Source organism: Diadema antillarum, unplaced genomic scaffold (genome assembly GCF_040938485.1).
Source record: "Diadema antillarum isolate AM-2024a unplaced genomic scaffold, OU_Dant_1.0 seq00000460_RagTag, whole genome shotgun sequence".
Classification (NCBI taxonomy): domain Eukaryota; kingdom Metazoa; phylum Echinodermata; class Echinoidea; order Diadematoida; family Diadematidae; genus Diadema; species Diadema antillarum.
In genome coordinates this window covers 794,009-917,500 of record NW_027271431.1, presented here as the reverse complement: position 1 = coordinate 917,500, position 123,492 = coordinate 794,009, and the positions used below count along the sequence as shown (strand labels likewise).

The window sequence follows — 123,492 nt, the reverse complement described above, 5'->3', positions numbered from 1 at the left end:
TAAAGTTCTATGTTTTTCCACTCAGTAGTATTTCGTTCTCAAAAAGGACCTCAATTCGTACCTTAATGATGTGTCAACACTCACACGAGATAGACAAAAAGCACCATTTGCTTCCCTTAATCCGCCGTCATTAAAAGCAATTATCGCCAAGTTATTAGTCGCTTGTCTTCCTATGCTTCTGACAAATCACACAAAAACATCGATTCGGCGCACATAAAAGAAGACGAAGTAGAAATTGCGAGACGTTATTTTACTTTTCAAGGTTCAATCTCTCTCTCTCTCTCTCTACCAGTAATGTCTCCCCCCCCCCCTCTCTCTCTCTCTCTCTCACGGTCGTTCGACGGTAAAAGGGTCTATCTTGAGAAATGTTACTTCGGAGAAAAACGGGTTTAAAATTGGTGTATTTTTCATATTTCATTTTTTATATTTTTATAACACATAACACTCACAAGCCATTCTCTTTACAAATACAAGAGGCAGACATACAATACACCAAACTTTAAACACCGTTTTTCTCCGAAGTAACATTTCTCAAGATAGACCCTTTTACCGTGAAACGGCCGCTCTCTCCTTCTTAGGGTGCGTTCATAAGATTTTGCGGGCCTAGAATCACTGTTTTGAAACACTGTTTTGAAACACTGTTTCAAATCACACTTTCGTCAGGAGAGCGTTTATAAGATTTTTTCTCCGAGCGTGTGTGCTTGGGGCTCTCGCTCAGACTGTGCCATTGCGCAACTCACTCTGCGCAGTTTTTCCTCGACAAGAGGGTCAAACAGGGTGCGCGCAAGGCATTGTGACGTCACATAAACAGTGTTTGCGATCGCGGTTGCGTTTATAAGATTTTTGAAACACTGATTCTACAGAAACAACAAAAAAAAAGACATCACAAAAATCGTGATTTGGTGGATATTTCACCAACAAGAATGCTCTTCGCTTACAAAGTCATTACAGTATTACATTATTGCAACACAGGTCCTGGCACCGGTCTACCAATCTTTCGTCTGATTCTAGTTCCCATGTTACTCTAACATGGCGTATAGAATCGTACATGAAATTACGATTATATCATAAGGTTTCGAGCCTGACACAAACAACAACGATTTTCAATTTCATCTCTACATATTTCACAATGACGCTGAATGCCGCGAACATCCATCTCATGTCATGTGCCCGTCAATCTTCCAGCAGTTTCCATGACAACCAATCCACAGAGTCTGTACGTGCACAATACAAGAGGAACTGTGACGATTCCGCTCATGTAGCATGTAGCCACTTTACACTTTTTAATATTCCGTATACTCTTTGAAAATGAGGGGAAATATTATAAAGGACAACCAGAGCACATGACTTGCTCCTTCTTCTCTACCGCCATTTAGAGGTTCTATTTCACAACGGATATTTTCAGCATTCACTACACTGTAAAAACATCGGTGTTAGATTTAACACCATGGGTGTTAAATCTAACACCGATCAAACTTCAATAGAGGACCACACCACAGGTGTAGAAAATGCACTGTGATGGTGTTGAAAAGTGTTTCACCTGACACTTCGTGGTGTTAATTTGACACTGTACCTGGAGTTATTTTGACACTGTACTGGTGCTAATTCAAAAATGACACCACATGGTGTTGATTTGATATTTGTTGGTGTTAATATCAATGGTTTAACACCCGTCAAGCTTCAATAAGAGACCACACCAGCTGGTGTTACTGTGGTGTAAATTTATTTTCACATTTTTTCAAAAATCTAGTATTTTAATGTAAAATTCTTGATCGTCTTGTTTAGATTAAAAATCAACAAGAAGTGCAGTTACTAAGAAACTCTTCAAAAACAGTTTTATATTTGGAAATGACACCCGGAGGTGTTAATTTAACACCATAAATGAGCACCGAAAATTTAACACCAGCTCGGTGTTCAATATTTAACACGGGACTTTTTGCAGTGTATTTCATTCACTATGAAGTGTTGTGGATTATATACGGTTGAATTTACTACCTGCATGACCTTTCAAACTGAAATTCAAATTGTATTTCTGGAAAGTGTTATTTTGTTATTTTAAACGAATGCAAGAAGCATCTATTCAAAATACCGTTTAGTTTCTTGTGCTTGGCACAATAACTTAATACGCCAGTGAGGGTACTATACTTGGTCCCATAATGAAATATGACATTCAGGGTAATTTTAGGGTGAGTGACGTCCATGGTGACGCCATTAAGGAAATGTTTTAAAGATGTGATACCATTTGGGGGTGCAAATTTAATGTACCGCGTGACGAGCCATTTCTACGAAATGGCGCCATATAACGCGGTACGACGGGGTACCGCGTGCATCATGTGAAGACTTGAATGGTGCATGAAGTTATCAAAATGAAGGGAGAGGCCGCAGCTGATTACAGCAGGCTGCTCAGCTTGGTCTACACAGTACGGAAACAACGATATAATCAAGATTAGGTACACACTCGATAACGTTTTCAGTGTCTGTTTATTATACGTGTTGTGTAATCCAGCAGGAATCTTCTGAACCAAACAATGCATTACTAGTAATTACTGAAAAGAAAATACGTGCATGAATTCATATAATTGTACTTCCTTCCAGAGGAAGAAATAAAAATCAGCCATCACAAAGTAAAAGCAATGAGTTAATCTTGTTTCACAGGTGAAGACACACATGGAGCAACCCGATGATCTTAAAAGAAAAAAAAAATGATACAGTAACAACAGCAAAGCCAAAGCGGAAACATAATATCTTTCTATTCTACTTCTTTTCTCAACAAGAAAAGTGACTGCAATGACGTAGTGTATCCATTATGAAAAATGATTGGATCGGTTTGTACAATGTAATATATCATATATCATACACAGAAATGTTGCAACTGTGCAGAATACAAATCAATACAAATCAATACAAATCTCCCACAAACACTTCTTTTTTTTCTATTGGGAGAAGTGTAGGACACTCAACAATCTCAAGGAACTGTACAAAACATGAAAACGTATAAGGACAGTTGCCGCAGACAAGTTTCAAAGATTACGTAAGAAAGAAGGCAGAATGAACGGACCACCTCTCCAACAGTGTAGTGATAACATGTCATCGTATCTTGGCACACACATTATTTCGGATATTACAAACTCACTCGTGCTTTACTCAGTTGATGCGTGTCTCAGAAAAATCATCAAGAGTATTCATCTCGTCGATCAAACGCGTCAAAACAAACCTTGCTTGTACAGAAAGGTTAAAATTGGAGTACAGACCACAGTCATGAGGTAAGTGGATGGTAGGGGAGAAGGGTGCATGTGGGTTTTTGGTTATATATTGTCAGTTGTTTGGGTTTTTATGAAAAGAAACAATGCGATATTGGTTTTGGGTATCGTAGACGAACTGAGGGAATTATCAAACAGAGACAGAAAACGTCAAAACTATAGTTTAATACAATACGGCATCGTATTCTCTGACACTTCTCGAAAGAGATAAATGGAATCCTAATCAAGATATCATATCACGTTACCAATGACCAAACATGAAACTGGATACCGTTAAAGCATGAAAAAGAAACATGTTATACAACAGAACGGTTACACCCTCCCTGGATGAACAAAGTGCCATGAACTCCTTAGATTACTTATAGTAGGCTAATCACTATCAATATGCGTTACAGGGTGAACAACGAATGTTTCAGCGATAGTACGGTCTGCGCATGCGCAGGAAACCTGAATATAATTATTTGGAGTTTTCGGTATAAAGAAAGTGCGTATGCGTAACTTGGTGCCAACTGATCTACTGGATTCTTACACAAAGATTTTTAAAAAATTAGGCTGGCAGATGAGAGATCCCCGCGGCAACGATAGATATCACGTGAGCAAAAAAAAAAAAAAAATAAAATAAAATGAATACAAACGAATAAGACTGGCTAGCCGGGGAGAGAACATATTGGCAAAATAATCATGATAATGTAAGTAAAACTGCGGAGTATCTCTATCTTTTATTTGTAAGGATTTGGTCTTCTCATTCTGATTTTCGCTCACATTCCCGACATTCCCGACGAAAAACTTGAATGTGAAAAAAAATAAAAAATCTAGCCTGAAAAAGATTTTTCGTCTGACTGGCGTAGGGTAGTGTAATATTAGGGAGCTTTAGATTTTAGACGCACGGACGTTCAAAGGGAAAAAAAAAAACATGGTCTGAGTGTGCGCAGTAGCGCACGTCAAGCCACTGCGCACGCTCAGAACATGTTTTTTTTTTTCCCTCTGAACGTCCGCGCGTCTAAAATCTAAACCTCCCTATTTAATTGAGTAGACATGACGTACAGTAACGTGAGGTTGCATAGACTCGTGCATAAACTGCGTACTTTTCGTCATGTGCTCTGCGCCAAAAGTACGTCGCAAAAATGGCAATTCTTTTTCGCGTACTCGCGTACCATTTTGCGTCACTTGGCATATTGTTACGCAGGCTGGCATAGGCACGGCGTAGAGTTACGTAATCTCGGAGAAGTCGGTAAGCAACATTAGGCAACTCTACACAAGCTCGGTGACAGAGCACCGGATGCAGAAAATACGCAGTTCATAGGTAGGTCTCCTGCGGGCAAGTGTACGCAACACTACTCTACTGTACGCCGAGTTTTCACACCGGACCAGCGTAGAGTTGCGTACCTACTACGCCGAAATTGGCTGCTTACTCATGAAAGTCATTTTGACTGCAAAATGACCGCAAAAATGAGAAAAAGAAGTGTTCGGGTAAATCCCCGGATCGAGCCTCACAGTTCGTCGGACTGGCGCAGAGTAGCGAACCGTAACGTAGACATTGTCGTATAGTAGCGCAGTGTTGCGTACTATTGCGAAGGCGCAGCGTACAGCAGCGTAGCGTTGTGTAGACTTGCGTATATACTGCTTATATTTGCGCCCTATGCTCTACACCAAAACTACGCAAAAAGACTAAACACGTTTATTTCTTCTTCTTCTTCTTCTTCTTCTTTTTTTTTTTTTGGGGGGGGGGGGGGGCGTGTCCCGCGCCCCCCTCTGCGTTGCCTGGCATATTGTTATGTAAGCTGGCGTAGTATAGCGTAAGCTCGGCGTAGTCGGTACGCAACACTACGCAACTCTACGCAAGACCCGTGTGAAAGCTCCTGTACCAGCTTTAACTGCGCGTTTCCCTATACTTAATGCGATCGCTTGTTTCCTTCGGTTACTCACACTGCAGGTGCAGTGTTAATTATCAAATAACTGTACTTCCAATTACTTCTTATCCATACGAAGGTCACATTTTGACGTGACTTTTCTCTCTTTGTTATCAACTAAAACCAAGAGTAGGCAGGGTGGGAGAGAGGAATAACACTTAATAAGCCAATCATACAAAGACATCAGTAGGAAAGCAACACTAAGAAGTTAGATAGGACAGAACTATAGAGGACTGTCTGAATATGGACAATTGACTGAATATAGATAATTGACTGAAAATGAGACATTCATGGAACGGCATATAACAGTGACACATTCATATTTCTGAATCATGTATTATTTCGAAGCCCTTTCCTCTTTTGTTTGCAGGATATATATATATATAGATATCCACTTTGGACCTTTGTAAAAGACTCAATGTTAGATAAGGTTGTTGCCCATTAATCAAATCAGAATGTTTACATACCTCTTCATTGGACGCCAGGTAAAATTCATTGCTTTAATAAACGAAAGTACTTATTATTATGGTGACACCATCCGTTTAAATTCTTCCTCGTATTTGTCATTAAGCATTTGCAACCGTTTCGTTACTTTCGATAAACTGCTTTTATAAAGGGAATGTTTCCTAAAAATTATTTGGTGATTCAGAAAATGACTGAAAGAAGAATGCAGTACACGTTTGGGAAAAGTAAGACAAACCATTCGAGATTATGATTATTGTAAGTTTATCTTGATAGAAATATAACCTCATCTTGATAAAAATATGATAACGGGAACAATATTCATAAACCTCTGAATTTCTCTCATATTTTCTTGTATAATTTTACTTTATGACGTCATGAATCGTTACTGATTCCCCATCTTAAGAGTGCATGTAGTACATTACTAATGCAACGAGGAGGGAAAAAAGGACATCTCATATCACTTTCATCTCAAACTTTTACTGTGTGTTTCACTTATCGTTCTGCACTTGCCAAATCAACACATCTGTTTGAGGGAAACAACCCTCTAAGAAAAACAATTCTCTCGCAAAGGCTATCTGTATATGGCAAGCCAACGCACCCATAAAGGTGATAAACTGGGTTTATTGCCCGAAAAACTTAATTCATCGCCGAAAAGTTTTCAGCGATAAACTATTCAAGTTTATGTAGTGAAAAACTAAGTTTATCACGACAAATTTAGTTTTTCCCTAGATTAACGTAATTTTCGCTCGATAAAAAGAGTTCTTCTAGAAAAACCTTTTCCGGCAATAAACTAAGTTTTGTTTTATGGGACACTTGGCTTGCCATATACGTATTTTAACGTTATAAGACATGAAATTTTGTTTTGTGTTAAAAATAAGCCAGAAAGTTGTTAGATGCGACTTTCGCACACAGTGGTGCGTAGCTGATCTTGAGTTGTGCTACCTAAAAACTTCATGGTACACGACTGCGCTGTGATATGTCTCTTCTTCCTCTTTTGCAAAAACGTCTGGTGAAATGCATACCGGTACCGCTGACTCATTATCGTATATATGATGGGATTGATGGCGCAGTTTATGTAGGCAAGTGCTCGTGCGGCGTAAACCAGACTGGTGAATACGTCCGTATCGATGAAGTTGTCTTCAGTGACGTTAAGCAATGACAGGATCTCGAAAGGAGCCAGGCAAGAGAAGAACGCGATTCCATTGATGACAAGCATGCGCGCGATCTGATCGCGCATGCGTGCGTCCGTCTCAGTTGTCCCGCCGGAATGACTTTTCAGGCGGTTCAGAGAGTCGTTCAATCCACCGACAATCTTTATATACATTGCAGAGTTTAGTACCATGGCTATGAAGAAAGGAATCGTCTGCATGCCGTTGGCGTACATCCTAATCCAGGGGTGTACAGCGGTGCAGATACCCCATGAGTCTGGCAAGTGCACCTTAAACCTTCCATTTGGCCAACGCAAACATATCTTTAAGAATACACTAGTTGAAGGGATCTGAGTTAAGGCTAGGCAGAGAGAAAGGATCCATGAAACCGAGACAAGAACATACGTCTTTTTCTTATTGAAAATGTATCGATTCTGTGGCGTGCATACGGCGCAATATCTTTCAATCGACACCAAGCTCACAAAGAACAATGCCGCGTAGTAAGAAGTATCGCTCACAAGGTAGATCCATACGCAGCCGCCGTTTTTGATCGGGGTATCGTCACCGTGTATGGGCGATTGTGAGTATCGATAAAGTTTCTCTACAGTTCCTGTCGTCAGAAATAATATATCTGCCAAGGCCAGGTTGATTAGATAGCAATTCGTAGAAGTGTGCATTCTCGGAACACGAGAGACAACGAAGATGAAGGCCAAGTTATCGACAACACCGATAGATATAATAAATGGGAGAAATCCGAGGGTGTAAATGACCTCCCCGGTGCTATATTTGTATCCTTCCGCGTCCTGCTCAGTTGTCACATTCTCGGTGAAGCTACACGCTGAAATATTGGTCTCCATTATCGAACGGAAGGGCGTTACACGTCGTCCTGTTGAAAATATAAAGTACAGCTTGTGAGTGATTTGGGATAGCTAAAGTATCATCACTTTGACAGAACCATGCTACTCTCAAACAGAAATGTAAAATATGCTCTCGTAAACTAAGTTTACAGATTGCACCTTTTGAGACCCTGGACTGTTAAAGGCAAGAGGGTGCTCGTGCATTTTCACGCCGGGCGTTCTTAATGAGAAAATCGTTCGTGCTGCCAAAAGCATGCAGCGTGCGAGACCATCTTCCGTGATGCGGTTTGTCAAGCTAAGTGCCAAGATGGATCATGCGTTCCGAAAAAGGATGGAGAGAGAGTGAAAAGTGAGTGATGCGACAGTTGTACCTGCGATACTCGAAATGAAGAGGGTATTGGATTACAGGCCAGGATTTGGGGTTACCTGAGTTTAGTGCTTTATAGTTAGCCACCTCGCGAGGATCTCAAATCTCATTCACTTTTCGTTTCGCCAGTAGTAGACGCGACAAGCTCCACGGAGTCTCGTTTTTTTCTAGCAAACCAAGGCGCAGGATGTCATGAACTAATAGAGAGAGAGAAAAACAAACAAAACAACAGATGAAACTATTATTCATGATTGAACACCGCCAATAAGGCAATGTTACTTACAGAATGATATAGGAACCAATCTAATTATTCTTACTGGTTGTGACCCCATTTTACCTTGCTCATTGTTGCATGAGAGCCCTGGCAACACGTAGACCTGTAACACTGTAGCCATCACAAATGAAAGAAGCAAGCAAACATACACAAGCTAATAAAATATGAAATATTTTCAAAAGCTTGCAACAATTATGGCTTAGTAGAGAAGTAACCCCGAGGTAAAAGCTGGAAGGAAAACAACAACAACAACAACAACCAAACAACCCGTCATCAAAGACTTTGAAAAAGGTTGGAAGAAATTTAGAAGGAATTATTTCGTATCTTGATCGTTTAGAAGCACGAGGATCTTATGCTACAGGTTCATTAGTGTACAGAAGTATAGGAAATGTTTGAAAACGAAAATATAAAGAATAGTCAGGGATATTATAATACACCAACAACTACACGATGCTCAAACTCTGTACAATTAAAGAGCGCAGAAGCATGCAGTACAATTTACCTAAAAAAGGCAGCTTCTTTCAGTACGACATTACATCCGTATGCATTAGATATTCCTCGTGGTAAATCCTTCCTTGATGAAGATAGAATGCGAATTTTGACCTGGTCCATTTAATTGATCCTGTCTACGACAAAAGAAAGCGGGGAACTGTTCAAACAGAGAAAACATTGGTTAGAGAAGAAAAACCCCAGCTTGTCTTTGATACAGTCTTTTTTTTTTCTTAAATCAAAGCATTCCTCAAACAAGCACGACTTTCGTCTTTCATCACGATCAATGCAATTATCGAACACAATGACGATGGTTTGTCGAATGCAAATGCCCTTGCTCCGTGATTGTTTGTATTCGGCCGTTGTACAATCTCCTCCAGATATCTGCTGTTACGCAAACTCATCTTTTCCTTTCCAGTTGATGTACGACGAGCTTCCCGTTACTATCCTTTCCACGTGTTTACAGCCACGATATTGGGAATTAACAAAGCACACACGCAAACTAACAAACACAAGTTCCACAAAACGATAAAAGAGCGCGAAAATTTGATTTTCAGTTGCTTTTAAAACATTGATCTATTTCCAATACATGCGACAGGATGGCGTGGTCCAATACCGACAGGTGGCTTCCCAGAATGTCGCTAAACACACGTAGCTTGAATCCTTTAGTAACAACACTCATCCATCCATGTTGTATAAGTTCAGATTGAAACGCATCGACAACAGTCCACCGAGCACGCCCGCTGAGTAAATGTTAGCAGCCACTCCAATCAGTTCGCAATCTACAATCCACTGAACGTTACTCCGCAGAACCAAGCGGACAATCATTCGGTCAAACTGGCAATTTCTTGAATTAAACCAGCACAAAGAGAGAGTCGGAGCGATGCGTGCAGTCAGTCTAAATTTCCCGTCGTCTAAACATTGAAATAAGGGAACACTCGATCATGAAGGAAACATTGCTCATTCTGTCGAACACTGGGATCAATCAATTACATTCCTCGGCGCGCATGTACATACGAATTAAAAAAACAACAACTTCATCATTTTGAGTACACTATGCACGTGAAAGAACACACACACACACACAAAAACTCCTGTCGTATCATTCACCTGATGAGATCAATGCCTCAGAAGATCAATATCCCGTCAGCGTTCACGACTTCAACTGCACCCGAGACCAGGGCCTAAATTCAAACAACCCTAGCTAGATCCATGATTTATGTTGGTAGTAATGCCTGTCATGAAGTAGCAGTTCAAAAGAAAATATCCGGACGGCGCCCTGGGTTAGATTCCGACGCCTCTCCAACGAGTCTCCTGAGGAAGAAAACTCATCGTCTCTTATCGCCAATCACGGTAAATAATCGTTCGACGTCTGAATCTGTTCCTTTCGGTAACCAGCAGGGTGTCGCATCGGAAGCTATCTCACGTAGATAGCAATGGTGTCGAAATTGCTCCCTTCTCTGCGATCACGGGTCATTTTCAAAACAGGCCAGACAAATTGAATTTTTATGACGTGAGGTTGCAAAATAAAAATGCGATAGCAGCTAGCGATTATGCTGCTATGAGAAACACAATGATAACACAACAGTAGCCGGTCTACGCCTGCAAACAGCAATCAATATCAAAGAGGTAGGCCCACGTCTCTGACATCGATTAAGATTTCTCAGTCATTAGTGTATTATCCGATTATTCCATGCTGCTACCCCTTTTAAGTCTCTTTCATCCAATCTTTCAGTTTCAACAGCTATCAGAGAGGGTGGTGTCCATGGCATAGTAAATGGAGATGGCAGCTTGGATGATGATTACGGCATAACAAGTCCATTTACGCAGATAGGTGCACATCCATAATCACACCTATACATAAAATACTTTGCCTCAGTGTCAATTTTATTGTCTACCCCTGCGGTTGTCACAGCTATGAAGAGTCATCTTAAGCCGGATTCCAAATATTCATGAAATCGTGTGTGTGCGCAGTTACCTGCTGGACGTCAATTACCGATCGAGTCAGTCGTGAAATGTTCAGGTAAGTGATGTATTTGCTTAGTTCCGCTTACATACAAACTCGACACACTAACATTAATCTGCGACGGTGAATATTAGAATATGTCCATAAAACGTATCTACCCAGGTTGCTACGCTGTGCTTTATTGGAAGACAGATATTGTTTGTCGATGCAAGACGTGCTTGTATTCGCCAAACAGAAGAAGTATGAAAACACCTGCCCTCGAGCACTTCTGGTAATTCAGCTCTCCCTCGGCTCCTAATGTCACTCGAACAATCCTAACAAATCACAACGGAGACAAAAAATGCTATATGGCCTAGGGGAGGTCTCCTGGCCGTAGACGGATAATAAGCTTGCCGTTTTATCATCCTTGTATCCTCAATGAGAAGTGAAAGGAAAATGCTTCAGAAATCGCTCACGTCTAATTGGCGCGGGCCACTACCGAGGATGCTCCACTAATTGTCGACGAAACCTCCTCTCAGCACGGAGTGACTTCTCACGTACTGCATGCATCAGCGTTTGGCAGGAAGCTGAAGAGAGTATTGGAGGAGGAGGAGGGATGTAGTCACAACTCTGCGCTATTCAAGCAACCTCCCCCGCCGCCTGTCTACTCAATGAGTGTGTGCATGTCCAGGCCTCCGTGGGCCGTGTGATTCTTTTAAAGGCTCAATGAGTTCCTGTCAGTCCCTGACTCTACACGTCCTCGTCAAAATCTTGACAATCATTCGACGCTACAAGAAAAGAACAACAAACAATGTCACCTCACCTTCCGCCCCTCGTTTTGTTATTCTCTTTTCGTAACTGTCTATATCTACACAATCATATGCCTATCTTTTAATCCCTCTTCCTTTCTCGTTCCTCTCCCCTTCTCTCTCTCTCTCTCTCTCTCTTCTCTCTATGTGTCTGTGTCTTTCTCACACGGTAATTTCTTCTGCACTGTGTCTCTCGGTCGTCTGCGCTCCTTGCATATTTCTTTGACACCTGCCCTGGAAGTGAGCATGCGCACAGAGGTTTCATTTTCTCATCACTTTCCCCGTCACTGACTTCCACGACCTACTAATCAGTCAGCGGCAGAACATCCCCAGAGCAGACGGATTGATAAACGAGTTTGTCTTTTATAAACAATCCCTGTACATAATCAGCTCTCGTTTCTGGTGTGGGGACAATTACTTACACCTCTCTCACGTACTCCTCTTTCCACTCCCCCCCCCCCTCCTTTCCCAATCTTTTTTACTCCTAAAAAGCACATTGGGATTGTTTCGCCTATGTATATTAGACTCCAAAACCATCAGAGTCAAACCTTATCGTGTGATGCGATATGCACCCAATTAGCATGATGACAAAACAAGCGACCTCGGTATCAAAAAAAGAAAGAAAGAAGAAGTCATTTTTGCCGATAACAATGAGCTGTGAACTTCCTCAGTCGCTGAATAAGCTGTATATCTAGCCAATGTTACCATGGCGATTATTTTCATAGGTTCTCATCCACACCTCTCGAACAATCACGCAAACTAAATCTCCTCCTATTTTCCTTCCAACGGCTGCTTGACGGCGAATTACGTGAAATTCAGAGTTTTAAAAGTGAATATGTAAGGCAAACGCTCTATCGTGATTACTGTGCATTTCTACTACATGTATGCATGCACATGACTTGCATGAGTGCACACAATTTTCTATCATTTCCAAATCGGTAATGATACAGAATGCTAAATGAGTGCACATATAAAAAAGAATATCCACACACATCAACGCATTTATTTCTCTTGACCACTTACACTATTATGACTGAAACATTCTTTCTAAGTAAAAAATTGAAATTGACCATCCCTAACTCATCCTTGCGCAAGTAAGGACTCGGGACGAAATGGATGAGCAGGAGTTCAATGATTAGGCTACCCCATAAAAAGTAATAATTATCGTAGCAGCAAAGCTATCACTTTATTACGTAATGACTGCTCTTATGTAAGTAATGTCGGCTATCACATGTTTCAACATTATTCCGAAAACAAAACAAGAGAAGCCCCAAAAGACCGCTTTTGTAGTCTCAAGAACAGAAACATTGAAGAAAAATCTCCTTTTTTCATCGTGCGGAGTGGCGCCTCTCCGAAGACGTTTTAGGCATCTGCCATCAATTTGCGACAGTATTTTTAGATTGAGCCCGATTCAGCTGAGGTGGTATCCTGTTTCGCTTTACACATGCACACACGATTTGAATATTGCTTCCACACTACCTCTAGAAGACGACCGTCGATGTCGGGAAACACCTGGTCTTACAGGCGTACGTTTGCATTTACCGGTTTGCACATTGACTGAAAAGAATACTATTAAAGACCTGCACATTCTGTGATGACGCAGAACTCTTTTAGTGCGCTGGAATGATTCCGTCCAATTCAGTGCATCCCAACCTTCATGTTGATGTGCCATATCCTGTCACGGCACATTTTGGTAACTGCACATTTTGGTAAAAGAAATTTGTTACCAAAATGTGCCGATAGTGCACCTATACCTGACGGGATCAACTGTTACCAAAATGTGCAGTTAAAAGTGGATTTGCCTGCACATTTTGGACAATCAGCACATTTTGGTATCTGAACTAAAAAACCATGGATGGGCTTGAGAGTTATTATACAGTCAAGGAGTTAAGGTGATATGGTCCTGCAGTAAAGACAGGCAAGACACTTTTTTAGCTCACCCGAGCCGAAGGCTCGAATGAGCCATTGCGATCACTTTTCGTCAGCCGTCCGTCGTCCGTCGTCAGTTGACCGTCGTGCGTCGTGCGTCGTGCATAAACTGTTTACATTGTCATCTTCTCTTTCAGAACCGGTGGGCAGATTTCAACCAAACTTGGTGGGAATCATCCTTAGGGGGTAAGGACCCAAAGTTGTTCATGTGGAGTATGTGCCGGGGGGGGGGGGGGCGCCCAGGGGGAGGGCCCCCAAGTGAAAAGGAGTTAACTTTAAAAATCTTCTTCTCCAAACCCAAAAGCAGTACAGTCTAGTATGTAGATACCTTTATGTATGAAGAATGTAGTTTATTTATGGCAAGACCCAAGATGGCCCCCTTGGGCCCTAGAGGGGGTGTAAGTTTGAGGGGTAGGGGAAAGTGGGGAAAACACATTTTCGTCTTCTTCAGAACCAGTGGGCGAATTTCAATCAAACTTGGTGGGGATCATCCTTAAGGGGTTGGGTCCTAAGGTCGTTCATGTTGGGCATGTGGCCCCCATGGGGAGCCCCCCCCCCCCCCCCCCCCGGCCCCCCGAGGGGAAATAGGTAGAGATTTGTGCTCCAGACCAAAAAACATTACACTCAAGATATGTTGTACGTGGATATCTTTATAGCTGAAGAATATAATTTGTTAATGAGAATACCTATAGGGTATCCCCCTTGGAGACGGGGGGGGGGGGGGCAAGGGGGATAACACATTTCATCTTCTTCAGAACCAGATTTCAGACAATCAAACTTGGTGAGGATCATTCTTAGGGGGTAGGGTCCCAAAGTTGTAAGTAAGTGCGGGTCAAGTGCCCCCTCCCCCTCCCCCTGGGGGGGGGGGGGGCAAGGGAAAAGGCATATTTTATACATTTTAAGATACCTTTCTAGATGAGGAATGTAAACTGTTCATGGCAATATTTAGGATGGCCCCCTTGGGTCCCTAGAGGGGTAAAAGTTTGGAGGGGAACAAACAAGGGGGGGGGGAGTGTAGAGAATCACATTTCTATCTTCTTCTTCTTCTTCTCTTTGCATAAATTTGCATAATTAATGAATTTCAGAATTCTGTGTTGAACTCTGGTTGTCCCAACCAAGCCCTATCAGATAAAACAAGCAAAATCAAAACCCACTGCTAAATGTAGGAGAAGTATTAACATTTTCGTTAATTTCAGTTCTGGGGAAAATGGCATGAATTTGCATAAGTAATGAATTTCAGAATTCTGTGTTGAAGTTTCAGAGCCTATCTCCATAAGTCAGGGCAATCAGAAGCAAAATCAGCCCAGAAAAATGGCAGAGAGGAAGCAAATCTTATCATTTCGAGCACACATATACATACACATACACACACACACACACACACACACACACACACACACACACACACACACACGCACACACACAAACACGCCGTTTCATAGTCCCCTTAGGCTACAGAACTCATTCGGTGGGGCCAAAAACCACCTGCACTTACTGTTTGTTTTTGTTATGATTTTGGAGGAGAAGAAAGTTACCAAAATGTGCCGTCAATGTCCTGCACATTTTGGTAAATTTACCAAAATGTGCAGGTACCAAAATGTGCCGTAACATGCTACGGCACATTTTGGCAACTGCACATTTTGGTAATTTACCAAAATGTGCCGTAACATATCACTCGCTATAGAATGTATAATGTCAAATGTATGTAAACATTTTGGGATGGAAAAAGAGGAGGATGATAATAAAAGTCAATGCAATAAGATTGTGTGGTACTTGTTGATATATTTCCGTTGTGTAGAACGGTCTGGGTGCACTATGAATAATAGAGTGAACCTCCTGATGTATGATTATTATTTTTTTCTTTTTCTTTAATCTCAGAAGAGAATGACTTTAATGTACGTGTTTGTCATCTCGATATAGTATTATATACAATCAACTCACATCACCGCAAGCTGGTAAGGTACAAGGTATAAGGCATGAAGGCATTATGTCAGATCCAAGTCGTTTTGGCTGTCAAGAGGCGGAATGTGTTTTTGAAGTATTTACAAGAAAATTTTTATTAGTAGCGTTACAAAGCAAAATGTTAATTAAAAAACGATTAAATAAACACTGATATTTTAAAGTTGTCCTCGTTATTTATGTATCTAAATACAAAATCTTCGAGTACGAGTTCGAGTACGATACCGAAAAATTCTACAATAACGGGCACGGTCAATCTACGTACTGTAGTTGCAACACATAGTACACACGAGCGCACGCACACTAACAACACACCAATACATGCATATATATATACACACACACACACAAGAAGTCACTTCCACAAACTTTCATAAAAGTGATGAAGCGTGAAATACTTACATTGGAAAGTTTCAGCAACCAGAATGCACAATGTGGCAATGATACAAACACTCAGATTTAATAAATTCTAAGTGGAAAATTTGCAGTCAGCATGCATCTTTCTTTTCATTTTCTAACAGCATGTAGATTAGCACGCGCCACCATTATACATATATTCCATTAAGGTGTCTGTATGCCTCTGGTATAGCTCTTTCACGCCGCCGAACGAATGGCAAAACTTGATTAATGACAGTGTTTCTCCATTGGGACTAATCGCTCAAGACAGCGGCAATGACTGGAAATATGTATCACGACTATGATTTCAACGACTGTTCTAATTCTTGCAGTGCTTCCAACGGATAACCAAGAGATAATGTGTACCATCGTGAAGTAGCTAAAACCGAAATAAAAAGGATTGAATATATACTAAAATTAGATATTTCTTTTTCTTCAAATTTTTCAAGTGAGTCAGAATAGGATGCTGGTTCGAGGATGGGATGGGGTAGCTCGCTTCAAGCTAAAGAATCTCGTTAACATTTTTAACCTGCTTATTCTAGAGGGGACGCAAAGTGGGAGCGATGCAACAGGAAGAGATTTTATTAAGCATTCCTAGAGTTGCGATTTTCACATTATCTAACTACGGCAAACCTTATTCTCCTTTAGTTTTCGAGGCGCTAATGTTCTCTTTTTTCCCCAAGCACGCACTTGTGGATGAAATGGAAATGATGCACTTAACGGAAGACCAGTTTTGGTGCTGCATCTATATTATCCGTCACAGCTACCCTCTGGAGGAAAGGAAATTTGAATAAATGGAAAGGTATGCTACACGAAATGCATACTTCGAGGAGAAGTTGATGTCCAAATCGCCATTGAAAGGGCAAAAGGTTACAACTCTTATCAGATTGCTTGCAGCATATTCCAAAGAGAAGAAATGAAAAGCGATGAAATCATACAGCCCATCCGCAGCACAAGGGAGAACGTCAACGTCACGACTTGCGGCCTATAACGGTCTCAACTGATCCCAATAATCCTGGCACCGGGTGGGACTATCTGCTCGGATGATGTTGTGCTGATGAAAAACTTCTACCGAAGAAAAGATGACATCGTTCTCCGGGCAGCATTTTAGCAACGTCTTAGTCATCATACATACAAACGCACATACATCTACATTTACACACATACATGTACACCGACAAACATTATACATAATACATAATATCTTTACACACATACATGCATATACAGTTAACAACAAAATTATTCATACCCCTGAGAAATTACAAGTGAAGGAAGGAGTGATGGTGATTGGGTGTTAAAATCTTTACTCTATAAATTTGTCCTCTATAAATTGACATCAATTCCAGTTTCACCTCATTTGCATAACAATAGAAATGTTGAGATATAACACCCTATCACCAGCACTCAATCCTTTACTTGTAAGAAATCTGCTCAAAACCAAAAATTTCCCTGGGGTATGAATAATTTTGTTGTTAACTATGTATATGTATATATATATATATATATATATATATATATATATGTATATACATATATATATATATATATATATATATATATGTATATATATATATATATATATATATATATATATATATATATACATACATACACAAAAGCATAGAAAGACACACTTACATATTACACACAGGGCGAAAAAAAGGGTTCACTCATATTTCTGAACAAACTATTGTCCACAATATATCCTTGTGCTTTGAAACAATTTCAAATGGTCTAATTTGGTAACCATTGCCATTTTAACATGTGTTTAAGCACTGTTCACCAAAAAGGCCGTACTCAGAAAATATAAGATTGACATGTTCTGATAAACTGAGCAAACACGTCCATGGATTCTCGCGCAGTGTAAGGCCATTTATGTGAAATTGGTTGATCTGTCTCAACCACTGTCTCGCAAGAATTTCATCTGCCAATAAAGTCTGCTGTCCTCGGCGAGGCGATGCCACTTCCTGTCTATACAATGACAAGTGACGAAGACACTGTTTGATTGCATGCATCACGCGTCATTTCATCCAATCAACGAGAGGTCATATAATACTCGTTGTCCACTGGTTTCTATCCTGAACAGCACTAGGTTACAGCTGGAAAAAAGAAAACACACCCCCAAAACAAGAAACGAAATGCCTTTGGATCAGAAACTGTGTACTTTTAGACGACGAGTTTTGTAATAACGTTGACCGGAATGATCACTAGATCCGTCCTGTTGAACGTGAAACCCTTCTCTTTATTCAACTGTCTTAGAAGTGTCATGACAGTCGGACACAAAATAAGAAAAACTGTGAAATTTTAAGCTTCACGTATTCGTGAAACAAAGTCACCATATCAATAGCAATAACAATGCGAAGTTGAAAAGCCGAAAATGATATCACCTGTATTTTTTGTATCGCTTTGTTCACTAAAGAAAAACAAAATATGGAGATGACTTTGCTCGATGATAATCAAGCCTTTACCTCACCCCTTTAAAGTTCATCAATGCTAATTAAGTCAATGTTTAAGTCAGTTTATGTACAGCTGAAGATCGACTGAGGCATCTTGTTCATGATATAATGACCCCATATAATCGGATGCGAGGTGGTCTCAACCAATGTCATTACTTTGGGGTTGTTGTCCTTGTTGTTTTCTCAAACATGGAACATTAACCTTGATGGAAAGAACACAAATCTTTCACCGTGTGAAACACATTGTGAACAAAATGTGAAATCTCTTTACAGTGTTAAATTCGAGCGTTTTAACGTGTGTATCGTTTGAAACGTGAAACAAAACATTCGTGCACACTCTGTGAAAAACCACACCATAGTGTGAAATCATCTTCACACTCAAATTCAAGCGTCTTCACATAGGCGACTATGTCATGGGCACACTGTGTTCTTTTCAGTAGGGAAATGCCACAAAATTCTTAGTTATGTCAAATCCTGATAAAAGCTCGCCGTTCTGTTTCTTGAATATCAAAATATCGGCCCATAGCCATTCCTTGCAGTCACCCTAAATATCGAGTCGTTCGCTTTACAACCAAAACTGCAATAGAATAATAAATCCGCTCAGGTTGATTCGGCAATAGACCTTAAAATGTACACTGAAAATGTCAACTTTGCTGACTTAGGTTTTGGGATGATTTTGTTCTGAAAGAGTTACCGACTTTCAATTCAATCCAATTCAATTCAATGGTTTATTTTTTTTCAATCAAAGAAAAAAAAATAGGGACAAGTTGTCTATATGACTTTCGTTCATAAGGACAGTTCATCGAACACAATTATAAAGTGCATGCACGAATGACGTTATAAAAAAAAGAAACAGTGCACACGTCGTCATGATAAAAAAGAGTAATCATCCATCTTTCCATCTTGATTCAAAGAACTTTTTAAGTACTTATTATTTTTAGAAACAGAGAACTAAATATTAGAAGTACTTCTAAAAGATTTTATCGACCCATCTATTTTCGATCTCAATTTGCTTTCTCCCTTGTTCAATCATTTCATTTCATTTATTTTCACTTAATAAAACATGCAACCCTAACCCTAACCATAGCCCTTACCCTAACCCTAACCCTAACCCTAAACCCTAACCCTGACCCTGACCCTAGCCCTAACCCTAACCCTAACCCTGACCCTAACCCTAACCCTAACCCTAACCCTAACCCTAATTCGTGGTTCTGATATATAAAAAGTGTACATAGAAATACCATAGAAACCTTTAAAAGCCCACATAGTCAGTCAGATATCAATACAAATACGCTGGTGTGACCTAATGTTCTTTTTCCACACACAATAAATAAGACATGGATATTAGCCTTAACTTTTAATCCCTTTTCTGAAAACTAGCATTCCTAGACATTTGATTTTCCGTCATTTATCTGGGTAAGTTAGAAACATCAAATTCGATGAATTATTTTTTTCACGACAATAATATTCTTCTAAAACTGAAAATGTCTTCTTTCATTAACTAACTCTGAGTACAAAATGAAAATCAGCCACAGAGAGTGTTTATTATTTTGTATTGCAAGATCGCATAATTGCGGAGAAGTGAAGTCAAAACAGGTTTTTCTGCGTATCGAGTCGCCGAAAAGCGGACAGGCGTCAGTCTTGTCAAAATTGTTAAATTTATCAACCTACTTATTCCGACATAATGGTAAGTTCCCCATTTATAGATAGAGGGAACCTTTTTCATGAACAAATTATTACCTTCTTTCTTTTGGCCCTGCAGCTGACGAGTTACTATAAATGGGTTCTGTCCAAGAAACAAAAATTAAATGAAGTGGAATCGCATCAACAACAAAAATCCACTCCAAACGTTGAAAGCGTGACGTTATCACGATTTTGAAAAATGAGTTATATAGGAGAATTACGGAGGAGCTGAGACGGAGCCGCGATGAAAGACGAGCTTTAAGGTGTTTTGTATGAGGATTATTAATGATAAGAAATAAACACGCATAATCATCGTAAAACTCTGATATGAAGGAAACTGTTGATAGTAACACACCTGATCCATTCTAGAGTCCGTCGAGTATACGACCGTATAACCTAATTGTTGCTGAATATATACTGTACGTAAGTAGGTTGCATCAGCTGCCGTAATCATTTCATTAGAATAATGTGATGCTGTTCGTCGAAAACGCAACCATTGCGATTTGATGGTCTAATTACACTCATCAATTCAAAATTTGCTTCGAAATAATATCTTTGTTCTTGTTGAATATTAACAACTTTGAATCTAACTTTCTATCTTGTTTTAGTTAAAGACTTACATTCAATTAAAAAAAAAAGATTAAATTCAGCAGAGAAACAGGACATTTCCATGTTTTGCGAATCTTACAACCAGTCATAATAATTTATCAATAAAGAGCCATTGATGGAAAGTTTACTCAGCAACGGAAATAAATAACAATGGGATACATTTTGTTATTCCGAATGTAAGTTAATCTGAAGGTTCTTAATCCGAAATGAACCTTTGTAAAATAAGTTTTTATTCCGAAGGTTCGTCAATCGAAGACAAAAATAGGGCTATTTCAAATGTTCGTTATTATAGCATACACGTACCTGTTTTTTATTTTTCCTTTTTCGGATTAACAAACCTTTTGCATATTCTAAAGGAACATCATCTAAATAATGAATGACCAAGTGGCTCAAATGAAACATATATAATATAGATAAATGAATAAATACATTAATTTCCTGTCCGTGTTGTTGAATTTGTGCATATTTCTTATTAATTGTAATCATAAAGGATTCATAGATACACGTGTACCATAATCTAAACAAATGTAACATCAAACTACAGAAATGCATTTTCTTGAATTCAATGGGTAAAATTTGTTTAGACCCATGCTTTACTCAACAGGGCGGCAATTGGGTGAGTCAAAAGTTCTAACCAAGTCTGTAAGTTAAAGTTAACTACAATGTATATAATGGGAAGAGTGCAGTCAAAGCGCTTATTTATGACATAACTGACTATGACTATTCCATTTATGAACCATTTCTATATGCTGTACATGTGTATAATGTATGCATGTATTATGCATGCATTTTGTGAATAAAACAAATCAAATCAAAAAGAATGAAATAGACAAAACGATGGAAACTATACAAGATGATTAGAGGTAGAGCAAGACAGTTTTTTTTTATTTATATCACAAGTTCTTTTTTTTCCCCACAACTTTCAAATGTTTTCAAATGCAATAAATTTATTCAGAAACAGAAACAAAACAAAACAATGTAAAAAAAGATATCGTGGTTATCTATTGAAATACATTAAACAATCAAGCAATATAGTTATTATCAAAAACAGCTCAAATGAAAAAGTGGGCGCCATTTGAAATCGCACTTAATAACAACTCATTTATACCGGTAGAAAAGTACCTCAGAACAGACACTCCCATGAAGCTCGTCCGTATCAGGGCAATTACCCCCGGCTAATTTCTGGTTAGTGGTAAGGTTAGAGTAAAGATTACGGTTAGGGTTCGGAGTTTGAGTTAGGGTTAGGATTATGTTAAGGATTAGGATTGGGATAACGGCCAGGGGAAGGATCGGGTAAGGGTTAGGGTTAGGGTTTTTAGGGTTAGGGGTTAGGGTTAGGGTTAGGGTAATTGTCCGGGGGGGGGGGGGGGGATTGCCCGAGACCCGAAGCAGTCTCTAAACACATCGCATCATAAGGTAATAAGTAAAGAAATCTGGCTGAGGACAGTTATGTCCGGTGCAGTAACGTTTGTGATGCAGCAGCGTTATTTCTCACCGAAGGGAAGAGTCTATACGGCAGTCTATACACGTGCGTGTGTACGGTGATTGATTGAGGTGCGAACTCGTTTCGTTCCGATTTAATAACAGTGTGGATATTAAGAGAGGAAATAAATCAAGTGGTGATTTCGTTATAAAGACATTGAAAGAAGAGAGGAAAAAAGACGATTTAAGAATGACTGAAGGTAAGAAAAATCATGAGAAGAGGGGAATGAGATGGTACATAGCGGGAAGGTAAAGATGACGATGATAGTGAAGGACACAAAGAAGAAGAAGAAGGAGATGATGGAGGAGGAGAAGGAAGAGAGGAGGGAAGATGAAGGGACCGAGATGAAGAAGAAGAAAAGAAGAAAAAGGGGAAAAGCGGAGCGATCAAGGGAATGGATGCGAAAAGAAAGAGTAGGAAGAGGAAGGAGGGCATACAATGCAATGAAGGTTAGTCTGCTTGATAATGTTGCGCACGCGTGAGCGGTGTGCCATTTTTTTTTGTGTTTGTGGATCTGTGTATGGGTAAATATAGGTTTTCCCGTTTATTTTCAAATTTTTTCGTTCAATTTGATAGATCAAATTCAGTTCAATTTCGTCCCGAGAAATCTGGAATATGTCATCAGTACTAGTTTCGAATTTGTCTTTTGTCGATCATTTTCGAGCAAAGTTTATTCAATTTAGTCATTTGTCACACATTCTCGTCATTTACATTTCAAATTCGTCCGTCATACTCGGTGCACACATAACAGCAAAGGCAATTTCGTCTTTTAGCGATTATTTCCGTTAAACTTTCCTTCAAATTCATCTCAAATATTTTCTGTTGTGATTTTTTCCCCGTTATTTCCTTTTTTCCGGCAACCGTTCACTTTTTCCACATTTAGGAGTAACATACACACACGTGTACCCCATCCCCATACAAAAAAAAGACACACAGTATACACACACACATACACATACACACACACACCTTAATCGGAGTACACACGGAGTTGTGTACTGTCACACAGTGATCCACGATTTCCAGGCACATATACATGATTAAAGACAGTTTCACATCATGTTAAGCCCGTTTTAAATATAAAAACAACCAAACATTATATTTTTCCCTTTTAACGTTGTGTGTGTGTGTGTGTGTGTGTGTGTGTGTGTGTGTGTGTGTGGGTGGGTGTGTGTTTGTGTGCGACTGTGTGTGCGTGTGTTTGTGTTTTTCTTGGGGGGTGGGGTACACGTGTGTGTATTAGCATAACTATGGCAGATGACTAAATCGTTACGATCTCTTGGAAAAAAAAACCTGACGGAATAAATAATGGCGAATTATTGAATTGTAAGCGGGAGATAGTTGAATACTTTCATGGTCCATGCATGTATAACGTGACATTACTCGCTGTGTCCTCATTCACGCTTATGACTTCCTATAAACGACAATTTATTCATTCACGTTTCTTTCCTCGGAGCTCTCTCTCTCTCTCTCTCTCTCTCTCTCTCTCTCTCTCTTTTCCTGCGTAGTTTTACGTCATCCTGGCCCAGGCAACACCCCCCCCCCCCCCCCCCCGCCTCCATCCCTAACTTGAGAAAGTACACGATGGTCTTCCGGCAAAAAGAAAAAAAAAGGTCGTTTCTCCACGAAAAAAAAAGATCTTGATTCTAGGTATTCCATCAAACATTCCCCGTTTCAAGGGTGCTTTAAATCAAGATCAAGCGCATCGCATTAACCTCCGCATCAATTCCCTGTAGGAGGATTTACAGTCTTTCAAAACTCGCTCCGGGGGAAAACAAAGAAAAAAGAAATGTTCGGAAGGTTTACGCAAGATTCATGCCACCCCCCCCCCCCCCTCGCCATCTCCTTCCGTAATTTCCCGGAGAGGGTTTCCTCCAACGATCATTCTCCCTGCCACATTACCCTCCTTTTCACTTCCTCGTATCATTATTCTCTCCCAGTGTATACTACTTCTCTCTCCGACGACAATCTTCGCTGTGTATCTCATGCATTCAGCTTTCACGCAGTTTCACAGCTGTAGGCTCTACATTTTACTTCATTTATTTATTTATTCATTTATTTATCTGTACATTTATTTATTTATTATTCATTTATTTATTTACTTATTATTTATCTTTTTACTTATTTGTTTATATATCTATGTATACATTTATTTATTTATTTATTTATTTATTTATTTATTTATTCATTCATTTATTCATTTATTCATTTATCTATTCATCTATCTATCTATCTATTTTGAGGGAGGAGAAGGGGGTAGACCTAATACTTTCTGGCTGTTTCTGCAGGTAAATTAAACGGTGCGTGAGTGCGTGGAACTACATGCATAGATGCCCACCTGTGGGTGAACACATATTATTTCGGTCTATTCATTTTATACATTTCAGGCCCATGATAAACAATTATACATGACATATGACATTCATGTATACACAATATGATTACAGTAAATATTATTGCAGTATTCATACAGGCCCTACCTAGATTTGTGATCGGTCAAATTGGTACATTTACCACGTGGCACTCATTGATTTCATAACTCACGGTCATGAACTATATAATTATTATGTACTTTTTCATTCTCGCATCGGAATCGCGTGTTTAACAACTAGTGCATAATCATGAATCATTGCCATACTTTCATCATTGCTGTATAACAAAAATAGCACATGCGCTTTTATGCACTATTCTAGCCAATATGTTATACAACTGCATACAATAACAATGATTAAAAGCCCTCGACCTACTTAAACTGCATTTGAACCGCTTATGAATTTATCATGCATAATAATACTGTAATCCATGTACAGTGCATTCAAGATTATGTGCCACAAATACATATACTTACACGTGCATTCTTTGCATGACATGACAGAATATGATTATTATAGCTGCTTGAAGTTTGCGAGTAGAAAGATAAAAGACTCACAGAGTTTTGCGTATTCAAAATTGTTTGTGGTTCGTTATCAAGTTAGTGGTATTCATGGTCACAATTCTGCTTCTACTTTTTGTCTTCTTTTTTTTTTTTGCATCGCTTGTTTGCTTGACAGTGAAGGCAGTGAACTGGTTGTTCAAATTAAATAAAGCAGCTAGACATCAAACTTCGTATTGCTATAGGCCTAATAATACTCCCGTCATCTAGGCTATGCCCAATTTATAAATGCATATACTATGCATGCGTGTGTGATGTGTGCGTGTCAATGTACTTAGATATTCTCCCTCTTATATACGATATAATTATAGATGTATATTGTACATTATAAATGCATGAAGTCCTATCATGTAATTGAACTTAAATCCATGATTACCTCTAGAGCCTCTATGAATACCAGTGTCTGATTTCCCCCATCATGTATCTCTAGTCACACACTACCTCTCTCTTTGCAAATAAACACTCAAATCTGTCCCAGTTCAAATCCACAGCACGACAATTTTCTCTTTAATATCCTTATGCAAGTGTAATTGCTTCTCCCATTTTAAAACCTGGTTTATCATCTCATCCATGTTAATAAGGGCACGTTCTCCAGTCACACTTTTGCTCATGAATGCAAGGTAATGTGCGGTAGGCTGTCTTTGCCTCTGATAGGGAATATTAATGCAGCATAATCTGGCTTTGTGTGAAATTCAAAGGAGTTACCGGTATACACTGTATACATGTACTACACGTGTATGTGTTACAGAAAAAAAAAATCCCACTATGAAACCTCAATACAATCATGTGGCTCGAAAACTATACATCAGATAACACTGTCATTTATATGGGTAATGGCTGAATAGTGTACAGTTTAGTTGGAGGTGATTTGAATATGAGAGGTTGAATCTGTCTCGTTAAATCCATTATTAATTCTAAGTTAAGTTCCAGATTTGGTCAAATTTGAACCCCCTGTACAAAATTGAACTTTACACAGGAACCAATGATGTGTGTGTGAGTGTGTGCTTACAATGACTCTTAACAATAGACATGAATACCACGAATACCATCTTTTCAGAGCTCTGCTGACTACTGGACTCTTGCTCCAAGGCACATGAATGTTTTCTTAATTCATGATGGATTGTCCTGGGCACTGCTAGTCTGAATTCATGGTAAGGAGTAAAATGCATGCGTATGAAAAAAAAAAAAAAAAAAACCAAGCACGTTTTCATGTGCTTGCATACACTACATTTCAGGATGAATAAAGACTAGCTGTGATAGTGGAATTTCTCACGAGTATGTTATAGAGTATTCAAACCCTGGCCATTGTTCAGGACCATTGTCTGGGTGTTAACCACACACTCCCATACACACCAATTGACCCTTGTGCAAAATCAAAGTTTTGTACAGAGGGTTGAAACTAGAGCAAAATCTGAAACCTAATTTAAAAATAAATCTTGAATTTAATGAAACTGATTTATGCTTTCATTTTTGAATTACCTCCAACAAACTTGTACACTATTCAGCTATTGCTCATATCAATGTCAGTGTTATCTGATTACGTGTACAAATGTATATTATAGTTTCTGAACTACTTAGTACATGTATTAAGGATCAAAAGTGGGAAATGTTTTTGTAACACCTAGTATGTGTCGTGGGAAAGTAATACATTGTCTTCCTATAAAATACATTGTACGATGTAGAAAATAATGAAAAGAATCTCAAACCCTTAGCACTATTCTAACTGCGGATATACATGTACGTAACATTAAAAACTTAATAAAAGAAATTAATTTCTGATTAGCATTAATTTTGTTTTACATGACCACTTTCGGAAACATTGCATGCTTATGAACAAGCAACCCTGGACCGTTGGCTTTGAGTCCATTCCCAAAGTGTATATAGGCAACAAGGATATTACAAGGTGCCTTGCCTCGGGGCACAACTGCCGCAACCACAGGACTTGAACCATTGACCTCAAGATCGATAGTCTGAGGTCTTATCCACTGCACCACAAACAGCTCCTCCATTATACATTATACCTCCCCGCAGTGTATTCAATAGACCTGACTGTCAAAGAACTCCACTGAACAATCATTTTCTCATACTATCATCTTTCATTTTAATTCGAATAAGACAAAGTGCATTGTGCACCCTAAGTCCAGATGACCATATAGTGTGACACACATTGTACATGTACCTATATGTATGTAACAGTCTCTGTGAATACAGCATACATTTTACAAATATAGTATAATATTCTTGGACATGACATCTTTTGCATCATTTTTTGTCAAAAAAATAACCATACTACTATTGATCATGTCAACATGATAAGATGTACATTTTTCTTCATTCTTGTAATAGTAACTATACTTGATTATTCATGACAATTTTCAAATATAAACATTATTGCATAACCTGCACACAATCACTTTTTCACCCGCACATGTACTGTACACTGTATTTCAACTTCATAACACTATTTCAAAATCAGATCCATTCAATGAAAATATAAACTAGAAATGTCGCTACGGCGACTGATGCCTCCGCCATAATGCATGATTCTCCCAATAGGTGTATAGTACAATGTCTTCACAATGTGTGATGACAGTTTCACATAACTGGCAAAATATCGAAATAACAGGTTTATCAGAAATATCTTGAATGTTCACTTTCCACGAACTGGGTTTGCTATAATTGTCTATTAAAGAGTACAGGTACACATATTTGGGGAATTGAAAATTTTTACTTGACTTCTGACCGATGTTATTATAAGTTTATGAATTGAGTATAATTTTCAAGGTATGAAGAAAGAGTGTAATAACAGTACAAAATATATCTTTTTTTTTCATTCAAACCTAACCTTTGACCCTTAACCTTTGACCTTTGACCTTCTGGCTGGAAACTTCCAAGAGAATCTCCATTAAGTAATACATGTACATATATTAAATTTTAAAACTAATAATGCAATTATTGCATATACTAGTACAATGTATATGAGGGAAATAGTAACATTTTGAGGAGTTGACCTTGACCTTTGACCCCTGACTATTGACCCATGACCCCTAAATTCCCTAGATAATCCCTGCCAGTCAGTACATGCATATGTACCAAGTTCCATGAAGATACATTGAACCATTTGTGAGAAATGTGATATTGCAACATTTTCACCTAACCTTTGACCTTTTGACCTTTGACCTTATGACATGAAACTCTCTGGAGAATCTTTATGCAGTAGTACATGTCTACACTAAGTTTCAAGAAAATAACTGCGGGCATTGCATAGATATGGGGGAAATAGCAACATTTTTAGCATTTGACCTTGACCTTTTGACCTTTGACCTCTTGTCAATGTCACTAAAATCTACTCAACTAATTGTCCCATCATACATCATCCTTGGACCAAGTTTGGTGAAAGCTGCTTTATCCAGTTTTGAGTTATCACGTAAAAAGATAAATTTTAGGATTTGACCTTGATCTTTGACCTTTGACCTCTGTCCGATTTCACTGAAAAACTAATCAAGTAATTGTCCTATCATACATCATCCTCCAACAAAGTTTGGCGAAATTTGCTCCATACAGTCTTGAGTTATCGCGTAAACGGATAAATTTCATGATTTGACCTTGACCTTTGACCTTTGACCTTTTGCCGATTTCACCTAAAATCTAATCAAATCATTGCCCCATCATACTTCATACTTGGACCAAGTTTGGTAAAATTCCAGTAAACATTACTCAAGTTATCGCGTAAACGAAAGCGGACGGACGTACGTACGGATGTACGGACGTACGGACGGACGGACGGACAACCCGAAAACATAATGCCTCCGGCACCACTACGTGGCGGAGGCATAAAAAGACCAAACATACTTTTTTTGTATATAAGTATGAAAATGCAATTTCATCATTTCCTTCAATAAAGGATGTAGTACATGTATATGCCCAGCAGCAGATATACATGTACATTGTATAATAATTATGTACACATACGTACCAATGCATGAATTGTTATACATAATGCATCCATAATGATGTATTTTGCACCACATGTGCTGTCAATAAAATTAGATAGTTGGTTCATTACAAATTATGACAATCTACTCCAGCATATGCATATTTCATTTTTTGAAGGCGTTTATGATTTACAGCCACATCAATCATGCCATCAATCTATTTCAAAACGTTAATGGTTTTAACATAATGATGATGACGTTCGCAGCACAGTGTAACGAGTGAAAACAATCAGAGCAGCGTATTCATTGACACAGTATTCGCAGCTTTCCTCCCGATTTAAACAGCCATGATCATAAATTAGGGGTCAGAGATTGTCACTGTAGAATCAGATGGATGGGAATTCTATCTCCCCCTGATCAACGACCCATTTAGTACATGGCACGCATTATGAATGAATCATTCTGAAAAGTGAATAGTCAGGGCACGGGAAAGGGTTACCCCCCCCCCCCCCCCCCCAAAAAAAAAAAAAAAAAAAAAAAAAAATCCCTGCGGTGAAATACAGCCAAATGATTCTATCAAGGAAGTCAAATCCCCCTATGACTACAGAGAACAGCCTTTAAGATTTTATGCTGGGAATCCATTGATATAGTCAGTGTGCTACACACCTGCGTCTTGTGATAGCAGATGCCTATCTTGGGACGACTTTAACCCATTGATTGCTGTGCACCAACAGTACCAGAGACTGCAAGATTGATCCTGGTTGAACTGCACTGTAGATTTGAGTGTGCAGTACCATAGACAAGTTGCAATGGCTGTATTCTTCTGTTTTTATTTCTCTCTGATGCTGCACAGAAATGCTCTTCAGAATCAAGTCACAGAGAATGATCTCAGCTTTCTACTAATGTGAATTTCACAAATATGCATGTTTAGCATAAAATTTCTTTCTTTACCCATTTTATACTTTCACAAATGTAAGAGGTGAGTCACCATTTTGAATATGTTTCTTTGGGACGGAAATAGTTCCATCAGGAAAGTACGGTGTATATAGAATGACAATGTATGTGATCAAATAACGTACATGGAAATATCTGTTACAGAAATAACTCAGTCATCTGATATGATGAACTTTGTTGAACAAAACTACATTGTAAGTGTGTGTGCTGTTCTCTGTCAAGAAGCATAGTATAGATCATGTAACAATGTCTGACTCCAGCCTTGGTCACATCTGAACACACTGCATACTCATCCTATTCAATAACAGGGGCAGACCAAGGAATACAAGTTTGTGTTTAAACACCTTTGTGAGCTTTGCTTGTGTCCATGTAATATGACCAAAAGTGCTCTGTTCATATTTCAGTTGTAATTGCACCCAAATTTGAACTTTGTGAGCAAAAGATTGATTAAATCCTGGGAGTTGGTACAGTACTGAGAAGAGCATCCATGAGCAACCAACCACAAGAGACAGAAAGGTGGCAGAAAAAAGTAAGGGGTAAAACACAATACATGTACTTGTACATATATTTCTGCTCATTTGGAAGAGAATTAAAAAAAATAGACTATTAGATACAAACAGACCATCACCTTCAGGACAAGGAAATATGCTCAAAATGATATAAACTGTATTTGCATTGTATTATTTCAGTAAACCAACTAATTTCATCTCTTTTTCTCTCCCTCTCTCACTCCCTCTTTCTCTAACTCCTCTCATTTGACTGGAAATGATGTCACAAGTAGCTCTTCGCTGAAATTTCTGTCAGAAGTTGAGAACAAAAATTACTTTCGTCAAGTATGACCCGGTAAAGAGGTACTCGGTGTTTGATTATAAAGTTTGGCCACAAGCACTACAGCATGACGAGGATATGAGGAAGCCAGTGACATTCGTTACAAGTTGAGTCTGTCCATGATCATCTGCTTGCAGTCGATGTTGGCGTACGTGACCAGCGCAAGGTGAGTCATGCCAGTGACTGACATGAGGAGGAGTGCTTTGATGGCATTCACACAGACTCCAAATCCAAAGAGGCTAGCAAAACAACAACAAGAGCAACAGAACTGGGTCAAAGTCAGAGCCAGTGGTCGGAAAACAACCTACTTTTAAATCAGAAGTTTTGGCGTGCATGAAACTTTTGCAAAATTCGTGAGGAGCTGCTATCAGCGAAAATTGAATGCACACAAAAGTTTTTGTTTACACAATATATTGAATGCCAGTGGCAATTCACGAAAGTTTCATGCCACAAAAAAGGCTGCGGGCTCCAATTCGCAAAAGTTTTATGCAGCAAATGTCTCTGGTTTTAAGTACACTTGAAAAGTTTGGCATTAAGATGTCTGACAATCCCATCTAAAGCACACCATTCTGTATTTAACTTTTGTATATATTTCAGTGTACGTGTACTTTGTAACAACATACTGAATATTTTATCTATAATTCACCCACGGTTACATTTCCCAAGTAAAGGTATGATGATACTACATGAGACATATAGTATCCGATCCAAAGGGACTGCAATCTGTGATAATTCCAAGTTGATTTTGATCATTGTCATCTAACCCATGCAAAAGTTTTACTGCTATCTACAGCAACTGTTTGTAGAAACTTACATATAACATCACACAAAATAAAAGAGATTTCACTTCTCTTATTTATTTATTTTCTAACTTTTCATTTTCAATGCATAAAACAGTGAAGTTTTGGAATGTTATCTTTACTAAGACAGTCCCATAAACTTATCAAGCCTGTTTCATTTCACACAAAATTAATGTAAATGATGATGTTTCTGCATTGTTGCATGCTGCAGAAGTCCAAACAGACTGGCATTGAAAGAAAGCAATACTAACACCTCTGACCTTGGTGCCATGGCTTAAAAATTAACAGGGACACTGAACAGAAAACCTACAAAAATGAAACCATAATGACCCTGTACACTTCAGGGTGAGCCATGAAAAGAAACACTTCAAATAGATTCACTTCCGATGTTATTTCTGTCAAGAAATGTGAAGTTATCTTCCATAATGAAGCCACATAAAAGAACTGATTTAAATGGAGCCAGATAGTGAAAATCATGACAAATGTGTCATGATATGAAGGGGCTTCTACAGGAAGATACATGTACCATCACGAGCCTTTTCATTCTTAATGGAAAACAAAGCTCAAATATAGATGTGGATTGAGTGAAACCAGCAATATTAGTAGAACACATCGGTTAAAGTTAGCGGAAAACCAGAACAATCGGCTCAAAAGTTATCAATTTTTTTAAAAATACAGTGCACTCCCTTTATAACGAACACGTTCATACAAGACATGTAACAAAATTTTGGTTACAACAACGCAATAATTTAGGCCGCAACATCATCCATTCTATGTATCTTTATTGTTTATTTGTTCAGTTATAACGAAATTTCGATATAACGAAAGAAAACTGCCGGTCCTGAGGACTTCGTTATAACAAGAGTCCACTGTAATTGAAATATCTGGGTTTTTGTTTCCATTAATTGAGATTCCATGACAAGTAAAACAAGATAAAGAGGTAAAAAAGACTATAATTATGTCACAGCAAGCAAGGTTATTTGCTACCCAAATAGTCTACTCCACCTGCGTCCTATAGCTATAGCACAGATGAGAATGCATTCAGACTGATCATTACTCAGTAACAAAGAAACCCTGAGATAATAATCAAACAGACTTTACATCATTAGAAACTGTCTTTACAGGCAGATGATGATGGGGAGATACAAATCTGTAGTGTTACTATTTGAGGACAAAGAATCAAATGAAACCAGAGGTGTACTTGTATGTCATGCTGACTCTAGTTACAAAAGGATTCCCTTATCTCCCAGGGTTGAGGGAATTCATTAATACCAAATAGGGCATGTGTCTCAAGCGGATTGGGATCAGAAGAGCCAGAAGTGCCACTTGTGTTGGCATGAAAGGGGAATTTACATCAAATGTGTGGATTGAGTGGATGCTGAAATATTAGTAGTTCACAGCTATAAAGTTACAGGAAAATCAGACATCCTGATTAAAAGTTATGAGTTTCTAAAGTTTTTGTTAATTGAATTCATATGAAAACATCTTAGAAGATTCCTAAAATTTTGTGATGACAGAGTGGTAATGATACAAAAAGAAATTCACAAGATTTACTTTTTCATGAAAGTACACATTCCTTCCATTTGTTACTGACACATGTTAAAGGGACTGTACAGTTCTGGTTGAGGGGAGGATTTATCTTTTAATGTTTTGCGAGATATTCAGAAACCACTCTATGAGATGTCAAAGAGTATACAATTCTAAGGGGAATCAAAAGTTTATTGGATGAAAATCGGTTTTGAAATGACCAAGATATCTAAAAACAAGGTGAAACAAAGAGATCCTAATAAAAGTCTTGGCCTGTCGCCTTTTACTATTATCACTTTGTTTTTTATACATCTCATCCATTTGGAAACCTATTCTCATCAAATAAACATTCAATCCTTCTTAAAATTACATGCTCTTTCATATTTCATAAGAGGTTCCTAATTATCTCACTTAGGAATGTTATAAACCTGAATCCTCCCCTCAACCAGTACGGTACAGTCCCTTTAAGGGTAAACTCATTGCCCCTGCTTTCTGACAGAGTTAAGTCACCTGCTCTCTCATTATGCTAGAAAAAATGATAACATACTGAATTAACTCTTTAGATTTCCTCTATATCATATTGTTCCCTTACTGTGGATCTACAGTGAACTGACTCTTCCTCAGACTTCATTGATGCAAATTAATTATCATTTCTGCAGTGGGTACTCACCGGCCTTTGACCTCCTGGATATAGCCACTGAAGTACCGGTAACGGCCGTACACATACACCAGTCCTGCTAAGCCTGCTGCCCCTGTAAGGACACAAAATAGCATAAATGTGTGAATGCACACAAATGATTAATATTTTACTAAGACATCTTGAATACTCATCAAACTGTTGCTTGAGCTCTGTCTTATTCCAATCTCATTTTTCATCACAGGGGCCACCTAAAGAACTGCCACGGAAAATCATTTTCCTCCAACCAGTTGCATTATTATTTTGATGCATATTACTAACAAAAGAGTGTCCCACTTGATATGGAAATGATATCATGAGATAATTGCTTCTAAGGATCTACGGGGCATTGCTTTGGCTTATGGCATCATGTACAATACTAATCAATAAAACTAATAGGATGACCCTTCAAAGATTTACTTATGCTACCCTCTACCCATGTTAATACCTCAACTTACTTATTTACAGTTCTTAACTCTTGGGTAAAAAACTGCTTGATTGAAAAAGCAAAAAAAAAAATCATGTTTGGAAAAAAAAGAAGAACAACAACAACAACAACAAAATAACCAGGTCTGGTTAAAATATGCCATGTACTTTTATGGAGAAGATGAAAATGTCAAGCTTATCTTTCAGGCTTGACACCACACCACATTGTTTGTCATCTCAAGTGATCTTTGACCTTGAGCTTTCTGCCACTACAAAGTTCGTTCAAAATAATTGTTTTCAAGTTATTTCTACACCATCTAACAACTTTAATGCGGTACATTGTTACAGCAAGGAATCTTACCCGGAATCTATGTACTGAATACTATACGAGCTGACATTTTCGCATACAGATATTTTCGCGAATTGCTACTTGGAGGACATTTTCGCGTGTTGTTAATTTCACGGTTGCGAGGGTCTAGCTGAACTCTTATTCATGCGTTGTTATTTTCGCGTGTTGTTATTTTCATGGTTCAAAGGCGAAACAAAACCACCGCGAAAATTTCAGCCCGTACAGTAATCTAGCATACCTTGATCAATTACTGAGAAAATTCAATGTACATTTTTTTTTTCCTTCAGGCATGCTTACATGACCTGGATGGAACAGATATAAGGGGGAACAGATGGACAGAAAGACAGTCTATAGATACACAATGTACACACTGACAGACAGATGGAAAGCACCCTACAGGGCAGAAGTATTACTGTATACAAAACATGATAGTAAATGCAGCATCACATGAAGATAAAAAACTGAATGATATACTGTATACGCCATATATTTAGCGAAAAGGGATCACTTCCTGACAATTTTGCGAGTGGTTACTAAGTAAATTCGCGATTGTGGAGTACAGTATTGAACGGAGAAATGTATGGGTGTATGTCATATTCATGTTGGGATAAGATTGAATGATTTTTGTGTGTTTTTTTATTCGTGAATTGCACCCGACTCCCGAAATTGACGAAAATAAAACCTCGTGAAAAATTTGGTGTATAGGCCTAAAGTACATGAGAGAGTGAGAGAGAGACTCAAGCACATTATTGAAAGCGGACTGTAATTCATCTGAAAATTTATGGAAATCTGCCAAGCACTCAAACTTCTCCTTCTTCATGTGTATCTCATTTTTATCATATGCAAAAAATAAACAGACATAAAGACAGAAAAAATGAAAAAAACAAACAAACAAACATACCAGGGTGGAAAAACAGTCCTGCAGCCCAGAGGACGGGGAAAAAGATGGGCGTAAACTCAACACAATTCTGCCTGCAAAGAAAATACAAGAAATGCTAATAAAACAATATCTTTTCATAGATCATTCTATGGCTTCTTTGATCTTTAGAATCCATATCTTGGGGAAACACGAAGGACTTCATACTAAATCTAACTGCATCCTGAAACACCTCCAACTCTGAAAAGCAAGTGTGACAATGCATACCACAGTCTACCAATGCAAGGTACATAGATAGACTTCACAGGTTTCCTGCATAGTAAACCATGGAGAAGCTCTATAAAGCTAATTACACTCTGTATTCGTGGCTTCTATGGTTGAAATCTATCAGCAATATCCAGAGACAATTTAATTTTACATTGCCCTCAAGGCCCCGAGTGTCAAACCTTGCAAAACTTCTGACAGGAGAAATTAGTGGCAGCAGACAATTTGACGGCAGAGGGCGCCAGACCATGTCCTTCCTCTCTGGCAGAGAGAGCATTCTGATTGATGCTCTCCACCTACCATCATGCTTTAAAGAATATGCCTCACATTGTTGGTAATTGAGAACAAACCCATGCCTTGTTCCTTCAAATTACCGTAATTGCAGCCTGAGAGCAGTCAGCTTACAGGGCTACAGTATCTTGTTTAACGACCAGTACCAGATTTTGATCAACCCTAGAAAATGTGAGGTGATCTTTCATCGCAAGACTCACCCTGATCACATAAATTAGACATCAAAATCAAACACACAAAAAAGCAAGATGTGGTGATCCACCCTGGTAGAATATAATAGACACCAAAATAAAAACAAAACAGAACAAAAAGCATGATGTAGTAATATGACGGGAAAAAAAGAGAGGAAGAAATCACATTATTTGCTTAAAGGCTTTAATAGTTTATCTATCTCTCGTCTGGATTTAAAAAAAAATAAAACTGTTGATTTCAATTACTCAGTAGTCTGTAACTCCTGTGTTCTTCTAAAATCATTAGAACACCCAAAAAGTTTACATAACTTATTGCAATGGCAGCATTACCAAATGAACTTTTTAAGAAAACACGTGGTTATCTTGCAAGCTCTTCCACACATGTAATCTCTAACCTATGGTCTCCTTCATGAGTTTATCTCATCTCGCACAGCAAAGAGAAAAATGATAAAAAACAATCTCAAAGTCAATATTTCTTATCACAGTTAATTGTCTGAAATACTAAAGGTCTGAAAACACCAGAGGACTTCAACCTGATCATGTACAATGTAACGTCTGCTCTCATTTGGGAAGCCTTAGCCAGCACAGTGCTGTTGGAGATTTGAATTTCTACATAATTATACAAGCGTATATATTATGTTTGCTTCAAGTTTTCATAAATGACAGATAAGACTAGATGAGAATAGAATGTTACAGGTTTCATTGAAATTAGACACCAAATGCAAAAGCAATGTTATGCCAATACCTCATGTTTCCACCAAATAACGAAAAACTGCAGCGGTAATGATGTCACCACCTCACAACTACCTCACCAGATCTCATAAGCAATGAGATCAGAGGATTTTATCACAAGTATCTAATCTACAATCATGGATAGTTAGATCTGAGACATTTGTGTGGATTGGCAAAGAGACTGCTCTAGAAGACCTCCCCATGAATAAATCAATACAGGCAAGGGTTAAACAACACTGACTATATTCAACTCAAAGTAAATTATTGCACAGGCTCTCTCAGACAAGGGACAAAAGGGAGGCAACATACAATGTAGAAGTACACACAGTGCATTGCACAGGATGTTGCATAAATCTGATCAAAATCTAAAAGGCAGATACATGAATCACGATTACTTGCAGGTTTGGCAGACCTGAAAATGTGCCTCCATGCATCCTGCCTGTCAAAAGTACATTTTAGGGCTTTCTCTACAGACAAACATGATTTAAGCACAAGACGGACTGATTGAAGAACTCACTGTGCTCGGTAATAGCGCATGAAGTTCTCGTCACCCTCTATCTTTGGGTAGGGCACCTTGTATTTCATCCTTGCCTTGCCCACCTGCCTAGCAAATGACGCTGCATGGAAAGAGAGAGAGACACACACACATAGAAGGCATGGAGTAGTTACAATAATTATAAATGATATCAACAATCATATTTATCACCATCATCATACAGTGAAGCAATTAAAATTGATGACAAAAATGATCCCACTAAGTCATGACTATGGCTTCTACTAATTACTCTACTACACTACTAATGAAAGACTTAAAAAATCTATTTCATTGTAATAAGCCCTTCATGATCTATAGATGTGAATTCCCATCATTGTTTTGGCCTTGCTTGACTAACAGCATGTTTTGAACTTATTTTTGCACCTTTGATATTTACACGAAGTGTCAGATGACAGACGACAGACTGCATGACCTCACATGACCCTCAGCACATATCAGCAAGGCAGAAAAACACATTTATAAATAAAGACTAAAACCTACAAACATGCCGCCTCCAGGAGGGGGGTGGCAGAGACTGAGAAATGGCTTTTTTCAAATACCCTCTCGTTGTGGTAATATGTGGTGCATCGTTACTTTACTTGTATAAAGTCAGCAATCATAAAAAGAAGAATTCATACACGTAAAGCTAACTTTGGCAAAATAACCTTTACAGTTTTCTAAATCTTATTTAAAACATTTTACTTGTATCAAATGAAGTAGGTCAATTCAATTTCAAACATAACATCTGTCGAATTCATATGATCTGTCACAATCCCAAAAATCATCTTCACCGACATTACACATGTATAAGTGGCTTTCACGATGACCCATCATATCTTATGTACTTATCCTATTTGTAAGACAGATGCACTGATAGAAAGTCTGGATTCAAGTCTATCACTACTCTTTACTCACCCAGCTGCCATGCATGCAGGAGGGAGGCAGCAGTCGGGAAGAGGAGATCCTGTAAGCGCACCTGGGACATTTCTAAAGATACTGTGGATGCCGAGCTCAGAGAACACAAGATGATGTGTATACTATACACAAAGACTGGTGGGGAAGAAAAATCATTTTATTTACTGCACCAATTGCAAAAAATATTTAGATATGGGGCATTGTCTATGCTTTCTTCTTTTTTAAGTGACCCACGAGAGAGAATAATCAGGATAAAGCTCTCCTATAAATGGTCTGTCTGCAGACTGTATGCCATGTACTACAACATGTGATTCTGGTCAGATGGATAAAAAGGTTACGACAACGAAGTGGTCATATTCTTATTGCAAACATCACAAAAGTTTGCATTGTTGAAGAACAATGTCTCCCAACAACCTTTTTTGGTAAAAAATCTCAGGGTTTTCTTTAAAAAAGAATGAAGAACTAACCCCATGTCAAACCAGAACATGCTACATTTCTGTACTGAAAATAAAGGTTGGATTTTTTTTTTTTTTTTTTTTTTGGGGGGGGGGGTCTGAACAAATTTGCTGGAAATCTTTAATATCCTGTTTCCTCTTCCATAAATAAAGAATTATTAGTTTCCAGTTTCATCTCTCTGAGGAAAGCTGAGCGCTGAATTAGTACGGATAACAAATGTCTTGAAACTACTATTGTCAGTGTGTAGGTTTACCTAATCCCCATAATCCCTTGTGTTACTATGGCATTCCTGCAGGACTGAGGCACAGTGCCACATCCGACATGACTTGCCAATTCAACTATTAAAAAAAAAAAGAAATAAAAAAAAACCCCAAACTGGAAACATTAAAGAGTTACATTTTTCAAACACATATCTTGTTTATGATTAAAAGTTAAAAAACTAAAAGTAACGAGCCCAACATGGGTGGCGTTGCTTTATGAAATGAATAAACTCATGGGAACAACTTAGAATTAACTTCTTTGCTTGAATTCCTCCAGTCACAAGAACTGCCAAAGTTTTAGAGTTGTCTACAAAGTGAAGTTTTTGTTTTTGTTTTTTTTTAATGAATAGTAGACAAAGTCACAGGATTACAATAATGGTTACACACTAGTATGTTTGGTATATACAAAACTGTATGTCAAGAAGAAAGCTCAGAGATAGGTCATGAAACAGAGCTAGGGGTTTCTCCAGTCTGAGAGGGTGATAGTGGAGTTGCAGCAAGATCCAAGAAGAGTGAGTCTGGTAAAGCATTCGGGTGGTGTTGCAGAACTGGTGAGATGTGTTTTCCATCGCTTTGGCCACTTGGTGAGGAAGCTGTCTCTAAGGGTTTTGTACAGTAGGCATTCACCCACCAGGTGGGTCACTGTTTCAACAGTACAGCCAAAAAGGCATCAAACTTGCAATGAATCAAAATATGATTCAATGCAAAGGTCCTACAGATCTGTAGACAAGAACTTTTGCATGCATCTTAATTTTGCAATTCTTGGCAATTGTCTTGTGAAATGTGCAAAATTTAAATGCACCCTAACAATAGTAACATTAATTGCTGGTTTATCATTCCAGAGACCCACCTTTTGGTCTTACTATTCACTAACTGCGATACACAGCCCGAACACCGAACGCAAAGCGTTCCCACAGTATAATTGTGTACAAGGAGAGCCCTGGGGTTAACTAAATTTATTCACTCGAGTTCTACTCCATCAAGACCAGCTTAATGATTAAATGTTTAACCCTTTCTTTTGCAATTCCACTTCGAAAATCTTGCCTTGGACACAATCTGGTCTAGTTCTAAGGTTAGGACTTTTCTGTAGATTATGTCTGTTAAGTAGCCCAGCCGAGAAGTGAAGGCCTGATTTCACAGAGCATGCGAACGATTTGCGAAGGACGCAAATAGCAAAATCCAACATTCAGAAAAGTTTTTCTCCAAATGTGTTTTGACAATGAAGCTGAAAACCATTCTTGCGCAATTTGTGCACAGTTCTCACGCCGTTAGTGCGAATGTCGTGTGTACCATTGCTAAAGTACAGTATGTTACGTACTCGAAGAACATGCGACGGAAATGCGAACTTAAATTTTTTCAATAATCATGGGAGAAATGTTTCCAAGGAGAGATGATAGCTGTCTTGAGTTGAAGTTTTTTCTCTTTCCTGCATTTCTCCTTTCTTTTCCTTTTATTTTTCTGTTGTGTGTGTGCCTACAGTTTTTTTGTTTTTTTTTTCTGAGGACCTATATAACCTCCACTAGTAAATCATATGACTTTTTGAAGTTTCTCCCACACATAATCTCTAGTTTCAAATGTAATTTGGGCATACTTTAGAATTGTAAGTATATTGTGATTTTGTTTGGTAATATCGAACATTTCATTCTCTTTGCTGGTCTTTATTTCATTTTTTTTTTTTTTTACTATAGATGTCAATAGTTGTTTGACGTGTGGATGTATGCTAAGATTTTGATTTGTAGAAAATGTAGAGCTTAAGGTCATACATCCCCCCAAACATGCACTAAACGTTCGCAAAAATGTCTCAAAAGATACGCTAACAGTTAGTGCATGGTTACATCGTAAAATGATCAGGAAACATCGGAGATTTCGCAAAACATACGTGAGACATTCTCCAAAGTTTCGTGTAGGCTTTAAAGACACTTTCAAGAACAAAACACGAGCTTATCCCAAGTGTGCAGAAAAGGTTCGCAAAAAATTTCAATTTTTTTTTTTTTTTTAAATTCTCGCCGAAGTAAAAACGATAACTGGGAACAATTGACAACGCTTCCGAACCTCCGCATTCGTTTGGCGATCTTTTGCAGACTAAAAATACAAATTCTGGATTTGGCCATTCGTGTCCTTTGCAAATCGTTCGTGTGCTCCATGAAATCTGGCCTTTATCGGGTACAGTATTTGAATCATCCCCGAGATGGCGACAAGCCACCATGCGAGTGACATTGCCAAAACAACTACCGACTGTCCTCACACATTGCCCAATCCATTCATGAATTTGAAGTAAAATGAATGCTAAACAGCCCCTCAGAATCCGTGGAAAGCCTTATAAAAATATAAATGCCGCGTTTAATGTTGACCGACAAGTATGTCTAATTCCACGAAAAACTTCTCATTTATTAAATTATAGTACCTGGTAATGACATTTGCTGGGTCAGTTAAAGCTGACCCAGCAAATGTCATTACTATACCGGTAAATGAGAAGTTTTTCGCGGAATTAGACATGCATGTACTTGTCGGTCAACGTTTAATGATACTTGTAAGTGCAACCAGTTGTGTGAACCCTCCGATATTCCTACTAGCTAGATAGACCAGACGCCGTGTGTACAGCGACAGGGCTGTGTAGTTTACCCCTGGCCGGCTCTCGGCTAGCAAGCTGCTATCTAAGGCCGCTCGCTGTCGCTACAACTGACGAGGCATCCATCACGCGACGTCCTTGGCATCTCTGCCCAGGGTCCCACAATCACTGCCTGCACTAATCACAACGATCACACGACTAATGTGTAGCAATGTCAATGATTCCCTCACTCTCTAACAGTCACTACACGACAGGAAACGACTAACTGATGATATTATGCATTGAAAGAGGAGGAATTATGAGGGAAAACTTTTTAAGGCAGGTGTTAAGATACGGACATAAAACTATTTCAAGGCAGTTACTCACCGACGGCTTAACGTTGACTGGGACACTACGGTACTACAGTATCTCATTGAGCATGCATAAAATGCATGCGAAAAGTTACGAAAGTGTGTTATCATACGCGGGGGCGAGACAACTCGACCTCATTGCAACCCGACCCTAGACAGCTCAGTTTGCGATCGGACAACTCAACTCAGCTGATTTTTACACCTTGCAGCTTTTAGTGAGGGAACCCCCCCCCCCCCTTTTTTTTTTCTTGGGAGGGGGGGGGGGGGGGGTTAAGAAAAAGAGTTTTAACAAAGAAATGTTTTAGGTGAACATTTTGTCCACTGTCATCGGGAAGAAATTGATATGCCTTGCAGTTCCTTACTGACGGAAAATTGCAAATACAATTGTTAGGGAATTTCTGTAAAAAAATGTAGACAGCGATCCGTCATAAAGTATTATCGATATCCCCTATCTGATTTATTTGGCCCTTTGTTATAGACAGTGGAATTGTTTTGGCGAATCATTAGAAACATCGGTAGAACACATAGAATAGTACATTCAGAGCTTATGAACTTTTAAAATTTCGGAACAGCAATCGCGGGACATGGGCAGACCATGCAACAATTATTTTCTGATTTTCCTCAAACTCAATTCGCTGATCATGTGTTCTGCTTCTCCACTCCACATAGTAGGCCCTAGATATTTGGGTTTCATTTCCCTTTTTTGTTGTCAGGAAAATCCTCAATTTGTTTCTCTCGACTGGCATATTACACTATAGTTAAATCTTCAATCAACGAATATAAGCTTGAGTGCAAATGACTTAAAATTAATTTATTTTGTGACTTTGTGACAAAGGATGCGTGTATGTGTTCCTTGAAAATCAGTTTTACATCAACATCATCAATACTAGATATCCTTGCAAATAGCGATGTGTGCTGTAGTATAGGTCTATAGTTATAGCATATAATTATATCTAGTATATATAGTTCTATATCATATAACTGTGTGCGGTCACTGAATTATGATACATGTTTGTTATGATATCAGCAGCAGATTATCTGTATGATTATATATTATATATATACACTCAGCAAAAAAAGTAAGTTCCCCCTAACATTTTTGGATGTATCTCAAAAAGTATTTTACGGATTTTCATAATTCAAACGGGAATGGATAGGGAATTTCATTACTCATAACATGAATGGCATATAAAGAAATCATTGCCGCCAGATATTATTATTGGTGTAAAAAAAAACGCATTTTATGTCAAAAAGCATGAGAAAAAAAGTTGCACTTCAGGCTATATGAAGCATATTGTATACATTTCCTATGTACTGTAAGTTAGCAAATGACCTTTTTAAATTGTGCAATTCTCAGGAATTTCTTCAGGTACAATGTGCTTCCCTATTAAACAGATTTTATGCATACTTTTTAAACAATAGCCTTTTCAATATGAAAATGTTGGTAGAAGCCATGTGATTTGTAATTCCAATCTGGGTTGATCACATTAATGTGCCTATGGCCATTTTGCATCATGCGCTCAGGTTGTAGATCAGTTTGTTGAGGGAAATGGCATCGAACGTATGGCGTGGCCTGCAAGATAGCCTGACTGTAATCCAGAAGAGAATCTTTGGGATGTCATTAAGCTGAAAGCGAGCAAGAAGGTGAAAGATGACATTTCACTGCAAGAATTTAAGCGCATCTTGCAGAGAGCATGGGCCAACATTGAGCAGTGCCAAGTAAACTTTAGTTAACAGTATGAGGAAGAGATGCCGGCTGGTCATTGAAGCGGATGGTGGACATATCAATAATTATTATCAAATACTTCACTGTATGCTCATGAAAAGAAAGAGATAGAGAAATATGCAATCAACCATGCTTAAATGTTCAGAATCACGAGTGATTGTTTGATTGTTTGTGTAAAAGTCATTGCAAATCACTAAAGTGCAACTTTTTTTCCATGCATTTTGACATAAAATGCATTTTTTTCACACCAATAATGATATCTGGTGGCAATGATTTGCCACTCATATTATGAGTAATGAAATTGCTTATCCATTTCCGTTTGAATTATGAAAATCGGTAAAACGCTTTTTGAGATATATCCAAAAATGCTAGGGGGGAACTTACTTTTTTTGCTGAGTGTATATATAATATATATAGGTTGTATGGCACATGTATCATTCAATGCAAGTTCATAGGCCCTATTATTGAATGAGCTTGACTGTAGTGATGGACCTGGGCCCCGTTTTATCATGAGATATAATCGATTTTAAATTCCCTTACCACACAGGCTGCCATAGACCTATGATAGAAGTCATATTCGTCATAAAAAAAAAGGCCCTGGGCCCCGTTGCAAGAAAGTTGCAATCAATTGCAAATAATTGCTAATTTTGAAACAACCATTCTGATTGGCAAACGCAAAGTTTCTAGCAACGGGGCCCAGGTCACGTTTATTGCCGTAAATAGATAGTAATTTCAATGGCGCATGTCTGTATTAATGTGTGTGTGTGTGTGTGTGTGTGTGTGTGTGCATGGGGATGGGTTGTCTGTGGGTCCTATTATAATGTGCATGCATAATAATGTGCATGCATGCGCGTGATGCATTCCAAGAGCGGGTTGTGGCACGTCCGTTACGTCATCATGGCGACCAGGGAACCCCGCCCAACCATCCGGGGGTTGCTTCTCTTTTATTGACTCGGAGAAAGCGTTCTGCATGAGTGATTGCACACAAGAGTAGTCTTTATGCCAGCCGTGGTATTGTATTAATTTCTAATTAGGCCCACGATTGTTATGGCATCATTGGTCTGATGTATAGGCCTATGTCGATTAAAAAAAAAAGATTTATATAGGAGACTAGACTTCATAGACTATAGATGACTTCTGGCGTTGGAATGAGCCATTGTTTGGGATTTACATAATAACGTTTAACTGCAGTCCGATTACGTAATTTGATGACGGTGACCATATCAATAGAAATCAGTCTGATAATGACCTTCAGCCGAACGGTAAATGGACAAGCTTTATCCCTCTTTCTTACTTTTTCAAATCCCCGCATCACCAATATTAGGCAGCTATCCTGTACTGACCAGCGAAACAATAAGAATAATGACAACCGGGGAGGGTTTGCCCAACCAGGAACACGACTCTCTACAAGTATGTCGTGACTGGAAGTTTGGACTCTTTTTTCTTCAATTTTGTTTCTGTTTTCGAGTCACGATGACACTCCGTGATATGCCAGGAATAAACATTTTCACTCTCTCATGAATACAGAAAAAGATATGATTGTGCTCCATACGTCTGTGCATTATACAGACAACCTGCTATTGCTTAACAATTTCTTGACGACGAATATAATTATATTCAGTATTCTGCTCACTTTGAGAGATAGCTCTTCTGCGGTCAGCAGAAATTCTCGGTTTTGGTTTTTCGGCTTATTTCACGCTACGTTTTCATCTATAAACATCACTTCCGAACTGCACTCTGAACTTAAAAATGGCAATACTGACAAAAATAATTATGTTGATTTTCAAGTGTGGTCCTCTTACTCTTGAAGCGAACTTTTCTGAAAGCAAAAAAGTTCTATAAAAATGTCGGTCAGTCCTGACATGAATAAAATGACGATTTACACTTCGTCAAGCGCCATCCATTGACGTAAACTTGATGTAACATTGTCAACCTGAAATGGAGATTGTCCGTTGTGAATCTCCCATCTTTAAGCATAATCCTGTAAAGATGATAACGTTTTCACTGAAGAGCAGTTTATTTCTATACTTCCTCTTTTGCAGATTAACTGAAGCGGGGAAAGCTTCAAACCCGACGCTCTACTGTCATTTGAATGGTCCTTTGAATAAATTATGCGTTTAACCCGATATAGCTGAGGTATTGAAAATTCTATCGTGTGGTCGTAATTATCGACTGATCTGCGGCGCTCGCTGTAAAACGCGGGACCCTTTTTACATCTTATGCGACCGGCGTGTTTTGGTGTTTGGCTCTTCTTATCGTGTTGCAACATCTGCATACCAGCTGTCCATGGCGCAGTCACATACGTCATAAACAATCATAATTATCTCGTAAATGAGCTGATCGAGAGTCCAGTCTCTTCCCATCATATTTCACGTATATTTTGTATGTATCATGCTTAACTGACTACAGTGAAAGTGCATTGTGGGCTGGGGCAAGGTGGAAAACTATGAGACGGAATATTCAAAATGACTACCCCCGCAGCGTGTGGGTATAGTCCTATACAGCCTTGTCATGCTCAGCCTTCAGAAATACATATATTATAACGCATATCGTGTTATGTGCCACGCTGAACACGAAACAGAAAACGAAATACACTGTACTAGTATGAGACACGTTGTCTAGGGTGCAGGTCGTGCTATTTAGGGTCGTATTATTTCGAGGTCGAATTGTCCAGAAACCATGATAGTACACCTGCAAAATCACTACTAGTATTCCACTCGAAAAAGTGCATCTGCCTGCGCGTGTTACTAGTGATAATATTTGTTTAAATTCTCCTCTTTCTCTCGATTCCTCCCTCTCCGCCATCTCCACCTCTATTCCCCTCTCTCTCCCTATCTCCCCCTCCCTCTTTCGGATCGTCTCGCTTTCTTTCTATCCATCTGCATACTAGCAAAACAAATTTTATCAAAACAATAGAAAAATAAATCTGAACATCAGTATGAATCACCACAAGGCATAAGAATAACAAAAGGCTCTGTAAATGTCCTTAGGCCATAACTTTATTATTACAAGCGTGTTGATTCTATTCTACAAATGTACAGGAAACAAAAGCTTAGAAATCAGTAATTCTTCATCCTTTTTTTTTAATGTACAACATTGATTTTGAAGAACATTTCACTATCTTAACAATGTACAAGTACAGATATTCCATAACTTTGAGGTTCATAAGTGACCCGCTACCAAAACATGAAAATAAATATAGATGGGTCTATAATCTACCAATATCACATATCATAAGCTACATACGCAATGTATTCACCAAAGAGTGTCAATACCTTCAGTTTTCAAAGCCGCACAATGAGTTAAAAAGGCAAACACATTGATTACATTTCCTGGTTGTAATGTTGCCATTCTTAACTTCTCTAGACTTTATATCTCGAGACCAGATTTCTTTTGTAGCTTCATGATTTAGTTGAAAGAGCTAACATGTTTAGTTTCCACAGAGACAGTGCAGCTACATTGATCTTTTTATACTAATTTCATCATGCATTTGTAGAATACTGAAACTGTGGTTTTGTTTTGTTTTTGTTTTTTCATCAGCAGTCACAGTTTAGTATAAGATGGTGTGATCATTGCTTGACAAGATTAATGTTGCATTAGAAGGGAGCTAATACAGGAGAAGTGCAAACAGCTGGCGTACATCAAATGTGTTTAAGTTTGCACTAGCTTAAAGAAAGTATGATGGTTTGCTTAACTGTACGAAAAATAATTGTACTTGTTAAGTATGGAGGTATGTATATCCTCACTTTAATACGTTTTCATTTATCTCAGTACATGTAGATAATTGGTATTACACCTACACACTTGAGTCTGCATTTACAAGCTAAAATCATGTTCATATAAATCAAAATGGAAAGCCATGTGTTCTGTACACGTGTACCAGTGTGCAAATTGGATTATACTCATCTCTATCATTGAAATATTAATTCTCCTTGCTATTTGAGAAAGGTACCACTTATTAAGGACAGATGAACTACACATACTTATTTCCTATGTAACAATCAGTAACAGGTGAGTATCAATGTGTGAATATTGCACATAAACCAAAAAAAAAAATATATAAAAGGGAATTACATTCCTTCTAAATCACCAAAACATTCATGTAAAATTACTTGTTGCTATCAAACACTGGCCATTCCCCACACAAATTACTGTATCTACTGAAGCTAGTGTATAAATAACAATTCCTATTTGTGGTATATGCATTACAATATAAAGTATAAAAAGAAACTCAAGCATAATGATTTGATACAAATGAGTTATAAATAGAATCGTATTATATAACAAATGAAATGTTTCTGATATATTATTCTGCTAGGCGGACATACAGGCTATTTACTCTGTCATGGTAGTCTATGCAGATGACATGGAGAGATATGTGTATGTCATTGACCAAAGTCCTTGCCTTTGATATGTTTGCTCCGAGGAGATACATAATATCCCTGAGCAAAACTGGGATGGGGCAAACCTTAGAAATACACTTAACACTTTCAATCCCATGGGCAATATGTTTATGTACAACATCACCAGGATCTGAGTTTGGTAGGCCTGAGAGAGTTAAATGCTTGTTTATTACCTACAAACATATACCTGTGTATAGTGTGTACACCTGCTTAACATTTCTGCCTCTACTACTAGGCGGTAATTACTAGCGTCTGAACGATGGGAAATGTGGTGTATGGTCAATTACCCAGGAACCCATGCAAACTGTAAAAGTGCAGACTGGCAGAAAAGAAAGTTAAAAAGAAATCGCTAAGGACAACATACATTGTGTAAAAGAGGATATCAGCCAAGACACAGGTATTTGGAAAAGGGCATTATCAAAATTAATCTCTTTGCTACATTTCTTTCCATACTTTTCGGCTTTCAAAGAAATATACATTTTTGTCAGTTTTAAAGATATCAACAATGTTGGTCTCTGAATAATATTCAGGTCTAGATATAACCTACACCATTATTCCCATTGAAAGCAAAACATAACAATACTTCATTTTGTGGAGATTTCTCCAATACCAACTAACCCAGGCTTTCAAGAATGAGTGTGACCATGGTCACCACACACAAATTGCATAGGATGAAGCTACATCTGAGTTTTGAGCCCCGAAACCTGCGCAGTAAAAGACGAGTACCTGATCATGGGCTGACATCATGTGTCTACTGCCCTCTTTGTTCAAGTAAGTGTGAGAGATGGACTTGCAATTACTTTACACAGTAGAACACCTAGGCCATTTAGAAACTGACAGAACCATATTGCTGTTACCGGTACATCTGAATAATTCCCCTATTCTTCATACAAGATGCATTCCAAAGATTTGCACACTCTCTATATCACATTCAAATTTGTGCACATTGTGAAACGTGGCACTCTAGTCAAGAGAAGCCAACGCACAGATACCAATCAATATACAGCATTCTCTTCTTCCTTCCTTTTTTTGAAATAAACTTTGAAGTACCTTTTCCTTTGCCAGTGATGATCTTTGCTACATTAAAACCATTATGGTGCTTGCCATATCAGACATAAAAACACACTTATGAATCGGCATGCAGTGAGCGAGTGCTTTACATATCTAGAGAGCTACCAGGTGTGAGTGAATGTGTGTGTGTCTGCAAGGATGGGGGTGGGGGAGGGGGAGGGGGAGGGGGAGAGTTCCTGGGGAGGAAGGGGCTGGGGGCTATAGGCAAGATATGCTTCTAGATAGCTTGGTGGTATAAAGATTTCATCACTGTTCTATGCTTGTTGGCCAGAATATAAAATTTCTCAACTCTTTTTAACTCAGGGCGACTCAAGAATATTCCATGAAATGATACAAGCAAGGACACGTTGGGAGTACTTCCATTTCAGGCCCCAAAATCCTGCAGGTGATTTGTGCTAAACATTGTAATCTGCTATACAAAGCTCTCATGTCCAATGGCACCTTGTGACAAACCTTGGTGGACTATGGGGGAGTGGTTCAGTCCAAGAGAGTGCAATTAGCAACCATGAGTGCAAGTCTGAATGTGTCCATGTGCACCCCTCCCCTCAATCATCGCAACACCCTTTACCAGCCCAGGGCCCCGTTTCATCAAAAGATAAAATTGATTTAAATTTTCATTACCACACAGGCTGCCATAGACTTACAGTTGAAATCAACTATATAATCAATTTTAACTCTTCAAAAAACAGGGCCCAGAGGATGGGGTGTAGGAGTGTCTCATCAGGCATTGATGGGGCTGGCCACCCGTGGGGGCGACGATGTGCCCCCCTGCAGGCCAAGGTCCCGGGCCTCTATCTCCTTCTGGAGTTCCTCCACCTGTCTCTGGAGCTGGGCCCTTAGCTCTAGCAGCTCCTTGTTCCTCTGGTGGACCGGCTCCTGGGGGAGGCAAAGTCAACCAGAGGTAGTAATGCAGAGATGCCAACTTCTTGACATCAAAAAAAAAATCAGATCTTTGAGAGGAAAATCAGATTTTCATGAAATCTTGACACCATCACTAGCCCGTTGGCTCTGAGCAAGTGAAATGTCAGAAAAAAATGTTTCCCCGGTAAGAACAGGCATGTAAGAATGTTGCTACTTCATCAACATTGATGAGAAAATTGTAAAGCATCCATGCATTTCCCGCCCATTTAGGCTCATCATTAAATGCTTTTGTAGGGGTTGCAGGTATTTAGTAGTACATTTGTAAATCTTTCTATATGATAACGCTGTTTTCTGCAGTTTTCTGTGGTTGATATTGGCTTCATTTTAAATTTTACTTGAAAGATGAAAAGTCGTACTTTCAGAAGGCAATATCGTATTATCATATTTCACACTGTTTATCGTACTAAATACTATAAAATCGTATTAGTTGCAGGGGCGGATCCAGGAATTCCGTAAAGAGGGGGCGCATTTACAAAATTAAAGGGGGGCGCACGCACCCCTCCCCCCATTTTTTTCTTTTTATTTCTTTTGTTTCAACAAAAAATAAAGGGGGGGGGGGCATGCGCCGGTTGCGGTCCTCCCTGGATCCGCCCCTGTTAGTTGGCATTTCTGGTAATGAGATGATGCAGAGCCAGATCAACAATGTCTTGTATACTCACCTGTGCTTCTGTCTACCATTATTAACCCATCAAAAACTAGTCCCAAGTATACTCAGGCAGGTGTACATGGGTAAAGTGTGTTATACCAAAATCAGCTCATCCTCAATGGGTTAATCACCAATAAACACCAATGTTGTGCTTTACTCAACTTGCATGAAACTAGGTAAACACATATATATTCACATATTGCTATCTGGCTCTTATTCATTTCCTCTAATTTCTCTTATTTTCCTCTGTAGTTTTGTAATGCTTTCTGTGGGGCACTTGTCGCATTATTACACCTGAATAGGATGTAATACAGACAACACATTTAAGTTATACACAGAGATCTGTGACTGTCTTAATACAGCTCTGCATATTGTGGCACAGAGCCTTACTTCATGAATGGCGAGAGGACTCAGAAACTAGTGAGCAACAGCCCAAATTTCATTTGCCACACACACACGGGCAGTGAGTTGGCTCAGTCGGCAGCGTATATGCCTCCGACCCAAGCAACCTGAGTTCGAACCCGCATCTGGACTGAGCAATGTTGTGTGTAATCATACCGTCCCCTCTAGCACGAGGCAAAAACATTCTGTCCCTCGGATAGGACATAAAATGGAGGTCCTGTGTATGAGAGAGTCACAACTAATGCACGTAAAAGATCCCACTTCATTCATTCATCGCAAAGAGAAGGGTATTTAACCTGGTGAAGTGGTCCTGCCTCACATCCAACTGGACCCCATGGAAGACCAGTTTAGAATAGCTGAATATGGGCTATCCAGCCATCTCCTCAGATGGAAAATGAACAAACAAACAAACAGAGTGAAGCAAGAAGAGTAGTACCTGTGGTCTCATCCTTGGGTTCCAGCGGATGTAGTAAGACGTCCAGAGCTCGATGCGACGCATGCTGGCCACTGGGAAGAGGACGTGTTGGTGCATGTAGCTGGCATACATGGGGTTAATAAACTCCTCCGTGTTACTGTTGATGTAGGACCACAGCGAGACGGTCTTTGTCTTCACCCCCTGCAGAGCAGATGGGAAAGAGTTTGTATCATGATGAATATGCAAAAGTCATAACCTATGAATATTCATGAGTGTCTGGTACAGACATGAAAGAATGTGTTGTGTTTAGTGCAAAGAATCTCCTATGGAGTGACAAATACATAAAGCACAATTTGAGATATCTAATAGTGCAGGTGACTATTCAATAGCGTCATCAGTTACCATTTTGTATTTACCATAGCATCATTGACTTACGGAACCTACCCCTACCTTCCACCCTACAGCAGGGCCGCCAACATTCCCCCATCAATATCAGGAAGATTCCATAAAAGGCATCAGGGGAATACATAGAGTTACATGCATCTCAATGGGCAAAATAATTCGTGTATCAGGGAGATTTGGATGTTCTCTCATACAGACATGGAGAGATCTTGAAGTTTTCAGAAAACCTTCGGCGGAATTAGGGAAACTTGGCAGCTCTGCTACAGCGAATGACTTTGGGAGGCCATTAAACCATGTCCCTCTCCGTTGGTGTTACTGTTTTTCTACGTAGGATATTTTGGAGCCATGTAAGAAGTTAATATGCATACAATTTGCATACTACTACAGCCTCTCACCTCCTTCACACGTTCCCTCTCACAGTTGAAGAGGAATGTACCAAAGAGACAGCTGTACAGGTGGTCCAGTATGGTGATCAGGAAGTTCTCGTTGAACTCAAATGCATTCGGGAACTGAATAATGGAGAAAAAAAGAATAACATACACAAATATGTGCAAGGGATAAGAAGCAGCATATTGCTTCGTTCACAGACTGGGCACAAGAAATACTGAACAGCTTACGATGTCAGAAGCCATTGTGAACAGAATTCATGTCCAGTTGCTTACTGAGAGATGAAGCTATTATAATTGAAAGATTCTTTACAATTTGGGGGGCTGGTAAGGTGATTTGACAAATGCCAAGCCTGACATACACAATTAATATAGTTGGAAGATTTATTTTGTATAGTCATGAACTTGATTACAGCCACATAGAAAAAGATGAGTGATAGCTTTGTGGTATACAGCTTCCAGCAAAACAATAACTTAATAATATGATATGTTACAGATAATCAATCTATATTCAAGCTCCCCGTCAGATTCTACTGTTTGAAGGCTTGCTAAAACATCATTCAGACCACACATATGCACATCAATTACCAACAGATTTTCTACACTCTATCATATTTTTCAAGCACAAAAGACCTTCACACCAAATAAAATGTATCTTTGACAGCTATGTTAATGGCACAAAGACAATTTCTTCCTTCTCTAACACTAGTACTCATTGTCATTCAAGACTGTTTGAACACAGAGAGTACTTTGCTATTGCCAGTATGTTTCACCTGTCTTGTGACCTGCCAAACACTGTCAATGAACTGCTGAAAGATTGGGGATCGGTCAGCGTCGGCATAATTCTTGTCTCCATGGCCATGACGCTGTGGATTGGAAGAAACCCAAGCAAGTAGCAGATGGTCAAGAGTTTGCTCAAACAACTAAGTCTTGTTAGCTGCATGTCTTCTCAATCATTCCGTAACATATGTAGACATCCACACTCAGCATTTACACATTTACACATTTTATTTGTTTGACAGTGCATTTTGAAGACAGACATTCATGTCTTCTTTTCCATCTTCTTCTTCTTTTATGATATACATGTATGTATTTTCAGTCTTTTGCTTTGGCGTAAAGCACCTTGGGCATTTAATCAGAATGGAAAATGGTGCTATAGAAATTGTAAGTATTATTGATATTATCATCACACTACTAACAGCAGTGGACCTTTTAATTCAATTGGATAGAATTTATATTTACAAACTCCTTGAGTGAAAACATTTATTCTTCACACATGAATCATTTCATCATTCATACAGGAGTTTTTTTTACACACAAAAAAAAAAGAAATCAAAGACTACTGAGGTGCACTGACAGTCAATGTATATCAGTGTGAAGACCAACAGTCCTGGTCAGCTCAATTACAGTCTTGTTAATGTTTTTCTTTTTGTGCTTGGACAAAGCTTATTACGGTATCAAATTTATTCAGATCAGCCTGATTACCAAGGAAAATATCAAGATGTTCTAACAGTAAATGAGCCATGCTCATTTTGCCAGCACCAGTCCTTATCTCTTTCTCTTAATAAACTGCTGGATGTATGGTTTGCATTTTACATATTTTGAATAATTTGCATTTATATTCTCACTTATATTATGAACAATGCAAATTCTTCGAGCCCTATTTTTCCCAACAAGTCTGATGGGCATTTAGGCTCCCAAAATATATTCACACATCTATCAGAAGTTTTTCAAAAAATTGATGCTAATCATCTCAACACAGAAGATACAAAAATGAAGTGGAAATCAAACTAAGATCATTTCATGAGCTGCAAAAGTTCTATGGTACAAAAGTTCATCTGCATATAAAAGGAAAAGTCCACACACCTGCGCCATCTTGTGTCCAAATGACAGCCACTCCTTCTCGATGAGGACTTCGAATCCCTGGATGGTGCGGTAGTACGGGTCAAGGAGGAGCATGGCCAGGGCGGTCAGCTGGGAGGTGCGGTCCCATCCATCGCTGCAGTGGACCACCACAGAGGTCTTCTGGCTCTCGACCCGCTCAGCGATTCGCACCGCACCAGCCAGTACCATCTAACCAACCATGAAGGGGAAAAATTGCATTGATGAACATAGTGTTTAGTGAGAGAATATAGAACACATAATCACTGTTATGCAGCATAAAAATGAGTGCTTCACTCCTCTGATACTCAAGATGATGACGCATTCCGATGGATATCCCTCATCCACAAGGTAACCCTAGTAACCATCTCTCTCATGCTCTCCCCTTCCTCACAAATTTTTACTCATAAACTTTAACCTTGCACCACAAAACCATAAAGAGTTGCCAAGTACATTATACTCTTTCCGAGTTTTACTCACATTCTGAAGGACAATTCTCAATCTAAAATCTAATCTCGCATGAGAGGCTACAGTATACGATGTTTGATGATGGAATTTGTCATAACGTCTATTTTATACTTCAAAGATTATTTTAAATATTTCTTTGTTTTTCAAACTACTCATCAACAGGATTAGAGTCAGATTTATCAATATTTAGATACTTCCTTCTGCTAGCAAAACCTGACAAGTGTCACATTAGCCTCTCTATGGCAAAAGAGTGCATCTGCAGATGCACCATACAAATCTGTTCTGTTGCTAGGAAAAGTGTATAACTTTCATGGACAATATCTACGTTTTGTAATCGATAGCACTGAACAGAAACAACCATCCATCTACTAATCACACATTTGTGCATGTGATGATGACATGAATAAGAAAAAAAAATAAACAAACTGTTGTTCACAAAATTAGAAATACCCAATGGTACTAGATTGAATGAAGTATTTGCTTTGCTGAAAAATAGTAATGGAAAACCTTTTCAACACATTGTAACTTAAACTTATTTAAACTCATCTTTTTTTCTTTCTTTTTTTTACTAAGTTATGTCATTTTATTCATATTACTTTTCCATTCTGTTTTTTATCTTGGCAGATAAGACAAAGTTTTCCTCTATCTCTACCTTGACATGCTCCAGCCAGTGAGTGGCCTCAAGGTTGGCAAGCCAATGATGCTCATCGATGCTAGGAAAACAGATGTCTTTCAGCTTCCGCAAACTGCGAAGGGAAAAAACAAAAACAATACCATGATTAACCACGATGCAACATGATCATAAAAAATGACTGTGAAATACATTCACTTGCAGCGGAATACAGATGCGGTTTCCAACTGACCTCTGTGTGTGGAGAGTTTGCATACAGCCTGCTCGTAAAATGATTCTTTGTGAAACTTTCCATGGGGGTATAGTAGGTGAAGAGTTTGCCCAGCTACACTATGTAGTCCAGGGGAATCTCGTTTTAACAAGGACCTATCAACTACAACAATTAGCTTGTTATGTTGGGTTTGTCACATATCAAGGTACAACAAAAGAGAGAGAAATATAAAGAGTTGAAATAGGAAAAATCACCTTGAAGAGTTTTCTTTTTTTTTTCCTATCTGACCTCTTTATAGCAAAATTCCACCGGTATCACAAAGAATGTTGGGATTGAAAGAAGACAGATGAAATGAAGGATGGGTGTCATTGGGTGTCATAGACCATCTGACACAGTATTGGCTACCCCTATCTCCTCTTTAACCCGTTAGGGACGAGTCCCGAGTACACTCGGGCAGGCGTCTATGGGAAATGCGTGTTATAGCGAAATTAGCCCGTCCTCAACGGGTTAAGGTTCTTTCAGAACTTTGTGCTTTAGAGTAATCTCTCTCTCTTTCACCTCTTTCATTCTTATGAATTCTGTTCGAGACTAATTTTCAGCAAATGTACACCCCCATTTTTGTTTTTCACCTTCAACCAATCTATCCTCTTTCAATCTCATCAAAGCTTGTAAGGACTGAAACCACATTGTGTGATTGGAAACCCCTCCATCTACTTGTGACTTGTAACAGAAAACAATAGCGCAAGTCACATCCCCAATCTAATCTCTTCTCTTCTACATGTAATCAGTGTGTCCTGGTTTATCACTGAACGGCCATGACAGCTTCACACTCTAAAATTAATCTACAGCTCTGAAATGCCAGAATGTTTTCTTAAAAACAAACAAACAAACACACACAACTGTCCACGGGTTGTCAATTCCCTCACCTTTCCCTCATGACATGTATGTTGTGAATGTCCAAGAAACAAATCTCAGCATTCTGGTACGTGTCCTCATTCTCATAACCGCCGCCCTTTGCCTGTGCAGGGGCAAAAAAAAAAAAAAAAATCATGAGCAGTTAAATTCATGATGGGGAGTACAGTGCTGAAAGGATAACTGTATGCATGCATGTCGCATTAATGTTGGGAACAGATTAAAGGAGACCTCCGGATGATTTTCATATTTTTACATTTGAACAACGATAAAACATTAATACTGAGTACAGAATTTCAGAATTTATAGTGACTGGGATGAGGAATAAAAATGTTTTCAAAATTTATGACAAATTGCAATGAACAAGGATGATGACATGGCAGCCTCACCATAAGAATGTATGAGTTGGGATTCAAGGAAACAGAACAAAAGAAGAAGGAATGCATGCATCATACACAGGTGAACTTGTCAGGCAAGCAGTATTGTAATTACACTGCTGCATTTCTGAAATATATGAGGCTCCTATGTCATCAACACTGTTCAATGTAATTTGTTTAAGATTTTTCAGAGTATTAGTTTTTCTACTCAAAGACAACAGTACATTCCACAAATCTATACATGGAGCTGTTGATTTATGTACTTCATGATGTGAAGTTTTGAAAATCGTCTGGAATGTCCCTTTAATATTTTCAAGTATTTTTAAATTCGCAAATAGCACCTGACTTGCAAAATAAAAACCTCCCAAACATATTTGGCACATACAGTACAAATTCCTTCTGGGATCATACTGATGAGGGAGTGACATCCTGTTAGTGCCTCACCTTGTTGGCTACGGCGTTGACTGTTGGCCTGGCATCCATAATGACCAGTTTGTGGGACTGGGCATTGGCATCAAGTATCATCTGGATGTACTTCTCATCCTCCTTGCTCCTTTTACCACCCACACCCACCAGGGGCTGACTGCATCGTGTGATCGTGGCCTGGCTCTGGGGGTGAAGCCATGACAGGGTCTGGGAAGAGAAGACTAAATGTTAGTCACAGAGCCAAAGGTCACACAGGACTATAGCTTACAGGGATCATATAGTATTGGTGGAGATAAGGATTGGGCTTTTAAATTTTTTTGCGAGATATGCAAGAAACCACTTATGAAATAGTACAAAGCTTACCATTCTAAGAGGCATTCAAAGTTTATTTGATGAAAGTCAGTTTTGGAATTGCTGAGACAGCCAAAAACAAAGTAAAACAAAGCGATTGAAAGAAAAGGTAGGTCCCATCTTTTATTATGATTGCTATATTTTGATATCCTAGCCTTTTCAAAACAAATTTTCATCAAGAAAAAAAAATGTTGAATTCCTCTTGAAATTACATGCCCTTTTGCATTTCATAAGAGGTTTTTAATTATCTCACCAAGAAAATGTTAGAAACCTGAAGGTAGGTTTCAACCAAAACTATATGATCCCTTTAAATATACAGTGCCTTCTTTGAAGAGGGTGGGGATGGGGGGGGGGGGGCACAAGAAAAGTATAATAATCATATGAAGTCTCTATTCTGTTAGAAGTACATAATGTGGGATGACCACAACAAAAGAAATCTGTTGTGATTAAATGGTCAAAGTAATATGTAGCAGTACAGTGAAAGGGTCACAGTGTTATAAAAAATGAAAAGGATTTTATGAGTACATAGGAGATAAGGCAATAACCTTCCACTATGACATACTAGGTGTAACTCACAACTGCCATCGTGTCATGTGAGTCTAAATTCATTCATCATTATCATTATAATCATTGTGATTCTTATGATTAAAATCATTCTCATCTCCCAAAAGGTCTTAAAACAAAATGCATGCAAAGCATTTTGCTAAAACTCACCGGTAATCGGTTCCGACTTCTGAATGCAGCAACTTGTCGCAGTAACTCATCATCAGAAGCAGCAGGTATGGCAAGCTGAATGTGAGAGAGAGATTCAAAAAAAATCAATTAGAAAAGAACATTGCACAGACAGACAGAAAGACAAACATAAATGAACACATTAAAGTCATAAAATGCACGAACATACAGACAGACAGACAGACAACAGGAAGACAGATGAAAGGAAGAAGAGAGAGAGACAAACAGACAGACAATACATAATTTGTAATAAAGAACATTTGAAAAAGATTTACTAACAGCAGAATGGATAACAGCTTGTAATGAGGTGAAACTCACTAAAAATTACAAGCAACACATCAACAGTTAAGGGACTCATAAACAGCCAATACCCCATCCACCAAGATAGGTACAATCAAACTGGCATCAAGTATTTAATCTTGCATGAATTCTGCAGCATTTGTAAGCTTTGCACTGAGGCATTTACTGTCCTTGCATTCATAAAAATCAGCTGTACTCTGGCTCAAATCAAATGGTCAATACAAATAAGGCATGGATCCCTTGCTTATCTTCAATAATATGTGTCAAAAAAGCCCTTTCGCATCAACTTACTGCTGAAGGTTATCTGCTTTTCATTATAAATCATTATTATAGAGACCACTCTTTCTAATGCCAGAGGTTGGGAGCAGTAAAAGACATCACATGGAAGTAATTTTGTTGTCAAGAAAGAAAATGTAAATACACATCATAATCCATGGGATTAAATTCAATCATATTAATACTTTCATTGTCATTTATTTCTTACATTTGTAGCAACTCCAACAATAACAGTACCATGTGATGGTGAGCATTAAAGGACAAGTTCACCTTCATAGACATGTGGGTTGAGTGAATGCAGCAATATTAGCAGAACACATCAGTGAGAGTTTGAGCAAAATCGGACAATCCGTTAAAAAGTTATGAATTTTTGAAGTTTCTGCTCAGTCACGGCTGGATGAAAAGACTACTATAGCTTGTGATGTCACATGAGTACAACGATATATAGAAAGAATTAAAAAAAATCAACATATTTCCATTTTTCTCGCATAACAAAAGAACACATGACTTCTCTCTTTCAGAAGGCAGGGGGAATAACATTACCCTTAACATACGTCAGTAGCAAGTCAAAGAAATGTGCACTTTATTCAAAAAGTAAAGTTTTGTGAAATTCTCTTTTTATTTTCCTAGGTATAGTTGTACGCATGTGACATCATACACTGTAGTAGTCTTTTCTTCCAGCAGTGACTGCGCAGATACTTAAAATATTCGTAACTTTTGAACAGATTGTCCAATTTTCCTCGAACTTTCACTGATGTGTTCTACTAATATTGGTGCATTCTCTCAATCCTTATGTATATGAAGGTGGACTTGTCCTTTAAATACAAGTTTCACATTAATTCTTTCAATCAAATTTCGTCCCTTTCCTCTCTGTAAATCAAACTCTCATATTGTGTCACAATCGATCATCTTTCAGTTTTGCTTCATCTCAATTGACAATTACAAAAGTCATTAGGCACACGGTGCAGAATTTTGGGTACTAGTCTACGAGATCAAACCAATGTTCACTGTGAAGTCTTTCTCGATTGGCAAAGTTCTGTCGAAGGAGATGCTTATCACAGACAAGATAGACACGTGTACATCTTCTCATATGAGAAGGGTGTATTTTTCATGCTCAGGCAGCTAAAAATAAATGAGAAATGTTGCTATCACGACTGGTAGGCCCTGTGCCTCTGCAATATTGCACCATTCTCCCCATAGGTCTACAGTACATCTTGCTGATGTGAGATAACGGTTTCAGAAGACTAGCAAATAATCATTATCTGGTAATTATACACCATTTTCCATTTAATAATTGAGTCATTTACGAAATACGGAAAACACATGAAAGTTTATCATTCGCACTTGACCTTTGACCCCATGGCCCAAAATTTTCCCTGACATAACCACTGTACAGTAATGCAGGTATATACGTATATACCAAGTTTCATCCACTCAATAGCACACTAGTCAGTCAGAGATACATATGCCAAGTTTCATTTGGATGCCTCAAACGGTTCTCAAGTTACGTTCACAAAATTGATTACGGACAGATAGACAATGCAAAAGACATTATGCATTAGGCGACAGTTCATGGTGGAGGCTTACATTTTTTCCATACAAAAGCACAACTCCACTTCCTGCTCAGACACTTGTCTGAAATCATACCTCTTTGCAAATATCAAGTCTGCAAGCATTCATTTAAAATACTTACCACAGCAGGATAGGTGTCACAGAATGAGAAATTCTCATTAATTCTGGAAATTCTCCAGCTCTCAGTGGGCAGACCCTGCAAGGGGGGGGGGGGGGGAGAGAAGAAATTGATTTATTGTTAAACATTAGAATGAAAAAAAGCTTTCACTTTTCTGTTTCAATGGGTTCGCTTTTTTTGTGCTGATTTCAACTTTAACCCGTTGAGGATGGTTTGATTTTGCTACGACACACATTTCCCATAGACACCAGCCAGAGTATACTCAGGACTCCTCCTGAACCGGTTAAGAACAAGGATCAAATTTTATCACTGTCCAGGCTCTTCAGTCATGCTCATGTCTTGGGACTTGGGGATTCTCTTCCCCATGACTGTCAGCTGATAGTCAAAGTGAAGGAGTCCTGTGGTGCTACACTTGACTCATAATCATAAGCATGAGGGTTCAATACCCGGTCAGTATATGCTCCATTTCCTTGCAGTATATTACATGATTCATTCCATTCTTGGCACTTGTGCTCCAAAGGAGAGGTACATCAGAGGGAGTTACCCTTCAACAGCTGGCCGCCTGATTACTGGCATTGAGCAATGGATAATCACAAAGACAGCTGAGAAGGCTTACAAAAAATTGCAGGAGCATGACATTAATGACATCAGAAGGACATTAATGGAACTCGTCAACTTAATTGTATCATTGTACACATGGAAACCTTTGGCCAAGTTATCTCTCACCCTGGGCCGATTTCAGTGCACTTCACTTTACCATAATTTCAAAGAAGAAAGTATTTCTGCAAATATTCTAATACCTCCCAAAAATATTTGCACATTTTCATTTTTACACTACACCAGCTCAGCCATAAATTTGAGAAAGAACTTCTACGCACACCATGACATATGTCACATCTACAGAAACAATCATCATCACTTCAGGTCTGTTGGATCAAACCACCTATTGTAGACGAAGCTGTATGTCCCTTCAAAGTATATCAAGTCCAACTAACAAATCGAAGATTGTTCTTTGGCTACTTTCAATCACATATGAAAGTTCCCAGACCTGCCTAAAGCAGGATTCTCTTCATTGCTGGTATATACACCAAGCAATCTTCTCATGGTCCTTTCAGTTTCACAATTACATCAGGGAGGTGTCTCTCTCATTCCTCCTTAACCCGTTGAGGATGAGTCCTGAGTATACTCAGGCAAGCATCTATGGGAAATACATGTTGGGGCAATATCAAACCGTCCTCAATGGGTTAATTACATCATGTAACATCATAGACTGCTCAGACTCTGTGGAGCCAAGTTTCTGCTTTATATGAAAGAGACAATTGCTGTCAATTGCTTTCGTGCAACAAACGATGTGTAAACAGTGAGTGATGATAACCACTTGAGAATCTAGATCATGGCCATCTCACTTTCTCAATTTAAACTACATCACACAACTGGGCAACATCTCAGCTTCATAACAGGTGGAAAAGTCCAAGTGAGAAGAGGGCATTGCCCTCAATGAGGGTGAAAGGTATAATTTTATCGCCGGGGGACCATCTTGAGTGCCCCCCTCCCCCTCCGACGAAGAAATAATACTAATGGGGTGCAGATCAGAAATTGGTAGCATTTTGCATTATATCATTGCTTATCAATTCATACATATTCTTTCCTTTTGCGTGTGATAATACTCAATAGATCAATAACAATACTACAATTACAACAACTACTACACTGTACTAACCCTGATAATAAATGAAGTAGTAGTAGTAGTAGTAGAAGTAGTAGTAGTAGTAGCAGTAGTAGTAGTAGTAGCAGTAGTAGTAGTAGTAGTAGTAGTAGTAGTAGTAGTAGTAGTAGTAGTAGTAGTAGTAGTAGTGGTAGTTAATAGTAATAACTTTGCTGCTAACCATTTTGACAATGATAACAACCAATAATGATGAAAATGATGACATTCTAGTCAAGCATCAATATCACAATTTAATTTGTGTTTGCAAATGTGACATTTTCTTCAATCTTTTGCATTTAGGTACTGTCAGACAACTCAAAATCTAACTTTATGATCCATGAGAGGATTCCGTAATTAGAGAACTTAAGCACCTTTTTTTTGTGTGCTTTCCCATGTAACACACAAGAAAAGGACACTTCTGCAACTATCTTGGCCCATTTAGTTCCGTTAGATGGGTGATTAATATCTCTTTTTCTTGTACTATTACATCTTCTCACAGGTGGCAAAGTTGTATTCAGAAACGTCTAACATTGTCCAAACAAATTTAGAGCAAAATGATGTTATTGTTGGGGTGTTGGATCCCTTCAGAGGATTTCTGGAACCAGCATCCATACCTGTCTCTTGTACTCTGCAACAGGGTCATACACGGCCCAGCCATCTTCATGGTAGTACTCCTTGTACTCAAAGGCAAAGAAGGGCTGCACATAGGAATAAGGCAATGTGGATAGCTAAGATTTATTGAGTAGTTTGTAGTGTATAGGAAGAAAACAAACAAAACATACAGCATATTGTCACTGTTCAATTCACAGATCTGTGGTAGCTTTTGCTCACCTATCTTTGACACTGCAACTGCCACAAATTGCCCTACATCACAAATTTGAATATCTTTAACACTGTAAACTTTCTCATTTTTTAAAGGATAATATGCTACCAACTTAACAATAACACTATTATTATTTGTAGCATCAAGTTTAGCTGATTCATTACATTGATACCTGGTTGCATACTTCTATGGAAGACATCAAAAGAAAATTGCTACATCACCACAGGCTTGGTAATAAAGTTAGGATAGATACAAGCTTGGAAATTTGGGCTCTGTGCTTGAGCACATATAGGCTTAATGTTCACAAGATCCGGGATGCATGGAAGAACAAGTGGAACAATGCCTCCCTTACAAGGTAGGACCATTAAGAATTCAGGAATATCCTTTGATGTTGATCTATATCTCGCTACTTACCAATTTATTGGAGGCAGGAAAGGCGTATTGTTGCACTTTCTCATAAACCAGTCTCCTGGAGTGGTTTTCCTGTTTGTGGGCAAATCTCAAGTTTCTCATGTCCTATGTAATACAGCATTAAAGGAAAAGGAAGAAAAGAAATCAAAAGAAAAATCATTGCAAATACACATTAACCACTTGACTGCTGGGAGTATATTTCCTATATTGAAGTTTTGTGTGCTGAGGGGAATAAGTCATATTATTAACACCATCATATCACACTATGTTCGCATGTGTATGAACACTGAACAAAACTATATAATAGTTCATTTTCAATAGGTTACACATCCTTTTATCAACAGGTACTACTCATGGCTTGGAACGGTTCCTAAAATTTGACAATTCACTTCTCTGAAAGAAGAGGGAGGCATAAAGGACAAGGAGGAGTGGGAGTGGGTTCACACAGTAACATCATAAATCTGACAAGTAGTTCACAAGAAAGTTGACCGCATTCTAACCACTGGGAAATAAGCCAACTGAGCATTACAGTGTTTACACAAACCAAACAATTACAGTTGTAGACGGAAGGACTGCCACTGTGTTTTTCTGTATTGCTTTGAGGTTTCATGTAACACTGAAAAATGGTTCATGACACATCATTGCTCAATATGCTGGCAGTGAGAGGAAGGGGCAATTTGGGGAACAAAGAGATAATATTTCAGCTGTTTCTATGTCATTTAAAAAAAAATGTAGGCTGTAGCAGTCTCAAAGTGCACTCAATCCTGCCTGTCAAGTGTCTTGCATGTTTGATAATACAGGCCTAAAGAATGTTAATTCTTCATATCTCCTAAAAAATCCCTTTTCCCACAAAAATAACAACAAAAGACAAGACAAGCAAATGATTTAAAATAAACAAATCAGCTGACAGTCACACTTCCCCCTGAAGGTATGTACACAAGCAAATCTAATCAAAGTTGATGCGCTGTCCAAATGGGATGATGGTTTTAGGCAATCTAAGAATTGGATGACCCACCATAATGTAAGTTCTAAATTTGTGACCTTTTCTAAACAGAATAATGATATTTTAAATGCCAGTTCCTTTCTTGATAGAAGGTACATGTATTCTACAAGTAATAAATCAATAAGCAACACTGTGTCAGGGCTTCAGCAGTTCCAGCTGTTTCGACGAATAATTTCGAAAAACAAATGAATAGACACTGCCTTTCAAGAGTCCCAATTATTGCTTTAAGTACAATCTTTGCTGATAGTTTATAAAAGGATGGCAGAGACAAATTAAAGAAATGTGGACTGGCAAATAGTTTTCATATCTACTGTAAATTTGATGAGCAAGAAATGTGTGGATCATCAAGGGTTTGTTTGATTTATTCAGATTATTATTTTTTGTTGTCTTTGTGCTCTCTATGATTGATGACAGCCATTAACAAATAATAATAATAATTCACAACATTTATATAACGCATTATCACATGAAATGTCTCTAAGCGCTATGGAAAAAAATAGAAAAGGAAGAAGAAAGAAAGAAAGAAGAAGAAGGTACAGTTTCAGAGATGGTAAGACATAAGTCATAAAACTACTCAAAAAACAAATAAGTTTTTAACATGGATTTAAATTTGTCTACATAAAAAGCAAGCAAATACCCAGAACAAAACAAAAAGTTTGTTACACACTATTCACAAGAACCTTGAATACTGTCGTTTCCAAGGCTAGACTAAAATGATAATGGTTCAAATTACCAGATAGAGCATTCATGAAAAACATCAGTATTTAGAGGATAATACTACAACTACCACTGTGTGATCCCTGTAAACTTACCTTGCAGAATATCTCCAAGCCATAGGAGTTTTCTCCCCTACTTGTAGCCCCTCCCACTTTCTCAACCCTGTACACCGTTCCAAGAGGTACATCCAAGATGAATGGGGGTTCCTAAAATGATTGGGGGGGGGGGGGGGGAAAGACAAACAAACATGTGATGAAAAAATAATGTAATATTTTCTCAACTACGAATGTGACATAATGAATTTATTCATAAGAAGATATGACTTCATCAACTCTGTGCCATGGTGTAAACCCATTGTGTGCCATATTATTCTGAGACTGCAAGGTAGTCATGCTTTGGGAAAACATTCTGTTTTTCAGAGCAATGTAACTTTTTATAGCTTTCAGTGATGCTGGACATGCAATTAGCTAATTTGCATGTAGAGAAAAATAATGCCAAACTTAGCTATGTTGTAAATTTTATGACAAATCTATGATTATATTTCATTCAAACGACCAGCAACTACTATATTGTCCAGGCATGGCTTTTGCACACAAAACAGTAATGGAAACTTTATAGAAATTTACTTGCAAATCCATTAGGGAACATCCCTTGATCATTCAATCACCACATCATGCAAGCTACACGGGAAAGGCATGGAATCGTGAGTGAAGCTTTCATTGCACTGCAGCATTTGGCTATTCATCGATCCGTTTGGGTGGGTTTGTGCGTTTGAGCAAAATATGTGAACTTGCCACATCGTCAACCGAGTCGGGCACGCGAACATGGCACAAAAAGAGTTAAAAGAATGGTATAACATTGGTGGAGATGAGGATTGGGCTTTTAAGTTTTTGTGAGATACCAAGAAAGCACTTACGAAATAGTACAGAGCATACCATTCCAAGAGGGATTCAAAGTTTATTTGATGAAAATCAGTTTTGGAATGGCAATGGCTGAGACATCAAAAAACAAAGTAAAACAAAGCGATCCTAAAGGTGGGTCCCACCTTTTTAGGATTGCTCTGTTTTGGGCATCTCAGCCATTTCATAATCAATTTTCACCAAATAAACGTTGAATCCCTCTTGGAATTACATGCTCTTTCATATTTCATATTCCGAGGTTTCTCATTATCTCAACCCCCAAAAATGTTAAAGACGCAAAGTTAGGTCGCAACCAAAACTATACCATCCCTTTAATACGAGTTTATCAAATAGCCAAAGACAATTTGATCCTCCTGTTTAGCCACATTGTGTAATGTCTCCCCCCGGATGTCTGAATGCATTCACACTGGCTTGGTCTGGATTCAGCATCTAGCAGGCCTGAGCCTAGACCAGGTCTAATCTAGACATGGACTGGGTTAGAAGATATGTGACCCGCTACAACAAAAGGATCCTAAAGTTGCTGACGGCTGAGCCGAGAAAATCAAGTTCGAAGTCACATGATCAAAATTGGTCAAAACAATCTGATTTCTGTTTTTGGCATAATTCTGTACTCTAATGTTTTGTCTATCATCTGCCGAAATATCGAAGCTAAATGATCAAAGGAAAGCCAAGAAATCAGCATTTTTCTGGGCCATGATTTTCGGACTTTCAACGTTACAGAAACGTGTCCGAAGATTTGGACTTAGCGCCGCAGCTAGACTACGCCCCTAGCAACGAGGGAGTAATCTTATTGGTCAGTGCGTGGCATCCTGATTACTGATTGGTCTTGTGTAGACCGCTGGCGCTAAGCTTGAATGAACATCGTGGAGATGTTGCTAGGAGCATACCTTCTATTGTCAAGCGGTGAAAACTGTCTCGCCTCCCCTTGATCATGATAGTGTCGGAAGGATAACTTTGAAGGCCTTTTTCTTGAAATTCTGATATCCTCAACCATTTGACATGCGCTAATAAAATCATCGATATCTCAGCAACCGAGTACTTTTATGAGTTGTGATATGTATGAAATTAAAGTAGAAGAGTAAGGGAATAATGTCATGCAATTTTCAGAAAATTGTCCTCCCCGACTTTCGGATCCTTTTGTTGTAGCGAGTCACAGATGTTAGACGCAATCCCCAGTCTATATCCCACTCGTACAGAGTGGCAAGCCATACTAATTTCTCCCTTTAATCCCTCTAATCATATATTACCAGGCTACTAATGGCTATGAACTCATAAATGAAAGGTTTCAGTTTGGAGTGTGTCAATTGAAATGACACATAAAAACATGATGAGTCTACCATCAGGATGTAATGGACTGTGTCATACATTGTACCTGCGCAATCTTTCCCATTCCATGGGTTACAAAAGCTATCCTTCCTCATACAGGAAATTAGCATGGAGAATCATCCACTTTGAATAACAAGAAAAGCACTCAGACAGCACAGACCTCCACTAAGCCAGGCACTCACTTCCACCCAAAGATATTTTTTCCACCCTTACACGCATGCAATTTCCCCCAAATAAAAGCCTTTTGTTTACGTCATTGCTCGGCGCCTTGCCCGAGCAGAGTGCGCGCTTTAGTGCGCGTATCTAAACCTTCAGTACACGCAGCTTGAACTCCAAGTTCGTTGACCTTATATGCCAAAATATGAAAAATCCTTCAAAAATCCATTAAAAATTCCTGGATCACTACCAAAATTGAATGAGGTGTTCCTTGTGTCAATATCAACATTTCATCCAAGTTTCATTTTAATCCGTACCCAACTTTTTGTGTTATTTTGCAAACATACAAACCAATGCCGATGATTGAATACTTAACCTCCTCCTTCCTTGGCGGAGGTAAAAACTGAGAATCTTGTCTGGGAATGCAACTACTTGTGTAATTGACTCATTAGTTCCACTTTGTGAAATGTGTTTGAGAAACACATGGAGTATGTGGCACAGTGCTGTTGATTTTATGTGGAGAAACACAGGAAAAACCTCTGTCCGAGTAAAACAGAAGTCAGCAATTTTCTTCACCAGTAATACTAAGCAGAATCACACCTTACTTACTCATTACCACAGTCACTGCACCATTCACAGACTTACCCTGTCTACCCCCTTGAAGTACAGCTTGTAATTGGTGATGGTCAGTGTACCCCTCATTGGGCCAGTGAAGGGACACAGGTACGTCACATCTTTGGCTGAAGGGGTGAAAAAAAAGGACAACGGTGACAAATTTGTGAGAAAGAAATTAACAGAATCTCAAATTTGTGCAAGTATCTTTTTTTTTTTCTTGTCCTCATCTTTGGCTTGGCAAAGAGAAAAGATATTACATAGGAGGATCAACTTGTGATCAACTTCATTACCTGATGGTATTCACATGGGCTTTAATTTGTGTGTGTGTGTGGGGGGGGGGGGGGTCCACACTGCAATTTCAAGGCTAGTCCTGTTATCATGATAATATGTGACGGTGCACCTCAAAACGAACATAAAGTCGCACACACTGATTTTGCGTGAGGACTGAAAATAAGTGAAATGGGTCAACCTAGCCGAACTTGACTTTTTCCTATTTTCTGAAAGAGCGGGTCTTCTTTTACATCATGCTAAAATTTGGTATCATAAAACGGGCAAGACAGTGTTTTTTTAGCAGTTTATCTCGAACATTTTTGGTAGAATAGTGTGATAAGGTGTGTCTTTAGAATCCCTTTTTCATTTCTGAAAAAACTTGTCCACACTCTTCACTTTCAACTCTAATAACTTTTGAAAGGATAGTGCTACTGCTTTAAAAGTTGGCATTCATTATGGACAGAATGTGTTAATGAAGCATTTTTGATTTCAGTTTAATCTGATAACCCCTTCATTGTTGTTACTCTGGTGGTTTACTTCCTCTTTTTGGCCCATTCATCGCACAGCCAGCACGGTTTGGTAAAGATTAAGCGCTTGAATAGACACTGTACTTCAGAGCCTCTTTTCTCAGTTCACACTTTTCCTGAGTTTGTGCTTTCTTTCCAATATTTAGATAGGTTAGGAGAGTCCATTTGATTTGAGTTATACATCATTTTAAAGCTTAAAGTCTGTTCTTTTAGAATATGGTCTTAACTAAAAATTCATGTCTGGCGACTTTTGGTTTGTTTTGAGGTGCAGGGTCACATATATGCACAGCTTCATGTCTTGATAAAAATATGGCAGCAGTCACACAAGCTTTGTAAGGCACCGAGCGTGCTTTGTTCATCAATCGGCTAATCCGCCACAAAGCTTCGCTCTACAATGGGCATGAACATTTGCAGATCTACTATCAGCGAACAAGGATTGCTTTATATAATCAGTTTAATCCTTGTGTTAATCACGATGGCCTTCACTTGAGGCAGTCAAATTGCTACACTACTGCGCTACTGGGTTTGAGTATACTTTGACATCATGGTCACCTTGTGTGGCAATTCTTAAACTGATTGATATGGGCAGATGGAGGGAAAATTTGCTCGTCAGTAATGGGCAATGCATGCCTACTCATCTTTGTCTGCAAAAAGTATCTTGCTACAAGTAATGCGGCTTATGATTGATTGGTAATAATTCTGACAATCTGGCCTGACAGATTGAATGATCATGGAAAGATTTTGATCAATGATATACAAAGGGAAAATTGGTACTGATAGCAGACATAAAGTTACCACTTTGTTCTTATGGAAACCCATCACTTTAAGTTTTCAAAACAGGAAAGCTCTATTACTCTGGTGACTACAGTGTACCTAGAAAATTGCAAAAATATTTGGTGAACAATCATGGATATCCTGGTTTCTGTGAAAGTCATTCTCAGTTAATGCATCTCCTGAGACTTCCAAATCTGGATTATCAAATGTTATTTGGTCCCACGGGGAGAGTTCTATGCTATATACAGTAAGTGGCATTTATTTGTCAGTTTAATGATGGCAAGACCACTGCAGCAATAATCCCCATAACCTGATAGGTTAATACAACCTATCCTTGTAGAATGCAAAATGTTTTGTAAACAATCACAGACTTTTTGTCATTTCTTGTCTGCTGTAAAATTGAGTAAGTATGGGTGAATTAATGACACACCTATGCCTTCGATTCTCTCTCCAAGCAAAAGCGGGATTTCCTCGGGCTGGGAAAGTTTGGTATCTTCCCGGACAACCTGGAATGAAATATGGTGGGAGAAAAGAAGAGAGAAAAGGAAGGTCATACAATTGTGAAGCTACCTATGGACACTTATCTCATGTTACAGATATTGTAAAATATTACACACTTATAAACTATGAGCTACATATAGTACAGTTGAATGCGAGTACATTGTATGGAACTCATACCCAAATCTGTCTGAAAATATTGTATGCAAGCTGTGAGAAAGTTTAAGTCAAAGAAAACAAAACGCGCTTGGATATATTTGTTTTCAAAATTGCTTTTCCTCTCTTTGTCCTGTGTTTGTTTGTTTTACTAGTCTGTTTGTGTCCTTGTTATGGGGTCTTGCTTGGAAAGTCGCATTTACTCTGTAAGGTCATCAGTTGATGTGATACATTTATGAATCATACACACGTCTTGTTTTTGTTTTTGTGTTTCTCCTCAGGAGAGGTGAAGGGAGGCAGGGGAATGGTTTTGACGGTCAGCTGTTTAAGGGGAAACCAGAGCTTGGCAGTGTTCATGGGAGGCAGTGGGAGGCTGCAGCAGCTGGGAAGGGGTTGGGGGAGGGGGTGGGGGAAGATATTCCAAGGCAGGAAATCCTGGGGGGAACGTCAACAACCATTCCCCAAGGTATCCGGTCTACTTGAGGAAATCTATGATTAGAGATCTTCCGTCATCGAGGGTGCCGTACAGAACTGAAACGTCTGTTCGTCCGTCTGTCCTTCTTGCTGTTAGATTACAGAGAATGAGTGTATGAGTGCATGCAAGTGCAACATATTATATATTGTTATGATACAGCGTACACAGAAGAGATTGCACTGAAAACACCCCCGCTCCTCAGAATACCGGTACTGGTGTGTCTATGCATGTATTTGTGTGTGTACATTAACACATAGTTTTGAAAATAATTAAAAAGATTATCAACAGCAAGCTTAATGCTAGCATGTGCTTTCTCATCATAAATCCTAGTTGGTTATTTTTGCTGTCTTGAATATTTGGCAATTTTCTTGAAGAGTAAAAATGCCTTTTCTTGGGGAAGCAAAATTCATGCTGGTTGGGAGACATTTACATGGTGACAAGTAAACCAGTCTCTTGCACATTTATTCAGCTATTTTGATCATGGCCAGGAAACCATACTTAACTAGAAATATCACTTAAGGTGATTAATACCCCTGCCCCGTGACGACAGTCTTACCCAAGGAATGATCTTTCCTTGATCTTCTGCCATTTAAATGCCGTTACCATGGCAATGCAGCTTCCGACACATCCGAAAAATATGTCTTGCACATCTTCCCACCAAGACTATTGTGTGTGCCACATTTCATAAGCTTTTGTCAAAAACTGAGGAAGTAGTTTAATCCACAAGATCTTTCCTTGATCTTCCGCCATTAATATGCCGTTACCATGGCAACGCAGCTTCCGACACGTCCAAAAAATATGTCTTGCACATCTTCCCACCAAGACCAATGTGTGTGCCACATTTCATGAGCTTCAGTCGAATACAGAGGAAGTAGTTCAATCCGCAAGATCTTTCCTTGATCTTCTGCCATCAATATGCCGTTACCATGGCAACGTACTTTCGGGTACTGTCAAAAAATGCGTCTTGCACATCTACAACCAAAGGCACACATCTGTACCAAGTTTCATGGAAATTGGGCAAAAACTGAGGAAGTAGTTTGCAACACAAAATTTTCCATCATTTTGGCTCATAATATGTGAGCTGTTACCATGGCAACATACTTTTTGTCACTGTCAAGAAATGTGTCATGCTGACCTATATCCTAAGACAAACATTCAATATGAATTCCATGAGAATTGGAAGAATACGGATGAAGCAGTTTTGCCATGAAGCATTTTGCCCTATATTTTACCAATAACATGCCGTTACCATGGCAACGCACTTTTTGCCACTGCGGAAATATGTGTCTTGCACATTAAGATATTCAGATGAACATCTGTACCTAATTTCATAAAAATTGATCAAAAACTGTGGGAGGAGTTCGCGACGCAAGATTTGTACCCATTTTTGCCCATAATATGCCGTTACCATGGCAACGTACTTTTGGGTACTGTCAAAAAATATGTCTTGCACATCTACAACCCAAGGCACACATCTGTGCCAAGTTTTATGGGAATCGGTTGAAAACTGAGGAAGTAGTTCGCGACGCAAGATTTGCAACGGACCGACCGCCCGACCGACCGCCTGCCCGACCGACCGTCCGCTGATTCCTATATACCCCCTTCAAACTTCGTTTGGCGGGGGTATAATAAGTTAAATCCAGGTACTTGTAACCACATCAAGTCTGCGATACAAAATGGCAGTTTGATACTCCTTTGCATTCTATTACAGGACACACTAATGTCTTCACTTTCATTAATGCATTACTTCGAGACCACGCGTCTGGGCATCGCAAATTTGGAATCGATGATGCCTTTCATTAACTGTGGGAATAACATTGCTTTCCCTTATCTTTTGTTTATTTATCTATTTTTCTTACGTTTTGAATGGTATTGAAATCTGTATGTCAACTGGTAATAATTTTTAGGTTTCCCCAATTTTAAAGCAAAATTCCGTCTCCTTTTTTCCACTATTTAAATTTATTTCCTTATCTATCCTCCTTTTTTCTAATGATTTACGGAATTGGTATGATAACTTATATGTGACCCTGCACCTCAAAACAAACAAAAAGTCGCCAGACATGAATTTTTAGTAAAGACCATATTCTGAAAGAGCAGACTTTAAGCTTTAAAATGATGTATAACTCAAATCAAATGGACTCTCCTAACCTATCTAAATATTGGAAAGAAAGCACAAACTCAGGAAAAGTGTGAACTGAGAAAAGAGGCTCTGAAGTACAATGTCTATTCAAGCGCTTAATCTTTACCAAACCGTGCTGGCTGTGCGATGAATGGGACAAAAAAACAGGAAGTAAACCACCAGAGTAACAACAATGAAGGGATTATCAGATCAAACTGAAATTAAGCATGCCTCATTAACACATTCTGTCCATAATTAATGCCAACTTTCAAAGCAGTAGCACTATCCTTTCAAAAGTTATTAGAGTTGAAAGTGAAGAGTGTGGACAAGGTTTTTCAGAAATGAAAAAGGGATTCTAAAGACACACCTAATCACACTATTCTACCAAAAATGTTCGAGATAAACTGCTAAAAAAACACACTTTCCTGCCCGTTTTATGATACCAAATTTTAGCATAATGTAAAAGAAGACCCGCTCTTTCAGAAAATATGAAAAAGTCAAGTTCGGCTAGGTTGACCCATTTCAGTCATTTTTAGTCCTCACGCAAAATCAGTGTGTGCGACTTTATGTTCGTTTTGAGGTGCACGGTCACATATGTATATGTATTTCCGCTTGATGGTGTGTCGATACCACGTTCTTTACTTTAAGTTCTCACGCTTTTGGGCATTGAAATTATTTACCCACTTCCACATTTTCACTTCCTTGCCCGCTCTTCTCCATCTTGCCATTTGTTATTCTCTATACACGTACATACTGTATCTCAATCCTTACCTGTTACAGTGCAATATTCTCACCTTACCCTAACCCTAACCCTAACACAATGTAAAACTTGTATACAATAATCATCATCATCTCCAATTTGAGAAACCTTTTAAGTTTTCCATTGGGGGAAAAAAAATTGAAAATCACTCATTCATTCTGCCAAAGGTGGTTCTTGATCATGAATTTACAAGTTCACCTTCATAGACATGTGGGTGAGTGAATGCAGTAATATTAGTAGAACACATCAGTGAGAGTTTGAGGAAAATCAGACAATCCATTAAAAATTTATGAAATTTTGAAGTTTTTGCTCACTCAAGGCTAGATGAGAAGACTACTATAGCTCGTGATGTCACATGTGTACAATGATATAAAGAAAGAATAAAGAAAATTAAACATATTTTCACTTTTCTTGCATGACAAAAGAACACTCGACCTCTCTTTTTCAGAAGGCAGGAGGAATAATATTACCTGTAACATATATGTCAGTAACAAGTCGAAGAAATGTGCACTTTATTCAAAAAGTGAAGTTTTGTGAAATTCTCTTGTTATTCTCTATATATCGTCGTACGCATACATCATACACTGTAGTAGTCTTCTCATCCAGCAGTGATTGCGCAGATACTTTGAAAATTGGTAACTTTTGAACGTATTGTCCGATTTTCCCCAAACTTTCACTGATGTGTTCTACTAATATTGTTGCATTCACTCACTCCACATGTATAAACACTTGTCCTTTAACCACTTTATAAAATTGTCTCGCAAGCTTCATGCTTCTTGAAATCATGTTTGCAAAGTATTTACCATGTATAAACCACATGAGTTGGACTTCTGAGAGGCAATTGATTGGTAGGCACGTCCATGCAGACTGACTATAGTTTCTGAAACCATTTACCAATGATACTGCTTGTGTGGGTACTTGCATAAGCTGCTGTGATACCTTGATATAAAAATTGTCCTCTACAGGTGTTCTGAGTACAAGGAAGTTAATTGTTGGTTGATGAGAATTGATATCCGTCATGTCTACAAAGAGGGTGGCAGCCCTGGATGACACTGTATCATGTGCCACAATGAGGAAAGTGTCTGTGGTGGATTCAATTTTCAGTCTTTGATGGAAACTCTCAACTCTTTAAATGTGCCCGACTCAGTCGACAGTCGGCCAAGTTTGGATATTCTGGCCCTCTGCTCAAATGCACAAACCTGCCCAAAACAATCGATAACTCACTATTTAAAATGCCACCATAAAATGAAAGCAGTTCTCGCGATTCTATTCCTGCCCACATGTAGTTTGCATCTTATGTAATGATTGACCGTCGAGCAGTGATCCCTACAGGATTTGCAAGTAAATTCTAAGTTTTGGTCACTGCTTTGCGTACAAAAGTCACGGTTCTAAAATAATGTACAGTATGTAGCTCTACTGGTCATTTGACTAGAGAAAAAAAAATATCATTGATTTGTCATACAATTAATATCAAAATAAAGTTTATCATTATCTGTACAACTTTGCTCATGACATGTCCTGGGTAACAAAAATGTATTATATGTTTTACAAAGAATAGAATATTTTCCCAAAGCCCTATTTTCAACTTTTTTTTCATTGAACACCCTTGCTCTGAATCACACAAAGAGTAAACTTGAGATTATGCTTCTAAACTCAGAATGTACCCTGATGCGATTCATTCCATCAAACTTTTAGATCCCCACTGACAACTGCGTACATCATACCCATGCAAGCATAACGTTTCATAAAATTGGAACTTGTACTGTACGACAATGAATTTTGCGAGTGGTAGAGAGGTAGAAAATCACATTGAGGGAATCGCATGAGAAAGCAGTACAGGTACTACCAGTATCCCTTTGAAAAGAAGTTAGTGATTTCCCATCTTGGATAATGTAACCCATTTGTATCACAGGATGCAATATTTTTTGTCACTTTGCTAAAATGTGTAAACTCATAGAATAAGTGTTATATATGCAAAAATATAAGCTGCACAAACTCACACACAAGCACAAAAAACCCTGGATATTACACACTAACTAAGTACTCTGGTTTCATTCTAGTACCGTAAACAAATTTAACTGCTTAACAATAAAACTTGAAATGTTATCAAGGCTGCACAAATCTATTGCGTGCTTGTTAGTTGAATTAGCCTAGCTGTAACATAAAGCAAATGTTCCATAACTTATGAATTGTCCTCTGCAGGGTACTGTAAATGTAAGGGGTTTATAAAAACATTCATGGAGATCAATTACAGGACGTCAAGCTACGGTGGGGGAGGGGGAACAAACAAACTATTCACGTTGATAGGGTACAGGTTTAAACTGGAGATACACACTAAAAATACCGGCAAGTCTTGTGAACAACTTTACTGCTCCCTTTCCACCAAAACATTAAGATAAAACCACAAAAATGATACAGGATCAGCTCTCTCCATATCTAAAAGTAGATAACAGCAATAATAAACTCACTAGACTGTAACGCCGAACTCTCTCGGGCCGTTCATACCCAGTGCTTAGAGACTTGCTCCTGGTCGCAGATCCATGGACCATCATATTCATAACACAATGCTTGGGGCAAGTTCTACCTCAGAAAAGAACGATGTATATTCCCAGTGACATCTACGCGTATTCTAAACAAACTATCGCAAACAGCCAGCAGTGCAAAATGACTTGCAGAAGGGTGAATGCAGCCCACGGATGAAAAGTTGATGCACCCTGTACTAAGACTCACATGATATAGAGAAGGCAGCACCCCACCAAAGCAAGAGGGTAACAGAATGTGAATGTTTGCAACCAAGGGGGAGGGGGGAGGGGGCAGAGAGAGATAGAGGAGCCCATGAAGCCATGAATCACTTTCCAAAAATTCTTTCAGTCATCTCTCTACGTGATACAAAACAACAAGAAAAACACTGATACAAACAAGAGTAAAGGGGTCTAGAAGAGAAAGAGAGAGAGAGAGAGAGAGAGGACTCTATAATGATTAGACCGCAAAAGAACAGACAAGCACTGGGAAGGCATGATTGGGCTAGGGGATTAGCAACAGACGCCTCACATCACTGTCGTTTATATAGATCCCTACAAAGTCAGTGCGCTTGTAATTACTCCTCGTCTCCTACGAACAGCCCCCAAATCACTGCCGAGCTCTCTGGCTGCTTGTCGGCACACTGGTAGGTCAAGGTCAGAACAATCAAAACATGAAAATTGTTTCCAGAAAATAATAATGTTTGGTGTAAAGGCTGATGATGGCTTTTGTTTTCAATTGTTTGGTTTGTTGCTGCTGTCTTGTTTTGAAGTTCATTAACTGCATTCATCACCAAACTTCTTCTTTTTTTTTGGGGGGGGGGGGGGGGGGGGGGCTGAGGAAGAGGTGAGGTTTTCCAGTGGAAAGTAAAGCTTGAAATATTTCAAACTCATCACAACTGTTCCTGCAATCCATTCTTTACCTTCACCTTTAACCCGTTGAGGACGAGTCACGAGTATACTCGGGCAAGTGTCTATGGGAAATGCATTTTGTAGCAAAATCAGTCCGTCCTCAATGGGTTAAGGCAGAACAAACAATAAATCTTTCAACACCCACATCAACATACTGGCTAATATACTCTAAACTATTCTTGGACCACTTCACTCTCACTTCCTGCTCCCCTGTAGAAAGTTTAGTTTGCACTGTGCCAATGCCATGCCATATCTCTTTCCATAATCACAGTCAAGGTCCCTTCCGTGTTCCAGAAACGTTTTGCAGCACATCCTCAAACTTCTCTAATACAGAGCGTTTTTGCCCCCTGCTTCTACTCAACATTGCTGATGAAAGCAAAAGCTTATTATTTTACTTTCTTTCTCAATGAACATTTTTCCATGGCTGTGTCAGCACTCCTCCTAGTCCTCAGACTCTTTCAGGGTGTTCAGACGCAAAAAAAAATTATAATAGAACGGTAGCTATACGATACATCTGAACGCGTGCACGAAAGGTGACCCCATAGCTGTCACTCAGCACCATAACAGCATGCGCACTGGGAAACTTCACATCTATACGACGTTTTCCAGAATGATCGAGATTAGAGTCTGAACAGTCTGTCGGCTATAAGATGATTTTTTTTATAAATACATTATTTTTTTTATCGAGTTTTGGTATAAACTTGCCTGCGTCTGAACAGGGGAGATGGTACGAAAACTCTTCCAATTCCCCTCCCCCACCCTAAATTCTGAATTCATTCTCCTCATCTCACTGGAGGTACCAGCGACACACCATATCAAGGTGCACAGTGCTACTCAGCTCCTGCACTAATAGAGGAGTTCCCCTAATCGAATGCACATATCGGCTGTCTTTATTTTCCCTCAATCAGGAGCAATCTAATTTAATTTCAGAGTTGGTGAACATAATCAGAGACAACTTTTACTGAGTAATCCACTGAAAATAGTTTATTTAACTACTATTCACATGCACTGAAGTAACTTCAAGGCCATTACGGGCCTATCTAAACCTTGCCCAGCCTGTATACATTTGATCTGAGAAGAAGCAGTGACTTTAATTTTGGCAAAAGTTACAACTTTCCAATCTTTTCTTTACTTGACTGCCATAAGAGAAACATACAATTTTTAAAATTGTAAACTTGATGGTCAATGGAACATGCCCCCCCCCCCAAAAAAAAAAAGTTCCTGAAGAAGAAATAACTGATGGTAGCAAAAAAAAAAAGAAAAGTAAAGTGTATTAATCAGCAGATGCTTGAAAAATTGAACAAATATTTCAAAATATGTTGATATTCAAAAATATTTTTTTTTTTAATGGAACAGTTTATTTGCATTTCTCATTGCCAGGTCAGGAAAATGAATTCAGTGATCACACATGACACTTTGAAATGTGAAAGCGGAAAAGACAGAAGTGGGACGACCATTACCAAGCGTAGAGTCTGGAGAACTTCAAATTCAATGGTTCTCCTTACACGGAAACTAAACCTCTTCAACAAAAAAAAAAAAATGAAATTTGATAAATTTAGGTCTTTCCAATTCACAACAAATATGACCTGATTGTAATGATATCAAATGTAACCTACATAGATACTCAATGACACTTCTAAAAAAGTGTCTTAAAGCACCTTCATCAGCACCTGATTTTATTTGACTAATCTTAAATCAAAGTCAATCTTCTCAAGTGAGTAAAATCTTCTAGTGCTCTTAATGTCCTTATAATGTTTTACAGTGTATGTGTGCTAATTTTTTCCTCGCTGAGCGGCTGAAAAACATGTTCACAAAACCCTGTTCTTAAATAAATGCTGCACGATTGTCAACCCATTCAAAATGTGCAGAGAAAATTGTAAAAATATTTCCGTGGGTTATAGAATTTGTGCTAGAGACAAAACTAGCTCACAATGCACGAAAATAAATGCAATGATCATGAACATTTCATGTGTTTATGTACAGTAAATCTCACAATTTTACTATGTACAGTTTTTCAGGCATGTGCTGGAAACTTTATGCAGTGTTTGAGGGGAAAAAGGAAAAAAATCTTCAAGCTACTCATGAAACAAACTGTATAAAATATCAATTAACCAGCTGTTTCTGTTCCTTTAAAGAATAGAATAAAAAAATCTATACTGTTACCTTAAATGTTTTTCCTCCTAGCCAGAGAGTTAATTTCTTTGTTCTTCTTATTTTTTTCCTTTCTAAGCTTGATCCCATGCAAACTCAGTGAATATCATGTGACCCAGCAACAAAAACTGGTCAACAAAAAGTCACCATAGTCTTTTAGTTAAGGGCAGATTCTGAAAGACTGGACTCTAAGCTTTAAAATGATGTACTCCCCATAACTCAATTGAAGTGGACTCTCTTTAACTATCAAAATACTGGAAAAAAGGGTACAAAGTGTTTAATGGGAAAGAGGCTTTGAAGCATACGGTCTATTCAAGTGCTTAATCTTCTAAGCCATGCTAACTGCGCAATGAATTGGACACAAAAAAAAGTAAGGATGTCAAACACCATAGCAACAAAAGTGAAGAGATTATCAGATTAAGCTGAAAATGTCCATCCTCTATCAACATTCTATTCATTATTTATATACCATCTTTCAAAGTCAGAAGCATCATCAGGGCTCAAATTAATAGACGGCCATCGATGGTCATGGCCGTGATGCCCCCCCCCCCCCCCCCCGAAAAACATCATAAAGGCTATAAATTCACTTGCCCTTTTTTTTTTTTTTGGGGGGGGGGGGGGGTTGTGCCCCTGTGCCCTTGTTATCAAAGGTGTGCCCTTTATCTTTTGGCCATCATGCTCCTTTCTAGTGACTTTATTAAATTGTCTTGGAGTTCCGGGGTGACAAAGTCGAGTACCTGTAGCAGAAGAAACTGCCTGCCATTTTCTGCTCGCAGAAAACTGCCTTCAGGTGACTGGTGCGTGCTCCTCTTGTAGAGCACAGTGAGGACTTGGGGAAAAAAAAACAAACGCAATAACTTCAATACGTCAAATGTAGGGCTCTAAAATGAGCTTAGACAGAAAAATCTGCCTGTGCAGAGGAATATCATAACAGTTTTTGACTTTGACGGTTCACCAGACATGAAACAAGATGTTGTCTCCACAAAACATATCCCCAGTGACAAATAAATCTTCAAACCGATCTTTTGGTCTAACAAATAGTTATTAGTATAGAATCTAGACGTTGGACCTCTAATGTGCTTTACGAAAATTAAAATTAGACCGAAAGATAATCAGTCTGTATCTATTATCAAGACATCAGGGATATGTTCCGCAGAGACTACGTCTGGCTTCATGTAATCCATCGTAAAAATCATGAAATGTTACAAAACTCCTTCAGACAGACAGATTTTTGGGTCTATAGAAACAAGAATAGTTTTAGCTTTGCTATTACTAGGCAACTTCTAGCTCGGCTACAGCAGGGAGGTGAGCTCAGGGAGGTAAGCTCAGGGAGGTAAGCTCAGTCAGCTAGGGAGGTGAGCTCAGGGAGGTGATATCAAGGATGTGAGCTCACCGGCCTCCCTAGCTTCAGACGTAGATCTACGGCCCCGCGGCCATATAAATGTGCAACACACACACTTTCCCTTGATACCTTGTTGCAGTAATCCCTTGAAGCAGCTTGTACATGAAGCTATACTGGGATGAACTTGAGCTGTGTGTCGTGAGGGGGTGTCATTCAGTGTATGCAAAAGTGTCTCACTATCAATTATCATACAAGAAAATGTGAGTATGGCCGGTGCTCTTTCAATAAGATGTCAGTTTAGTTTAAATTCTGCATGTCTACAACATGTTGATCATTTCTATTGTTTCTTGAAAGTTAAGGAAATAATTTTCCTTCTATAGACATCTTTGTAGTATTGTACTAGGCTCTATGTAGCTACATCTAATCACCAACTCACCTTTGCCATTTGATTTTTAAGTGTGTCGGTAGCGGTAGGCGGCTGGACCTCTGCCCCTAAGCTTCCCGGAGGAGCAACTCGTCTGTTCGCTGTTCCACCCTGACCCGCATTTCGGGATCTCTGATTCTGGTCGTTAATTGGGGCTTGAATTCCGCCATCGATATTTGACCCACTCCCTTGCCTTACATGTCTCGGTTGTCTAGAATTCTCATCCGACGCTTCTGCATTACCTTTAGGCTCCATTTTGTCGACTAAACGTTTCTGATAAATTGCCAGAACACTCCCTTCACAGCAGAGTCGCTGCCATATTTTTCATCGCCGTTTCCACTTTTCCTGTTCTACGCCATCTACGGTGAATTCTATCAATGTAGAGCACACAGCTCGTCATTGCGCAACACACCTCGTACACAATGCATCAGAGGTGACGGCAAGCGAATGCTCCTACAGAAATGTACTTGTATAGACACTATTCATTCCCCTAATTAAAAAAAAAAATGAATACAACTAAAAATACAAAAATAAAAGGTAAATACTCTCTGTGTTTTGAAACTTTGATGATATTCATTTCAGTCAATAGGAAAAAAATCATAATTAATAAGCCGAATGAAAAAGTGAAAAAAGCTATAATGAAGTGAGCTCGAAACTCATGTATTGGATTCCATCTAAAATTGATGTTAACCTTTTGATCCCAAAACGAAATATCTACCTTTGAAATAATGATCAAAAGTTTAGTGCCAATTCCAGATGAAAATTGATCAGTTGACGACAGTGGGGTTTGGACTTTACCTCTAATACCGATTCTTCCCATTTTTTATTATTATTATTATTATTGGGCTGAGAATGACGATGCTATATTATGTTCATGTTGTATTTCCTTTCTTTTTTACCATTTTTTTCTGTACTTTCTTCCTTTTTACAAGATAATCATTTTCTTCATGAAGCTTTAGTATTCAAGCTGTATTCAGGCCAATACAGAATCCGCATTAAGAAAAGAACCGATTACGCGACGGATTCTAACAAAGGGTTCAAATCAACAATCATATTAAGTATTATTATCATTTTACCTTCTTTTTTGAGCTTGCCAAAGGACTTGGCAATCCTGACATTTTCTGTCGTTGCTGGTGGTTTGTTGTTTGTAATGTTTGAGTGTGTGTGTGTGTGTGTGTTTTTTTCTTTCTGTCTGCAAGTTTCGACATCTGTGCTTACATTTCGAAACAACCTATTCTCAGGAGGGGGGGGGGGGTTAATTATACTTTAAAAACATTGCCAATGTCTTTGTTGAAAATGAGCTGAAGTGTGGAATCCAATGACTACAAGAGCCTTGTGGTCCACGGAGAAAGTCTTTGGGGGAACTTTTATATCCGGTAAGAGATAACTGCGTGTATTTTGAAAGGCATATTCGATACTAAGACAGACAGTGTAGGAAAGTTAATATTCCACTACATCGTGAAACATGTAAAGAAGTGGCGTCACGTGGACTTCCACGATGTTGTAGACCTATTCGATTTTAAAACACTGTGACTTATGTCGGCCACAACTGGGGGAGGGGGGGGGGGGGGGGCTCCAAGATTGATGAAAGACGATTCAATGGGTTAATGCAACGAGTAAGGTGCATTGCTAATTATGTCATCGCATATTAAAATCAACTATCTTTGGGCATACCTACCAAGGACCTCAGAACACGAAATGGCTGAAATGGACATTGATATAAAAACAGCACCCAAACCGAACAGATCTACAATAGTATACTATAGGTACTGGGGAGTATGTTTTTCACAAGGGTCACATTCGATAGGCTATTGAATAAAAGAGGGATCTGGATCTGGATCTGGATCTGTTACACGTATTCTGAAAAAGCTCAGGTTGAGCAGCACGATAGCGGCTTCTCTTGCACGGAGCATAGAGGGCGCATCCCCTTTCTTCATGGAAATGTGAGTAGGTTCCACAGAACTCTGTGTAGAGTTCTGTAGTATAGGTGCTGCATTAGACAGTGTTAGAACAATCAATATTATACTCATTAACAGTCATCTATCGAACAAAAAGAATAAATAATTTCTGTGTATTAAAGTGGACCTCGGGATGATTTTCAGACTTTTACATTTGAACAACTATAAATTAGTTAAAATGAATACAGAGTTTCAGAATTTATAATGATGGGGATGAGGAATGACAATGTTTTCAAAATTCATAACAAATTGCAATGAACAAGGATGATGACATGGCAGCCTCACCATAAAAATGCATGAGTTGAGGCTCAAGGAAGCAGAACAAAAGAAGAAGGCATGCATAGATTCTTCACAGGTGAACTTATTGAGCAAATAGTATTGTAATGGAATTACACTGATACATTTCTGAAATATGTGAGGCTCTGATGTCATCAACACTGTTCAGTTCAGATTTTCAGTTTATTGGTTTCCTTGCTCAAGGACCACAATAAATTCCACGAATCTATACATGGAGCTGTCGATTTATGTACTACATGTATGTAAATTATGAAAGTCGTCTGGAATGCCCCTTTAAACGTGAAATAGGTGATGACTAAGAATGAATTTATCAAGTAAGGTTGCATTTTGACCCAATTATCCTCATCGACTATACTTGCAGATCGCTGACATCATGAAAGACAAAGACTGTTGTAAAGAATCCATGGATCTATTGTCATTATCATTGTTGTTGTTGCTGTTATGATAATAATAATATCAATAACAATAATGATAATGATAATAATAATAATAATAATAATAATAATAATAATAATAGTAATAAGGTCTTATTTACCCAGGGTAGCCTCTTTAGTGTTGCCACTGCTCTACTAGAGGGCCCTCCCATTATTACTTCCCTAGCGTTGCCAGGTATACTCATTAATACACCTGGGTCGAGAGGGACATTGTGGGTAAAAAACATTTTGTCGAAGGACGTAAGCACTGGGTGGGAATCGAACTCGGGACCTCCGATTGGGAGTCGGGAGTCTTACCACCATGCAACAGCGCCCCCACGTTATCATTATTTTTATTTGTGTAATTATCTTTTTTTTTCATTCTTCTTCTCATTATTATTATTATTATCATCATCATTTTTTACTATTATTGTTATTATAATCATTCTGACTCATAGATATTATCATTTATGATATCATTATTATTATCATTATCATCATTATCATCATTATCATTATCATTGTTGTTGTTGTTGTTGTTGTTGTTCACTCTGTTGTATGACTGGTAGGAGATGGCGCTCTTCTAAAATTCCAGCTTCCGAGATGAGAGCACGAAAAAAAAAATCGCGATGTTTTGTGATTTTTATGAGGACTCGTACAAGTGCATTTACCAGCAGCCGAAAGTATGGCTAATACGGTGTTGTTGGGTTATATCTGTTTTTGATTTTAGTCATCTGATTCACCTTATGCCATAATATACTTCTAATCCTGCAACACAACTGCGTTTATAACTTGCTTTTCTATGTGTCAACTTCACTTAACAAAACCCAGACTGCGAAAACCACAAGTCAGCTGTGTGGTGGCGCTGTGCACATTGATAAGAACAAGTCATATACCGCATCACCCATTAACTACACGTGTAAGAGATGAGTAGTACAGCCATGATTCCCTTATTATAACGATAGTGCTGATGGTACAATTTTATAAAAATACGTTTCCTTGCACTGTGCAGTGCTTTATCCAATGTGTTAGCATCACATTTCGTTCTTTCTTTGTGCAAGCCTTAAAGATTCCAGTCGGGTTCTACTGTCTGTCGTGGTAATCAATCGAGTAATGAGATTTGATTGATTTGTTCAAGTTTAGTTGAAGTTAAAGACAGCAATACACATTAAAAATTTTCTTGTAAAAATTATTGTACTCAAGATGGCGTTACCATTTTATATGGGTCCTTTAAATGTCATTGTGTTGATACGCAAAAGCTTTATCTGAGTTCTGTGTATACGCTTCTGCTCTCTTTTTATTGTGCGTATTCTGTGTGCTTTGTGCTTACCTGTGCGTTCCAAAATAGTCCAAACGAGGATAAGCTCGCAGTTCAGTTTGGGCGCCAAGTGTCACATGGTCTCTTTTATCACAAAACGACAATTTCGTCGACGAAATTATCATTCTGTTGACGAAAGAGACCAAAAACAACAACAACAACAACAACAACAACAATCATTAATTATAGATACGCATTACCCGCTGCTATGAGGGATCTGGGGGCATTTCGTGAAGCGTTTTGGTCGGATATTTTTCTTTGAAAACTGTTACAATAAGCTTCTGAAATCCTTGCATCTGATTGGCTGAGAGCAAATATGTCCGACAACTTTGTCGGACAAAATGCTTCATGAAATGCCCCCCCCCCCCCCCCCCCCGAACTATCAATGGCTATAGGACTGAAGCTCGTTATTCTAGTGGATAATGACGCCCGTCTGGGACGGAGGTCGTTGGTTTAAGTCTTATCTTAGCATGATTTCTATCATGGCTGCTTCTAAAAACTGCTAAATCATTGTTTATTCACATTGATGACGGGTATCCTGGCGGTCAATCAGTTCCAATTAGAAAAAAAAAAGACCTTGTCACAAGAATTATTAATTCTCTAAAACAGTGAAAGAAGTAAATGGTAGACTGGTGATGATTTGCCGGTGTCCCTTCTGAAACCATTATTATGATGACATTTTGAAACCCTTCGCATTCTAAGCCTTGATAGATAGATCGGTGAAGTAGGCCTTCCAACGAACTTTGTTTATGCTATAGAGTTAATAGTTAATAGATGAAGCTATTATCTAGTTTGACTTTGTTGTTGTTGTAAACAGAACATAACCTAATTCCCCATAAAATGTGCCAAAACAATTAGTGTGGTTTATTATTATTTTTTTTTTTGGTGAGATCAATGCTTTTTCTTAAATATATATATATATATATATATATATATATATATATATATATATATATATATATATCTAGGAACGACAGGCAGTTGTTTCCAATTCACTTTAGAGTTGTTGTTTTTTGTTGTTGTTTTTTTTCACGGGACCGGACACTAGAGGAAAACTGCAAACAACTCAAGAGATGCCATACAGTGAAGTGTTAATTGGTGTCCTCAGAGCGTAATCTGCAGGGCGTGTGGCACAGAGCAAATAACATTACGAATGAGAGGACACGTACTCCTCTTTTGCCGAGGTCTTCATCACTTAACTATGCATTTTTCAGACTCTGAAACTTGCACAGGTTATAAGTAACCTTATGAGTAGGTCTACATGCGAAATATCAAAAAAAAAAACAAACAAACTGAAAATGACTTATTTTTCAAAGTTGGCCGAATGGGACGGTTCGTGTTGAAGACGACGATTTATATCTTTATTGCATTGATATCGAAAGTAACAAGCTCAATTTGTGCGAGAATTTGATGAATCTTATTTTTGCATTTTGTTTTTAAAAGAAAATGATAAGGTGAACTTACTGAGTACTGAATGCACACAAAAAGTTTTGGTTCTTTTTTTTATGTGAAACTCTTACACGCCATTGCAAAGAATGCATTTCATTCATTTGCTTCTATTCATTTCTATTCATTTGTTTATACATTTTGTATGTAACTTTCTGATTTTTTCCACAAATTTACAACAAAATTATTTGTTAAATGTATATTTTGTGTTGGTATTACCTTTTGTTGTTTGATGGAAACAAAGCCCCACTAAATTGAATTGCATTAAATAACAATGACGAGAACACACAATGCAATAGAGATCCATCGGCTTCTTTAGCGGCTTCTTCGTTTATTTTGTTTGCCTGTCGTCGTATAAGAACCATGAAAAGAGGGAGGAGAAGTGTAATGCTTTTGACTCCATTTTTAACAGCTATAATGGTTCAGAATAATAATAATCATCTATTATCAATGGGAAGGCGAAAATGTGACATCACAGGAACGTTTTCTGAACCTCCTTTATGCGTTCGACGTGAACGACCTCTTCATAATGTTTCGTACACTGTTTGATTGTTGTTTTGCTGAACGGGCACGTAATGAATAAAGAAATACAATATGAATAACATTAAAGAGTAGAATATCCTATTTCCTCTGAGTCGAAGAAAGCCGGTGCAGAGATGCCACCCGAAGATACACTCCCCTGCAAGTAATCTAGATTTCCTGTTTCAATCACAATCCTGACTTGAACACTACGGATATTGACAAACAATATTTGAAAATGGTCACAACGATTCAAGCGCTATACAAAATAAATTTGTAAAAGACCTTCCTGTTTTCCCACTCCAAATGGCAGGATACGATTAATTTACTCGTCGTCTGCCTATCTGCCTATGCCGCGCCTATCGCTGGAATTTTGCTTTAAAACGTCTTCCTCTCAGGGAGTCATGCTTGACATGCCCTCATAGTCACCCCTACAACTTTCATAGCATAATAGTGAATGTCGAGTTTGTCTTGAACTTTAACGAGGGCATTTCCCCCTCCTAGTCATCGGAGGCAGGGCTGAACTACCTCGCATCTATAGCTGTAACCATGGAGGTGGATAATTGCGACCATGTTCATTATGACGGGATTGCATGTGATGGCTAGCAATCATCTAGACATCCGTTTCAAGAGTGTTTCAACGTTGACTTGCCTCCCAAAGTGATCACAATCTACACTTTTGAGTGAAGTCATCGGAACTGGTCATGCTTCAGCGTTATGCTTAGGTAAACTTCAGCATGGCAAGACCGGCGACGGTAACGTATTTGGAGAAATCAAAATTATCTAATTATGTAGAATTGCTGTTAATGGCAGCAATGTTTTGACAACAACGTGTGAATTGCTGCCTTATATCGTTGCCCGTTTCTTCTCGGGGAAAGTGCGCGTGCCAAATAATCCCCCATGCCTAGCTCTACCGCCACAAGTCTTCATGTTAACTTCTCAGTTTGCATCTATACCCCCTATCCGTGCCACTCGCAACAACGCACGCGTCTTTTAGATTGAACTTCCGCTGACACAGTCATCCTGTTCATTGTGTTCCGCAACATGCATACCGTCACTTCACTCTATCGAGTTCTTCTCCTTCTTCTACTTGCATGTAAACTGTCCCAAGCGGCAAACATTCTCATAACATCGGGCTCCAACTCCGGCAGCCATTTTTCCGTTCTGTCGACGGTTGGGAAGGCCCTAGTCGACCGTGGACACACGATTACCGCGCTGATCAGCGATGCCTACGCCTATAAGACGAAGGAGCCGCAACATGCGCACCTCAACTTCGATATCTTTCGTGAGAGCGAGACGAGTTTATCGAGGGATTGGCCTGCAATCTACGCTAAGTATCTCGTCGAGAAAAAAGTGTCACCTTTTGGTAACTTATTTCACTGGATGCCCCCTGCGGTGACCTCCCTCGTACGAAACTGCAGGGATATGATTGACCACTTCGTTGGAAAAGCAGTCCGGTACGATCTCTTCTTGTTCGATGGCCACAGTCCTTGCTCGCTGTTCCTCGCTGGTCGGCTCAACATCCCGTACGTCATCCTTATCCCCAGCGGGATCAAGCCCTCTCTTGCAAGACGACATGGCATCTCTGATACGTCCACCTACTATCCCGAGATGTCCACAGGTCTTTCGTACCGTATGAGCTTCTTTCAGCGGGTCTCGAACACCATCGCAGCACTCTCGGGCGACGCAGTCGTCTTCTTCGAGTACGACGTCCTTAGCTTCATGCTCAGCTTCTCCTTCAACATAACGACCCCGATCAGGAGCTTGGCGTCCAACGCGCAGCTCGTGCTGGTCAACTCGGACTTCGCGGTAGATTTTCCTTTCCCATTACAACCCAACGTCGTGACGGTCGGCGGTCTCACAACAAGGCCCAACAAACCTTTGAGTGAGGTAAGAATTTCAAAGTGTCCTTTGCATTTCATTCTTTGTTGAGAGATATTGCTTCATGTTGTGCCACTGTCTCGGACGTCTTATTACAGTGCAATGTCTGTTCACAATGACTCAGTGACCAGTATCAGAGTGCCGCTTCATAAAGTGATCACATGCAACAAAAGGAATTCATAACGATTCCAGTTTGATGAATGCAGTTATGAAAGCTAATCAGGTGAGTAACTAAACAATTTTCGGCTGTTGCTATGGTGACTGCAAATTTGCATGTTGCAGTCATTGCAATTCATTCTCTTACATACCTAGACCCCTGGTCGCGTCATGTAACGACTATATATATATATATATATATATATATATATATATATAAGCTGTTGATCAGAACAATCTGAAACCCAACTTCATCATTATCATTTTACACTTGGATAATGTGCTATTTTGCGAAAAAAAAAGCTATTTGATTATGAAATAAGGCTTCGAACAAAATGAGCATCCGAACCATTCGATTCTTCTTAAAGGAATACACAAAACGTGAATCAATACCTTACATACAGTCAGACTATTATACACCGGTACATTACACTGTATAACTTATTCCTGTTTAGATAATTTGTCTTTAATTCAAATTCAGATGAATGATTACCATACTGAGAGGAAGAAAGTTTTAAAACGGGCATTCACACAACATCTAATTAAGCATTACAAGCATCGGCTTTCAAGCGTATAGACAGAAGCGCCATCTTTGAAACGTGTCAGCTATTGGTTAAAAAGACACACGTGCGTGATGATACTCTCTGAACGAAGGAAAAGCGCATCGACGTTCAGGATACGTGTGACGACATGATTGTTCCTGCGTAGGCAGTGGTAGGAGAGCAATATAATGAATATCAATTTGCACTTTCGAAAAGAACAAGTGCGATTTTCAACTTAAAGAACAAACGAATAAAATGCAAATAAATGCATTATTGGAGGATATTTCAGCAAAAACTGGGAAAGAATCTTAGCATACAGCGTCAACTTCTACAGCGGGGAAACCATTATTGACACTTCTTAATATTCAGTGCGCTTTCTCGAAGATACAGGGATTGGGTACCAGTAGAGGTTCATCAGCTTTAATAGGCATGTCACACACTTGCTCCGAGACAGCGGACAAGAAATGGACGACTGGTAATCGGGTCGGATTCTGCTGGTAGAATAGCTTTACTTATTTTCTTTATTTTTGACCTGAAGTAACTTGATATGACAGGCACTATAGAACATGCTGGTGGACAGCATAAATTAATTCCCGTATTACAGCTTGCTCATCACCTCAAAGACGTAACGCATTTTCACAGCTTGGGCAATTAAGTCTACTCTTTGGTCGGTGTCGATACCAGTGATAGTAGCAATATTCGAATATCAACCAGCAACTAAACAGCCACACAAACTCTGTGTAGAAGGAGGACGTCTGTCTGTCTCTATTACATACCAAGACCTCTACCCTTACTGCACCAGGGAGTGCCGTCTTCGACGATTTGCGCGGTTATGTCGAACGTATAATTGTCAATGAATTGAGATTGCCAATCAACTAATAATCCAAATATTCCCTGTGACACCATCTTTGCCTTAAAGGAAACCCAAACCCAAAGAGCAATGTGGACTGAGTGCAAGCAGCAACATCAGTGGAACACATCAGTGAAAGTTTGAAGAAAATCGGACAATGGATGCAAAAGTTATGAATTTTCAAAATTTTAGTATTGGAACCACGGAAGCAGGAGACTACTAGAGTTCATGACGTCATGTGTGGACAACAATATAAAGAAAATATAAAGAAAATTCAACACACTTTCACTTTTCTAGCGTAATGAAAGAGCCCTTGACTGACCGCTTTCGAAAAGAAGGGTGAATTATTACAACATCAAAGCTGATGAAATGTGCAATTTTCATTAAAGCAATTTTTTGTGTGTGTTTGTGTGTGGAATTCTCATTATTTTTCTTTATATTGTTGTCCACAAATGACATCACACTCTCTAGTAGTCTCCGGATCTTTACTAATTAACAGCTAAAACGAACATGGTTTTCGTGAAATATGCTGGCATCTAATTTTTACAAAACATTCCAGAGCTTAGTTACATTAAGAATTACGATTTCTGATAAATGGTGTTTATCAGCATTGACAGGATTACTACTTTAGGCAACCTGCTATGCGTCATGCGTTTTTTTTTTCTCGTTCTAGTTTGAAATGCTTGATCGCATCTAAACTTTATTGAGATTCCCCCCCCCCCCCCAGTCTGTCCATTTGACAGAATGTTTGATGGCAAGCCTTCCAACCCTTCGGTGAAAGGTTGCGTAGATTAAAATGAGACTGATAATAACTTATCGAAGAGCGCAGAGAATCTCTAGAATTCAAAGTACCAATATCAGAAACTTGCTACTACCGGAATTTCATCTGGCTTTATTCATGACAACAACCCACAGTTTGAGCATTTGAGAGTACATGCTTCTACATCATGATAAATCTGATGAATTAAAGATATATGGTACTGCCGTTGAAGTTTATAATTTTCATGTATATTTCAATATTCAGAGGTTCTGCGTCAATGATTTCCCCCAATGGACTGATCAGTTTCTAGTGCTTCCAGTCTTCCAGACTTGCAGCACTTTCCACAGGACGTTAATTCTTGGTCACATACTGTACAGTGCACTGAAGTAGGCTCGTGGATACAATCATCATGCGTATCCAATATACTACATACTCCCGATAATATGCAGGCCGATCAGTATAAGTTTGCGGATGGGGTGGGTATTGGAGTGAAATAACTCAATGTTAATAAACGGAACATTAACAACGGTGTACATGCACGTTTCTAAGTATGACTGGTATGTGTATGTATGCTTGTAGAAAAGCAGAAGATTCCATTATACTTGTTAGTATCTCAAGATTTGTCTCAGCTGGAAACATCACTGAATTTAGATTCTTATTTTAATGGTTATTGCTGAATTTGCTTCCCGACTGGGTGTCTGGATATAACTACCGTCAAATTTCGATTTTTTAAACTGTTATCATGCGACTTTCATTTGGCATGAATATGCAGAAAAAAAGGGGGAAGTATAGCTGTAATATAACACGTACGCGTACACAAAATCATGACGATAATGATTGAAAAGCGTAGCAATGTTTAACGCTACCTGCGGCGTGCCATACGTTTAATTAACGGTTATTTGGAGTTCAACGTGTCGTCAACTGACACTTCGTCACCGATTAGGGTCTTTTGACTGCAGGACTTTCGGCTGCCATTTTTTTGTCGCCTCGACACCGAAAGATAGGCTTTAACTACTCACTTCCCTCTTAAGAGAGTCTTTCCGTATATTCGCGCGTCGAAAACATATTTTTCTGGGTTTTTTTTTTCTAAATAATACACGTCCGCCCTCACTCGAACTGTAAAAATGCTCATATGTTAGAAGAACAAAATAAAAACAAATAAGGTGTACCGTAGCTGTTAATAAGTGATGTTTAAGAGAAGGAAGCTTGCGCCATAAAAAGAGTTACAATGATATGCGATGACTGACTTACTGAATATGATCAAAGCATTTCGAAACATATCAGGAAGTGTTGTTACCTTGATAAGATAAAGTGGGATATTATTCCAGTATGTACATGATATAACATAGCATTCGTTTCATTTGCAATTTATCAAGAGGTGACAGAGATTATTGTTTCCTAGAAACCGTGTTTTGTTTCTTACCCCACATGCCCTACAGGAGCACCACGTCACGGTGAATTGAGATCATTGCGGTGATTATGCGTTCCCAAGGCAACGTATCTCCCTTTCATTCTCTAACCTAACCCTCTCAGGTTTTCTCTGTTTCTCTCTCGCCGTGTGTCTAGCCTCTGTTCGCCTTCATATAAGGCAGACAGGAAACTAAGAAGCCAATCCACACGGCGATGAGTAACTCTTCCCTCAATCCTCTCATGTCAACAAACTTTTTGCACCCTGCTTGTCCTTACTCCTCCCTCCTCCATCTACATTTGCCCCCTTCCCCTTCCCCCTCCCCCTGCCCTCCCCCTGCCCTCCCCCTCCCCTCGCCCTCCCGTATCAATTGCACCTTCACCCATACACAGCCCCCTCTTCTATTCCCTATTACACGCCCATGCAAGTCATAACCGGATGTAATTACATTTTTATGGGTATAGTTCTCCTTAATAGTGAAGAGCTATTTATTCCAATGCTTCTTTCTTTCAGTACTTGGAGTGTATACAGTTCCCATTATCAGAGCTTAGGTTAACTTTTGGTCGGTACAAAAGTGTATGCTAGAGATTCAAGTAGGTTATTTACTTATATCTCTTTCAGAATACAGATATGGATGTGAAAACATGTTTTTTTAATTCCGCAAATATATTTACGCATTTTTGTCATTAGAATCAGTTATTGAGCTCGCTTTCTAAGTGGAGAATCTTCTCACTGTTGATATAAACAGAAGTCAGATGATAAACAATACTAAAGTGTATGAGGAGAAATGATTTTTGCAGACAATAACTTATAAACTTGTCTGAATGAACTAAAAATCAAACAAGTTAAAGTACATACCACAAATAATGGACAAGCACCATCATTATCGGTATACACTTACAAATCTTTGTCCATTTTGCCGTCATTTATTTTTTTCCAATTGTGTAAAATACTGTAAGTCAAGTGATGCTAAAATGATTTCAATATCTTATCCTTTGGATGACAGTTTTATAACTGAGAGTGCGAAGCACTGGTGAGTGTTTCGGCTCTGAATGTAACTATTGTTAAGGCTCGCACAGATCGCGTCCACGGAAGTGGCGCAGCATAAGACACTATCATAGAATCGGAGCAGATCGAAGAATACATTGAAACAAAACGGTACTGCTTAATATAGAGCAAAAGATGAACTACAAAAAGGGAAGACAACGTTATTTTCAAAGCAATTCCAAAGTTAAAACTTTGTTGGCAGTCATATTTCAAGAGATGAATCTTTGTAAAAAAACCCTAAACATGTAGAGGGAAAGGTTATTCTTATAGCGTGCTCAAACCGTGATCCAGACTGTAATTCAGTCATTCGATTTATTAGAACGAGGTAAGGGACCAAAAACTTCTAGAGCGTGACACCAAGAGCGTGTCAGCGTCTTTTGCAGTTGTTATTTCAGTGTCATTAAAGCAAATAGAATGGAAGTGTCTGTCCAAATTATCTTTGTACTCGGATCAATTTCCGTCGTAATGTGTACACGAAGTTGGGAGCGATTTTCTCTTGTGACTTGACTTTCGAGGGAGAGTAATCGTGCAGCTGACGATGGACGTCCGGGCAATTGTTGACGAAGTGACCCAAACAAAACGTCCATTACCCAAAGCGCACCCGACCAATCGTATTGTCTGTTCTCTACCTATTATCGATCACTTCCGGTGCAATTTTGTGAAGAAAACAACAAAAGTCCGCAGTGTATCGACTCTTTTACTCGGCAGGCGAAGACTCTTGACCAAATTGCCCTTCCATTACTAGACTTGATCCCACTTTTCCTTTCCAACGCAGCAGTAGGGATGATAAATCAGTGATTGTAATTTTCGTGTAGCTGACGACAGTGTAAATTTAATGATATTTTTTTTAAATGGTCAATTCATAGGAGTAGCAGCGTGGAGCTATGATCAATTCTACGTAATCACCAGTCCTGAATCAAAGAACACATGAATGAAGAAAGAACAACTGAGGAGTCGAAAAAGCGTCCAAAGGATTGTATCATTCGTACTGAGGGTGAAAACTCCGAGAAATGAGTTAAACACCATAATATGGCTTTCTCTTGTCTCTGTTTTTCATTTCTTCTTTGTGTGCCCGTTAACCATTTACTGTATGTGGGGTCCTTTGGGGATCTGTGTACAGTTTAGGGATCTAGCAGGGAACATGTCAATATGTTTTAACTTTCTGCCATGGTGTGATCTTGTTTACTGAATCGGAGTCTCGTATTTGTCAAACTCGTATGATAAATTACGATGTTATAATGCAGACATGACATATCATCCTCTTTGATTTCTGACAGGAATGGGAAACCTTCGTAAAGTCATCGGGAAAACACGGCGTGGTTCTCTTCACTCTCGGCACCTACGCGGGTTCTGCCATGACGCCCTACGAGATGGAAAAATTTGCGCGCGCTTTTGCCGCCATCCCACAACTCATCGTCTGGCAGATGAAGGAAGAACCGCCAGCCTCGCTTCAGCTTTCGAGCAACATCAGAATCGTGAAATGGATGCCACAGAATGATCTTTTGGGTACATTGCACAATTTAGTTCGTTTTCTGAACGCACGCCAGGGCCATGTTTCATAAAGCTGGTCGTAAAGTTATGCATCATTTTACGAACGACTGGAATGTAAAGTGTCATATATCATGTTTCAACACTCCCACCCCTACGTTTTTAACAAAGTATGACGTTACGTCAATATTTCATCTACATTGGGGCAAAAAAAAAGACTTTCAACTAAAAACATGTGTTAGAATGTAAGAATAATCATTATCATCTACAAATTTCAAATTTAGCTATTGAAATTTAAAATGATTAGGAAACATCTTGGCTTTCCATACTTTAGCAGTTAGTAGGGTCGTGCGTAACTTTACGAACAATTCTGTGAAACAGTATCCAGGATTATTCCCCCATCAATGAGATTTAGCTTCCCCATCAAATGTTACATCCCTTCAATCTTTCAAGGTCTTCCTGAAGGCAATGATATAAATAGATTCATGCTGTCAATAAAAGATTCATGATATTCCTATCAGTTCCTTTTTATGTTTCTCTTGCTGGATTGATGTTAACACTATGATGTCATATTTTCTATAACTCGAATAACTCAGGACACCCAAGTCTCAAGGCGCTTGTCTTTCACGGCGGCAACAACGGCATGTACGAAGCCCTCTACCACGGTGTCCCAATGGTGGTCATGCCGCTGATCTACGATCACCCCGACGTGGCCGCGCGCGTGGTCGATCGCGGGATGGGCGTCGTCGTCGACTTCTTCTCCTTCAGTAGTGAAGAACTGACGCTCGCCATACAGACGGTTATCAATAATTCGAGGTTAGTGTACTCATTTCCTGGACACGTGAGGAAGAGTCTGCAATAGGTGTGAATAATGCATTTGTTAAGAGGCTATTAGGAGATAATACGATTTCTGAATAACAAAGGATATAGTAATGTTTTGATAAAGCCCACAATGACACAAATTTTCTTGAAACGCCTTAGAAATTCAACAATTTTTATTTTCAAATTACACTGTCCCCATTCTCCTACAGATAGCTAAGATATGTTGTCTTCAGTAATTAAATGTAGAATACGTACAATCAAAGTTGGCTACAATGCCTTTGAAACTCAAAGCATCCCTTTATCAACATAGTCTTTATAATAATCTATCCATTTATTCACTCATTTACATATAAAAGCCCCTGCGTCTTATCTATCTCTCTCTCTCTCTCTCTCAACTACCTACATAAACGTACTGTAAAAACATCGGTGTTAGATTTAACACCTTGGGTGTTAAATCTAACACCGATCAAACTTCAATAGAGGACCACACCCACAGGTGTAGAAAATGTATTGTGACGGTGTTAAAAAGTGTTCTTCTGGCACTTCGTGGTGTTAATTTGACACTGTGGCTGGTGATATTTTTGACACTGCGCCAGAGTTAATTCAATAATGACACCGCATGGTGTTGATTTGATATTGGTGGTGTTAATTTCGATGGTATAACACCCGTCCATCTTCAATAGGGGACCACACCAACTGTTGTTACTGTGGTGTAAATGCATTTACAGATTTTTTTTCAAAAATCAAGTACTTTATCGGAAAATTCTTTATCGTCTTGTTGAAGTTCAAAATTAACAAAAAGTGCAGTAACTAAGAAACTATTCAAAAATAATTTTAAATTTTGAAATGACACCCGGAGGTGTTAATCTAACACCATGAATGAGCACCGGAAATTTAACACCAGCTCGGTGTTTCATATTTAACACCGGCCTTTTTGCAGTGTATATACTAGTATTTAGATAGATATATATTTCTAATAATTCATCTGTTCATGTATGATATTGTGTTTTTAGCCCGTCTAGAATTTACCTGCCTGACAGTCTATCCATATCTATGCTGACCTCTACTCCATTCGTCCATCTATTGCAGCTACCGGCATCACACTCAGCGCGTGTCTGCCATCTTCAAGGCTCACCCTCAACCGCCGCTCGAGCGGGCGGCGTTCTGGATCGAGCACGTGATGAAGTACGGTGGCGACTACCTCCGCTCGTCGCGCACCGACCTCTACATCTGGCAGGTGTACTCGCTCGACGTCTACGCCTTCCTTCTCCTCCTCGTCTACCTCTCCTATCGCGTTCTAAAATTCTGCGTGGTGCGACGATATCACAGGCACTTTCTTGCAGCCATCTTTACTTGTTTGAAACTTCCACTGAGATGTCTTTCCCCGCTGGGTCTTCGCCATGTCATCGGCAGTAGCATCGGCTTGGGCGTGGCGGGAAGACTAAGAAAGAGGTGGACATCTTCTGGCGTCGTTAAAGTCTGACTGTTGCGTTCTCTTCACAATCGTTATGTCGCATCAGATGGTAGCGGCAGCCTTTGAATAATTACCTGTTTAAGTTTAGTGATTTTCATACAGTGCAAAGCAGTTATTTGATGTCGTGGTATAGTTCTGTTTTATTCATCAGTTAATCGTCCTCTTAAAGTGGTTCTTTTTAATAAACTCCTGCTTATGCATTTAATTTCACGGACATTTTAGCCACACTGTGAGTGTCTAATTCCCAAAAGACTAGTCTATGAAGTCTGTGACTTTGCGCTTTTTGGGGTAACGAGAACATCATTACTCGTGACGTCATTATCATGACGTCATGAGTAACGATGTTACTCATGACCAAGACCGCCATTCTGACTCACCTACAAGACTATACACCCATGCAATAATAATTAACATCAGAATATTGTCGCATCGATCTTATCGTTTTGCCAGTATTTAACTCAATTCGTCCGAATGTGTGTTGTGTTCAATTACTGCCTTTTATCGAAAATGACCTTGCTATATAGGGATAAAATATTAGCCCTGAATCGTAGTTGTTCAACTTCATGTATAATGTAAAGAAAAGAGTGTGTACTTACTCGTTATTCTATCGCGTAGAGAGAGAAAGAGTGACATGACGGTTTCAGCTTCGATATCTGAGACCTGATACCAACCGTCTCTTGGTAGTGTTCAGAAAAAAACGTATTTCTTTGTTGTATAGAATAGGAAATCTAGTGTTGTCACTGGAGTATATAAACATACTGCTGTATGAGATGTTATTTTCGCTATAGGGTTAAATTTTCGCGAATTTTGCGATTCACAGTCGGACCGCAGATTTAACAACACGCGAAAATGTCGCCACGCACTAAGGTAGTAGTGCACTTATGTATAGGCCTCTATATTCGCGAAAACAACATCTCGCAAAAATGTCCGTGACAACAACGACACCAATGCCAATGACCTTATTGTGTCTCTTAGACTCAATAATGATGGCATCAGTAATCACTTTTTTTTAAAGAAACTCTTAAAGAAAACTGTCACAATTTGACATGCAAAGAGTGGTAGTAGAACGTAATATACTTAACGATGCGCAATAACTAGTTGTGATAATCATAATTGTTTTATTTATGACGTACATGCATGTCTCTTATATGTGGCACTGTGTGTCAAGAGGGAGATTCACCCATGCTTGGGTGAAAGTTATGGACATTTCAAATATTTCTCTATTTGAAGTTGGTAGCAGGTCAGATAGTAGCTAGACCAATGTAGACCGTCCGTCCCATACGTGTTTTATAGGTCCGCGCCTCCGAGATATCATTGTTATATTTCCCATATTATGAAAGGATATATGGAGTTCCGACACAATGTAACATACCATCTTATGAATTAATCGCCTGCTCCAATTGAAAACAGTCTACCTTCGTCGACTTACGTAAATTTCCACTAACACGAAAGAATTAACACAATTTATACATCCATAATCCAGGGTAGAATTTTCTTCAATTTAGTACATTTTTGAACTTGTGTGGGGTTGACTTAAAAGAGACTAACAGTATGATAATCTAGATGATGCTTGCTAGGTTACATTTCATGAATCAAAACTGCTTAGGTGAAAATCACCATACAGTTTGATCAAAAGTTTAGGGTTATTTTCTTTTTATCTTTTTTTTTCTGCCCCCCCCCCCCACGTACTCTACGTAAAAAAGAAAAACCGCTACATTATTATAAGACAATTAACAAGCATCGATCGACATCCCCAGATCATCACCAAAGATTTATTCCTACTAACAGAAAGAGTTTCAGATTCCCAAAATGCTCCTTGAAATAGGATGCATAAAGGACCGAGGCAACGACTTAAACCCGATGATCTTAAACCACATTCTTGCAGTTTTGCGTGGATTAAACATGGAGGAATAGGCAAATGATCATTGCAGTAATCTGTACTTATTCTTTTCAGTGAATTTCTGAAAAAAATGGTATGGTTGAACTATGAAGGATCTGTTGATGAGGAATGTATTATGTCGTCAAGAAATATAGTATATGATTATGGACTTTGTTTCAATGTATCAGTCGGCTAGTAAGGTGGATGACTTGATTTAAAAATTCCTTAATAAACTCTTCTGATCTCTGGGTCTGGAGACTTCTTGAACTGAATATAATGCAAATGCGCTATGCTATTAAACGGTCTTTCAAACTACTAATGCTACTATATCTAGTCGTTGATGTTTGTAGTACTGCAAAGTTTCTTATATAAGTGCTGATAGGGAATGTCAGGCTTTATTATGAGGATAATTGAGTAACATCTTATTAGACATTAGAAATCGCTCGGGAAAAGATCCATTGGACCTTGAAAAAGCTGTAGTGTGACAAATAGATATCTTGGTGGCTGACTTTTTTATTTTCTCGTGCTTGTTCCGCGGAGCAACAATATGATAATAAAAGTGTCAGTGATATTCAGTAACAATTTTCTCTTTGAAATCATTGTTTTGTGAAGACACGTAAGCTGTTTATCTTTTCCCCCAGTCGTTGTCGTGACCGTAAATTGCCAGTTCTCTTTGTTGAACTTTTCTCTTCTGCTTGAAATTGAATTAACATGGAGAAGATTCCATTATCGTGGTGCCCGTGGAAGGCTTTCCGAGAATTTGCACAGGAGATACTTTCCCCTCGCGTTTGTATCTGTGTGTGTGTGTGTGTGTGCGTGTGCGTGTGTGCGTGTGTTTGTGTGTGTTGTATTTGTTGTATAAATGTGTGTATGCTTTACATCATACTCCGTGGTTATGTCTAGTCATACATTTTGTGAGGGATGTGGTGTGACCTTGACTTAACTAGTCATGAAAGTAGCAACATTATATTTTTGAATCACGATATAAAAGGGCAACTCCCCTTAAAGGGATCGGCGCATCAAATGAAAGAGGTCTATGATAGGGTGAGGGATGAGCGTTAGTTTGAGAAAGATCCTGTTTGCAATTCCAATCAGTATACTGGTATGTCACATAGTTATAACGTTCTGCGAGGATAATTGAAACAATGACAATGAATAGTGATGATATCGAATTTAATGCCTCGATTATATAGGACTGAATATTATAGGAGACTTGATAAAATTGCTGAATGTCAATTCTCGCTATCGCCAATGACGTAAAAAGTACCCGGATGTTGATTTAAGCGTCATTTACGGTGCATTATGGGATAGTCCGGTAGCAAAGTCACTTCCGTTCGTACGCGCGTGATACGTGACTAATGCTATTTACACACACAACCGACTGTATTCTACGTGTACTTCCGGTTTTCTCGACTTGAATTACAGCTTTAATATGATTTGAAATTTCTCCATTCTTAAGAAATTGCTGTTAATACGACTATTGGTTGTTGCTGCGAAGCTGCCATGTGTTGTTCGCACGACAATAAATGAAAAAAATCTGCAGAAATAGGACCCTTACTGGCATGCGAGACGTGACGTGGCCGCGTGGGTGAAGTTTGCGGGTGACTCCACAGCGCAGTACGTGCACGCGCGACTTACTAGTAGTGGTAGTACTGATAGTAGCACTAGGTAGTAGGCCTAGTGCCTACGTACATTGTACGTACTTACTTGGAAGAAATTGCTTCGGAGACAGGATAAGTTCGAGATCACTGTTCGTTCCCGATTGTGTTCGTGACATTTCGACAGAGAACAAATAAAAGAAAAGATGGGCATATTCCATGACGATATACTGTATATCCAGGTGGGTGAATATTTTCCAGCATATTTTCAGCGTATGCAGAGATGACTGATCTGTGATGTGCTCATCGATCGCATGATCAAGCAGTACCGGTATGTGTTATGTAATTAGCTTATGCGCTGCGTGCAGTGGTGCATGTTGACCGAAAGATCGGTCTGTATCTGTCCGTCGGGGAATGTTCCGCGGAGACTGCGTCTGGCTTCACCGATCCCCTCCGTTTACGGAGGACAGCGTTAATGGCAAAATATAAAAGAGTCCTCCGGACAGACGGATCTTTCTGTCTATCTGTCTATGGTGAATGCTAATGCAAGGCCGGCCGCCGGCGGGGACTACAGTGTACGAGTATGACAGGCCTGGCCACACTCGCTGGCTCGTAGCTCGGGCGGTACAGCGGCCTATTGGCCTACTGTACTAGTATCCGTGGTCGGCGCTGCGCTATAGGTAAGGTACACGTACGCGCACGCTAGCGTTGTGCAAATTATGCCCCGCGCCGGAAGTGCCCTTGCTACCAAGTGCACTAAATCTTGACGAAAAAGCCACATCCGGGTACTTTTTACGTCATTGGCGATAGCGAGAATTACGAAACACCCTGAAGATTAAAAAGATACGTCATATCAAGAGATATCACTGAAATCATAACAAGCCGGTAAATTATCAACCATGTGACATTACCGTTCTTGTTGTTGTTGTTGTTGTTGCTGCTGCTGCTGCTGCTGTTGTTGTTCTTGTTGTTTTATGGGAGAGGGTAGGGCTGGAGGGGCTAAAAAAGTATGGTTTGTTTAAAACTCAAGCTAAGACTCGAGCTAAGTTTGATTAAGGGGCCTCGGGATCAGGCTAAGATGTATTCTGGTTCAAAAGTCACAAGGGCAGTTCTAATGCATCGTCATCTGAAGCCAAAATTGAGCAAACACGCACGCTCACACACTCAAATGAATAAAGACATCCCACAAAATCTAGCACGTAGGTAATTCTTAAAGGTCGTGAAGGAGTGACTTATGCAGCGAAATAAGGTCATCTTATCTGTCCGAAGACGAGAGCTTTTTTTGCATTGTCATCCTGTATTTCCCATCAGATTTACCGAGAAGAATGATTTTTAAATTTCTGGTTGGGTATTTGCTAGTGTAGGGAGGGAATTTTGCCGCACTGCTGCCGTTCTCCGACAGTAACTAGAACAGTTCAAATTCATGAAATTCGATCTTCCGTTGAGATGTTTTCATTGCAACTGATTGACAAATTGCCCTACATCGACGTAAATGAGCACTGAATTAAGTAGTGTTTTATAAGTAGTAGCCATGACTTTAAAAAAAAAATCATGGGCGTACATACTCGAGCAGGATTCGAACCCACGACCTCCTGATCTCGCCGGACAGGCTTCATCTCCACTAGACCACCGAGCTTCCGCCCATGATTATCCAAATTACACAGTACCCGTTGCATGCCATAAGGATGAGAACCAACACTTGCTGTCGGGCGGAAGCTCGGTGGTCTAGTGGAGATGACGCCTGTCCGAAGATCAAGAGGTTGTAGGTTCGAATCCTGCTCGAGTACGTACGCCCATGAATTCTTTTATCATAGCTACTATTATACAACGTCCAAGTAGATCCTTGTAATTTGATTGGATGATTGTTGGAGTCGTGATATTCAATAAGTACTCCATTCAACGCGCGTGCAATTTTGGTTCTATTTTTGCGTGCAACTTGGTTCGATTTTTTCGTTCTATTCCACGGTTCGAGAAATTGTACGGTACTGCATGTACTGTGTGTTGCATATTGAGGATCGCATGCAGCTAGCGCAGTGTACGTGTGCGGTACATGCATGCGCGTATGTAGGCCTACGTAGTGCTAGTGTACGTGTATGATGATTGCACAAGCCAGAAGGAGAATCGCAGTGGATCCACATGTAAGTATGGCTATATTTTTCATACATATATAATCTTCTAGGCCTACTTAGACCTACCCAACAATCCTCCTACCAAAAAGATCTACTTGGACGTTGTATAAAACAAATAGTGTATGGTCTTTACTCGTGCAATGGAACGAGATTTCGCACGAGGTGAAAGATAGAGGCGCTCTATTCAACGAGGCGAATACTAGTATTGCACTCGTGACCATTCACTATTTGTATACTAAAACACTAATCAATTCAGTGCTTATTAATTACGTCGACGTAGGCCATTTGTCAATAAGTTGCAACTATAGAACAGCTGTAACAACTTCATGATGATACTCCCTCACCATATTGTGCCCCCTGCATAATAGTTCGATAACGTGAATTGTTTTTGTGCAGCTGGTTGTTAGCTCTTGGAGTGAGTGTTTCTTTCACTTCTCTCTTGATCGGCATTGGATGTCGTCATTAGCAGTTTTCTTTTGTTTTTAATGCATTTTTTAAGGTTGAGGGGTTAGAAGGGAAGGATTTACTTCTTTCCAACCGAAATCATCTCCTGAGACTAGGCAAAACAAAGCATGCGTGGCAATTACGTAAAATATCAAAAATTAATTTACACGAGAGGAGCCGATTGCAAGTGATAATAACCAATGTTCATATAACGCTTTTTCTAAACAGATTCAAAGCGCTTCAACAATGTCAACAAAATACAAGATATCGACAATATTTACTGAACAAAACAAAACAGAGAAAGAACAGAACAAAACAAAACAAATAATGACTTTAAACGTAATCGTCAGATCATTAACAAAATTAATGACAAGCAAAAAACGGAATGCATGCCGCTTTATTTCAGTCACCTATCACTTTCTCCCCCCCCCCTCTCTCTCTCTCTCTCTTTATGAAGAAAAAATAGATGCACATGCTGATGATATAAGAGATGATTAACGATATAGTACAACTTACAAGTAACCCGCATAAATGCTTGATGCGGAGTTGTTTTGTCTAGCGTTTAAACGATCGATCTATTGGGAGAGAGAGGGAAGAGTCATATTAATTGCCGTGCGCAGAAGTAACTCAGATCGCCTAGAATGTCTTTTACAATATGTTAAGCGCATAATCTCTTCTTATACCTGGTAGACATGTTCGGTATTATAGTTGCTGGCATATTCCGGGCCCAGCCTCTTAAAAATATTCCGATGACATTAAAACGTGCTGGTGGGATACCTCTAGGTCTAATTCAGGAAAGCTCTTGCCCATGTTGTTTCGTGTAATAGGCAGACATTTTGAGAAAGCTGAAAGGAAGGCGATAATGAGAAGATCAACAATGTCGTATCTTAGAGCGAATGTGATGATTGCTGTATGGTTGAATTATGTCGTTCATTCTTCTGGAGCGAAAATTTTGATGTACTCCGAAAAGCAAACTGATGGCGACTTTTCCCTGCTGTCTGCGCTGGCTCGAGGATTAGTGAAAAACGGGCACTGTGTTACCGCCCTGGTCAGCGACTGCCACTACGAGGAACTGAATGACGACACTGCGTATTCCCACCTCAAGTTCGATGTCTTTGCTGATAGCACGACGACCTTCGTTAGAAAGAATCCGTTCCGATCACCGTCTCGACGTTGTCTTCATAGCCAGACCTTTAACTCCGGTGTTTCGATGACCCGACACCAGCAGACAATCGCTGGAAGCCTTACGAGGTGCAGCTTCTTACTCGACCACGTACTCACCCAAAGAAACCAAGGAGTGCGCTACGACCTCCTGATCGTCGACGCGCACAAGGGCTGCTCTATTTTGCTCGCCGGCGTACTTGACGTCCCATACATTCTCGTTGTCCCCAGGGGTATCGAACCTTCCCTCTCCCGCCGCGTGGGGGCGCCCGATACCACCGCCTATTTTCCAGAGATTTCATCCGGTCTATCGCACAAGATGAATTTTCGCCAACGCGTTTTCAACACAATTTCCTCCTTTTACGAAGATCTTTCACTGTTCATAGCGAATGACGTTTATTTATTTCTCTTCAACTTTAAATACGAAATTCGAGTCCCCATCAATCGTGTGATTTCAAACGCTCAGCTAGTTTTAATCAATTCTGACTTCGCTATAGACTTTCCCTTTCCACTGGCTCCGAACGCCGTGGCAGTCGGCGGACTGACGACTCGAGACCCAAAGCCGCTGGATGAGGTTAGTCTGCGATCAATGTCTATTATACTTTCAATAGTTTTCTCAAAATCTGAACTATCAGTTATCGCTTGATTCTTTTCCCCGTCTGAGTCAGGAAACTCCAAATTTTTCGAGTGAACTTTATTGGTAGGATGTACAGTAAAGCGATTGGTTTAAGTCGTGCTATGTCTTAACACCCGTAAATCAAAACCTAGGGAATATCATTTTAAAAGCTGATTATATCAACTGTTTCTCAGCAGAAAAAGCAAATTTATGTTGTTGTTATTTTAAAGGAAGAAAGAAGAGATAGAGAAAATTGGGGTCCTACACAAATAATTTACCCCAGACAACACTAACATATACCAAAACATTATAAATCTTAGAAATATGAACAAGCAAATTTAGTCAAAAAAGATAATTAAGCAAACGAAAAAGGGTCTTGGATGAGAGAAGAGTTCGATCTGATTTGTCAGAATAGTTTTACAGGTGTAGACAGCCACACGCTTGTTGGGAATTAACACTCAAGTGTAAGCCGGATGAGTGTTCATTATTGGGCTCTTGTTTAAAATTGTTTACTGGTGATCACAGCGATTAAGACGTTCAAGATGACATTTGAGTGTTCTTTTTTGTTTAACTCCTTTTCATTTCTGGTTTGGTATAGTTCAATTCAGTGTTTGTGTAGCTCATTAGGTTATCACCAATGATCATTTGACCTTCTATTTTTCTCATCACTTTCATTCCTGTCCTATTCAGATGCGGTCATTCATTACACCCCCCCCCCCCCGTCTGATTCTTCTGTTCAACATTATTTTAGTGATCGGTGTAATCAACCCAGCTAGTTTGCAACCTTTCTCCCACCGATTAGTGGTTTTGAGGAATTAGGTTTTTACATTTTAGTAGACCTCCTCCATTTCCTTTACTTCAAACTTTTCTTTCAATTAATTTGAATATACAATAGATATACTTATTTTTGTAAATTATCTCCATTGTGGTAAACTTTGGTAAGGGCAATCAGCTCTAGATTTAATAGACATTGATAGATGCGCCTCAAGACCAAGTCTATAAGACTTATTTTGTACTTGCGTTTACACTCATGTAGTACTCCATAAAGAACAATGAATCAAATTACATTATGAAATTGTGTAAAGAACAATGCTCTATGATACCTCCTGGTTTATCATTGAATCCTTTTTGATCTCTTGCCTTTTTCATTTTTTTTTCTAAAGCTGACTTCTGTGCTTGACGTCAGTAAAGAGTAACACCGCAACAGACACCAAAGCTTTAAAATCAAGAAAATCCACTTGAAAGAGCATTTTCTAAAGAATGTACTCGTTCTTAAACAAACAGGATTTCATTGTTATATACACTTGTAAATGTGACATATGAAATATTGATAAAATTAACCAATGCAAACATTTCATCTTTAGAGAGCAATAGTATCATTACTTATCCGACAGTATGTAGAAAATGTGCATTCGGAATACACAAAATTCTGATATGTGATAACTACTAAAATAAACAACTATAGATGTTATCATACATTACTTTTATGCAAGACTCTTTATCCTAATGATTTCTCCCTGATCAATGACACTTTAATTCTCCGTCAGTCACGTATCACGCCTAGAGGTTCAATTTTGAACCCTGATTTCTTAGTGTGTACTGTTTGTCACGTGTTATAGGACTGGGTGGAACTGATATCACCGACGGGTGAGGGCGTCGTACTCGTAGCCCTTGGCACCAAAGACACAAGTGCGGGCGCTAAATCTGGGATTCAGATATCTGACCTCACGAAGCTTTCGCGAGCCCTTGCTGCAATACCCCAGGCGGTTATCTGGCAGACGCATGAGCCCATGCCTTCGGGCGTTCTGCTGGGAGCGAACACCAAACTCGTGAAGTGGTGTCCGCAAAATGACTTGCTTGGTAAGTTAGAAAAAACCCGAAGAGATAACCCTAAGATCTCTTTGGGAAAACCCCTTTTCCACTTTCTTTTATCCGAATGGATGACAAATGCTGTCATCCACATTGAGCTGCATTCATTGCAGGCCTGTATACCACAGGTATGATTACTTAAAGCACTGAACAGAATTGATACCACTGAATATGATAAACGATGCCTGATTAAAAAATCATCGACGGTAAAAAAAAAAAAATCATTTGACACACACAGATGTCGCCAAATAAACTCATGCATTCAGTCCTTCTCTTGCTAATAACTCCCAACCTCCCCCGCCTAGAAATTTGCTGGTATCCAGCACAACCAAACCGAAGTCAGTATGAAGCATTATGCTTTTTAAATGCTACATGCGAATCGTATTCTCAATGAATTGTTAAAAATCATCCCGAGGTGTTTTCTGAAGTTGTATAATTAACTTGTTCCTTGTTTCCATTTGTTGTAAACGGTTCCCAGCATGCCCCCTATACTTGTTTTCACACAGATAACTGTATTGTCACACAGAGAACTGTACTCGTATTTAGGTGTATGGTGTAAATTAAATCTTTTGGATGGCGATAATAATATGTAAATTCATCTGTTCCTCTCCTGTCCGCTATTTCACCTATTTCCAGGCCACGGGGCGGTGAAATTACTCATTTTCTCAGGAGAAACGAACAGCCTCTACGAAGCCGTTTACCACGGCGTACCAGTAGTTGTCATCCCCATAGCCCCCGAAGGCTGGGATGTAGCGGCTCGTGTGCTCGAGCGCGGTCTCGGGATGTCGGCAGACCTTTCCCGCGCTACGAGCGAGGGGCTTTCCCATTCCATCCTTGAAGTCATGAATAATCATAGGTAGATGAACATGTTGTGACAAAGGCTGTTGTCACGTGACCAAGACGATCCTTTCACAGACTCTTCCACCAGACAACATAAATTACTACTCAATGTTTTCACAGGATTTTCTTATCACAACGGTGAACGCATTTTACCAGTTTAATCCGCCTCTTGCTTCAGTCTTTTTGTTCTTAGACAATATAAGCAACAACAAAAAAAATTAATAGAACTTTAAACCCATACTACATGCACACTATGGACGAGAATTTCACAAAGTCAATTCAATGCAGTTTTCATTTATTTCCATCCAAAACAAAAGATGGAAACAAAATACAAGGCATACATGCATTACACAAATCATGTTCTTTTGTTATTTATTGTTTGTTAGAAATTGTAGGCCTAAGTGTATAATGTAAGCAATGATACATTGCTCTTCAGCTATTTGATATTATTACGATGTTGGTTTGAAATTCTCTTTCCTGAGACCCAACAGACTTTTGATATTTACTAGTCATTTGAATATCAGTGTAATGTACCATGCTACTATACATGTTCATAATCATGAGCCGTTTTCCTTTCAACCGCAGCTTCAGAGACAATGCTCGCCGAGTCTCGGCAATCATGAAGGAGCGCCCTCTACGTCCCATGGATCTCGCAGTGCACTGGATCGAACTCATTCTGCAACACGGCGGAGGTTACTTACGACCATCTAGCTGTGACTTGCACTTCTGGCAGTCCTCCTCACTGGACGTCTTTGGCTTTCTGGCTCTCTCCGTTTACCTCGTGTTCCGCGTGCTGGTTTTCGCGGGAAGACAACTAGGGACATTCTGCAGGAATTATTTGAGGAAAGAAGCAGGCTACAGGAGTGTCAGCCGATATTTTACTAGAACGAGAAGGCGGGTGATTTTGCTTGCTGGTGCAATAATCACAGGCATACACTTCGTTATTCTCTGTTTAAAGAGACAGTGAATAGCCAGCCATTCGAATTCAGGTGTATCTCCCGAAATCTGATCTCCTGTTGTTTTCTTTTTTCAACTGAGTTACATAAGCTGGATTAGAAAACCGTTGAGTACTTTTTACAGAGTGACTAAGGACTACCTATTCACCACCCCCTAAAACAAGCTTCTTAGAATAAAAGGAACGTGTTATTCGAATTATTAATCACGCTGGTAGTCTCTCCCATAAGAATGAATAATTTTGCAGGAATAAATCCATATGGTAAATGAATAATTGCTCGTTTATAATTTGGGAATATTTGTGTACCCTCTATCCACAATAATAAACTGCAAACAATTTTTCAAATATGTTTATGTTTAAAAGAAACCATTTGGTTCATAATATCCCAATCAGCAGAATATGTTAATATATCAATGATATCTCTCACGTACTCGAATTGTTTTGTATTAAAATGCAATTATGTCTAAACAATGACATTATTTGTCCATTGAAATTACTCAGAGTACATCTGTTTATTTTGTTAAACGTTAATTAAAGTCATATTTAATGACTACTCTGGATTAGTATAATAGTCATTCAAACATTGTCAGATTCCATGTGCTATCTATTACTATCGTATACTGTTTGTGTGCAATAATAGTAAGTTAACTCGCTTTGGTCTCTTTCAAATCATTACCGACCTCTCTCATGCTGAGGACTCATATTTCCTTGGAAACCTGCAATTCTCTCAAGCTCTAGCTTTCCGTAGGTTTCCTTCGTGTTTCTATCTCGCTGTCTCCGCTCCCTGCTAATTGCATTTGTTATATCAGCATAATGGCGGTTTCAGTTTATACAATCTTCACTGTATACATTCATGAGACGTATTTTGTGCACGTATTCTATTTTTTTTTTTTTTGGCCTCGATATATCTTCTTCTTTTTTTAGTATGAAACTAAACCGAAATTGAAAGCAACCATATCTTGAAATAAGTGCAGATCATGTGACCGCGAGTAACCTTATTGTGACGTGCACTCAGTGGGTAAATCATATTTTGGCGTTGTTAAAAGAATGCACCTCTCGTGTTTATATTTATATGGCAGCCTCGCAGCAGATTAGGGTATATTCATTAAAAAATCCCAATCATTATGCACATCGAAAGTAATACTGCGTGTTATAAAAAAAAATGATTGGCACGGTACGAGTAAACTCATGTAGACTAAGAGATCAAATCAAGGGTGAACAAAATAGAGTGAACAAGGAGGGGAAAGAATTGAACAGCGAGAATAGCTTGAATAAACATTAACATTTCATTTTTTCACTCAGAAGAGTATAGAAATTAAAGAAACAAGTTCAATGCAATACACAGGCAAGCGGATACTATGCAAAGTGCAAAAGAAAGTCCACATTTCAATATAACAATCGCTGAAATCATACATATTAAACAACATGCCAAGTTTAAGTTTCATCCTAGGATAACATTATTTTGATTTATTTGATTTGAACATGAATGAGATTGAAACTGTTGGGAAATCCCTCAGTCATTTTAACAATTGATTCATTCATTTAAAAAGCATCTTTTCCTCTTTGTGTGATATGCCGATATATCCTTCTCCATGGCGGAAATCAAATGACGATAAAAACATGTTTTAGACATGAAAGAAAACCGGCTTTATCGAGTGTTCATTGATTTACATTACACGGTTTCTGCATGTCTACCGCTACTGTCGCGAAACAATATAAAAAGCCTGTATTGTAATCACAAGGTCTCATTCGCATTTCAATTTCCTTGTCCCGATTACTTGCGGCTTTTAGTTCCAAAAACGTCAAAAAGGGATGAATGTAATGATAGCATTGATTCGAACAAGAGTCATGAATAGTCATCCTTGGAAAGTCATTGTAAAAAATCCCCTAACATGTTAACGAGGTTTTTTTTTTTTTTTTTGACTCATAAAGGCCACGTTACGGTCCAGAAAAAAACCAAAGATCTACCGTGAACATTGAAACCCTTCACGTTAATTCGAATAAAAATCATGAATTGTCATTGAAAAGTCATAATTGTCAAAAATGGTTTAGCGCATTCAAACTAAAATTGACAAGTTCTTCTTCAATTTAAGGCAACGTTACGGTCCAGTGAAGGCGTTGATTCACTGTGAACATGGAAACCCTCTGCAAAAAGAGTTTCTTATATCGACTTACATTCACCTTTTTCACTACATTGGCAACCCGAATAAACGCTGCTCTGAGCACAACGACTAACGGTGAGAAAGTAGCTGCGTCCTATCATGATAGAGTTCGTGTCATACAATACTTATAACGGCAAATGATACAGAAACAATAGCGGAGAACCCTCCGCTCCAAATGTATATGTACATGTACATATATATATATATATATATATATATATATATATATATATATATACATATATATATATTTTGAAACAAAGAAGGTTTGTTTCAAAATATATTACAAAATTACAAAATATTACAAAATATTACAAAATAATAAAAAGCTGCATCGCTTCGGTGATCCCTCGCATTTATTCCAAAGTTGATTTACATCCTTTGGGTTTATGTCAGGTTAATGTGTGTGTGTGTGTGTGTGTGGCACACATACACACACTATAGCTTCTGACCACACGAGCAAAGAGAATTAAGGGTTTGGGACGAACACCGAACTAGGGCTTTCAATAGCTCAGTCGGTAGAGCACCGGTCTAGTAATCCGGAGGTCTCGGGTTCGAATCCCGATGAAAACCCATGAAAACCCATTTTCTTTGCTCAAAGTTTTCACTGTATATATATATATATATATATATATATATATATATATATATATATATACAGTGATATATATATATATATACAGTCAAACCTGTCTATAGCGGCCACCCAAGGGATACGGAAAAAGTGGCCGTTATAGACAGGTGGCCGCTATAGACAGGTAATCCAACTTTGTGTGCATTGCCTACATGTACATGTATCATCGTTGTATACATGTACATTTATGTGTGTACGTATGCACACGTGTGTATCATGCATAGCACAATGCCGGTGTTTATGAAATTGTTGCACAGTACACTAGATGTAGCATGTGCACAGTCATGAATTAGTGCATTATTGTGACTGAATAAGTGATGAATGCAACGGTGGCGATCACTGAATGTTGCCCAGAAATGACTGGCACAGCTAAAAAGCAGAAAAACACCCTGAATTATCAGCTCGGCTACGGCTCCATCAGGTTTTTGGCCGCTATAGACAGGTTAAAATCTACCGCGGGAAACAAAATTTGTGGCCGCTGGCCGCGTTAGACAGGTGGCCGCTATATACAGGGTCTTTAACATGGCTTTTCTCTCGGGGGGATTTTTCAGTGGCCGCTATAGACAGGTGGCCGCTATAGAGAGGTGGCCGCTAAGGCAGGTTTGACTGTATATATATATATATATATAGGGATATATACAGGGATATGTATATATATATATATATATATATATATATATATATATATACACACACACACTGGCCTGACAGTTTACCAGCCAAGATTCTTAATCCGGTGGCTTCAATATCTGTCTCGCCAATCAGCCATATTTTTAAGAGAAGCCCTTCCAGTCGGCTTTCTTGAGATTTAAACGTCGCCTGAAGGGAACAGCACGGGGAGAGATGACTGCAGAGACCTTGAGACATATTATTATTATATTATTACTATTATTATATTGGTCGATGTTGTGTGTGGGGAATGGGATCCAGAACAATCTTCTCACACTGATTGGCAACAATACTGGATGTGAAAATCAGATCTGGGTTGTACCCCCGGCTCCATCGTGAGCTGTTGAAGGAAGGGGGGAGCTTGGCATCATGAATGAGAGACAGTTGGTTGGAGTCTGCCCAGCTCTCGACTAGCTCACCATCTTCATTAGTTTCAGCATATCCCCAATTGACATGGTGGCTGTTAATGTTTCCGATGACAACATTGATGCGACCGCTGGTGACATCAGGGGGAATGACAAATATGATGGAAGGAGGTTTATACACCGAACTGACAAATTAATATATTCCCTTGGTGTTGATGGTAATGATTTCAGTGTCATCCTTATCAGAAATAGATATCTTGTCAGCAGACAGCCCATTGCGTAAGAATACTGCACTTCCATACTGGCCATGTGGCCTCTCGGCAATGGGAGTCATACCCGAGATGCGAGGACGTACCCGTGAAGGTCCGCGATGCGTCTCTCGGAGACAGAGGATATCACAACTATGCCTGGTGCATAGATCTGCCAAAAGATCTTGTTTGGCGCCAGTTAGACCTTCGATGTTGATGATATTATACTCAAGGCCGGCCCTGACAAGGGCCCATGCTTGCGGCCTTGGGCATCATCAACAGTTCTAAGGTCAAGTTGAGTTATGATAATGATGTGGGATAATTGTTGATAGCGTAAATGGCGTTGATAGCATGGTTGAAGGATTCGCAAGTGGAAAACACCTGACAGGGACCGCGACGTGGTCCATATTAAAACAGACCCACCCTTTATTAGGATCGCTTCTTTTTTCCTTTGTTTTTGGATGTCTCAGCCATTCTAAAACCGATTTTTATCTACTGTAATAAACTTTGACTTCATGTTAAAATGGTATGCTCTGTATCATTTCTTAAGTGGTTTCTTGGTATCTCGCAAAACGTTGAAGCCCAATAATCCTCATCTTCGCTAATACTATACATCCCTTTAATTTCCACAAGGATTAAAAGCCGGCTTGCAGCTGTACAGCTATTGAACACAAAATTTCAAGTGTAAGCAAATTAAAGTTATACACAGAACGTGATGTTTCCTCATGATGCTCAATCGAAATACACTGTACAAGTATTTCCGTTTCTTGTTTGTGATTTCCTGCTAATCATACGCTGTATGAAGTTCAACATGATCATATTTCCACTAAGTTTATGATTAAGATTGTTTAGTTTATATAATGATTAATAATGACACACTATGACAATAATGATTCAGCACGTGCTCGATCAAGAACGCCGCCCGCTCTAGCGGCGGCTGGGGGTGAGCCTTGAAAATGGCAGACACTCGCTGAGTATTCTCCCGATAGCTATACACAAAGGGTGAAATGGTTGATGTGTAGATTGGTAGATACAGAGAAATCGACAAGTCAAGATGGAAGGAAGACAATCCATACAGTGATGCATTGCATAGAACATAGATAAATGTTAAGAGTAATAAGTTTTGATGTTCATAACCATAATCGAAATATTATACTGCACATTTATTTCCTCTTCCTGTTTCTGATTTCCTGCTAATCATACGCTGTATGAAGTTCAACAACTATGGTCATATTTCCAATAGTTTAATATTAAGATTGTTTAGTTTACTTAATGGTTGAAAGCCAACTTTCAGCTGGACAGCTATTTTCGAATTGTCTATGCAGACAATTATGTGTATAATCGCATTGCACCATCAATCGCACCCAGAGTACAAAACATTCAAGTTTAACTCCCTTTCCGGCTTTTAACTTTTAATGTGCAACACCAACTGTTATTAAAAAAAGTTGCCTATTCCAACAAAATTCCATTGTGACACTTGACGTTGTGCCTAAAATGTGGCGTTCCATATTATTCACTATAAAAATCCTATTATTTCTTGGTCTCCCATTATTTCCTATGTCCTTTCCGTCTTCAAATCACTACCCTTAAATAACATCACGCTCATCTTCAATTTGTGATTATGCTGTAAATTGAGCCACAATTGCACGAATGATGACGTGATATTAAGATGGGATGAATGATCAACAGCAAACAACCAATAAATGACAAGGATCTATCTGGAGAGGGGGGGGGGGGCTTTTCATGAAGCATTTCGTCATATATCTTTTTATGACAATCTGTCAAAAGCTACTGAAATCGTTGCATCTGATTGACTGAGAGCAAATTTGTCCGACAAGTTTGTCGGACAAACTGCTTCGTGAAATGCCCCCCCCCCCCCCCCCCGGTGTTATAATGAAGATCATACAACCAATCAAATGACAAGGATCTGTTTAGGTGTTATTTAAAACAGAATAGGTAGATATCTTCGCAGCATTTATCTAAATTTGACAGTAGAAAAAAAAGGAAATACCGTCGCGCCTCAATGGTTCACGGGAATTTGTCATTGGGGCTTAATGTGTCGAACTCGTTGGCATTTTTTGCTTGATCTGCTTGATGTCAACTCATGGGCCTTGCTTGCCTTGTGTCGAACTCGTGGACTGTATGATGACAAGGCGTGGGTGCCGAATTGGCTTGACGAGCACCCGATATCTCAGTCAAGTATCACGCGCACACCAGGCCCGTAGCCAGGGGGGGTGCGTCGGGTGCGTACGCACCCCCCCCCCCCCCCCAAATTCTGAAAGGTCCACTTTTTCATAATAACGGTTTTTAGCAATTCTCAAGATAACAATCCAAATAAATATAAAGACACATTATATGCTACGTAAATGTGGAAGAGTATGTTTAACAATGTTAAAAATAATTGTACGAAACCCTTTTGTTGTATGAACCATCGGATCGTCCCCATGCACACAAACACAAATGTTATGTATCAATTTGTGCGAGCTATTATTATATTGGCACTGCATGCCATGGCCCTTGGCGCGTGTGACCAGTGTTTTTTTTTTCCACTGGCCGCCCGAGTACGTGCGATTCGTGGATGACATTGAGGTTGACACTTGCATTTTTTCACAGGAACAGAGGTAAGTGGATGAAAATCTAATAGCCTCAAGTTTACATATAATGTGACCCTGCACCTCAAAACAAACAAAAAGTCGCCAGACATGAATTTTTAGTTGAGACCATATTCTGAAAGAGCACACTTTAAGCTTTAAAATGATGTATAACTCAAATCAAATGGACTCTCCTAAATATTGGAAAGAAAGCACAAACTCAGGAAAAGTGTGAACTGAGAAAAGAGGCTCTTATTAAAGTACAGTGTCTATTCAAGCGCTTAATCTTTACCAAACCGTGCTGGCTGTGCGATGAATGAGACAAAAAAACAGGAAGTAAACCACCAGAGTAACAACAATGAAGGGATTATCAGATTAAACTGAAATTAAGCATGCCTCATTAACACATTCTGTCCATAATCAATGCCAACTTTCAAAGCGTTAACACTATCTTTTCAAAAGTTATGAGTTGAAAGTGAAGAGTGTGGACAAGATTTTTCAGAAATGAAAAAGGGATTCTAAAGACACACCTAACCACACTATTCTACCAAAAAATGTTCGAGATAAACTGCTAAAAAACACAGTAATTCCTGCCCATTTTATGATACCAGATTTTAGCATAATGTAAAGGAAGACCCTCTCTTTCAGAAAATATGAAAAAGTCAAGTTCGGTTAGGTTGACCCACTTCACTTATTTTCAGTCCTCACGCAAAATCAGTGTGTGCGACTTTATGTTCGTTTTGAGGTGCACGGTCACATATGATAAAAATTAAAGAAATTTCCTCGAAATTACTATAATCGAAAACCTGAGACATTTTATATCTACGTCTCACAAAGATATAGTACATGTACATATAAGTACATGTTGGCATGATAATGCCTGGGGATAGATTATTATGTCAACTATTTTCCATTATGAATGCATGCTCCAATCAAATTGTGAAAAAGGTGGTCATGAATTAGCATTTCTTACGAACGATCAGGAGAGACAAAACAAAATGAAAGGCCTGTCTTACTCCAGTTCTCTATTAGTTATACATTTTCTCATGTTGTGACAGTTCGATTGGTTCTCATTTTGAAGTGAGCCAAAACCTAAGAACATTCTCACTTATAATTTCCAAAGAGTATTATGCAGGCACGCAAACTCAATTTAGTTGTATTTCATTTAAATGTAATGGGTAAGAGGGTATGAGAGAGAATGCTGAGCTATGAAGTAAAATGGTAAAGTAAAAAGTTTGTCAGATAGTATTACAAAAGCCTGAATATTGCAAGAGCTCCGGAGTAAAAACAGTCAGGGAAAAACCCTATGTATGATAACATTGTGAGAGCGTTAGACTGCATTGTGACGCGTCGTTATTTAATTTACATTCTTTATTCATCTTTTTCATAAAAAACACAGGTAATGAGGTAATGAGATAAATTCTTACAGCTTTGTAGAAGTCTGAGTCAACAGTATCACACAGTACTTCAAGACGTATTAGTACAAACGATTTCTTGAGCCTGCACCGTTTCAGGCTCTGTTCTGGATACGGCGGTAGAAACTCATTCTTTTTTGTTGTTTATTTTATCATTATTTACTAATCTCTTTTCTAACTTACAGGTAGCGGATTTCTTTGCAGGCCAAATTCGGAAATGTACTGTTGATTATTACTTATACATTTTCTCATGTTGTGACAGTTCTATTGGTTCTCATTTTAAAGTGAGCCAAAACCTAAGAACATTCTCACTTATAATTTCCAAAGAGTATTATGCAGGCCAGCAAACTCATTTTAGTTGCATTTCATTTAAATGTAATGGGTAAGAGGGTATGAGAGAGAATGGAAAGTGCTGAGCTATGAAGTAAAATGGTAAAGTAAAAAGTTTGTCAGATAGTATTACAAAAGAAACTCATTCTTTTTTGTTTGTTTATTTTATCATTATTTACTTATCTCTCTTCTAACTTAAAGGTAGTGGATCTCTTTGCAGCCCAAATTCGAAAATGCTTAGAGACAGCTAGTAACCAAATATGCTACTATAATTATTTTAATAAATAAGAAATAACCATTCCAGTATGTATCTTAGTGTGCACAGTAAGACAGATCAAATCAAATAGGATAACATCTGAGCACTAAGCCTGAGGTCTGAATTTGCACTCAACTTCTTCCAATGGCTAACGGATGTTTACTTTTTGAATTTCACTGACCTCCAAATTTCACAAAGAAAACCTTCTTAGCATGATGGTTAATATGACATTTGACTGATATTGGAGATGTTTGCGAATCGGATCTACTACCTTTAATATTATTAAATCTAAAATGATTATTTGAAAGTTCGGAAATGCTGGAAATATCCTACCACAAGGAGGCAAAATATAAATGGTTCACATTTACAATTCATTTTGTTTTAAAAATTTTCTTATTTATTTTCGTTTTTGACAAACTCGCATACCAACGGCTGATATACTGTATAGTAAAGTGAATGTTTCATCTTCCAAACAGCATCCAATGGGATGGAAAACTCCAACTGAAAGGTGGACACCGTGACCATACTCGCTAAAGAAAACGCGTAATAGGGGTCGTTTTTTCTCACGGATTAGATGGAAAGTGTGATGTACGAGCGTATATAATCAAAGGGTATCAAAAAGGCCGAAATTTGGGAAAATGGTATATTGTTCAATCATGATGAAGTACTTCTTTAGGGTGCAGGAAACATTTAAGGAATACTTGTTTTTAAGGCCCAAAAAAATCATATGATCATTACTCGTTTAGGGGCCATTTTGAAAGTCCATGTATGAGCATGGTGTCCACCTTTTAATTGTCGCTACCCCTCCCGGGACAGTATCAAAGGACCGTTTTGTTAATTAACGCAATCCCCCCTTCCTTTAAAAATCCTGGCTTCAGGCCTGCTAACGCGGGTATACAATAGAAAAAATAAAAGTTAAAACAACACCAGGAAAATCACTATTCTCAATTTTGCGGCGCGCTACGCGCGCAGAGTCTCGAACACAATTAAACTTTGCAACTTCCTGGCAAAATGAGTTTTTACTATTTCCTAGATGAAATACCGTAACGCGATTGCATGCAACAGACAAAAATACAAATTTCCTCGAGACTTTAAAACGTCATTAAAACAGTCAAAATTCACAATTTGCGGCGCGCTTCGCGCGCAAATTCTTATACAACTTTTGTAGTTCGGTCGTCCAAAGAATATATATATATATATATATATATATATATATATATATATATTTAATCGTGTGTGTGTGTGTGTGTGTGTGTGTGTGTCATCATTGGTATTGGTACCGAAGGTCCATTTTTTTAGTGACCGCACCCCCCCTTGAAAAATCCTGGCTACGGGCCTGCACACACACACACACACACACACACACACACACACACAAACATACACAAACATGATATATACCGTATGTCCCCCTCAAAAAAATTACAACGTGGCCCTCCGCTATGGTATCTTTAGAATGTTTCATCAATCTTAATACAAACTCAGGGTATGAAACTATATATAACTCATTGCCCACATCTTACAGAAAACCCCATTCGATTTGCTTCAGTGGTCAAAGAGAAATAAGGAATTTTGTAGAGGATGTCGGGAATCTCTTCCCTCCACGTTCTGTCTATTATTCACACACAAGATCATCGAATTGCTACACTTCGAAGAATCAGACTCATGACATGCTTTACAACAATCCACATTTCTCTGTGACCACTTAACCAATCGAATGGGGATTTCTGCAAAATAGAGCCAAAATGTTATGCACTGTAGTTTAAGACACTGAAGTAGCTTTTTAAAAAAATAATCATATTGGGTGCTATCAATGCGAAAATTGATTGTAATTTTTTGGGGACATGCCGCAGTATGTCCCCCAAAAATTACAATCGGATTTTCGAATTGATAACACATAATATGATAGACTCTGAACGTTTCATCTTCTCGCACTTATATATATATATATATATATATATATATATATATATATATATTATATATACATATATATATATATATATATATATTAATATATATATATATATATAACTAGCTGCGTCAGGTGAATGCTTCATCTTCTCGCACTGTATATATAGCACATGAATTCATATTCTATTGCTGTAAGTTCTTTTTTACTATATATATATATGATGAAAACTTTATTGTTGATTCGTCATATGATTCATCTATACAAGTGAAGAAATAAAATAGACTGAAACTGAAACTGATTATGATGGTGGTGATGTTGACCATGTGAGTTGCTGTAATCCTGCTTCACCCTCTGATTGAAAATGAAATAGAAAAAAAAAACTGATCTCGACAAAAATCTGTGAGGAATGAGGTCCGTGAATGGTGCAAACTGAACACAGTGATTAAGAAAAGTCGAAGCAGAAAAGCGAAACTCTCGTCGTTAGAATTCTGTCCAGTTCCAAGCTAAATGAAGTTCGAGTGGTTTGACAAAAACCCTGAACACATAGGAAAATTGTTTACTCGCCTAATACTGACAGACATCTGTCGATAAAGAAAATAGCAAACGATTATAGCATTGTGAACGTCATATTGAAATTGACCATCTCAATTTGTATAATATTGATAAAGGCTGGGAAGGTTGGCCCCGTTCAGACATAATTATATGAGAATGCCCGTAACGAATTGTGAACAGCTTTTTCACTGATTACACTATTGCATAGAATACACACACAGACGAAGGATCTCAATTTGAGTCGACCTTTACCTATGTGCTTGAATGCATAATTTCGTTGATGGGTGCTATCTGTGGTTTTCGAAGGTACCCCGGTGAGCAGCGAATGAATCTGGTCACCTATCAAGCCCATGAATCCCACGCTTCTGTGTCATAAATGACACCACTTTAAGTGAGTTTGGCCATGAATTGTGACCGTGGGAAGGGCCAGGGGTGGTATTCTGAGGTCGTAATTAAGTCTGTAATTAACTTCGTGATTAAGTCGTGAAGTTAATAGGCCCTTAATCATGGGCAAAATCGGTATTCTGAGGACGTAATTAAGGTATGATTAAGTCCCCTGTAATTATCTTAGGTCCCTCCCATCTAATTGTTATTCCATCCAATCAGATGCGTTGTTAGAAGCCAAAATGATGATTACACGCGCAAATATGCCCTCAATGCGCGCTCCTGCACGCCCCCTGTAATTACAACCCAAGAGCTCCGTGCGCACACTCCGGTATTTGATTACAACCCCTCACCTACGCGCGCGAAGATCTCAACCTCTTTGCTCACATAAAATGACAAAATTCCTCGAAGATCGGCTATATTTCTTTTTTTCTCTGAATTCGACGGATACCATGATAACAAGATTCAACCGCTCCTCGGTTACCGAAGACGGTAAGCATCGTTGTGGCAGAGAAAACACGATGTAATGCGTGATATCGGAGTAGTTATTATTATTAGTATTATTATTATTTCGTTTTATTTATACAGGGTGGCCCCGTCAGTAATCAAGTACTGTTTTCCAGGGGGCCCTGTAAACACATACATACAAGGTGACAATCACAACAAATAACATTTACATAACTCCGAATAGTACCTCAAACAGAATAGAACTGATCATAACATTGGGAAAATGAAGAATGAGACTAAATGTAGCAGTTTGCAACCGGGATGGGAAAAAATGCAACTTACTGTCTGAGTTTATAAAGAAAAATGCACCCCCTAAATGAATATAAATATATCATATATATCAAAATATACATGTCTGAGAAGAAAAAATTATACAACCATTAAATTTTTTTCTATCAATTTACCAAATCAAAAACTATTATCTACACTAAACTCTTCATTCACTTATACATTATACTATTTTGTACGTCAAAAGTGAACATTCATTTCTAACAACAAAATCAACTATACTCAACATTGCAATATCATCATACAATATCAAACAACAACATACAATCTGCTTCTTCTTCTACCCTCCGCTACAACGTGAATCAACATCCCGCGAGAGAGAAAAAAAAATTGATAAACTTATTACCCAGAACACCATTTCAAATACTGTGAACAAAAAACGTTCTTACTTTGGGCATTTCGCACTTGGGGTGGCAGGCTATTCCATAGTAGAGCACCGTCAACTGAAAAGGATCTTTTACCACATTCTGTTCTTACTCTTGGAATAATAACACCATAATTCTCCGAACTTCGTGTTCGATATCCATGAGTGCGGGTGGACAATGTGATTATGTCACACAAGTAAGAGGGTGCGCTGTCATTCATGATATCAAACAATAGTTTGCTTTTCTGGAACTCCCATCTTTTTTCCATATCAATCCATTTCAAAGTACGGAACATTTCGGAAGTAGAAGTGAGCATGTTTGTTTTAAGGACAATTCTTGCCATCTGCTTATGTTGCTTAATCAGAATGTCTTTTGTTCCTTTACTGCAGTTGCTCCATGAGATACTGCAATAATCGTAATAAGGGAGAATGAGAGAATTGGCGAGCAGTTTGGCACTATCTGTGGTAAGGTACTTTCTGACTCTGCGCAATAGGGCTAGCCTAGAACCAATTTTGCTTGAGATGTACTTTACATGATCCTGCCAAGTCATGTGCTGGTCCAGCCAGACTCCCAAATATTTAACACTGTTTACCTGGTTTATTGATACATCAGACACATTGATTTTGATTGGTGGGTGTTGCAATTTTGATAATTTTTGTGGTGTTCCAAACATCATGAACCATGTTTTTTCGGTATTCAGGGTGAGGTGGTTTCTTTCTAACCACATTCTCACGCGATTCAGATCATGATTAAGACATGTTTCAATGTCCCTTGGATTGGAAGCACAGTACATAAGAGCAGTGTCATCTGCATACATGATTATTTTACCGTGGTCAATGACAGACGGGAGATCGTTCATAAACAGAGAAAAAAGAAGAGGCCCTAATATCGATCCTTGGGGGACTCCTGATTTTAACATCAGCACATCAGACGTTTTACCAGCAAAGGATGTACATTGTGTCCTGTTACAAAGGTAAGAGATGAACCAGGATAAGGCTTGATCCTTTATGCCATACATTTGTAACTTATCCAATAACAGTGTATGATCGACAGAGTCAAACGCTTTTCTTATGTCAAGAAATACCATTCCAGTCAGCATACCTCTATCCATATTGCTCAACAAGTTATTACTCAAATACGCAAGAACAGTGCTGGTGGAATAACCTTTTCTAAATCCAGATTGGTAAGGGGTTAAGACATGATTATCTGACAAATAATCATGAAGCTGCATGTTAACTGCCTTTTCCAAGATTTTCATAATGGTCGGTATAACTGTTATGGGACGGTAGTTGTTAACATTGCCCTGATCTCCCCCCTTATGAATGGGAGTTACTCGACCTTGTTTCCATTCAGCTGGTATACGGCTGGTTTGTAGGGAAAGATTACACAGGTAAGTAATATGTGTACTGATAACGGGTGCCGCCAACTTCATGAGGCGTGCGCTAACACCCTCTAGGCCAGTTGCCTTGTTAACTTGTATTGATTGCAGCTCTCTTCGTACAAAATCCTCAGATATGTTGTCAAATTGAAATACAGAGCGACTAGTAAACCTCTGAAATGACAGGTTCATTGGATCAACAGTAGGAAGATTGGCAGCAAGCTGACTACCAATAGAAGTAAAATACTCATTCACACAATTGACATCTAGGTTCAATGGATTGGTAACTTTCTTGGATGAGGTCGGGGCAATATCCTTTAGTAACTTCCACAGTTCTGATGGGTTTCTTTTATTCTGCACTATTTGTTCATGACAAAACGACCTCTTCAATGTTACTCTTAAATTATTCGCATGGTTACGACAA

General features: G+C 38.8%; 5 protein-coding genes across 5 annotated transcripts; 2 read left to right on the top strand and 3 right to left on the bottom strand.

The window, feature by feature from the left end:
- Positions 1-6,524: 6,524 nt before the first annotated feature.
- LOC139733020 (neuropeptides capa receptor-like) lies at positions 6,525-7,640 on the bottom strand. Its single transcript, XM_071643863.1, has one exon. The coding sequence runs from the start codon at positions 7,638-7,640 to the stop codon at positions 6,525-6,527; it is 1,116 nt and encodes a 371-aa protein (XP_071499964.1).
- Positions 7,641-30,085: 22,445 nt separating this feature from the next.
- LOC139733019 (microsomal glutathione S-transferase 2-like) lies at positions 30,086-38,390 on the bottom strand. Its single transcript, XM_071643862.1, has 5 exons — positions 38,275-38,390; positions 37,342-37,441; positions 35,371-35,441; positions 33,689-33,770; positions 30,086-30,930 (listed from the first exon to the last, which is right to left on the bottom strand). The coding sequence occupies exons 1-5, from the start codon at positions 38,342-38,344 to the stop codon at positions 30,792-30,794; spliced, it is 462 nt and encodes a 153-aa protein (XP_071499963.1). The 5' UTR covers positions 38,345-38,390; the 3' UTR covers positions 30,086-30,791.
- Positions 38,391-49,829: 11,439 nt separating this feature from the next.
- LOC139733061 (phosphatidylinositol-3,5-bisphosphate 3-phosphatase MTMR2-like) lies at positions 49,830-81,466 on the bottom strand. The gene is made up of 16 exons (XM_071643903.1): positions 81,152-81,466; positions 70,214-70,289; positions 68,243-68,337; positions 65,291-65,401; positions 63,479-63,580; positions 62,856-62,939; positions 60,540-60,614; positions 58,253-58,327; positions 57,206-57,394; positions 56,399-56,490; positions 55,283-55,376; positions 54,148-54,354; positions 53,055-53,147; positions 52,291-52,404; positions 51,515-51,694; positions 49,830-49,985 (listed from the first exon to the last, which is right to left on the bottom strand). Exons 1-16 carry the CDS (start codon positions 81,392-81,394, stop codon positions 49,830-49,832), a joined length of 1,986 nt encoding a protein of 661 aa, XP_071500004.1. The 5' UTR covers positions 81,395-81,466.
- Positions 81,467-88,134: 6,668 nt separating this feature from the next.
- On the top strand, positions 88,135-97,527 carry LOC139733060 (UDP-glucuronosyltransferase 2C1-like). Its single transcript, XM_071643902.1, has 4 exons — positions 88,135-88,980; positions 95,012-95,240; positions 95,819-96,038; positions 97,134-97,527. The coding sequence occupies exons 1-4, from the start codon at positions 88,135-88,137 to the stop codon at positions 97,525-97,527; spliced, it is 1,689 nt and encodes a 562-aa protein (XP_071500003.1).
- A 6,996-nt stretch (positions 97,528-104,523) lies between these two features.
- LOC139733059 (UDP-glucuronosyltransferase 2C1-like) lies at positions 104,524-109,021 on the top strand. The gene is made up of 4 exons (XM_071643901.1): positions 104,524-105,303; positions 106,965-107,205; positions 107,851-108,070; positions 108,640-109,021. Exons 1-4 carry the CDS (start codon positions 104,524-104,526, stop codon positions 109,019-109,021), a joined length of 1,623 nt encoding a protein of 540 aa, XP_071500002.1.
- The last annotated feature ends 14,471 nt before the right edge of the window (positions 109,022-123,492 follow it).

Coding starts and splice junctions, on each gene's coding strand:
- LOC139733020 (XM_071643863.1), bottom strand. CDS start 7,640: ATGGAGACCAATATTTCAGCGTGTAGCTTCACCGAGAATGTGACAACT.
- LOC139733059 (XM_071643901.1), top strand. CDS start 104,524: ATGTACTCCGAAAAGCAAACTGATGGCGACTTTTCCCTGCTGTCTGCG. Junction 105,304..106,964: donor ACCCAAAGCCGCTGGATGAG/GTTAGTCTGCGA, acceptor CACGTGTTATAG/GACTGGGTGGAACTGATATC. Junction 108,071..108,639: donor GAAGTCATGAATAATCATAG/GTAGATGAACAT, acceptor TTTCAACCGCAG/CTTCAGAGACAATGCTCGCC.
- LOC139733060 (XM_071643902.1), top strand. CDS start 88,135: ATGCATACCGTCACTTCACTCTATCGAGTTCTTCTCCTTCTTCTACTT. Junction 95,241..95,818: donor GCCACAGAATGATCTTTTGG/GTACATTGCACA, acceptor CGAATAACTCAG/GACACCCAAGTCTCAAGGCG. Junction 96,039..97,133: donor ACGGTTATCAATAATTCGAG/GTTAGTGTACTC, acceptor CATCTATTGCAG/CTACCGGCATCACACTCAGC.
- LOC139733019 (XM_071643862.1), bottom strand. CDS start 38,344: ATGTCCCAGGTGCGCTTACAGGATCTCCTCTTCCCGACTGCTGCCTCC. Junction 35,442..37,341: donor ATGCGCTATTACCGAGCACA/GTGAGTTCTTCA, acceptor TTTTCTTTGCAG/GCAGAATTGTGTTGAGTTTA. Junction 30,931..33,688: donor ATCCAGGAGGTCAAAGGCCG/GTGAGTACCCAC, acceptor TTGTTTTGCTAG/CCTCTTTGGATTTGGAGTCT.
- LOC139733061 (XM_071643903.1), bottom strand. CDS start 81,394: ATGGAGCCTAAAGGTAATGCAGAAGCGTCGGATGAGAATTCTAGACAA. Junction 65,402..68,242: donor ACTTCAAGGGGGTAGACAGG/GTAAGTCTGTGA, acceptor CAATCATTTTAG/GAACCCCCATTCATCTTGGA. Junction 63,581..65,290: donor GCTTGGAGATATTCTGCAAG/GTAAGTTTACAG, acceptor TGTATTACATAG/GACATGAGAAACTTGAGATT.